Source organism: Rhinoraja longicauda, chromosome 17 (genome assembly GCF_053455715.1).
Source record: "Rhinoraja longicauda isolate Sanriku21f chromosome 17, sRhiLon1.1, whole genome shotgun sequence".
Classification (NCBI taxonomy): Eukaryota; Metazoa; Chordata; class Chondrichthyes; order Rajiformes; family Arhynchobatidae; genus Rhinoraja; species Rhinoraja longicauda.
In genome coordinates, this window is record NC_135969.1 from 6,222,454 (window position 1) to 6,359,462 (window position 137,009).

Below are 137,009 nucleotides of genomic sequence, written 5' to 3' on the forward strand. Positions count from 1 at the left end.
CTCAATACCTTGGTACACGTGACAATAAACTAAACTGAACTCTGTTATCTCCGCTCGTCCATCTCTCCCTACACAATAGGGGCAATTTTTAGAGGCAAATCAGGCCCCAAACTAACACATCTTTGGGATGTGGGAGGAAACCGAAGCACCTGGAGAAAACCCGGGCAGTCCGAGAGAGACGGTGCAAACTTCACACAGACAGGATGGAACCCGGGTCTCTGGAGCTGTGAGGCAGGACTCTACCAGCTGTGCCATTGTGTCACTGCTGCCCTGTGTTAACCATATCATGTTAATGTTGATTTAATTTGTATTCTATAATGTCATATCCGAGTACCCGATAGATTATGTGATGCCTCTTATTTTAATCTTGGGAATAACTATCCTGATTGCATTTTGTCTTTACAGTTTACGGCTTTTGCGATGAAGATGATGGACCATTTTGTGATAATCAAACTCGGTGAGTGATTTCATTTAATTTCAAGTAATCAAAAGGAACACCCTTCTGCAGCTGGGTGTTTTCCTAGAGTGTGCTTTATTTGAAGCGAGTAACTTTAAGTTTCTCAAAAAAGTTCAAGGGATTCTCAGAAGACGAAGAACAAAATTGTGTGAAAATGCAGTTTCATTAATTGCGTTTCCGTAAAAAAAGGAATTTCATCCTTCTAGCATTTTTCAACCAGGTGAACTACACCAGTCTGAAGAAAGGTCTCGACCTGAAACGTCGCCCATTCCTTCTCTCCAGAGATGCTGCCTGTCCCCGCTGAGTTACTCCAGCATTTTGTGTCTACCTTCGATTTAAACCAGCATCTGCAGATCTTTCCTACAAACGACAGCTAATAACCTGGAAAGCAAGAAGAAATGTACAAAGTAGAAGCAAAGCATTTGGTCCCTTAAATCTGTGGTGTCAAAGCATAAAATTGTATCCAATGTAGCATTTAATCCAAAGTTGAGTTTCAAGCCTCACTTAAGGCCATTTCCATCTTTTTTAGTTTAGTTTAGTGTTAGAGATACAGCACGGGAACAGGCCCTTCGGCCCACTGAGTCCGCACCGACCAGCGATCCCCGCTTGCTAACACTATCCTACACACACGAAGAACAATTTACACCTACCAAGAATACAACCCCAAGCCAATTAACCTACAAACCTGTGCGTCTTTGGAGTGGGGGAGAAAACCAGAGATCCCGGAGAAAACCCACGCGGTTCACGGGGAGAAGGTACAAACTCCGTAAAGACAGCACCCACAGTCTGGATCGAACCCGGGCCATTGACACGCTAAGGCAGCAACTCTACGGTGCTGCCCGGTAGCATTCCCATGCTGAGCTTATATTACTGAAACTCTTATTTATGTCTTTATTATCTTGAGACTGGATAATTCTACTGCATTCCTGGCTGACATTTCCCTCTGCAAGTGAATGGCCATCTGAAACTGCTCCTGCTATCTAATTGTGCACCGTGTCAACTGGCCCTCATTTCTGTGCTTGATGACTCCTGCTGCCACCCACGTCTATTTTCCAATCCCTTTATGGTCTTGTTGCTCCCTACCTTTACAATGTTCTCTACCCCGAGAGAGATATCACCCCCCCTCCCCTCCAGTCCTGGAGTTTAGAACATCCAGATTTTAAACATTCATCAATTTGTATCTCTTCTTTCAGATGACGAGTGCCAAATTCTCTCTCTGACCCCCCCCCTAAAACTCTCCTGGTCTCTTAATATCTCCCCCTTTGACCATGTTTTGGTCTGCAGTTTAAAAAAAAATGCATTCAAGGTTTGTGTGTAAGAAGGAACTGCAGGTGCTGTTTAAACTGAAGATAGACACAAAATGCTGGAGTAACTCAGTGGGTCAGACAGTATCTCTGGAGAGAAGGAATAGGTGACGTATCGGGTCGACACCTTCTTCGGTCTATTCCTTTTCTCCAGAGATGCTGTCTGACCCGCTGAGTTACTACAGGTTTTTGTGTGAATCTTAAAAGTTTTGGTGTTGTGTTGGTCATGCTTCTGTGCATAAATGCTACAAATAAAAGTTGTTAAAATGCAGGAGACAGACACAAAATGCTGGGGTAACTCAGCGGGACAGGCAGCATCTCTGGAGAGAAGGAATGGGTGACGTTTCGGGTCGAGACCCTTCTTCAGACTTCAAGCTTGTTAATTGAGCTCATGTTCAGTGACTTGCACTATTTTATCTGCACTTCAAGTATAATAATTGCAGTTTCTTGCTTCTCCTTATCTGCACGGCTCAGCTCCAGATATGTGTTTCAATGGTCAAATCATTCAACAGTCCCAGAATCAAAAACAGCCTCTCGGAAATCCAACAGGATTCTTACATTGCCAACTTTAATCGTGGATATGAACTTGTTTTTATTGGAGATTTGGATTTCATTAAATTTCTTGCTCTGTTTTTGCATTTCTTCGTCCGGGGCTTCAGATAGCAATGGTTCTCCTTACTTGACCTGGAAATACAGGAATTTGTTTGTATTGAAGGCGCCACAGGGGGCGAACAAGGGGCCACAGTTTAAGAATAAGGGGTAGGCCATTTAGAACTGAGATGAGGAAAAACTTTTTCAGTCAGAGAGTTGTGAATCTGGAATTCTCTGCCTCAGAAGGCAGTGGAGGCCAATTCTCTGAATGCATTCAAGAGAGAGCTAGATAGAGCTCTTAAGGATAGCGGAGTCGGGGGGGTATGGGGAGAAGGCAGGAACGGGGTACTGATTGAGAATGATCAGCCATGATCACATTGAATGGCGGTGCTGGCTCGAAGGGCCGAATGGGCCTCCTGCACCTATTGTCTATTGTCTATTGTTATTGAAGGAGAGGGCAAAAGGATACAGGCCATGTTCACTTGCACTCGTGTGCTTGTGGCCTGGGTACACAGCCATATTTTTTTAAGGTCTAGCTGCATTTAACTGGAGATTTCCCGTGGAGAATTTACAGGATGAATGCTAGTGCATTGCTTTAAAAGAGTTTACTCAATTCCACTGATGTTTGCCCCAACTCCAGATACCAGGTTTCGACCACCAAATGCTGACTATCCCTCTGCCTCCATAGATGCTGCTTTTCCTCCTGAATTCCTCTCATGGTTCATGTTTTGCTCCAGTTCCCAGCATCTTCAGTCTCTTGTGTCCGGACTATGTTGCCCACCTCTATGAGTGAGCTTTTACAGCACCTCATATTTCGCCTGGGCAGCTTGCAGCCCAGTGGTATGAACATCGACTTCTCCAACTTTAGATAGTTCTTCTGTCCCTCTCTTCCCCTCCTCCTTCCCAGATCTCCCTCTGTCTTCCTGTCTCCACCTATATCCTTCCTTTGTCCCGCCCCCCTGACATCAGTCCGAAGAAGGGTCTCGACCTGAAACGTAACCCATTCCTTCTCTCCAGAGATGCTGCCTGACCCGCTGAGTTACTCCAGCATTTTGTGTTTACCACCTTGCAACGCAACTGGCTTTCACCTGACCATTCCAAACTGGACTTTAACCTAGAAACGAATGGTCACAGGACAACAAGTATCCTACACTGCAGTGTTGTCCAATCTGTTATAGACAATAGGTGCAGGAGGAGGCCATCCGGCCCTTCGAGCCAGCACCACCATTCAATGTGATCATGGCTGATCATTCTCAATCAGTACCCCGTTCCTGCCTTCTCCCCATACCCCCTGACTCCGCTATCCTTAAGAGCTCCATCTAGCTCTCTCTGTAATTAACGGTGTAGATAAGATTGGAGATTAAGAATCGAAACCTCTGATCCAAACTTGTTATGTTGAGCCATGGGGTGGAGATCACATTTGTGCAGAGTGACCTTAGATGGAGTGAATAAAGTGTTGCTTATGAATTCTTATCTCTTAAATCTGCAAAGTTACGATCCATTATTTCAAGTTGAAATATGCACGTGGCAAACTTGAGCTGTCTCTTTCTGGCACAGTATCAACAGCCCAGCAAAGCCCTCTTATGCGTTCAGGAATTGCACACAGTATATCACTGGTTATTTAAGAATGGCTGTGTAAAAGAGACAATCCATGGGGAAAGTATTATTATTTTTTCAACAAGATATCTAGGGTAAAGGGCAGGGCACTGCGATGCAGCTGAGAGAGCAGTTGTCTCACCGCTCCAGAAGATAAGACACAAAACGCTGGAGTAACTCAGCGGGACAGGCAACATATCTGGAGAGAAGGAATGGGTGACGTTTCAGGTCGAGACCTTTCGTCAGACTGAGAGTCAGGGGAGAGGGGGACATGAAGCCATCGAAGGGGAAGGTGTGAGAACGGGAGATGAAAGGGGACGGAGATCAAGGAAAATGTATAATGGGTCATTGTAAACTTTAATCAGGAGGACAGTGAAACGAGTCGGAGAACTAGGATGGGGGAGGGATGGAGAGAGAGGGGGGAAAGCAAGAGTTACTTGAAGTTAGAAGTAAATATATATAGCAATGGGTGTCACAAAATGCTGGAGTAACTCAGCAGGTCAGGATGCATCTAGGAGAGAGGGAACGGGTGACGTTTCGGGTCGAGACCCTTCTTCAGACTGATCAGATTCCTCAGTCTGAAGAAAGGTCTCGACCCGAAACGTCACCTGTTCCCTCCCTCCTAGATGCTGCCTGACCCGCTGAGTTACTCCAGCATTTTGTGACACCTTTGATTTGTACCAGCATCTGCAGTTATGTTCCTACACAACAATGGGTTGGGTCAGCTGCCCAAGTGAAATATGAGGTGCTGTTCCTCCAACTTGCACTGGGCCTCACTCTGATAGTGAGATCACGTAGGTCCAGGCAGGCTGAGAGCAGGTGTTCCAATCTGAGGCGTAACTACAGAAAATAGCGCCTGTGGCAAGCACTGAAATTGCGCCCCCTGTCCAAACATCTGACACCCATCTTTTAGATAACTTTACCATAATATCAGCTCAAAAATACAAGTCAAGCAACACGGACATGTCTGCCAACCGCCATCTCGGGTCACCACTTCGCAACACTGATGCAGTGGAATTTGCAGTGCTGTGCAAATAGAATGACTATTTTTATGTTTTGCAATCATACTTTAATTGGCTAACGTAATGCTAAATGTAACCGAGAACCGTGGATGCACTTAATGGGGAAGATTTCCACTCATTAATGTCGACTGGGGGAGGTGAAGGAGGGAACAAAGCTGTTACAATACTCTTTCACAAGAACTGTTGCGAAGTTTTGCAACCCAGTGAACCACACATTCACTTCATAATTCAACACACAGATCGGTTCAGCAGGCAAATAAATGCACCTTATCTTTTTTCACTGCACCTTTGCATTTGATAATCACACAAACATTTAAAAAAAAATTTTTTAAAAGGAGAGTAGGCAAAAAGCAACAATGCACCGACCGGGGGTAAAAAAACAGACACGTCTCGGCAAGAAAGAAAATCGCAAATTCATAACAGGCAAAAACAAGTTGCAATGGTCTTTTTCACCCAAGTCCCAATTGTGCAAATGAAAAATATGCACAAACACATGAATGTTGAATTAATTTGTTATGTTGAAGTAGGGAAATAACCGCAGATGCTGGTTCAATGGTCTCGACCCGTAACGTCACCCGTTCCTTCTCTCCTGAGATGCTGCCTGACCCACTGAGTGACTCCAGCATTTTGTGTCTACCTTGTTATGTTGAAGTGGTCAGTGGCTCCCCTCCCCCGTAACTAGTCCAATCTGCATGTACAGGGTGCTGCTCCCCTCCCCTGTCACTAGTTGAGTATAGGAGCAAAGAGGTCCTTCTGCAGTTGTACAGGGCCCTAGTGAGACCGCACCTGGAGTACTGTGTGCAGTTTTGGTCTCCAAATTTGAGGAAGGATATTCTTGTTATTGAGGGCGTGCAGCGTAGGTTTACTAGGTTAATTCCCGGAATGGCGGGACTGTCATATGTTGGAAGACTGGAGCGACTAGGCTTGTATACACTGGAATTTAGAAGGATGAGAGGGGATCTTATCGAAACGTATAAGATTATTAAGGGGTTGGACACGTTAGAGGCAGGAAACATGTTCCCAATGTTGGGGGAGTCCAGAACAAGGGGCCACAGTTTAAGAATAAGGGGTAGGCCATTTAGAACGGAGATGAGGAAAAACCTTTTCAGTCAGAGAGTTGTGAATCTGTGGAATTCTCTGCCTCAGAAGGTAGTGGAGGCCAATTCTCTGAATGCTTTCAAGAGAGAGCTAGATAGAGCTCTTAAGGATAGCGGAGTCAGGGGGTATGGGGAGAAGGCAGGAACGGGGTACTGATTGAGAATGATCAGCCATGATCACATTGAATGGTGGTGCTGGCTCGAAGGGCCGAATGGCCTCCTCCTGCACCTATTGTCTATTGTCTCGTCTAATCTGCATGTACAGGGTGCTGCTGTTTTACTCTGCTATTCCTTGTGTTCATATCTATATTGTTTTTTTGCACAGTTACCTGTGTGGCGATCTTCTGACAGTGGTTTAAATATTCCCCCACTGCCATGCTCACTGGGTTCCCGGGAGCGCACTGCCGCGCCGCCACTCACCGCCACCCCCCCCCCACCCCCCCCCCCCCCCGCCGGGCCCGGCCAACGACCAATCAGCGGCCCGCCCCCGTATCCAAGCGGAAAACGGGCGGCGAGGGCCAATCACACGGCGAGCAGCTGGAATTAATAGAAACTGCTCAGTGGCGCCCCCTTCCAGTGGCGCCCAGAGCACGTGCTGTACATGCCATGCCTTAGACACGCCACTGGCTCCAATGGCTCTGGTTTGATGTCTGTATGCAGTGTGCACCTTTTCCCTGCACTGCATGGGTTTCCTCCAGGTGTTCCATATCTAAACGATGTAGGTTGTTAGTGGATTAGTTGGTCACTGTAACGGTTCCGAGAGTGCAGAGGTTGAATTTGAGGGCAGTGTGATGGCATTGCCAAGGGTAGTAATATAGGATCAATGTAAATAAGTGCTTGATGGTTGGGATGGAATTGGTGCACCTCCACCTATTTCCATGTTGTATATATTCACAAAATGCTGGAGTAACTCAGCAGGTCAGGCAGCATCTCAGGAGAGAAGGAATGGGCGACGTTTCGGGTCGAGACCCTTCTTCAGACTGATGTCAGGGGGACGGGTCAAAGGAAGGATATAGGTGGAGACAGGAAGATAGAGGGAGAACTGGGAAGGGGGAGGGGAAGGGAGGGACAGAGGAACTATCTAAAGTTGGAGAAGTCGATGTTCATACCGCTGGGCTGTAAGCTGCCCATGCGAAATATGAGGTGCTGTTCCTCCAATTTCCGGTGGGCCTCACTGTGGCACTGGAGGAGGCCCATGACAGAAAGGTCAGACTGGGAGTGGGAGGGGGAGTTGAAGTGCTCAGCCACCGGGAGATCCGATTGTTTAATGCGGACTGAGCGCAGGTGTTGAGCGAAGCGATTGCCGAGCCTGCGTTTGGTTTCGCCGATGTAAATAAGTTGACATCTGGAGCAGCGGATGCAATAGATGAGGTGCAATAGACCTCCCCTTATTTCCATGTTGTATGTCTTTATGCAGGAAGGAACTGCAGATGCTGGTCTACACTCAAGATAGACATAAAATGCTGGAGTAACTCAGCGGGACAGGCAGTGTCTCTGGATAGAAGGAATGGGAAAAGTTAACAGAGCAGAGCAAGATAGACCACTCGACCTTAAAAACTGTACTACGTCATGACGCCATTTTAGTAGGCAGAAACTTGCAGAAATATTTTAAAAGAAAAATAACAAAAATCTGTGAATTGATAGATGAGATACATTCTGCATGTTTAATGGTATCATCACACATACTGTTCCCCAAAAACACTGATTACACTACGAGAGGCATAGCGAACGGCGGGTTTTGCCTACTAAAATGGCGGCCGTTACGCTCCTTTGCGTACTACACTTCAGTATAGGGGATTTTGACGGAGTGGTCCTTCTTGCTCCTCTAGTATCTTTGGGAATGGGTGACGTTTTGGGTCGTCACCCATTCATTCCTTCTCTCCAGAGCTGCTGCCTATCCCACTGAGTTACTCCAGCATTTTGCATCTATCTTGTATGTCTTTGTCTTAACGTGTTCTCTTAAACCTATTTTATAAAATGTTGTTTCCAAATTAGGGCTCCATTACACGAAACCAATAACCCACTGGTTATTTGCAAATCTCTTGTGGACTTTTCTGAATTTTGCTACATGATCTTCTCAGCAGTGGTGTACAATACCTTTTCCTTCTCGGCATGCATTAATCTGGGCTCACAGCTCTTCTTTGGCATTCATCGCTAACAACCACGGGGCTTGGATCAGCCTGAAGTAACGGACAAGGAGTGTTTGATCTGCACTGCAGCCAGTGTGGATACGACAAACACCATTGTGCCTCTTCAATCTGGCTCGAAGGGCCGAATGGCCTACTCCTGCACCTATTGTCTATTGAATGGGTGACGTTTCAGGGAGGAGGAGAAGGTGTTTCCTCTGGGGAATCTGAAAGTCTAGGTCACAGTGTGTAGGAATGGGATGGGAAGAGAAGAAAAACCTCTTTACTCGTTTGGAATTCTCTGCCACAGAGGACTGTCACCAAGTAATTTCAGCTCATACATTTTAATTTTTAAGGGGATTGAAGAATTTGAAGCTAGCATTGCAAGGTGAAGTTAGGCTTAAATCTCAACGAACAGAGAATCAGGTTGGAAGTGTAGAATAGTGACACTCAAAAGAAACTGCATATGCTGGAAATCTAAAACAAAAACAGAAAATGGTGGAGATAGCCACAGACCGTATTGCATATGTTGGGAGAGAAAAATAGCGTCGACCTTTCAGGACCAGGGCCTTTTGCCAGAAAAGGAGAGAAAAATAACCCTTGTAAAGCTTTTAGACTTTAAACTTTAGAGATACAGTAGGGAAGGAAGGTGGCTCTTCAGCCCACCGAGGCCATGCCAATCATCAATCACCCCATACACTAACACTACCTTACACACTAGGGACAATTTACAATTTTACCAAAGCCAATTAGCCTACAAACCTGTACGTCTTTGGGAGTGTGGGAGGAAACCGGAGCACACGGAGAAAACCCATGCAGGTCACAAGGAAAATGTACAAACTCTGTACAGACAGCACCCATAGTCAGGATGGAACCCGGGTCTCTGGCGCTGTGAGGCAGCAACTCTACCGCTGCGCCACCGAACAAGCCCGCTTGTTAGCCCACTAACAAGCTGCAGTGTGTGTGTGGAGAAGGGGAATGTTACTGATGGTGGGGTGAACTGGGGTGACCGTGGGGATGAGCTGCAAACAGAGTTAACTGGTCGATGTAGTAGTTTACAGGCTCTAACTGGTCGATGAGTGAACGGGGGCAGTGAGAGGGTGAGAACACGGATTAAAGAACCCTTGACCGAGGAGGGAGTGTGATGAAAGACCGTGATCAATGGTGCATCTATCTGTAACGTTAGCTTAGCTTGTTTTCCTCTCTGGGCGTGGACTATGCCCAGGATGGATGGCCTGAGCACTTTAGCTCAGCCCCAGCAGAGCCCACAGCATGTATGCTTCACGGGCAACATCTCTGCCCCGTGAGAAGTGCTCCCTCCCGCCTGCCACTGGATCAGTTCTGCATTTCTCAGGGTGGTTCCCTCTGTGTTATGAGTCACGATGATTTACTCCTTTTGACTGCTGGTGTCTGCAGACCTGTGTTAACCATCTACACACACACACACACGCACGCACGCACGCACGCGCACACACACACACACCTACCTGCAGGGATTTGATACCTGCATAAACTTCCCTTTGCCCTGTAATTGTCCTAACATGCACTCTGCAGCTCTGGCTCAGTTGTGTTTGCACCTTTGCCAAGTAGTGCACGCGGTCGGATCATCCTTTCTCATAGTTTCCTCTACGTGTGATGCCGTCCGATCTTTCCACCGGTCACCTCCCCAGAGCAGCAGAGTTGAACGCCCGAGGAAACACCCTGCCTGGACCTTGGCGGTGATCCTCATTGGGGAAAGAGTAGAGTTATGCAGAGTAGTGAGTCATCGCGGTAACATTCGACTCGGAGTGATGCTAAACCCCCCCAAACGTTCTCTGCTACAGAGACCAGGATTGCTGCTGCAAGACCCCTTGCATTCCTGGTTTGGGGGCTCTGGGAGCTAGCTGCAAGCTGCCAAAGGAAGCCAGGGTCCTTACAAGCTCACAAAGGCACGTCACGCCCTTGCCTCTGATGCAAAACATCTATATACTAAAACTCTCGTTTGTTATCTTGTTTGTGACTGAACTTCAGCCAAAACGGTACACGATAGCGCGACAGTTTTAGGCCCACCTTACTCACCGTTGTCACTTTAGTGATAATGCAAGTAGCTTTATTGAAATCGGTCTTATATTTGTAAAAGTTATTCACATTTTTAAGTTTAAAAGGAGGGGTGGGGGAGGGGAGGAGGGAGGGAGGGGGGAAGGGGGAGTGGGGGAGTGGGGGAGAAGGGGGTTGAGGGAAGGGGAGTGGGGGAGGAGGGGGGGAAGGGGGAGTGGGGGAGAAGGGATGGGGGAGAAGGGATGGGGGAGAAGGGAGAGGGGAGGGGGGTGAGGGGAGGGGAGGGGGGAGTATGGGAGAAGGGAGGGGGGAGAAGGGAGGGTTGAGGAGAGGGGGAAGGGGGGGAGAGGTGAGAGGGGAGGGGGGAGTGAGGGAGAGGGGAGGGGGGGTTGAGGAGAGAGGGGAGCGGGGGAGGACAGGGTGCTGCACCAATGCAGGAGAGGTTTGGGCCCAACTTGGTCTAGTAGTTTTCTAAAATGGTGAAGTGGAGCAGGCAATAAATAAACAAACACAGTGGTCTCTGCAAGCTCCTGGCAGCGGTTGCATCTCTAAGCCAATTGCAAGTGAATGCAAGGGATGGCTGCCTGTGTTTAACTGGCCGGTACTGAAAGTAAGCGTGTTGTGGCAGGCGTGGCCAGCCAGCCAGCTAGCTAGCTAACTCTGTCATTTGTGGTGCTGCCGAGTGGGGATTTCGTGTCTGTGCTGCTGCTGCTGTTAATGCTTCAGGGCGCCGTGAATGCTCATTGATATTAAGGGCAACTATCCTGAGAAAATCAATGATTTAACAAGAGAGAGAGCCTTGTGTGAATTGCTGATGGTTCCCCCTCTCTAACGAGCTTTGCGTGACCTCCCTGATCATCAGTTTGTGACCACACAAGGCAAGCGTCCTCTGCCGCCGGGCTTGATCATTAATTTTAAACTTGAATCAAGATGAGCTTCAGGTGAGTTTGAACTTTTTCTTTTGTGTGTGTGTGTGTGTGACTGGGCCTTTGTGCTGTGTGTGTGTGTCATTTGCAAGAGCACTCTCCTTGAGTTGACAGTGGGCTGAGGAATAATGTGAAGGCAGCCAGCTGCAATGCACACCACTGTGTCTTTGTGACTTCCTGCAAGAAAGGCTGGCTACCCTTCCAACTGGAGTCTTTAAATCAGGAAGCACAGAGAGAGTTAAGCTGCTCTGTTAACCTTGGCTCCCTTTTGCAAGTGAATTCTTTGAATGCACTTGTGCGATTATTAATTTTTTTTTTGTCGTTCGGAGATATATGACAGGCTTGCGAATATTTTTCCATCTCTTTACCAACCCGGCCCCTTTTTCCACACTTCCTCCTGTTTGGGAATTGTAAGGAAGTAGCCTTCCTTGTAAGTCTGTGCCTGAGGAAATCGTCCTTTGCTTTGTCATTTCCAAGGATGGTTTCACAGTTCGCATCAACACTGATACTCCTGGCCGTTCTTTTGCACCTTATCAACGACGGTGAATTTATTATCCACCCCGCACAAAGGAAATTGTCCCGATAACGTAGAGAGAGAGGGCTAGCACAGCATACTGAATTACTTTCCAAAAGCCCTGCGTCAAAGATTCAGGGATGGAACACTATGGCAGCTGGAGAACCTATATTCAAGTAATTAAATGAATCTGGAATTTAAACAAAAAAATAGTGTCAGGAATGGCAAGCGTGGAGCAAAAGGGTTGTTGATAAAAATCCATCTGTTCTGCTTATTCAACATGACTCCAGGCTTGCCAATGTGGGTATATAGGTTCATAGGACAGATGGGGATGAGAATTAATTGCAGGTTGTTAGTAACGTCAAGATTTCATGAACATAATAACTTTGGCTGTTGAAAATCTGAACTTGCTCAATTTCAAAAAGTTGTGGGTTTGACCTTTTGGAGGAATCTGGGGATATAATGTTGGCTGTGGCACTGAGGAAGTGTCTTGCCGTTGAGGGTAACGTCCTTCACATGGGATGTTAAACAGGAGCCCCTGCATGCCCTGGTCTGTGCATGTTGAGATCCAATAATATTATTCGTCTTTTGAACCTTTGCTAATGTATCTCTGCCAGAAAATGGACACAAAATGCTGGAGTAACCCAGCGGGACAGGCAGCATCTCGGGAGAGAAGGAATGGGCGACGTTTCAGAAGGTCTGAAGAACCTTCTTCACCGGGTCTCACAAGAGAGATCGACACAAAATGTTGGAGTAACTCAGCGGGACAGGCAGCGTCTCTGGAGAGAAGGAATGGGTGACGTTTCGGGTCGAGACCCTTCCTTGGAGTCTGACGAAGGGTCTCGACCCGAAACGTCACCCATCCCTTCTCTCCAGAGACGCTGCCTGTCCCGCTGAGTTACTCCAGCACTTTGTGTCTATCTTCGGTTTAAACCAGCGTCTGCATTTCCTTCCTGCATATCTCTGCCAGACCCGTGCAATCAAATACAAGTTGGATGGGCTTTCATTTGTTTCTTGGGATTAAACAAATTGAATGTCAAGCTTGACAATGTAAAATAAATTTTGCCTCCTTTTGAGTATTTTTGAGAGACATTTCCAAATTCTTAATTTAGTTTAAAGATAAACTTCGGCCAACTGAGTCTGTGCTGACCAGCGATCCTCGCACATTAACACTGTCTTTTTTTAAACACATTTACCAAGCCAATTAACCCACAAACCTGTACGTCTTTGGAGTGTGGGTGGACACCGAAGATCTCAGAGAAAACCCGGGCAGGTCACGGGGAGAGCGTACAAACTCCGTACAGACAAGCACCAGTAGTCAGGATTGAACCCGGGTCTCTGGCGCTGCAAGGCAGTAGCTCTACCGCTGCGCCCCCTCTTTTGTCTTTCTTTTAAAAGAACTTGACAAATTCCTGAGTCATGAGGGATGAGGAAGTTCTGGCTGATGCAGAATGAGTGGGTTACTGCGCTGTCTCAAAGCGACGCTGAAGTGTTTGTGATGGTGACAGCAGAATTCTGCTGAGTTTCTTTGTTTACTTCTTCTGGGAGATTGTTTTGATCAATTGGATGAATATTATTGGTGACAATGTGCCATCGGTTGGATTGCCTTGAGTTGAGGCCTGGCCTTTTTTTTGGTAAACTGATTATTAATGCCAATTGGCGATCCTGGGGCGAATTGGAAGAACAGCACCTCACATTTTGCTTGGGCAGCTTACAACCCTGTGTTATGAAGTGTGACGGAGCCGAAACATCACCAATCCTTCTCTCCAGAGATGCTGCCTGTCCCACTGAGTCACTCCAGCTTTTTGTGTCCATCTTCGGTACAAATATTGATTTGTTTAACTTCCAGTAACCCTTGGTTTCCCTCTCTCTCTGTCCTTCCCCCACACTCATTCTCTGACGAGTTTCACTATACTCCTGATGGATTTTTCTGATTGTATGCCTTGTCGTCATCTTCCCCTCAGCCAACAATTTAGGCATTCTACATTGCCTTGATCAGCGTCTGCTTTGATCTGTCCTTTTCACGCCTTACTCTTCCACATCTCTAGATTCCCCCTCCGCCGATTCTCAGTTTGAAGAAGGGTCACGACTCTTAGTCTGAAGAAGGGTCTCGACCCGAAAAGCCACCAATCCCTTCTCCCCCGAGATGCTGCTTGACCCGCTGAGTTACTCCAGCATTTTGTGTCTATCTTGGATTTTAAACCAGCATCTGCAGTTTTTTTTCCCTCCATATCTCCTGAGGCTAGTTGGCATGCCAAGAAGCAAAGATGAGCACCTGGTGACACCCTTGATTGTTTGGTCCAACAGGTTAGGGAGAGGCACAATCTGACGTGATGAAAGTGCCATTGTTTCTCTTATTTTTAAAGTTGTCTCTTACAAGTCACCTGAGGAATCTCAACAGTGCAGTCGAGTATTCTAGACCTTTTTCTGCATCAACAAAAGGTGAAGCAAGGGATGATATCCTGGGGATCCCTGGCTGACCCTCATGCTGGTCAACAGCTGGATTAGAAGATGGACGCAAAAAGCTGGAGTAACTCAGCGGGTCAGGCAGCATCTCTGGAGAGAAGGAATGGGTGACGTTTTGGGTCGAGACTCTTCTTCAGACTGAGAGTCAGGGGAGAGGGAAATGAGAGATGTGAAAAGGTACACAGAACAAGGCAAGTTGGAGCCCACAATGGCCCATTGTTGCCTGTGGGGAAGGTGATAATGAGTGATACAAACAGTGAAACTCAGCAAGACGATGGTGAAACTAGTATTGTAAGAAAATAACTGCAGATGCTGGTACAAATCGAAGGTATTTATTCACAAAATGCTGGAGTAACTCAGCAGGTCAGGCAGCATCTCAGGAGAGAAGGAATGGGTGGCGTTTACTGGTCAAGACCTTTCTTCAGACTGATGTCAGGGGGGCGGGAGAAAGGAAGGATATAGGTGGAGTCAGGAAGACAGTGGGAGATCTGGGAAGGGGAGGGGAAGAGAGGGACAGAGGAACTATCTAAAGTTGGAGAAGTCCATGTTCATACCGCTGGGCTGCAAGCTACCCAAGTGAAATATGAGGTGCTGTTCCTCCATTTTCTGGTGGGCCTCACTATGGCACTGGAGGAGGCCCATGACAGAAAGGTCAGACTGGGAGTGGGAGTTGAAGTGCTCAGCCACCGGGAGACCAGGTTGGTTGAGGCGGACTGAGCGAAGGTGTTGAGCGAAACGATCGCCGAGCCTGCGTTTGGTTTCGCCGATGTAAAGAAGTTGACATCTAGAGCAGCGGATGCAATAGATGAGGTTGGAGGAGGTGCAGGTGAACCTCTGTCTCACCTGGAAAGACTGTTTGGGTCCTTGGATGGAGTTGAGGGGGGAGGTAAAGGGACAGGTGTTGATGACTAGGGAGGACAGTGAAACTAGTCGGAGAACTCGGGTGAGGTGGGGACCCAAAATGTCACACAGAACTTAAAAGGTTGGCTTTAAGGAACATATTGACGAAAGAAAAAGAGGCAAAGGAACTTCTGAGCTTGGGGTTTTGGCAGCTGAATACATGGTGCCTCATGGAAAGTTGTAGAACTGAAGGAGCTCACAGAAATAGGAAGTGAGGGAGGAGAGGATGGGTGGATTAGAAAACACTTATCACTTGCCAGCCAATGTAGATTGTAGATCCATAAATTCGGGTGATGGGTGAGCAGGGGCTTGACTTAAAGCAGTACCACTCTGTGCTTAAATCCTCGGCCAGCTCGAGTATCTGTAACACAATCTGGTCATCACTAGTGATGCCAATGGTTACTGCCCATTCCAAGTGACCCCCCCCCCCCCCTCTAATCTGAGTGCCTTGCCATTGCATTTCAGAGGGCAATTAAGACTCTGCTGCCTCAGGGGATCTGGAGTAATAGTTGGGACAGACCCAGGTGAGGGTAGTAAGTTTCCTTCCCTGAAGGTCACTGGAGAATCTTATATAGACACAGAAAGCTGGAGTAACTCAGCGGGACTGGCAGCATCTCTGGAGAAAAGAAAGGAATAGGATTAAGAAACTGATCAAGAAGGCTGGCTCTGTCCTGGGGGTGGAGTTGGATTCATGGGAGGTGATCTTGGAGGGGAGGATGCCCCTCAAACTGTGGAGCATCATGGGACAATACAGCTCACCCCCTCCATGACACACTGGTCAACCTGAGGAGCAGGGCCTCTGAGAGGAATTTTACCAGTGGGTACAAAGTTTCTTTTGGGCCCCCTTTCCTTCTCCATTAGTCATCCTGTTTTTATCCACAACGGTTCTATGCCATGAGCTGTAGCCTGTAAGGCCAAGAAGGTATGGAAGATGAGAGAGGGGTAAAATGGAGTACTCTGTTGATTTTCAGCATTTGAGGCCTTGTGCTCCTATATTCCATGATAAATATAAATAAATATAAATAAAATCAGAGAGAAGAAAGCACATTTGTTTTGAACATCTTTGTTGATGCTACAATACAGATAAGGAGAAAGAATTCACATTGAAACATCCTTTTATATAGCAATGCAGATCAGATCATCAGAAGACATAATTATTAGTAAAAAAAAATTTTAAAAGGTAGATCGGCTTAGTATTTACTTTTTTTAAAAAAGAACTTTCCTGGCCTTTTTTGTGAAAAATTTCGAATCGCAGCATGAAAATTAATTGTTCTGGCAATGTTTGATTCAATACTTAGCCTGGCCAAATCCACAAGACATTCCTGAGACATTGTAGGCCTTAAATAATTCTTAATCAGCTTGAGTTTGCTAAATGACCTCTCTGCAGAAGCTACTGTTGCTGGAATTGTTAATAGTATTCTTAAGCTGGCACAAACTTTTGGAAACGGGTCACCAAGTCTGTGCTCTGTTAACAAGTTCTAACGGCTTTAATTGTGCATTTACAAAATTTGCTTTATGTACTGAGGGTAAGTGTTGCATTTCTTTTCCTAAATCATCACCGTTAAGGTCAGCAGGATTTTGCTCTGATAAAGATAAAGCTTTTCTCTCCACATCACTTTCGGACACTTGATGTTGAAAGACTGGAGCGACTAGGCTTGTATACACTGGAATTTAGAAGGATGAGAGGGGATCTTATCGAAACGTATAAGATTATTAAGGGGTTGGACACGTTAGAGGCAGGAAACATGTTCCCAATGTTGGGGGAGTCCAGAACCAGGGGCCCACAGTTTAAGAATAAGGGGTAGGCCATTTAGAACGGAGATGAGTAAAAACCTTTTCAGTCAGAGAGTTGTGAATCTGTGGAATTCTCTGCCTTAGAAGGTAGTGGAGGCCAATTCTCTGAATGCATTCAAGAGAGAGCTAGATAGAGCTCTGAAGGATAACGGAGTCAGGGGGTATGGGGAGAAGGCAGGAACGGGGTACTGATTGAGAATGATCAGCCATGATCACATTGAATGGTGGTGCTGGCTCGAAGGGCTGAATGGCCTACTCCTGCACCTATTGTCTATTGACATGGTGAGATATTTCCACACGAAAACAAATTTTTTTTGCCAACTGCTTAGCGGCATTGATGCGGACAGTTAATCATGCTATAACATTGTCCACCAAAACGTACAACACACACTTTCTGAAGTAGGCCTCTTCTGGCCTTCATTTCCTCCAAGTTAGCATCAGGTGTGCCGTCATCATGCGGCCTTGTCCTCTTGCGCCTAACTCCACCACGTCTAAGGGCGAGTTTTGTCTCTATCTTTAGCTTTGACACAACCAATTTGGCTTCATTCCACGTGGATTTCCAGTTGTTTCAGAGTTTTGTCAGATCTGCGAGGAGATTATCTGTGTTTCTTACTTCAACATCCAGTGTGGCATCTCTAGCTTGGATGACCTTGTTGCAAGTGGCTATGCCAGCTAATATTTTGTACCACACAGCTGACATTAACACACAGGCAAAATATGTCACATCATAATAAAACTCCGTGGACTTCATTTCTTGTTTTGGCCGTCAAATGTAGTTGCTGATTTAATGCCAAGCAAGTGAGCTGCAAAAGGCTATACACATTCAACACGACCTGACCATCTTGTTTCAGACATACCCTGAAGAGAACAACCAATATGGTTTTGTAGTAATCTCCACTGCTTAGGACTGGAACTGAACAGGTGGTATACAGTTTGAATTGTTGTGAGAAAGGCTATTGCTTCAGGTATGCATTCAGCAGCATCATTTCCACATAAGTTGAGGTGAAACAAAATTGCTATTGAGCATAGTTCTTGTATTTTTGCTTGTGCTCCGTTGTATTTCCTAGCCATATTTGCCCCATCATCGTAGGCTTTAGCTCGACAACCACCGAGAGGAATAGCATGTCCTTTCAATGTATCAGTGGTCAACTGAGCAAATTTCTTCCCCTCTTCGGTTGCTACAATCTGCAAACTTGAGAAACCTTTCTTGAATCTCACACCGTGCTTCTTTTAAAAGTCCGCCTCTATCAAAAGAAATGTTGGTTGTACAATATGGGAGGAATCTGGTGTGGCATCTACGATTACTGCGAAGTACTTTGCAGATTGCCTCTCAAGCAAAAATGTGTTGGTTCACAAGATGCGAGCATTCTGCACCCACAAAATGTGAATGCTAGTCTTCACAAAAGATCTGCAAACGTTTTTTGAGATTTCAGGAAATTCCCGCCCCCCCCCCCCTCCTTTGGCTCCTGGGCCCCCTTTTGGACCCTGGGCCCAGGTACGATGTACTCCCTGCACCCCCACCTCATAGGGTCTGCTGAGGAGCACATTCAGCAACAGACTGGTTCCACTAAGATGCAGTACAGAACGCCACAGGAGATCCTTCTTCCCTGTGGTTATCAAACTGTGCAACTCCTCCCTCTTCTGTCATGGGGTAGACTGACGAAGGAACTGCAGATGCTGGTTTACACTGAAGACGGGTACAAAATGCTGGAGTAACTCAGTGGGACAGGCAGCATCTCGAGAGAATAGGAATAGGTGATGTTTTGGTTCGAGACCCTTCTTCAGAAGACACTCTGCAGGAAGGTCTTTCAGAAGACACTTTGCAGGAAAGTCTCGACCTAAAATATCACCTGTTCCTTTTCTCTCGAGATGCTGCCTGACCTGCTGGGATGCTCCAGCGGTTTCTGTCCATCTTACGAGGAAATTATATCAAAATAGAGTGGCAAGGAAGGTATGTGGTGTGCTTACCTTGAGCGGTCGGGGCAGTGAGTATAAGAGTCAGGAAGTCATGATGCAACTCTAACTTTGGTTCACCTGCATTAGGAGTTCTGTGTTTAGTTCTGGTTGCCCCATTACAGGAAGGTAGAGGCTTTGGAAAGGGTGCAGGAGGTTTTCCAGAATGCTAGCTGGAATGGGGGTACAAGCCACCAGGTGCAAACATGAATCGTTTTCTCTGGAGCATCGGAAGCTGAGGTGAGACCTGATGGAAGCATAACATCGACATGGGTGGAGAGTCGGAACACGTTCCCCCGAGAAGAAATGTCAAATAATAGAGGGCATTGCTTTAAGGTGAGAGGGCAAAAGTTTAAAGATTGTTATGCTGAGCATAACATATTTGTTATGCATAACATATTTTTTTATATATACAGTGGGTGGTAGATGCCTTGAACAAGATGTCAGAGTGATGGTGGAGGCAGATACGATAGTGGCATTTAAGTGGCTTGTGGATAGGCACATGGATATGCTGGGAATGGATTGATATAGATCATGTGCAGGCTGACAAGATGTTTATCTTAACCTCATATTTGGCGGTACGTTCCAGTACTATTCTATATCCGTTCCATGTTCTTTGTTAGTATAAACGTGATGGTGGCAGATCATGTGCAAGTATAAAAATGGGGGGCAATTCACTGGTGACAAGGTGGTTCACCAGGTCTCACAAGAGAGATCGACACAAAATGTTGGAGTAACTCAGCGGGACAGGCAGCGTCTCTGGAGAGAAGGGTCTCGACCCTTCCTCAGAGTCTGACGAAGGGTCTCGACCCGAAATGTCACCCATTCCTTCTCTCCTGAGATGCTGCCTGTCCCGCTGAGTTACTCCAGCACTTTGTGTCCGTCTTCAATTTAAACCAGCATCTGCAGTTCTTTCCTGTCACGAGAGAGAACTGGTTACAGTGAAATAAAGGAGATGGGATTGCCACGAGAGCTGGCATAGTCTCCATGGGCCAAATGGCATCTAAGGAAATAGGAAATGTGAAATCCATTCCAGTGATTAAGTATATTAAAATAAAGTAAAGTTACTTTACACAGTAACATACCTGTTTTCTGGATCTTTGCCACACAGTCCCTGTAATGTCCGCTGTAAGACCCTGTTGTGACTAGCACAATGAATATACGTTCGACATCTTGTAAGAAGATTTTAATAATGCTTCACCAGGAAACTTCTAGAAAATCACGCACTGGCATTTATATTACATATACATCACAGTCCCCATTCGAATCAATATGATCTCAGAATACCTACAAGTCTTAGAATTATGCACCAACATTATTACTGTTTCAAACATTCAAAGTCAGCAAAATCTGGCCGACAATTGCCATTTCTGACTGGCTTTTCAGTCCAGATTCACTTGATTATCTATACATTAAAACTCTCGTTTGTTTGTTTGTTTGTTCCTGAACTACAGCCAAAACGGTACACGATAACGCGACAATTATCGCCCACCTTACTCACCGTCGTCCCTTTGGTGCTAATGGAAGAAGTTTCATTGAAATCGGTGTTATATTTTTAAACTTATTCACATTTTAAAGTTCAAATCTATCTCCTAGGGAGGGGGGGGGGGGTGGAGGGGGGAGGATAGGGGGGGGGGGTTGAGGGGGATGGAGGGGGTGGGTGGGGGAGGGAGGGAGGGGAAGGGGCGGAGGGAGGAGGGGGGGGAGGGTGCTACACCAATGCAGGAGAGGCTTGGGCCCAACTGGTCCACTTGGTCTATTTACACTAAATTTATCAGCTTCCATGGTGAGATTTGAAGTTGTGTCTTTAGTCTCATAAAGAGGTTTAGACCTCTTTATACCAATCCAGTAAGTGATGTGCATGTTACAAAAGCCTCAATGCGTTTTAAGGAATATTCGGAAAAATGGGCTCCTCTCAATTTCTCATATTGATGGAAATAGTAATATGAAATGTCAAGAAAGGGTGGCAAAGTTGTGCCCAGCAAAGTGTTAATGGCTATTTCAGCAACATGGCTGCATTGCATTTCCCTTGCTTACTGTAATTATATGGATGGCCTTTATTTAGAAAAGTCTGATGACATGTCCAGAGGTATTTTTGGAACTTTATTTAAAGTTCTTTGGACTCACAGAATCACTCCCCCCAGTAATTTTATTGAAGTACTGTAATGGTGTTCTGAAAAGAGAACAAACCAAAGGGACTTTTGAAGTAGATCACTGTTGAAATGCAGAATTAGATTTTATATGATTACAGATGAAATCAGTAGACGTATCAGCGATAATTAAGGTCTTTCTAAGTTGTGCAGGAACTTAGTTTCTAAGTTATTTCTAAGTCACTCATTGAAATCATCTTTATGGTGCTAGAATGAAAACGATCTAGAACAAGGCGTAACTTTAGTTTAGTTTTAGAGGTACAGCGCGGAAACAGGCCCTTCGGCCCACCGGGTCCGTGCCGAGCAGTGATCCCCGCACATTAACACTATCCTACACACACCAGGAACAATTTTTACATTTACCAAGCCAAATTACCTACGTACCTGCACGTCTTTGGAGTGTGGGAGGAAACCGAAGATCTCGGAGAAAACCCAGGCAGGTCACGGGGAGAACGTACAAACCCTGCATCAGACGGCCCCCGTAGTCGGGATGGAACCTGGGTCTCTGGCGCTGCAAGCGCTGTAAGGCTGCAACTCTACCGCTGCGCCACCGTAGACGCATTTTGTCTTTTCCAGACTAAATGTGTAGGAAGGAACTGTACATGCCGATTTAAATCGAAGATGGACACAAAAAGATAGACACCGTGCCGCCCAACAGCGAGCCATTGTGTGTGACTCTGGGGGGTGGAGCTGTTAAACGGAGCTGGAAGTTGTGGCTTCCTGACAGCTCGGACATTTTTCTTGCTCGTGGGTCAACAAAGGGTTAATCAAATTGCAGAAGTGAACCAACGTCACAACTGCTCCCTCAGTAAGAGACTGACTGCAGGGCGAGGAGCAAGCTGTTTACATGTGTCTTTGGCCTCAAAATGGTGGGAGGAAACAGACACAAAATTAACTTCCATTGCAAGCACAGTCATTTTATAACAACAGCTCACAATAAACAGTAAATATATCAAACTTTGAACTATGTTGGCTCTTCAGCTTGGTCCCAGTTAGAAACCATTTAGCCGTGGTATGTGGTATATTACGTACCAAGATTTCCATAAAAGTAAAAATTCCCAAAAGATTTTGCAATGTATTTTATTTGGCAATTAACTTTGACGTCAAAGACAAAGTTTTACACAAAAAAAAACTGGAGTAACTCATCGGGTCAGACAGCATCTCTGGAGAAAAGGAATAGGTGAAGATTTGGGTTGTGTTTTGTTTTTGTGCCCTCTTACGATAAAGGTAAACTTAGCACATATTAGTCGGAGAAGTAAGGCTCGAGTCCACTCGTGTTGGGAACAAAACCAGTGCCATCTTTAGTCCTCAAGTCCCAGGACACTGCCTGATTTACATAATTATATGCGCGAGCCTGAGCATATGCGAGAATGAGTACGGCTCGTATGCATAAATTACATGGGTGTTGTCACATCCTTCCCTGTTTGACATTTTGGGTTTACGTTTCCAACGCTCGGAAATAAAGCAAACTTAAACACTTTTCATAATAACACATACTAGTTAAATGGTTTAACTTAACTGAATAGAACCACTGTTCTGTCTTATTTCACAATTTCAGCCCTAGCCGTACTTGTGACTTGTTTCACTAACACAACATAATGTTCAAGTTGCTTTCTTCTCATAGGCATGTAAGCCCTTCACCACAATACACCTTGTTTCCTGACATACTGGCCGTGTCATTGGTGGTCGGACACCTCTTCCTGCCCTAGTCTTTGTGGTGGTCTTTCTTTCAGCTGTGTCTATCTTTTCAGTGTGTACGTTTTGTGTATCACTTCTAGTTTCTTTTTCTGTGTCATTTTTTCCAGAATTGTCTTTCTTTTCAGACTGTACGTTCTGTGCATCATTTCTAGTTTCTTTTTCTGTGTCACTTTGTTTTTGTTTAGTTTTCTCAGCGTTATGAGTTTGGTGAGTTGCATCTTTTCCTGGTGATGCCTGTTGTGTGGGTTTTTTCGGTGTCAGCTGAGGTTGCGTATGTTTCTCGGTCTTCTCCGCGTCTGGTGGTTTCTCTGGAGTTATGAGTTGGGTTTGTTCTCCAGTCTTCTTCAGATCCACCCGATTACGTTGGATTAGAAGTCCTGACTCTGTCTCGACTTCGTACGATATCTCATCCAGTTGTTTCTGCACTATTGTTGCTCTCTGCCATATGGTATCTCCGAGTTTATAGGGTTTGAGTCTTACGACACCACCTTCTTCCAGGATTGGCAGATCCTTGGCCTGCTGGTTGTAGATCTTTGACTCTTTTCCGTGCAAATCCTTAATTCTTTTTCCCTCTCTTCCGTGAGTATTTCCGCACCGCGTGGTTTGAGGAGGTTTGATGTGGTCGGAAGTGTCGTTCTTGTTCCCCTTCCATGTAATCCCTGGGATGGAGGGACTATCATATGGGGAAAGATTGGAAAGACCAGGCTTGTATTCACTGGAGTTTAGAAGGATGAGAGGGGATCGTATGGAGACGTATACAATTATAAAAGGAGCTAGATGCAGGAAAAATGTTCCCAATGTTGGGGGAGTCCAGAACCAGGGGGTCACAGTCTTAGAATAAAGGGGAGGCCATTTAAAACTGAGGTGAGAAGAAACTTTTTCACCCAGAGAGTTGTGAATTTGTGGAATTCTCTGCCACAGAGGGCAATGGAAGCACTGGATGAATATAAAAGAGAGTTAGATAGAGCTCTAGGGGCTAGTGGAATCAAAGGATATGGGGAGAAGGCAGGCACGGATTACTGATTGTGAATGATCAGCCATGATCACATTGAATGGCGGTGCTGGCTCGAAGGGCCAAATGGCCTCCTCCTGCACCTATTTTCTATGTTACTAGTCTTTGTGCTGGACTACTGTTCACTCCTTGTGCCGGGGGTGTTGCGCAGTTCCAGTATCGCCAAGTAGACATCTGTCTTGGAGTGAGTGGTTTTCTTCAGTACTCGCTTAGCTGCCTTGACTGCCGATTCCACATTTCCGTTAGCTTGGTTATGTCTTGGAGCAATTGTGTAGTGGTCAAATTCCCATTTCCTGACAAATTTGGCAACCTCCTCTGATGAGAACTGTTTCCCGTTGCCGCTTACCACAGTGCTGGGAATTCCATGTCTTGCGAAGTGGCAATGATTGTCCTGCTGGTCAGGTCATACAGTCTGTCTATTTCCCAGAGGTTTGATCGGCTTAATCTGTGATTAAGTAATTCTTTCCCTCCAGTTCGAACAGACTCCCATGGGAGGTCATGTGGCAACGGAGCCTCTTTCTGATTCTGTTGTTCGTATGTCCTGCAATCTTCGCAGGTTGAAAGGAACTTTTTCACATCGGAGTTCATTCCGGTCCAGAAAATGCACTATCCAGCCCATCTGAGAGTCCCTTCCTCTCCTGGGGGAGAGGTGTGGGGTGTCTCCTTCATCTCTTTGCGTAGAGTGTTAGGGATTACAACTCTCTCTCCTCTGAACACAAGGCTGTCTCGCACACTCAACTCATCTCTGACGTTGAAGTACCGTTGTGCTGGCCCTGGGGTTTCTGATTTGGGATCTGGCCATCCATTTTGGATTACTGTCTTCACGGTCTGTAGTGTTTCGTCTTCCCTGGTATGGGCTTGGATGCGTTTGACCTTGTCCCCCTCCCCCATGCTCAAGGACTCAACTACGTTGACATCGGTGAATCTGGTCGATCCTGTGGTGTCCAGGATGTATGCTCGGGAGAGCATGTCTGCTAGATGCAAATCTTTTGCCTTTACCCATTTTATCTCAATGTCATAGTGTAGCATCCTCATCGTCATGCCCTGGAGACGGCTTGGTGCTCTATGCAGAGGCTTTTTGATAATGACGTCCAATGGTTTGTGGTCATTCCCCACGATCACTTGCTGTCCGTAGGTGTACCGATGGGCAATCAAGGGCAAACACTATTGCTAGTGCCTCCTTCTTAATCTGAGCATGTCTTTGCTGGGTTGGTGTCAATGCTCGACTCACATAGGCCAGCGGTTGGCCTTTCTGCATGAGTGTTGCACCTAGACCTGTCTTGCTTGCATCACGGTGTATAGTCAGCTGTTCATCTGGTGTGTAGAACGCCAGGATAGGTGCCATTGTCAACAGCTCCTTGATTATTGACATTGCCGAGCCATGTTCTGCTGACCGTTCCCACTCTGCATCCTTGCGGGTCAATCTCCTCAAAGGCTCGAATGTGTCCGACAACATTGGCAGGAATCTCGGCAAGTAGTTTACACTGCCTTGTAATCTTTGGATCTCTGTTGGATTTGTTGGGTTGGGCATCTCCAGGAGAGCTTGGATCTTCTTCGTGTCCGGTTTCAGGCCACGATCCGTAACTACGTGTCTTAGAAATGTGATACAAGTAGTCTTCACTACCGATTCAGACTGAAGAAGGGTCTCGACCCGAAACGTCACCCATTCCTTCTCTCCCGAGATGCTGCCTGACCTGCTGAGTTATTCCAGCATTTTGTGAATAAATCGATTTGTACCAGCATCTGCAGTTATTTTCTTATACTACTTGTCTTCACTACCGACTTCTTCCGGTTCAGCTTGACGCCTTTGTCTCTGCATCGCTGAAGAAGATTTTCCAGTCTTGCATCGTGATTTCTCTCTGCATCTTCTCTGGTGTTTCCTACTCCGAAGGATGATACTGTCTGCAACACATTCCACTCCCTCTAATCCTTCTAGGGCTTGTTGCAGCTTCTTCTGGAAGATCTCTGCACTCACCTTCAGTCCCAATGGCAATCTCTTCCAGCGATATCTCCCAAAGGGGGTGTTCATGGTTGTTAGCAAACCGCTCTCCTCCGCTAGTTCACAGTGGAGGGATCCTGACTTCAGATCAAATTTGGAGAAAATCTTCGCCTTAGACAGCTCACTCAGGGAGTACGTCCTCTACGACTGGTAGGCTGTGGATCTCCCTTTTCAGGGCTTTGTTTAAGGGTCTAGGATCTACGCAGAGCTTCAACTCTGTGCTGTCCTTTTTCTCTGTAACGACCAGCCTGCTACACCACTCAGTTGGTTCTTCCACTTGAGTCAAGATGTCCTGCTCGACCAGCTTCATGAGACCATTTTTGACCTTCTCTTTCATGGCTACAGGTACCGGCTTTGCAGAACACTGTGATGGCGTCACATCCTCTGTCTGCGTTACCAATTTGACCTTGCCTGGCATTCTCCCAGGTCTTTCATCGTCAAGGACATCTTTGTAGTTCTTGATCAATGAGTCAGCCTCGCTAATAGCATTCAGGCTCTTGAAGTTCTCGTGATGAACCGTGACGAGTTTCATCTGTTGCGCAGTGTTGCCGCTCGGGAACGGTGTGAGCCAGCCTTCCTCTACCGCCATGAAGTGAACACGGTACTTCTTGTTGTTCGTCTTGTTCCGGAGTATGACCTCCGTCCTACCTTCCGCCAGCAGATTGGATCCGTTGTGCGTCTTTAAGATGATTTTCTCTCGCCTAGTGTCCTCTTCGTTGGGGACAAGATCTTTGGGAATCACATTAACACTGGCACCAGAGTCGACCTGAAACTCGATGGCTTCTGTGCCGACCTGCATCTCATTCAATAGGCCTGAAAGGGAATTGGTTCCGGCTGCATTGACCCCAATACGACGCACAGACTCTGCGTTGGAAATGGATGGTGCGTCAGACGACTGCGCAATGTTCGTTAATATCTTCTATGAATAGCGCAATATGCACTAATACCTATTACTCTCGAAAATATTATCAAACTAGAACACAATTTTATTTTTTTCTGTTCCACACACAGCTTGCGCGGCCTTAGGGGGTCTCCTTCAAGTTTCTATGGTAAACAATCGTACTTCAGTACACTTTATCAAGTTAGAATTCAAAACATCATTAAATTTGAGATTTCCAAGCTCCCTTGTTTATGTCTTCCTTGGCAACAGTCGTTTTCAGTACGGCTTATCCCGAACAGCCTTCCGCTTATCTCCAGACCGTTTTCCGTACCCTGCTTTTTCAAGACTGCTTCTGCAGCTTGTAACTTTAAAGTTCTTAGCTTTTAAAGAAAATGCAGCCTTTGGCTGTTCCAAAGTACGACAAAGTAGCCATTCCGACTCACCTGTCCCTGGATCCACACAGCACTGATTTTACACACTGTGTCTTAGCCTTGTGAGCACACTGACCTGCATACCGTTCCTCTTATGCATGCAACTAGTCCGGTCGCTGAGCGTTGAAACGCTGATTCCTGAAAGCATTTCAAAGCATTTTTGCTAATCATCAGAGCCTCCTTTTAGTTCCACAACTTTTCAACCCCACTTCTGACTCCATGTTTCATTTTTGTGCCCGCTTACGATGAAGGTAAACTTAGCACATATTAGTCGGAGAAGTAAGGCCCGAGTCCACACATGTTGGGAACAAAACCAGTGCCATCTTTATGTTCCAAGATCAGTCTGAAGAAGGGTCTCGACCCGAAACGTCACCCATTCCTTCTCTCCCGAGATGCTGCCTGACCTGCTGAGTTACTCCAGCATTTTGTGAATAAATCGATTTGTACCAGCATCTGCAGTTATTTTCTTATACTTTATGTTCCAAGTCCCAGGACGCTGCCTGATTTACATAATTATATGCGCGAGTCTGAGCATGTGTTAGCATGAGTACAGCTCATTTGCATAAATTACATGGGTGTTGTCACAGGTTGAGATCCTTCTTCAGGCTGAGAGTCAGGGGGAAAACGCTTTGAGATTCCCTTCCCTTAACATTACTATCCTCTGGCTTCACACTTCCACCACGTCCACTCTACTGTACTGCGCGCCGTGCTCTTGATGTGCTCTCGTCTACCTTGGAGAATACAAGGGAGAGAATACAAGGGTGGGTCGCTTTGCAGAATCCCTGCGTTCAGTCCACAGGGGAGACTTTGCGCTTCCTGCTGCCCATCACTTTAATTCCCCATCCTACACCCCCGTCTGACCTGTCCCAGGGAGGTCCCAACACAGGCTTGAAGAACAGCACCTCATTTTCCATCTGGGCACTTGGTAGCCTTCTGCACTCAATATTTAATTCTCCAAGATAGACACAAAAGGCTGGAGTAACTCAATGGGTCAGAGAGCATCTCTGGAGAAAAGGAATAGGTGACGTTTTGGGTCGAGACCCTTCTTCACGTCACCCATTCCTTCTCTCCTGAGATGCTGCCTGTCCTGCTGAGTTACTCTAGTTTTTTGTGCCTATCTTCGGTTTAAACCAACATCTATAGTTTGAATTCTACGCATTGAATTCTACAACTTCAGTTAACTTGATTTCTTGGTTTGGCATTAATCATAAGTGATAGGAGCAGAATTAGGCCATTTAGCCCACCAAGTGTACTTTTATTTTTTTTTCGACGCACAGCGCGGAAACAGGCCCTTCGGCCCATCGAGTCCGTGCCAACCAGCGATCACCCCATACACTAACCTACACACACTAGGGACAATTTTACAACTTGTGTCAGGGGTTATGGGGAGAAGGCAAGAGAATGGGGTTAGGATAGATCAGCCATGATCGAATGGCGGAGTAGACTTGATGGGCCAAATGGCCTAATTCTAATGCTATCACTTATGAACTTACCAAAGCCAATTATCCTGTAAACCTGTACGCCGTTGGAGTGTTGGAGGAAATTGAAGCACCCGGTCACGGGGAGAACGTACAAACTCCATACAGGCAGCGCCCTTTGTCCGGATCCGACCCGAGCCTCTGGCGCCGTAAGGCAACAACTCCACCGTTGCGCCACTGTGCCGTCCTAAGTTATTTTAATCCACTGCTAATCCACGGGTGGCACGGTGGCGCAGCGGTAGAGTTCCTGTCTTACAGTGAATGCAGCGCCGGAGACTCAGGTTCGATCCTGACTACGGGCGCCCTCTGTACGGAGTTTGTACGTTCTCCCCGTGACCTGCGTGGGTTTTCTCCGAGATCTTTGGTTTCCTCCCACACTCCAAAGACGTGCGGGTATGTAGGTTAATTGACTGGGTAAATGTAAAAATTGTTCCTAATGTAGGATAGTGTTAATGTGCGGGGATCGCTGGGCGGCACCAACTCGGTGGGCCGAAGGGCCTGTTTCCGCGCTGTATCTCTAAATCTAAATCTAAGAGAAATAGGAGCTTCCATTTTAAAGAGAACACAAAGTGCTGGAGGAATTCATCGGGGCAGGCAGCATCTGTGGCGGGAATGGACTTTTGAGTCAGGATCTTTCTTCAGACCCAGTCTGAACCATCGTCTCTCCATTCCCTCCACAGATGCTGCCTGATCAACTTAGTCATTCGACACTTTGTGTTTGGTTCAAATATTCCAGCATCTTTATTTTATAAATAGGACTCCTTCCTATTTATCTGACCTTGGCCCTTCATACCTTTATACCTCTTCCATACGATTCAATCTTTCCACACAGCTATAATTTCCCAATCCTATAAATCTCCTCTACAACCTCTTCAGTGCAATCATATCTAAGATTGTGACATTTAACTCCACTTGCAGTAATCTGGCAGCTGCATTTAAGACTGGTTTTCGTATCACCACTAAATTCCCCACAGTATTGCACATTCAATGACCTAAAGTATACAGACTAACATCTAATACCACTTGCTTTCAGTGAAATAGTAATGCACAGAAAATAGTGCGCAAGACATCTGTTGTATCGTCTTAGACCTATTGAGAATTATACCAATAGACTATCATCATTTGTTTTCCGAAAGTATAATTTAAGGTCCACTCTGCTGATTTTGTTTTTGCACTATCCATTAAAGTTGCAATCTAGTTTAGTTTAGTTTAGAGAAACAGCGTGGAAACTGGCCCTTCGGCCCACCGAGTCCATGCCGTCCAGCGATCCCTGCACACCAAGTCTATTCTTTTCACAAATTTACAATTTTTACCAAGCACGCAACAGAAGCCTTTCTCTGTACCTCAGTACACATGCCAATAAACTAAACTGAACGTGTGTAATGTACAAGATCGCACACTCATCAAATATCCAGTGTCAGGATTACCCCCCCCCGGGATTCCATTTTAGAGCCTTGTAAACATGGGTTGGTATACCTGTATGTCTTTGGAGTGTGGGAGGAAACCGAAGATCTCGGAGAAAACCCACGCAGGTCACGGGGAGAACGTACAAACTCCGTACAGACGGCGCCCGTAGTCAGGATCGAACCTGAGTCTCCGGCGCTGCTTTCGCTGTAAGGCAGCAACTCTACCGCTGCGCCACCGTGATTTTAATTTATTATCAATTGTACAAAAGTTTTTGTTGCGTGCTAACCAGTCAGTGGAAAGGCCATACATGATTACAATTGAGCCATTCACAGGGACAGATAAGGCAATGACATTTAGTGCAACATAAATCCTGTAAAGTCCGATCAAGGATAGTCCGAGGGTCACCAATTAGCTCTGAATCCTGGACCCCATCACTGAGGCAAGTGGCTCCACCAATTGATGAATATAATTTTTTTTCATTATTTCACACTAGTTTAGTGCATTTGTGAATATTAATTAGTGTTAAATGTATAGTTTTTTGGAATTAAATTCATTTTGGATTTTTAAGTATGTCTGATCAGAAGTACTTAGCGGTAAAGACTTTTTACAATAGTGAGTAGTCAAAGGACTGTCGGGTGTGGTGACGAGGCTTCAGGATCTGTGGGCTAGTCAACACGCGTGCATCTGTGAGCTTAGACCTGCAGAGATGCACATTGTTAATGTGGCAGAGAAAACATGAGGTGTGGCTCATATTAGGCACAATTCTTTATCCGGTGACGCTTGGTTACACCTGGTTGTTGTGCTGTAATCTGCCCTGGATACACACATAATACAAATGGGCGTATACCTGTATATCAGGAGAAGAGTTAGATCACTTGCCCCCGCCAACATGTTACGACATTGCTTTCCCTTTCTCTCCTTCCCTCCCCCAGTCTAGTTCTCTGACTTGTTTAGTTTAGAGATACAGCGCGTAAACAGGCCCTTCAGCCCACTGAGTCCACATCGACCAGCGATCGCCGCACATTAACACTATCCTACACACAATAGGGACAATTTACATTTTTACCAAGCCAATTAACCTACTAACCTGTACGTCTTTGGAGTGTGGGAGGACACCGAAGATCTCGGCTAATTCACAGGGAGAACGTACAAACTCCATACAGACAACATCCGTAGTGAGGATCGAACCAGGATCTCTGGTGCTGCAAGGCAGTAGCTCTGCTGCTACGCAACCATCCCGCCCTTTTCTACTAGACTTCACTACCGACTAGTTTTACTGTCCTTCTGATTACTTCTACTGATTGTATGCCTTGTTGTCACCTTCCCCTCTGCCAACAATGAACCATTCTACATTTCCCTGATCATCGTCTGTATAACTGAGTATAACTGAGGAATATAATTTGAGGAAGGACATTCGTGCTATTGAGGGCGTGCAGCGTAAGTTCACTAGGTTAATTCCCGGAATGGTGGGACTGTCGTATGTTGAAAGACTGGAGGACTTGGCTTGTATACATTGGGATTTAGAATGATGAGAGGGGATCTTATTGAAACATATAAGATTATTAAGGGATTGGACACGCTAGAGGCAGGAAACGTGTTCCCAATGTTGGGGGAGTCCAGAACCAGGGGCCACAGTTTAAGAATAAGGGGTAGGCCATGGGGGTTTTTGGGGTTGTGTAATTGGAATGCCTATTTAATGGTTTTATTGTTGGACTGTGTTTTGGGGGTTTTTTGGGGTTGTGTAATTTTAATGCTTATTTAATGCTTTTATTGTTGGACTGTGGGTGACTGAATTTCGTCCAATATTGGATGACAAATAAAGCTATCTTGAATCTTGAATCTTGAATTTAGAATGGAGATGAGGAAAAACCTTTTCAGTCAGAGACTGAAAATCTGTGGAATTCTCTGCCTCAGAAGGCAGTGGAGGCCAATTCTCTGGATGCTTTCAAGAGAGAGTTAGATAGAGCTCTTAATGGTAGCGGAGTCAGGAGGTATGGGGAGAGGGCAGGAACGGGGTACTGATTGTGGATGATCAGCCATGATCACATTGAATGGCAGTGCTGGCTCGAAGAGCCGAATGGCCTACTCTTGCACCTATTGTCTATTGTCTATTGTCCCGCCCTTTTTTGCTAGACTTCACTACCGACTAGTTTCACTGTCCTTCTGATTAATTTTACTGATTGCATGCCTTGTTGTCACCTTCCCCTCTGCCAACAATGATCCATTCTACATTTCCCTGAGCATCGTCTGCTTTGATCTGTCATTTTCACATCTTACCCTTGTATATCTCTAGTCTCCCTCTCACCTGACTCTCAGTCTGAAGAAGGGTCTTGACTCGAAACGTCACCTGTTCCTTCTCTCCAGCGATGCTGCCTGTCCCCGCTGAGTTACTCCAGCATTTTGTGGTCTGTCTGTGACATTTAACATCTTGGCAGATCTGATTGCAATCTCATTTCTGCATTTCGAATGATCCCAAAGATAAACCTTTCACCCCCCTTGCTTATCAACAGTCTATCACCTCTGCTGAAAAACTGTCCAAAGATTCTGCTTCTACCAACCTTTTGATCAAGAGAGTCGAAAAGGATTATGTCCCCATTTGAGAAAAGATGGCTCATTTAAGTGGATGGTAATTTAAGAAATTTATGTCCTGTATTGAACAGTGCCCACCGTTTCTAAATTGTCACACAGAGGAAGCAGTCCCTCCAAATCTATCCTGTTGAGACCCTTCAAGTTTATTTTTGTTTGAGTTAAGTTTCCCCTCGATCTTCTGAACTCCAGAGAATAAAGACTCTGCCCCTCACCACAAAGCTGCCTGTCCATTATAGGAATCGGATGAATGGTAATTAGTATTCAATTCATGGCAACATGATTTTATGTTATTTGCCTAAATTGCATTATGCCCGCATGGCAGTGAGCCTAAAATTCAAAACCAAAGAGAAATATTTTGTAAGTGAAAGGAGACTGGTGCTTTGTGTTCACAATCAGGGCAGATTGACGTGGGGCGGAGGGGAGTGGCTCCTCTTTGATGAGGTTAGTTTTAGTTTGGAGGCTGGCAGGGTGGGGGGAATAGTAGGGTTGCCAACTTTCTCACTCACAAATAAGGGACAAAGGGTGACGTCACCGCCCCGCACCCCACGTGACCTCACCCAGCCAGCGACCACGTGCTTCCGCTCCACCAATGGTGGCCGGGAGGCGGGTTGCCATGCAACCTCCGTATGGTGGCGCCCGGGCCTCCGGGCCTACACTGTCCGGGCCTACAGCAGCCCCCGGGCCTACAGCAGCCCCCGGCCTATAGTGTCCGGGCCTACACTTTCCGGGCGTACAGCGGCCCCTGGGCCTACACTGTCCGGGCCTACAGCAGCCCCTGGGTCGAGAGTGTCCGGGCCTACACTGTCCGGGCCTACAGTGCCCCCCTGGGCCTAATGCAGGACAAGAACGGTCCCGTACGGGACAAACCAATTTAGCCCAATATACGAGATGTCCTGGCTAATACAATACAATACAATACAATACAATACAATATATCTTTATTGTCATTGTACCCAGGGGTACAACGAGATTGGGAATGCGCCTCCCATACGATGCACTAATTTAGGTAATTTAGACAGCAGCAACCCAACGAAACGAACAGTTGTAACAGTTTTGGACAGGGTAAAGTGCAAAGTTAGCAGCCCTAGTGGATAGGCAGTTTTTGAAATTGTTCTGCCAGTTAGAGAGCAGTTCTCAGTGCATGTTTTCTCATCTAATGCAGCAGACGATCGTGTCCTTCGGCCCACAATGTTTGTGCCGAACATAAGGTCAGAAGGAATAGTAGAAGTAGGCCATTCGGCCCATCAAGTCTACTCCGCCCTCCATTCCCTACACTTCTGTGTGTCTGTCTAAAAGCCTCTTACATGCTCCTATCGTATCTTCCTCCCCTTGCACCACCACTTCAGGCAATGCGTTCCAGGCCCCCTTGCACAAGTCCATTAAACTTCCCCCCTCTCACCTTATAGCTACGCCCTCTAGTGTTGGACGTTTCCACCCTGGGGAAAAAGGGTCTACCCTATCTCAGCCTCCTCATTTTATATCCTGAACTTCTATCATCTCCCCTCAAACTCTGACATTCCAGAGAAAACAATGCAAGACTATCCAACCTCCCCATGCTGACTGGAGGCCACACTTCCATATTAACACTTCTGCCAGCACTTGATCTATAGTCTTCTGTGCCTCGACATTCAAATCCTCATCTGGGCACATTAATGCCGTCAGCAACCACTCTCTCAAGAGTCCTTGAACTGAAATGTCGACTCTGCTTCTCTCTTCAATGATGCTGTAAAATGTTTTGTGCAGGAAGGAACTGCAGATGCTGGATTAAACCGAAGATAGACACAAACAGCTGGAGTAACTCAGTGGGACAGGCAGCATCTCTGGAGAGAAGGAATAGGTGACGTTTCGGGTCGAGACCCTTCTTCAGAAGTTTCGACCTGAAACGTCACCCATTCCTTTTCTCCAGAGATGCTGTCTGACCCGCTGAGTTACTCCAGTTTTTTGTGTAAAACGTTGTCTTTGACGTCAAAGTTAATTGCCAACGAAAATACATTGCAAAATCTTTTGGGAATTTTTACTTTTAGGGAAATCTTGGTATGTAATATACCACATACCATGGCTAAATGGTTTCTAACTGAGACCAAGCTGAAGAGCCAACATAGTTCAAAGTTTGATATATTTACTGTTTATTGTGAGCTGTTGTAAAATGAAGGACTTGTCTGACTGTGCTTGCAATGGAAGTTAATTTTGTGTCTGTTTCCTCCCACCATTTTGAGGCCAAAGACACATGTAAACAGCTTGCTCCTCGCCCTGCAGTCAGTCTCTTACTGAGGGAGCAGCTGTGACGTTGGTTCACTTCTGCAATTTGATTAACCCTTTGTTGACCCACGAGCAAGAAAAATGTCCGAGCTGTCAGGAAGCCACAACTTCCAGCTCCGTTTAACTGCTCCACCTCAGCCAGAGTCACACACAATGGCTCGCTGTTGGGTGGCACGGTGGCGCAGCGGTAGAGTTGCTGCCTTACAGCGCCAGAGACCCTGGTTCGATCCTGACCACGGGTGCTTGTTTGTACAGTGTTTATACATTCTCCCCGTGACCTCCCTGAGTTTTCTCCGAGATCTTCGGTTTCCTCCCACACTCCAAAGACCTCCAGGTTTGCTGCATAATTGGCGTGGTATAAATGTAAAAACTGTCCTGAGTGTGTGTAGGATAGTGTAGATGTGCGGGGATCGCTGGTCGGTGCGGACTCAGTGGGCCGAAGGGCCTGTTTCCGCGCTGTATCTCTAAACTAAACTGAACTAAACTAAACAAGAACATTGAGAGTTTAATAGCCACTGAAATGTTAAAAAAAATATGTTGTGCATGTTAATTCATCATCAGTCTAATAAGCTTATTGCTTCCCTGTGCCTCTACATTACAAAGCAACGAGGCTCTGCAGAACAATATAGTTTACTGGAATAATGGAGATGAGGTGCGTGAGTCACTCTCAACCTCAGAAATCTTCTGGTTCCTGAATTCTGTGGACTTTTTACTGTTTCTCTAAAAGGAAAGGAAGGTAAAGCGTTTGGTATGAAGCCAGTTGTTTTTTTGGCGTTAAAGGAAAATGCCAAAAATAACATTGCCTTTCTTCAAAGGCTAGCTCTGGATTTCCTAAAAGGTCAAGGATAAACAAAATCATTACCTATTTTTAGTTCAATTTGTATGTAAGTTTTTATTTATCCATATTTTAAAACATCCAGTAAACGATGAGAGGCAGGTGGAAAAGCACAATGCAAAGAAACCTTGTGTAAATCTATTCTGGATCTTGTAAAAAACTGAGCGTAAATCTATTCTTGATCTTGTTTTAAAAAACCTAGTGTAAATCTATTCTAGATCTTGTAAAAAACTAGTGTAAATCAATTCTAGATCTTGTAAATGCCCAGTGTAAATCTATTCTAGATCTTGTAAATGCCTAGTGTAAATCTGTTCTAGATCTTGTTTAAAAAAACACGAGTGTGAGTCTATTCTAGATCTTGTTTTAAAAAAACTAGCGTAAATCTATTCTAGATCTTGTTTAAAAAAACTAGTGTAAATCTATTCTAGATCTTGTTTTAAAAAAACCTAGCGTAAATCTATTCTAGATCTTGTTAAAAAAAAACTTGTGTACATCTATTCTAGATCTTGTGCCTGTAATTTTTTAATGGACCGCATAATGTCTAGTGATTGTATCAGTTGTAAAGAATTTTATATTGGAGATCTTGGGGCCAGAGAAGTTAATAACAGTTGCATCTGAAGTAACTTTCTTTAAACTATTAGAAGAGCAGCAATGGGCCACCTGGCTTCTCGTATCTGCTTCACCATTTAATCAGACAATAAGTAGAATGATTTTTAGTATCTAAAAATTATGGATGCAGTCCAGACCATCACACAAACCAACCTCCCTTCCATTCTGAAGAAGGGTCTCAACCCGAAACGTCACCCGTTCCTTCTCTCCAGAGATGCTGCCTGTCCCGCTGAGTTACTCCAGCTTTTTATGTCTATCTCCCTTTCATTGACTCAATTTATACCTTGCGCTGCCTTGGCAAGGCCAGCAACATAATCAAGGATGGCCATTTCCTCGACTCCCCTCTCTAGGCAAGAGGTAGAGAAGTATGAAAAAGCACACCTCCAGATTCAGGGACAGCATCTTCCTAGCTGTTATCAGGCAACTGAGCCATCCTACCTCAACTGGAGAACTACTATCAACCCCATTGGAGACCCTCGGACTATCTTTGACGGGACCTTACTAGCTTTATCTTGCACTGAACGTTATTCCCTTTATCATGTATCTGAAAACTGTAAATGGCTCGATTATAATCATGTATTGTCTTTCCGCTGACTGGTTAGCACGCAACAAAAGCTTTTCACTATACCTCGGTACACGTGACAATAAACTAAACTGAAACTCAAAAATATATTGATGTTAATAATTGAATCTCCATAGCCCCCTTCAGGTAGAGAGTTCCATAGGTTTCCCATCTTCTGAAATGGTTCCCCTATTCGAGAGCCACATTGGAGCAAAACATTCTGTGGCAGGTCCACCCGAATGCCATTGTCCATCCTAATTTTTCAAATGTCTATTTGTTAAATTTATCACAGTTATCAATTAAAAAAAAAAAGAAACGAGTCTTTTAATTTCCTGGTTAACATTGTTCCTTAATCAAGTCCATGACAAGAAGAAAGACACACAATGCTGGAGTAACTCAGCGGGACAGGCAGCATCTCTGGAGAGAAGGAATGGGTGACGTTTCGGGTTGAGACCCTTCTTCAGACCCGAAACGTCACCCATTCCTTTTCTCCAGAGATGCCGCTTGTACTGCTGAGTTACTCCCAACATTCTGTGTCTATCTTCGGTTTAAACCAGCATCTGCAGTTCCTTCCTACACATGACATGATGATGTTCAGCCAAATCGCACTGGCTCCAAGTGATCTGCCACACCTACCTACCAGGCAACAAGGCTCCTGCACTTCAGTGTTAGTTGGTTGTGACACACCCAGAGGTGGCCCAGGGCCATGCCAGGGTGAACTGGAAATGCAAGTCTTATTTGCTTTTACTGTTTGCTTTGGCGTTAAATCCACGCATCTGATTGTTGGCCTGACGTTGCGGAAAAAGCTCCCAGCTACCCAACAACAAACACATACCATGTTCAATCACTTAAAACAGAAAATGTAAGAAGTGTACACTTGGTCAGGTAGCAGCTGTGGAAAGAGAAACAGCATGAATATATTTTCAAGTAACCCTTGCATTCCTTCTCTCTCCGTCCCTCCCCCACCCTCGGCATCCAGCTACTTCCACTGTTTACAACCATATATCCCTTGGTTATCACCTCTTCCACAGCCAACAATGGACCATTGTGGGCTCCACCTTTCCTTGCTTATCGGTGGGGGCTCTGATTGTTCTGCACCTTTTCGTACCCCTCGTTTCCCTCTCCCCTGACTCTCAGTCTGAAGAAGGGGAAATTATTCCTTTTCTCTAGAGGTGTTGCCTGAATTTAGAAGGATGAGAGGAGATCTTATCGAAACGTATAAGATTATTAAGGGGTTGGACACGTTAGAGGCAGGAAACATATTCCCAATGTTGGGGGAGTCCAGAACCAGGGACCACAGTTTAAGAATAAGGGGTAGGCCATTTAGAACTGAGATGAGGAAAAACGTTTTCAGTCAGAGAGTTGTGAATCTGTGGAACTCTCTGCCTCAGAAGGCAGTGGAGGCCAATTCTCTGAATGCATTCAAGAGAGAGCTGGATAGAGCTCTTAAGAATAGCGGAGTCAGGGGGTATGGGGAGAAGGCAGGAACGGGGTACTGATTGAGAATGATCAGCCATGATCACATTGAATGGTGGTGCTGGCTCGAAGGGCCAAATGGCCTAATCCTGCACCTATTGTCTATTGTCTATTGACCCCCGTGAGTTACTCCTGCATTTTGTGTCTATCTTTGGTGTAAACCAACAGCTGCAGTTCTTTCCTGCACCTTAATGTTTCATCAATTCTGATACTAACTTGAAGCATTGACTCTGTTTCTCTCTCCACACATGCTGCCTGGCTTTTGAGAATTTCTGTTTTGTTTCATTTCGCATTTCTTTCATCCCACGTTGGCTTCTACCGATATCTGTGAACAGTGGATTATGTTGGATAGACATAATCATCTACAGTGGATTATGTTGGGTAGAAGTGCAGCAAGGTGGCGCAGCGGTAGAGTTGCTGCCTTACAGCGGCAGGGTCCCGGGTTCGATCACGACTACGGGTGCTGTCTGTACGGAGTTTGCACGTTCTCCCCGTGACCTGCGTGGGTTTTCTCCGAGGTCTCCGGTTTCCTCCCACACTCCAAAGACGTACAGGTATGTAGGTTAATTGGCTTGGCATAAATGTAAATTGTCCTTAGTGTGTGCAGGATAGTGTTATTGTGCAGGGATCGCTGGTGGGTGCGCACTTGGTGGGCCGAAGGGCCTATTTCCGCGCTGTATCTTTAAACTAAACTAAAAGATTGTCCTTGGTTGACATCCAGTCGTCTTGGAAGAACTGCTACTTTACCGTAACTAGTTAAGTTTGAAACATTGTTTCTCCCTGTTGACAAGGTAGTCACAAAATGCTGGAGGAACTCAGCGGGACAGGCAGATTTGAAGAAGGGTCTCGACCTGAAACGTCACCCATTCCTTCACACCAGAGATGCTGCCTGCCCCGCTGAGTTACTCCAGCATTTTCTGTCCATCTTCGATTTAAACCAGCATCAGCAGTTCCTTCCTTCACAGTTCACACAAGGTAACAGCTTTGCTGTAAAATGATTTGAAATAAACTGGTTTGTGTAATTTTCATTAACTTAATTAGTAGTAGTTAGAACTGTAAATAAAGATTTTTTTTGAGAGAAAAAAAATGGCAGTAATTAATAAGCAATAAATTATAGTATCATTGAGATTATAGAGAAAATACTTATTTTTTTCCTTAAGACTCCAAAAAAAGTCCCTTTTATTCCACATTGAAAATTTGGAAGTCTCTCACATTTGATGACTCATTGGAAATTTGGGGAGGCGTGGGAATGAAATGGTCCAAAGTTCCTTCAAGCAACATCAATTGGTCATCCTGCTTCAACAAGTTATAAAGGTAATTGCTGTTGGAAATAGGGGAGAATGGCGTCAGAGAGAAGGTTGAGGCTTGGTAACTGAAACTTAATTTGGTTTTCTGGTAAAGAACTTGATTTCAGAAAAAAACATAGAAAAAAACATAGAACAGAGGTGCAGGGGTAAGTAGGCCATTTGGCCCTTCGAGCCAGCACCGCCATTCATTGTGATCATGGCTGATCATCCACAATCAGTAACCCGTGCCTGCCTTCTTCCCGTTGTGGAATTCTCTGCCACAGAGGCCAGTGGAGGCCAAATCACTGGATGGATTTAAGAGAGAGTTAGGTAGAGCTCTAGGGGCTAGCGGAATCGAGGGATATGGGGAGAAGGCAGGCACAGGTTACTGATTGTGGATGATCAGCCATAAACACATTGAATGGAGGTGCTGGCTCGAAGGGCCGAATGGCCTCCTCCTGCACCTATTTTCTATGTTTCTATCCCTTGATTCTGCTAGCCCCTAGAGCTCTATCTCACTCTCTTTTAAATTCATCCAGTGAATTGGCCTCCACTGGCTTCTGTGGCAGAGAATTCCACAAATTCACAACTCTCTGGGTGAAAATGTTTTTTTTTTTCTCACCTCAGTTTTAAATGGCCTCCCCTTTATTCTTAGACTGTGGCCCCTGGTTCTGGAAGCCTCCAACATTGGGAACATTTTTCCCGCATCTAGCGGGAAATTTTGTGCAACATCTATCTACTTGGCCATTGGTGACCTTCCTTATACGGGTGAACCAAAAACATTATCAACAAAATTAGGGTCAAGTTCCCTGATAGTGTGCTTTCAATATTCAGGATCTTTAAAACACCTTATTATCCTCGGTCATCTTACTGTAAAGTGACATATTCCTCACTTTTTTAACCCAGGCTGCCCAATTTCTCCTCCCAAGTGCCAATTCCTGCTGATGTATTAGTCCTTGAGTGGCAACATGTTTCTGGGACCTTCCCAAGTATCCACTCTTGAGAGACACAAAATGCCGGAGTAACTCAGCAGGTCAGGCAGCATCTCTGGAGAGAAGGAGTCATCGAGTCCTGGACAATAGACAATAGGTGCAGGAGGAGGCCATTCTTAAGAGCTCTATCCAGCTCTCTCTAGCTGGAGTGATACAGTGTGGAAACAGGCCCTTCAGCCCAGCTTGCCCACACCGGCCAATATGTCCCAGCTACACTAGTCCCGCCTGCCAGCAATTGGTGATATATCCCTCCAAACCTGTCCTATCCTAATACCTGTCTAACTGCCTCTTAAATGTTGGGATAGTCCCTGCCTCAACTGCCTCCTCTGGCAGCTTGTTCCATACATTCACCACCCTTTGTGTGAAAATGTTACCCCTCAGATTCCGATTAAATAATTTCCCCTTCACCTTAAACCCATGTCCTCTTGGTCCTCGATTCACCTACTCTGGGCAAGAGACTCTGTGCATCTACCCGATCTATTCCTCTCATGATCTTGTATACCTCTATACGATCACCCCTCATCCTCCTGCGTTCCAAGGAATAAAGTCCTAGCCTACTCAACCTCTGCCTTTGGCTCAGACCCTCTAGTCCTGACAACATCCTCGTAAAATGGGTGGCATTTCAGGTCGACTGAAGAAGGGACTTGACCCAAAGGGTCCTTGAAGGGCATTCCTTCTCTCCTGGGATGTTGCCTGACCCGCTGAGTTACTCTGGCACTTTGTGTCTATCTTTGGGGGAAACCAGCATCTGCAGTTCCTTCCTGCACATTTCCAGTCTTGATGTTGGAGTGTACACAATGATGCTTTGGGTCTGAAGTAGGGTCCCTACCCTAGAGGTCATCAGTCCATTCCATCCACAGATGCTGCCAGACTTGCCATGTTCCTCCAGCAGCTTGTTTCCAGCTCAGGATTCCAGCATCTGCAGTCCCTCGAGTCTCTCGCCTCCCCTTGAATGTCCTGGATACTGAAGCCGATGGGAATGGCTGAACTCCCATCCTGGGAAAATGGGAATGTTTCAGTTGAGTTTCGCAAGGCTTCTGTGGAATGTGAAGTAACAGAGACTCAATAAACCCAGCAGCATTTCTGAGCGACAAACTCAAACATTTCGAGGGCAGCTTTTATCAGAAAACTCAGAGTATCAAAGTCTTTTGCTTAACAAGTATCAGCTGTGACTCAGCAGATAGACACAAAATGCTGGAGTAACTCAGCGGGACAGGCAGCTTCTCTGGAGAGAAGGAATGGGTGATGTTTCGGGTCGAGACCCTTCTTCAGACTGAGACTTCTCTCCAGAGATGCTGCCTGTCCCGCTGAGTTACTCCAGCATTTTGTGTCTATCTTTGGTGTAAACCAGCATCTGCAGTTCCATCCTACACATGATAAGAAGATGTTCTGCCAAATCGCACAGGCCCCAAGCCCACCGGCGGTCAGTCACACTCGAACCGTCTGGACTTGCATTCCGTCTGGGACTTTAGTTCCGTCTTCTTTGCAGACGCTTCACGGCATCGCCGACAGTGCACTGAACTGCCAGAGGTGCCATCTTATGGCTGAGACATTAAACTGTGGTCCTGTAGTCAAGTCAAGTCAAGTCCATTTTATTTGTATAGCATGTTTAAAAACAACCCACGTTGACCAAAGCGCTGTACATCAGTTCAGGTACTAAGAAACGAACATACAATGGCACACAAACATAACAGCACATGCATAAACAGTTCACAGCATTCACATAGTTCACCCCTGTAGGCCCTAAAGGGGCAGGGAACACGCGTCACTGCCAGCCTCACATTGCCGTTGGTGAGAGGTGGCTGTGTGGAAATTGGCCACAGTGACTTGTGGCCGTGAAGGACACCAGGCGAAGGCTGCCTGTCTGCCTGCCTGCTATCTGGCACCCGGCTCGGCCAAGGAACTGACTGTCGATTGCTCTCCTGCTCCTTGCCAGGCATTTCAGTGACGGGGAACACCCCAGCAGCTGTTGAACTGTGGAGAGCAACAAAGCAAGGGAGAATCAACCTCTCTCTGCCTTATTCCACGATGCACAAAGGCACTACACACAGATGGCCTCTTTCTTCCTCTTTAGTCACAAGGACAGGAAATTATTCAAAATGCAATTAGGCCGGTCTTTTGTTCTCTCCCATTTACAGCCTCATGACAATCGGCAGTTTATTCTCTGGATCTTCGAGTGTGGGAAGCATACGTCCTTCTGCCTTTACATTTTGTACCATTTAGTTGGTGGTTCGTTGGTCAGTCAGGAGAACGGCACTGCCTCGCCACATATGAAACATTAAAGTGCTTTGGTATCAGTTAATTAGTGTGAAGGAGATTTTCAGTGACATTTTAAAGCTGGGGCTCATGTTAATGTGCATGTTTTAGTGCAAAATACTCGACATCTCCATGCAATTTGAAAGACAATCTCCTTGGCGTCTACGGTGCCTATCGAAGTGACAACTGCGTTCATTTTTAACACCGTTAATGCAACAAAGAATATTTAGATGCAATGCACACTTGTGCTGTCAAATAAATCATTTGATAAGGAGCCAGCAAAGTTGAAATTGGGGTCAGGATACAAAAACAAAGAGATTTTGAGGAGCACCTTAGAAGCAGAGTGGCAGATAGGCGGGAAGCTTTGGGACAGGCTCCAGAGTTCAGTGCCATGGCAAGTGAAAGCAGAGTTAGCAATAGGGGAAATCTCAAAACTAGGGATCACTGCTTAAAACTGATGGTTTAGAAAATAACTGCAGATGCTGGTACAAATTAAAGCTATCACAAAATGCTGGAGTAACTCAGTGGGGTCAGGCAGCAACTCAGGAGAGAAGGAATGGGTGACGTTTCGAGTCTCGACCCGAAACATCACCTATTCCTTCTCTCCTGAGATGCTGCCTGACCCGCTGAGTTACTCCAGCATTTTGTGATAAAAGTGATGGGTTGCTCATTTTAGTCAGAAGTGAGGTGAAGTGTTTCTCTTTTGGTTGTGAGTCTTTGAGTGTCGTGAGCCTTTGGCATTTTTAAAGGGTACCCCTTTAAGGCAGAGGTGGATTAGCAAAGGGGGGGAGAAGTGGTAGGCAGGAGGGCAGAGTTGAAGATGCAGTTTGATCAGCTGAGATCACCTATGACCTTGTTGGATTGTCAGCTGAGGAGCCTACTCCTGCTTTTAATCATATGCTGTTGTTCGTCCTTCGGGTTGGAAGATGACACTTTCAGTTGGAGGATTGGTGACTGTGGGTCCGGAAGTGACTGGTGAGGCCAATCCGGGCCGGAAGGCACGCCCACACGTAGGACACAAGTGGATGGGTGCTGCAGTGGAAGTGGAGGTAGCCCGGGCCTTGCGCGCGGTGCGTTTCCTCTGGGCATCTGCAGTGCGTCTGTTCTCTGCTGCACGGGCTCCTGTGGTGAGCTTGCTACGCCAGGTTGGACGGTCCAGAGCAAGAGACTCTTAAGTGCTGAGGTTGATGTCCAAGTCTTTGAGGGACACTTTGAGGCAGTCCTTAAACCGTTTCTTCTGTCCTCCTACTGAGTGCTTGCCCCGACACAGTTCTCCATACAGAAGCTGTTTTGGCAGTCGACTCTCGGGCATTCTGACGACATGGCCTGCCCATCTGGCTTGGACTTTCCCGTAGGAGGGTGTGGACGCTGGGGATTCCGGCCCGTTCCAAGACCTCTGTGTCGGGAATTTTGTCCTGCCACCTGATGTATGTATGTTAACCATGATCCAGTGCCGTTCCAGCAGCAATGGCTGATGCAACTTTGGGCAGGAGCAGCGGGATTTTCAATGACCTTGGCAGGATCCGACTTCCAGGATTAACCACAGACGCAGTTTTACGATCACTTATTACAATAGCACCACACTCTTAAATCGCCACTCCAACAACAACATTTCTTACTTTAACTATGTTACTTCCTTATCATGTATCTGTACACTGTAAATGGCTCATTTGTAATTATGTATTGTCTTTCTGCTGACTGGATAGCATGCAACAAAAGCTTTCCACTGTACCTCGGTACACGTGACAATAAACTGGACTGAACATGGAAAATGGCCAGACAAACATGTGAAGCCAATTCACAGTGCTCGGGCAGTCCTGTCCTGTGCTGGCAAGTTTTAATTTTGTTTTAGCTATGTTTGCTACATTCCTTAATATTTTCCCGTATTGACATTAGCTACTTGCGTAGGCAAAGGATATAAAATAACCTTCCCAAATTAGAACTCGGTTGCTAAGGCAAGCCAGGGTTGCTGGTATAAACAAAAGCAATCTCAGTCCCGAGTACTGCAATTTTTTTAAAACTATAATTTGCTGATTTTGACATTTATGGTAGGCTGCTCTGGAAGGTTAGGTCACATGGGATCCAAGGAGAGACAGCTGAACAGTTAGAGAATTGGCTTCATGGAAGGAAGCAGAGGGTGATGGCAAAGGTTGTTGTTTGGGCTGGAGGCCTGTGACTAGTGGTTTAGTTTAGAGATACCAGCGCGGAAACAGGCCCTTTCGGCCCACCGGGTCTGCTGCCGACCAGCGATCCCCGCACTTAACACTATCCTATAGGATATATCCACTGGAGGCAATTTTTACATTTACCAAGCCAATTAACTGACTAACCTGTACGTCTTTGGAGTGTGGGAGGAAAGCGAAGATCTGGATTTCGTCCAACAGTGGTGGTGTGGGAGGATGGTGTGTGTCTCAGGGTTCGGTGCTGGTCCCATTGCTGTTTGTCGTCTACATCAATGATTTGGATGAGAACGTACATGGCATGATTAGCACGTTTGCAGATGACGCCAAAGTGGGTGGTATTGTAGTGGGTTAAATTGCAGCAGAATCTTGAAGGGATGGGCTGAGGAATGGCTGGTGGAATTTAATAGTGAAATGTGAGGTATTGCACTTTGGAAAATCTAACATGGGCAGGACCTACACAGTGAATTGTAGGGATCTGGAGAGTGTGGTGGAGCAGAAGGATCTAGGATTGCATGCACATAGTTCCTTGAAAGTGGCATCACAGATAGAGAGGGTGATCAGAGAGGCACATTGGCCTTCATCAGTCACAGTATTGGCTATAGAGGTTGGGAGGTCATGCTGCAGTTGTATAAGACGTTGGTGAGGCCACATTTAAATTATTGTGTTTTGGTCACCATGTTATAGGAAAGATGGTGTCAAGCTGGAAAGGGTGCAGAGAAGAATTTTGAGGGTGTTGCCAGGACTGAGCTACAGGGAGAGGTTGAGCAGGCTCTGACTCCGTGCAGACAGCACCTGAGGTCAGGATCGAACCCGGGACTCTGGCGCTGTGAGGCAGCGGCTCTACCCGCTGCACCACTTCCACTGTGCCGCTAAAAGAGGTTGCTGTTTTGGAAGGTAGTGTCGATGAAGCCTTGCCAACCTGCCCCAGTGCATCTTGTAGCTGGTTGGCACCTTGGCCATGATGGAGGGCAGTGGAGTGGGACGGTGGGTGGGATGTCAATTAAAGGAGCTGTTTTGTCATGCAGTGAGTTGTGCTGGAAATTGGCTCATTATGTCATTTACAATGGATAAAGTCATCATTGCAATTCTACAGTGCACTACTTTTAATCAGGCCTTGAGTTTTATTAAAGACTAGACCAAGTGGACCCGTTGGGCCCAAACCTCTCTTGCATTGGTGCAGCACCCTCTCCTCCCCCCCTCCCCTCGCCCTCCCCCCTTCCCTCTACCCCCTCCCCCTCTCCCCCCTTCCCCTCCCCCCACTCCATCTCCATTAACCCCCCTTATCCTCCCTCCCTCCCTCCTCCCTCCCTAGGAGATAGATTTAAACTTTAAAATGTGAATATCTTAAAAATTATAACACCGATTTCAATGAAACTTCCAATGGCACCAAAGGAGCGACGGTGAGTAAGGTGGGCCTGAAATTGTGGCGCTATCGTGTACCGTTTTGGCTGTAGTTCAGGAACAAACAAACAAACAAACTAGACTTTTAGTATATAGATTGCAATGAATCGGAGAACAATGTGTCTGCTGTGCTGGAGAAAGCACATCTCTGCTACATCAAGCCTTAATTACACAGCAGCAATATTGTATGGAGTTGCAACAGCTTCAACTCTTTGCATAATGCTTTTAATGTAGGTAAATAAGGGGCGTTGCAGTGTTTAATTATATCTGATTACTTTATGAAAGAATGAGGTTGTGTGGGATTGGTCTTGATTTTGGTTTTGAGATCCTGTTGCTTTTCCTGTTCTGAACCTTTTTTTTCTGGTCTCCATTTTGTACTGAGGAGGAAGAACTGCCTAAAGAGAGCTTCTGACTGTTTTACCGAGGAGGTGGATGAGGAATCTTCCTCTCCTTCCGCTGTCTAGCTCAACTAAAGGACTAACCCCTCTCTTGCATCACCATCTATACCTCTCGTTTCCCTCTCCCCTCCCTCTCAGCCTGAAGAAGGCTCTCGACCTGAAACGCCACCCATTCCTTTTCTCCGGAGGTGCTGTCTGACCCACTGAGTTACTCCAGCGTCTTACAATAGACAATAGGTGCAGGAGGAGGCCATTCGGCCCTTCGAGCCAGCACCGCCATTCAATGTCGCTGAAGTCTCACCTGTTCAGTACTGCCTTCAACCACTGAAGGTCACCTCACCTTCTGTCTCCTTTCTCTGTTCGTTTACTTATTTACTTATTTATCTATTTATTCATTTCCCTATGTTCTCTAAATCTCTGTAAAGCGTCTTTGAGTATATGAAAAGCGCTATATAAATAAAATGCATTATTATTATTATTATTAATGTGATCATGGCTGATCATTCTCAATCAGTACCCCGTTCCTGCCTTCTCCCCATACCCCCTGACTCCACTATCCTTAAGAGTTCTATCCAGCTCTCTCTTGAATGCATTCAGAGAATTGGCCTCCACTGCCTTCTGAGGCAGAGAATTCCACAGATTCACAACTCTCTGACTGAAAAAGTTTTTCCTCATCTCAGTTCTAAATGGCCTACCCCTTATTCTTAAACTGTGGCCCCTTGTTCTGGACTCCCCCAACATTGGGAACATGTTTCCTGCCTCTAACGTGTCCAACCCCTTAATAATCTTATACGTTTCCATAAGATCTCCTCTCAACCTTCTAAATTCCAGTGTATACAAGCCTGTGTCATGTGTCTGCCTTCAAGGAAAAGACTAATGCTGCTGCCAAGGGAATGAATGTGTTTTGAGTTTGAGTTTGTGCCGTGATAACGATGCCACATTCCAAACTCCCAGCAATGGTTTGCCAGCACTGCTACTTCTACGCGAATTCTTTGATTGGTTCCATGTGTAATTGCATAAGACAGTCATGGGATCCACATTTCTGAAGATTTAATCATCAGTGCTTGCAGCTGTTGTATTGAACAGACGAATGGTTGGATCAGCACTGGTAGTGAGTGTCCCCGGATTGGAGGTCACTGGTCAAGCAAGGGCAGGGGTGTAGCCCCAGGCAACTGTAGTAGCATTCTCAGTACGGTTCACAAAGAAAAGGAGTAGAATTAGGCCATTCGGCCCATCGAGTCTATGTTCAATATGAACTAATAATGGTTTAGGAATATTATGCATGGCGCTAATGAGATGACGTCCATCTCCTGTGGTAGTTGTTGGAAGCTTTTGGCTCCAAGGTGCACACAGAAGCATCTTCCACATGTTGAGCAAACTTAGTTGGGAAGAACTATCCCAAAAGTACCGTTAATTTGTTTAACACTGGCTTCTCAATCTTCCCTCCGTCCTTGCAGTAGTATTCTAGTATATTTCCCCCACACAAAAACACCCCGATGCTTTCTTTCTGAGTTGGAAACTCTCGAGATTTCACTCCGATTCCTCCACTGCCACCAAGATTTGAATGTCTTTTTTTAAGGTGGCATTCGAGAGGCTTTTAAACGGGGCACAGAGATGGGCAGGGAATGGAGGGGCATGGATCCACCGCGGGCAGAGGAGATTAGTTTAACTTGGCATCTTATCCACCATGGAGGTTGTGGGCTGAAGGGCCTGTTCCTGTGCTGTACTGTTCAATGTTCCATGCGTAACAGCTAATGCTGGCCATGATTCTGAAGTAAAGTCTGATTAGCACGTCACAAAATTACCCGTTAGCTAAGCTGGAGCTGTTGTTCTGGGAGGCAGCTGGTTTTCTTGACTGTTGTGCTCCTTGAGTTGATCATAGTTAGCGCTGAATGTTCTCAACTCCTGGGTCACCTTCATACCATTCGGGTGTGTATACTTCACCCGTTCTTCCTTGCTGCCCCATCAGTTGCTGGTCTGCCAACATACGCAACGTGTCTGTTTCTGATTCAACTCCCACACTGGTTGTGTCACCAATCCCCTACGTGTAAATAGATCCAGCATGTCCCCAAATACACCAGTACAACTCTACTGATGTAATGTAGGAAGTATCGCAAGTTCACAAGTTAGAATTAGGCCATTTGGCCCATCGAGTCCATTCTGCCATTCAATCATGGCTGATCTCTGCCTCCATTTTCCTGCCTTCTCCCCTTAACCCTTGACACCCGTTCTAATCAAGAATTTGTCTACCTCTGCCTTAAAAATATCCACCGACTTTGCCTCCACTGCCCTCTGTGGCAATGAGTTCCACAGATTAACTATCCTCAGACTAAAGAAGTTCCTCCTCACCTCCTTTCTAAAAGAGCGCCCTTTAATTCTGAGGCTGTGACCTCTGGTCCTAGACTCTCCCACCGGTGGATACATCCTCTCCACATCTGCTCTATCTGTGCCTTTCACTATTCTGTAAGTTTCAATGAGGTCCCCCCTCTAAACCCCAGCGAGTAGAGGCCAAGTGTAGTCAAATGCTCATCATATGCCGACCCACTCTTTCCTGGAATATCCTCATTGGTTGCATCATGGCCTGTGTGACAATGCCAATGCGCAGGAACACAAGAGGTTGCAGAGAGATGTGGACTCACCCGGTCCATCACAGGCACAGTCCTCCCCACTATGAAAGCATCTACATGAGGCGCTGTCTCGGCACCTCTCATCAGTGATCCTCTCTCCACAGTGCCATTAGAGAGGCTTTTAAATGGACTCGCGGACATGGTAGGGAATGGAGGCAGAGGGGATTATGGGCCATGCCCTCTCTTCTTTCTCAGTGCCACCACCCCACCAGGCCCCACCTGAAGTCCCACCACACCAGGCTCGGGAGCAGTTACCTTCCTACAACCATGAGGTTCCTGACCCAATCTGCACAACCCTAATCCTCGCTTGGCAATGGAGCATCAGGGTCCACCTCTCGTACTATCGTGGGGTTGTTTTCTTCATTGTTTTGAGCACTCGTGTCTAGTTTCTTTATGCAGTCTTTGTCTTGTGACTGTATTATACTTACCTGGCAAGGGGGGGGGACCGTGATCCAAAAGGTGGCTCCCCAAGGACTAGGCTTTCCCACTGCACTTCCGGTGTGCTAACGCCCACGATGTCCTCAACTGCGGTGTAGTCAACTGCAACAGTAGTGGTAGTGGGGTATAGATATCCTTCGCTTTAAGGGGCGGCACGGTGGCGCAGCGGTAGTGTTGCTGCCTTACAACACTTACAGCGCCAGAGAGCCGGGTTCACGGGTGCTTGTCTGCACAGAGTTTGTTCGCTCTCCTCATGACCCGAGACCTTCGGTTTCCTCCCGCGCTCCAAAGACATGAAGGTTTGTGGGTTAATTGGCTTTGGTAAATTGCCCCGAATGTGTGTAGGATAGTGTAAGTCGCTGGTGGGCGCGGATTCGGTAGGCCAACGGGCCTGTTTCCACTAATACAGCTAAGCTAGTTTAGTTTAGCTGTATCTCCAACTAAACTAAACTAGAATTGAGGTAAAATGTTGAGTGTTTGTCCAAGCCTATGTGCCTCTGATGCTGCTTGTAAGCAAGATTTCCATTGCACGTTTACCTCACCATCAGTCTGAAGGAGGGTCTCGATCCGAAACGTCACCCATTCCTTCTCTCCAGAGATGCTGCCTGACCCGCTGAGTTACTCCAGCATTTTGTGTCTACCTTCGATTTGTAGCAGCATCTGCAGTTATTTTCCTACGTACCTCACCTTCCTTGTGCTTATGCCAATAAACTTGACTTGCGACAGTCTCTGGACTGTGGGGCTTGACCCCGTGGTTTCCCGACACAGAGGCCAGAGTGGGACTACCAACTGGGACTCGGCTGACACGGGGCTGGAGTGCGAGCGAGCTGAGGAAGTGACAGCACAGAGATATTTGTGGAGGTCTGGGTTTGTTGTTCACAAACACCACAGTGTGGTTGCAGAAGCTGCGCTAGGATTGGTGTTGGCGCCATGTTGTGTTGGGACCATCCAGCTGAGCCCTTTTAGTCCAACACCACACGAGGAGTTTGTGCGCCTGCCTGCCTTTGCACCATGTCAGCCAGCGAAAACATAGGAAACATGTTCCCAGTGTTGGGGGAGTCCAGAACAAGGGGCCACAGTTTAAGAATAAGGGGTAGGCCATTTAGAATCGAGATGAGGAAAAACTTTTCCAGTCAGGGAGTTGTGAATCTGTGGAATTCTCTGCCTCAGAAGGCAGTGGAGGCCAATTCTCTGAACGCATTCAAGAGAGAGCTTGATAGAGCTCTTAAGGAAAGTGGAGTCAGGGGGTATGGGGAGAAGGCAGGAACGGGGTATTGATTGAGAATGATCACATTGATCGAAGGGCCGAATGGCCTCCTCCTGCACCTATTGTCTACAAAATGTCAATCGATGTGTAAAATGCTGGTGAACGCGTGTGCGTATAAGTAGGTTTGCACAACCTTGCTCTTTTTAAAGGAAGATGTGAATTTGGCTCTAATTGCACAGTTATGTGGAATGGGACATTTATACCTGCTATGTGTAACTTCCTTTCACAATTGTGCTCAAATATAGTTTTAGTTTAGTTTAGAGACCCAGTCCACACCGACCAGTGATCCCCGCACATTAACTCTATCCTACATACACGAGGGCCAATTTTTACACCTACGCCAAGTCAATTAACCTACAAACCTGTACGTCTTTGGAGTGTTGGAGGAAACTGAAGATCTCGGAGAAAACCCACGCAGGTCACGTGGGAGAACGTACAAACTCCGTACAGACAGCACCCGCAATGGGGATCGAACCCGGGTCTCCGGCGCTGCAAGCACTGTAAGGCAGTAACTCTACCGCTGCGCCACCGTGGCCACCTTATACTTTATCTCCGTGAAAGTGTTGGACCAAAGATAAAACAGAAATAAAGAGATGTTGGCAGTAGTTAACTACCTGCAGCCTGTGAAGAGACCACTGCATTAGCCAAGATGAAGCGGTGTGGGATTTAGTACCGCATTCATTTTAATCTGTGGATAAACGGAATACAAGCCCTGTTAAGTGTATGTGAAAAGTGATGATTAATACATTTTAATGTAGTACTTTAGGGTGATTCAGAGTTCGACATGTTTTATGCTTTCTCTGTCAATTAGTGCTGTCTAACCGTGTTTGGCCTTTGAATGATGCTATTTATGTAAACTGGATGGCATGACACCACTAATCATGCTATCAGGAATGATGGTGTACTGTAAACTAAACAATCAGTAAAATGGTGAAATCGATGAACATTACACAAAACCTGTCAAAGCCTTGTCCACCGATCAAAGAAAACATTCACTGAAGATAGACTCAAAGTGGTGGAGTAACTCAGTGGGTCAGGCAACATCTCTGGAGAAAAGGAATAGGTGATGCTTCGGGTCGAGACCCTTCAGACATGAAGGAGGGTCTGAGGAAGGGTCTCGACCCGAAATATCACCTATTCCTTTCCTCCAGAGATGCTGCCTGACCCGCTGAATTACTCGAGCACTTTATCTATCTTCAGTATAAACCAGCATCTGCAGTTCCCTCCAAAGAATTCACTGAATTGTTTTCGAGCATAGCCTAGTTACAAGCTGTAACTCTAAGGGGCAACCAGTAATGAGAGCTCCAACCAGCAATACCACTCATCAAGGCCAGTGTACAACACATTAAACTATGTCAAGATGTGTAGGAAGGAACTGCAGATGCTGGTTTAAACCGAAGATAGACACAAAATGCTGGAGTAACTCAGCGGGTCAGGCAGCATTTCTGGAGAGAAGGAATGGGTGACGTTTCGGGTCGAGACCCTTCTTCAGACTGATGTCAGGGGAGAGGGAGAATCATGGATAAGGAAGTGAAAGGCGTGAAAAAGGGACAAAAGGAATGGAGATCAAGGAAAATGTAGAATAGGTCAAATGTAGTCGGAGACAGTAAGACCGGTCGAAGAACTGGGAAGGGGGAGGGATGGAGAAAGGGGGAAAGCTAGGGTTACTTCAAGGTAGAGAAGTCAATGTCATTCAGCCCGATCTGCTCTGTCACCGAAAGGTCAGGCAAACTTGCGTAAAATCAAGCCGTTGGCTTTAAAAATAATTATTGAATAACCAAAAAATCACGGCTGCTGAGACCGATGAATAAACATGGCCGATGTGTAATTCTGTGTTACAGAGGGTCATGTTGGAACGTGACGCTCAGAGTTAAATAAAACCAAGTCAAGCTGCTCAGAAATTTCACCAAGCTTCCTCAGTGGTTGTTTCACCCTTCATGTAGTGGCCTCGGAAATCTGTGACTGTGCAGTTTGTACGTGGCTTGCTCGAAGCAATGTGTGTACCCTGCCCATATCGTGCTGTTCTAAATATGGTGCAACCTTTTAAAATGACTGAAACTAGGTTAGATTCCCTCTCCCCTGACTCTCAGTCTGAGGGAAGGGTCTCGACCCGAAACGTCACCCATTCCTTCTCGCCAGAGATGCTGCCCGTCCCGCTGAGTTACTCCATAAGGCTGGGGTGTAAGCTGCCCAAGTGAAATATGAGGTGCTGTTCCTCTAATTTAAGAATCGGGTATCCCAGGAGGTCCTACAATTCACTCATCCTCTGTACCAACAGTGAAGAAAAATAGATGGATGAATTGAAAGATACAGTGTGGACCACGGCCCAGTGAGTCCACACCGACCATCGATCACCCCTGCTCACTAGATCCGTTACCCCACTTTCACATCTACATACACACTGGAGACAATCTCCAAAGACCAATTGACTTGCAAACCCGCACGTCCATGGGATGGGTGAGGAAACCCCACGTGATCACAGGGGAGCATGCGATCCCCAAACAGACAGCTCCCAAGGTCAGGATCCAACACTGGCCTCTGGTGCTGTGAGGCGGCTACGCTAACATCTACAAGGCTACGTCACAGTTCCGCCCTTGAGAATGGAATTTAAAAAACAAAACTATGGACTTTTTGTTGAACCACGAACATTTTCATAAATTCATAAGTGACTGGAGCAGAATTAGGCCATTCGGCCCATCAAGTCTACTCCATTATTCAATCATGGCTGATCTATCTCTCCCTCTCAACCCCATTCTCCTGCCTTCTCCCCATAACCTCTGACACCCGTACTAATCACGAATCTATCTCTGCCTTAAAAATATCCATTGACTTGGCCTCCACAGCCTTCTGTTGGCAAAGAATTCCACAGATTCACCACCCTCTGACTAACGAAATTCCTCCTCATCTCCTTCGGAAAGGAATGTCCTTTTATTCTATGACCTCCAGTCCTAGACTCTCCCACTGGTGGAAACATCCTCTCCACATCCACTCTATCCAAGCCTTTCACTATTCGATTTTATTTGTTCTCTCCAACAAGATGGCTTTCTTATTCTTACAAAATTAGTCATTTTAGTTATTTTAACCTTGCTAAGCCTTTGGTCAGAGTGCCTCCTGACAATATTGAGTGTACTCTTGGATTATATAACTTTCTAGTAACATGGAGTCATGGAGTTACAGTCACCAGAGGTTGGTTTCAAGAGAATTGTTTGGGATGTAAATATGGCAGAAGGAGTGTGGAAATGAGCATTTCATTCAGCCCGATCTGCTCTGTCATCGAAAGGTCAGGCAAACTTGTGTAAAATCAGGCCGTTGGCTTTAAAAATAATTATTGAATAACCAAAAAATCACGGCTGCTGAGACATCCGATGAATAAATATGGCCGATGTGTTATTCTGTGTTACATAGAAACATAGAAAATAGGTGCAGGAGTAGGCCATTCGGCCCTTCGAGCCTGCACCGCCATTCAATATGATCATGGCTGATCATCCAACTCAGTATCCCGTACCTGCCTTCTCTCCATACCCCCTGATCCCTTTAGCCACAAGGGCCACATCTAGCTCCCTCTTAAATATAGCCAATGAACTGGCCTCAACTACCTTCTGTGGCAGAGAATTCCACAGATTCACCACTCTCTGTGTGAAAAAAAACTTTCTCATCTCGGTCCTAAAAGACTTCCCCCTTATCCTTAAGCTGTGACCCCTTGTTCTGGACTTCCCCAACAACGGGAACAATCTTCCTGCATCTAGCCTGTCCAACCCCTTAAGAATTTTGTAAGTTTCTATAAGATCCCCCCTCAATCTTCTAAATTCCAGCGAGTACAAGCCGAGCCTATCCAGTCTTTCTTCATATGAAAGTCCTGCCATCCCAGGTTACAAAGGGTCATGTTGGAACGTGACGCTCAGAGTTAAATAAAACCAAGTCAAGCTGCTCAGAAATTTCACCAAGCTTCCTCAGTGGTTGTCTCACCTTCATGTAGTGGCCTTGTAAATCTGGGACAGTGCAGTTTGTACGTGGCTTGCTCGAAGCAATGTGTGTACCCTGCCCATATTGTGCTGTTCTAAATATGTTGCAACCTTTTAAAATTACTCAAACTAGGTTAGATCCCCCCTCCCCTGACTCTCAGTCTGAGGGAAGGATCTCGACCCGAAACGTCACCCACTCCTTCTCGCCAGAGATGCTGCCCGACCCGCTGAGTTACTCCAGCATTTTGTGTCTACATAGAAAGTAGAAAATAGGTGCAGGAGGAAGCCATTCGGCCCTTCGAGCCAGCACCGCCATTCATTGTGCTCATGGCTGATCGTCCACAATCAGTAACTCTCTCTTAAATCCATCCAGTGAATCGGCCTCCGCTGCCCTCTGTGGCAGAGAATTCCACAGACTCACAACTCTCTGGGTGGGAAAAGTTTCTCCTCACCTCAGTTTTAAATGGCCTCCCCTTTATTCTTAGACTGTGTGTGTGGCCCCTGGTTCTGGACTCGCCCAACATTGGGAACATTTTTCCTGCATCCACCTTCGATTTAAACTAGCATGTGCAGTTTTTTCCCCTACATCATCTGCAGATCCTTCCCGCACGTTAGATGTGTGCGCACGGTACTGTTTTCTGTTGATTTGATTATTTTTTTTGTGTGGGTTTAATGTGTGTGGGTTTAATGGGCAATTCCTTTTGCTGACGTGTGCTGGTGTTGCTTTTGTTTCAGCTTTAGCTCGTTCGTGGCGATTGGAGTGAGCTTCTTCGGGATATTCCTTTTCTCGCTTGTACTCTGCCTTTGCTGCCCCTGCTGTCTCCTCTACAAGCTCGCACGCAGAGGACGCCAACGTAAGTAGCCCTCGTTCATCATTAAAGGGGTTAGTTTCATCCGAACAGACACGACCACCGATCAACGGAAATGCCTTCGTCATTTCCGTTGATCGTTGGTCGTGTCTGTTCGGATGAAACTGGATATCTGTATTTGCATGTATTCTTTATCAGCAAAAGACAGTCGTGAGAAGTTTATCTAACAACACCGCACCCTGAACCAGCTGCGTTCCTCTCCGTGCAGCAGCGTTTCCCCCTTGGAATGATGTTCCTGGGGGAGTCCAGAACCAGGGGCCACAGTTTAAGAATAAGGGGTCGGACATTTAGAACGGAGATGAGGAAAGACTCTTTCAGTCAGAGAGTTGTGAATCTGTGGAATTCTCGGCCTCAGAAGGCAGTGGAGGCCAATTCTCTGAATGCATTCAAGAGAGAGCTAGATAGAGCTCTTAAGGATAGAGGAGTCGGGGGGGTACGGGGAGAAGGCAGGAACGGGGTACTGATTGAGAATGATCAGCCATGATCACATTGAATTGCGGTGCTGGCTCGAAGGGCCGAATGGCCTCCTCCTGCACCTATTGTCTATTGTCTATTGTCACAAGGAATAGGAGTAGAATTGGGCCATTCGGCCCATCGAGTCTACTCCGCCATTCAATCACGGCTGATCTAGCTCCCCCTCCTAACCCCATTCTCCTGCCTTCTCCCCATAACCTCTGACGCCCCTCCTAATCAAGAATCCATCAAAATCTAATCAAAAGTGTTCAGTATAAAGTAAGAATGGTTTGGGAATATTATGCAGGAGGTTAATGAGTTGTTGCCCGTCTCCTGTGGTAGTCGCTGAATGTTTCTGGCTCCACGTATGTACATGGAAGCTGCTGCCAAACGTTGAGCAAACGCAGTTGGGAAGAATGTCCAAATATCCATCCCAAAAGTAACTTTTTAACTAGCTTCATGGTGTCTCCTAATTCTTCCCTCAGTCCTTAAAGTAGTATTCCAGTATAGTTTCCCCACCCAAAACACCCCAATGCTTTCTTTCTGAGTGGCAAAATACTCTTTCCTAAAATCTCTACAGATGACACTTTGATTCCCTGACACTGTCTCCAAGATGTGGATTTTGCAGAGGTTTTTAAATGGGCACATGCATATGTGGGGAATGGAGGGAGATGGGCCTTGATTTTCCTTGCTGCCCCATTAGTTGCTGGTCTGCCTACATGCATAACTTGCCCGTTTCGGATTCAACCCCCTTCACTATTTTGTTACCTCCAAAAATGACCACTTTGATATACACCAGGGGTGGCCAAACCGCCTCTCGCGAGCTACATGCGGCTCTTTGACCTTTAATATGCGGCTCTTGGAAATATGTTGGCTGAGCTCCTTTTTTCATCACAGTTAATATAAAAGGTAAATAAGAAAAAATTTCAAGCTTTATAATTATTTACTGGGTATGAATTGAGACTCCATTGGAATAAAACGTAAGTTTAATGTTCATGGTTAGTAAAAAGTTCATGTCTTGCGGCTCTTTTGTTCATGTCTTGCGGCTCTCAAACATCTGAACTTTATCGTATGTGGCTCTTACATTAAGCAAGTTTGGCCACCCCCGATATACACTTATTGGACAGGGTTAATTTTTTTCCTTTCATTTGCAAATATATTCTCGGTTGTATTTGCAGTTCACATGTTTACGTTTTTTCCCCCTGCGACTGTGCATCAGGTTTCTGCGCCATTTAGAAGGCCGGGTGTAACCTGTCACGTATTGTCTTGACAGCTAAACATGGCTGACCCCATCCATGCCTGTTGTAACTTGAGATCAGTGCCTGCGTGTGGACTTCTCGGGATTTCTACTCAGCTGCCGTTATTGCAAACCGAATGCATTGAAACAAAAAAAAATCAAAATATAAGATAAGGTGGCGCAGCGGTAGAGTTGCTGCCTTATGGCGCCAGAGACCCGGGTTCGATCCCGATTACAGGTGCTGTCTGTACCGAGTTTTACGTTCTCGCCGTGATCGCGTGGGTTTTCTCCGAGATCTTCGGTTTCCTCCCACGCTCCAGAGACGTGCAGGTTTGTAGGTTGTGGAGGAAAGAAAACTGCAGATGCTGGTTTAAAATCAAAGGGAGGCTCAAAGTGCTGGAGTAACTCAGCGGGTCAGGCAGCATCTCTGGAGAGAAGGAACGGGTGACGTTTCGGGTCGAGACCCTTCTTCAGTCTGAAGAAGGGTCTCGACCCGAATGGTCACCCGTTCCTTCTCTCCAGAGATGCTGCCTGACCCGCTGAGTTACTCCAGCACTTTGTGTCTACCCAGGTTTGTAGGTTAGTTGGCTTGGTATAAATGTCAATTGCCCCTAGTGTGTGTAGGATAGTGTTAATGTGCGGGGATCGCTGGTTGGTACGGACCCGGTGGGCCGAAGGGCCTGTTTCCGCGCTGTATCTCTAAACTAAACTAAGTTAAAAAAATATGAGAGAACTGAGCCTTGTTCATGACTGGAAACTTTTCACAACCTGTGAGATACGTCTGAGAGTGCAGGGGCACATGTGTTTCTTGGACTGGTCTTTACTTCGCAGCTGTGGAACTCATTTGATTTTTGGCAGTATTTCTGGCTGGCTCTAAATTAGTCTTTGGAACTGCAGAGAATCCACTGCTCAAGCCGATATATTTCAACACGGTGTGCGTCTGGGTGAGGTGGCCCAGTCACTCATTGTAACCAAACCCTCGCCACTTCTTCCCCTTCTGCTTACTTGCCATCCTCCTCCTCTATCCAGTCCTTCCCCCCCCCCCCCCCCACCCTCACTTCCCTTCCCCTTTTTTCTCCTCCACCCTCCCCCGTCTCACTATTTTCAACCCCAGCAAAGTACTTGTGGATGTGTGGATTGCCAGCAATGGTGTCAGGTTAGGTAAGGGGGTGGTGCAGCGAGACCTGGGTGTCCTTGTACACCAGTCACCGAAAGTTGGCGTGCAGGTACAGCAGGCAGTGAAGAAAGCTAATGGCATGTTGGGCTTCATAACGAGAGGATTTCAGTGGCGGAATAAAGAGGTTCTTCTGCAGTTGCACAGGGCCCTGATAAGACCACATCTGGAGTATTGTGTACAGTTTTGGTCTCCTAATTTGAGGAAGGACATCCTTGTAATTGAGGCAGTGCAGCATAGGTTCACGAGATTGATCCCTGGGATGGCGGGACTGTCATATGAGGAAAGATTGAAAAGACTAGGCTTGTATTCACTGGAGTTTAGAAGGATGAGAGGGGATCTTATAGAGACGTATAAAATTATAAAAGGACTGGACAAGCTAGATGCAGGAAAAATGTTCCCAATGTTGGGCGATTCCAGAACCAGGGGCCACAGTCTGAGAATAAAGGGGAGGCCATTTAAAACTGAGGTGAGAAGGAACTTTTTCACCCAGAGAGTTGTGAATTTGTGGAATTCTCCTGCCACAGAGGGCAGTGGAGGCCAAATCACTGGATGGATTTAAGAGAGAGTTAGATAGAGCTCTAGGGGCTAGTGGAATCAAGGGGTATGGGGAGAAGGCAGGCACAGGTTACTGATTGTGGACGATCAGCCATGATCACAATGAATGGCGGTGCTGGCTCGAAGGGCCAAATGGCCTCCTGCACCTATTTCCTATGTTTCTAAAATCAGATGATAAGGATGTCCAGACGCTGGCAAGAACTTCAGAACCAGGTGTGCTCTTCATCACAGCCGAACCAGCAACACTTGAATCATGTGCTGATGTCATTACGATACGATACAATACGATAGAACCTTATTTATCCCAGGAGGGAAATTGGTCTATCAACAGTTATAAAGCACAAGAGGATACATAAAACATGAAATTAAAGTGAGGAGTGGAAAGTCCAGGGTTAAGGATGTGGAAAGATTGGGGAGGGGGGGGGAGCCAGTCTACCCCACGACAGGAGGGGGAGGAGGTGTACAGTTTGATCGCCACAGGGAAAATTATCTGTGTAGGAAAATAACTGCAGATGCTGGTACAAATCGAAGGTATCACAAAAAGCTGGAGTAACTCTGCAGGTCAGGCAGCATCTCAGGAGAGAAGGAATGGGTGACGTTGGAGAACGAGAGAGGGGGTGAACGAGAGAGGGGAGAACGAGAGAGAGGGGAGAACGAGAGAGAGGGGAGAACGAGAGAGGGAAGAACGAGAGAGAGGGAAGAACGAGAGAGGGAGAGAACGAGAGAGGGAGAGAACGAGAGAGGGAGAGAACGAGAGAGGGGAGAACGAGAGAGGGGAGAATGAGAGAGGGGAGAATGAGAGAGGGAGAACGAGAGAGGGAGAACGAGAGAGGGAGGGAGAACGAGAGAGGGAGGGAGAAGAGAGAGAGGGAGGGAGAACGAGAGAGGGGAGAACGAGAGAGGGGAGAACGAGAGAGGGGGTGAACGAGAGAGGGAAGAACGAGAGAGGGGGTGAACGAGAGAGGGAAGAACGAGAGAGGGAGAGAACGAGAGAGGGAGAGAACGAGAGAGGGAGAGAACGAGAGAGGGGAGAACGAGAGAGGGGGAGAACGAGAGAGGGGGAGAACGAGAGAGGGAGAGAACGAGAGAGGGAGAGAACGAGAGAGGGAGAGAACGAGAGAGGGGAGAACGAGAGAGGGGAGAACGAGAGAGGGGGTGAACGAGAGAGGGAGAGAACGAGAGAGGGGGTGAACGAGAGAGGGGAGAACGAGAGAGGGGAGAACGAGAGAGGGGGTGAACGAGAGAGGGAGAGAACGAGAGAGGGAGAGAACGAGAGAGGGGAGAACGAGAGAGGGGAGAACAAGAGTGGGGGAGTACGAGAGGGGGGAGAACGAGAGAGAGGGAGAACGGGAGAGAGGGAGAACGAGAGAGAGGAGAGAGAGAACGAGAACGAGGGGAGAGAATGACAGAGAGGGAGAATGAGAGAGAACAAAAGTGAGAATGAAAGAGACCAAAAGAGAGATAACAAGAGAGAACGGGAGATAGAATGAGAGAGAGAGAGAGACCAACGACATTGTCACCCATTTCTTCTCTCCTGAGATGCTGCCTGAGCCGCTGAGTAACACCAGCAGTTTTGGGGATAAAGATCTCCTGTGGCGTTCTGTCCTGCAGCTAGGGGGAGCCAGTCTGTTGCCAAAGGTGCTCCTCAGGTTGACCAGTGTGTCACGGGTGGGGGGCAGCTGCATTGTCCAAGATGCTCCGCAGTTTGAGGACCATCCTCCCCTCCAAAATCATCCTCCAGTGAATCCAACTCCGCCCCCAGGAATGGGCCAGCCTTCCTAAGGGGGGTTGTTGATTCTGTTGGCGCCCGCGGCCTTTGCCCTGCTGCCTCAGCGCAAGACATTGAAGTAGGTGGCACTTACAGGTGATGGCGAACACTTCTCCAGGGCTGTGCCCTCTGGGAAAAATGTGGTGATGGTGTTAGCAAGTGGAAAAGTTAGCTTGCCTGTGATTCACTGTCAAACTGGAGGAACCTTGCGTCTTCCTTCCATATGTGTGCTGCATTCTCCGTTCCCAGCAGGTTAATGAGTTGGGACCAGTTAATGCTTGCTGCTTTGAGTGGATTAACATACACCCAATCAGCCAAAACATTCTGACCTGATGAGCCAAAACATTATGACCACCTGCCGAATCTGCTGTTGGTCCTCCGTGTGCAGCCCCATACGCAGCAGGGTGCGATGCACTGTGTATTGTGACACATTCCTCCCATGACAAACCATTGAAATTTTCTGTGACTTGTGCCTTATCGGTCGGTTCGGACCAGACGGGATAGCCTTCGTTGCCCTCGCGTATCGATGAGCCTTGGGCGCCCAACACCCTGTCGCCGGTTTGTGGTTTGTCCCTCCTCGGACCACTGTCGGTAGGTACTCACCACTGCTGACCGGGAGCACCCCACAAGCCTTGCCGTTTCAGAGATGCTCTGACCCAGTCGTCTGGCCATAACAATTTGGCCCTTGTCAAAGTCGCTCAGGTCTTTACTCCTGCCCATTTCTCCTGCATCCAACACATCAACTTCAAGAACTGACTGTTCACTTGCTGCCTAATATATCCCACCCCTTGACAGGTGCCATTGTAGCACGATAATCAATGGTGTTCACTTCACCTGTCAGTGGTCATAATGTTTTGGCTGATTGATGAGCGTTTGTCGGCACTGGGCCTGTACTCGCTGGAGATTAGAAGGATGCAAGGGGACCTCATGGCAACTTACTGAATAGTAAAAGGCTTGGATAGAGTGGATGTGGAGAGGATGTTTGCACTAGTGGGAGAGTCTAGGGTTAGAGGTCACAGCCTCAGAATTAAAGGACCTTCCTTTAGGAAGAAGATGAGGAGGAATTTATTTAGTCAGAGGGTGGTGACTCTGTGGAATTCTTTGCCACAGAAGGCTGTGGAGGCCAAGTCAATGGATATTTTGTAAAGCAGAGATAGATTGTTGATTAGTACGGGTGTCAGGGGTTATGGGGAGAAGGCAGGAGAATTGGGTTGGGAGGGAGAGATAGATCAGCTATGGTTAAATGGTGGAGTAGACTTGAGGGGCCGATTGGCCTCATTCTGCACCTATCACGTGACTTTATGACCGTATGCTGACTTACGCTCAAATTGATGCAACGTGAGGGCAAAGGACTGGACTAGATGCAGGAAAAATGTTCCCAATGTTGGCCGGGTCCAGAACCAGGAGATTGGGACTACACCCCGAGCTTACACGGGTCTGTTCAGTGCTTTATAAACAGAGGGGAGAATCTGTTCCAGAGTCTGATGGCAATGCAATCAATCTTTTGAATCTTCTGCCCAATGGGCGAGGCGAGATGAGGGAATGGCCGGATGTAAGTGGTCCTTGGCTGTTTTTCTGAGGCAGGGTGAAGTGTACATGGAGTCGATGGGGGTAGAGGCTGGTTTGCCTGATGGACTGGGCTGCGTCCACAACTTTGCAATTTCTTGTGGTCTTGGGCAGAGGTGTTGACAAAACAAGCTGTTTCTTCATCCCAAGAGCATGTTTTCTATGGTGCATCTGTAGAAATTGGTAAGAGTCATCGGGGACATGCCAAATTTCCTTAGCTTCATGAGGGAGTAGAAGCATTCGTGTATATTCTTGGCCCAACCTGACATCACTGTGGTTGGACTAGGATAGATTATTGGTGATATTTAGGTCTTGGAACTTGAAGCTCTGGAACATTTCCACTTCATCATGAATGAATGAATGAATGAATGGTACTTTATTATCACACGTGATGTCTCTCTCTCTCTCTCTCTCATTCTATCTCTCATTCTCTCTTGTTATCTCTCGTTTGGTCTCTTTCGTTCTCACTTTTGTTCTCTCTCATTCTCCCTCTCTGTCATTCTCTCTCCTCGTTCTCGTTCTCTCTCACCTCTCTCTCGTTCTCCCTCTCTCTCGTTCTCCCTCTCTCTCGTTCTCCCCCTCTCTCATTCTCCCCTCTCTCGTTCTCCCCCTCTCTCATTCTCCCCCTCTCTCATTCTCCCCCTCTCTCATTCTCCCCCTCTCTCGTTCCCCCCTCTCGTTCCCCCCCTCGTTCCCCCTCCCTCTCTCATTCCCCCTCCCTCTCTCGTTCCCCCTCCCCCTCTCGTTCCCCCTCTCCCTCTCGTTCCCCCTCCCCCTCCCCCTTTCGTTCCCCCTCCCCCTTTCGTTCCCCCTCCCCTTTCCTTCCCCCTCCCACTTTCGTTCCCCCTCCCCCTCTCGTTCCCCCTCCCCCTCATTCCCCCCCTTGTCCTCCATCCCCCACTTGTCCTCCCCCTCTCTCGTTCTCCCTCCCTCTCTCTCGTTCTCCCCCTCTCTCGTTCTCCCCCTCTCTCGTTCTCCCCCTCTCTCGTTCTCCCCCCCTCTCGTTCTCCCCCCTCTCTCATCCCTCCCCCTCTCTCACCCCTCCCCCTCTCTCGTCCCCCCCCTCTCGTCCTCCCCCCCTCTCGTCCTCCCCCTCTCTCTCGTCCTCCCCCTCTCTCTCGTCCTCCCCCTCTCTCTCGTCCTCCCTCCCCCTCTCTCTCGTCCTCCCTCCCCCTCTCCCTCATCCCTCCCCCTCTCTCGTCCCTGCCCCTCTCTCCCCCCCCCCTTCCTCCCCCTCCCCCTCTCTCTTCCTGTCACCACATCAGAAGGCGATGGAGGCTTTGCATGGGTGTATACTTTACTACAAACGGCAACAACTGCATGTGTGCATTTGTGTTGTTCCAGCGGCAAGTACAATAGGCTAGGTTAGCATGTGAATGCTGACTGCAGGGTAAGCCGCTGGGGATTGTAAAGTCTATCCTGCCATGGTCCCACTCGCTGCCTTTGTAAGCCAAGTACCCACAGGCCCAGGACACAAATTTCTACTCTAAAGTCTGACAGGCCTATGACCCAGCCACATCTCGTGTCTGACTGTGAGGTTGCTGGTTTCATGTCATGACTTTCCACATCCACTTGCCCCGTTCAATCCTAAAGAAGGAGCCTGAAACTAATTGTGCAATAAATATGTCCACATTGCTTGCAGTGTTCTGTGGAAGCACAGTCAATTGACCAGGCAGCATTTGCATGTACAACTTGTTATAGCACTGCCTGGGAATAGAATAGAATTGTTATATCTTTGTCTTTTACTTTGGCTCTGCTTGTCAGATGAAACTATATTCCATGACGATGTCCGGTATCCAAGCTGGCAAAATGACAATAAGCCACTTCGGTATCTCGATAAACAAACGCAAGGAATCATGGGATTTGTCAAAGGTCATTCGGGTTAAACAAAGAGCGTTGCTCGTGAACTTAATGGCTAATGTACACTGAAACAATGGTTGACACATGATTACAATAAATGAAAGGAATTAAGAGTTGTATGAACTTCTGGACTTTTACTGATTGAGTTCTGGATCTCAGTTCATTATCAAATCTGGATGAACATAAAGTTGAACGTCTGATCAAAATGATCGGCAAGTGCAACAACATCTCATTTACACACCAATGGAGACAGTAAATGACATAATGCTGTGCAGACGGTGAAAATATCATCAATATGCGGAGCTAAAGTGACGGGTAAAGTGTTTCTCAGGATGTCAAACCACTTTAGGCGACCTGTGAATGCGAGCATTGGCAACCTTCTTGGTTTTGTGTACTTGTTCTCTGGTCATTTGCTGATAATCTCTATTTAGAGGGGGAATCTCTAAATAGGCTTGGCGAAACATCAAGTCTTCTTGAATGGGAAATCCTCTATCCGCCATTATGCAATCCCCAGGATCAACTAAATTCAAAAATCCACCCTTCCTAACAATGTGTGCACCAGATGATCGCCCACCCCCAAGCTTTTGATAAGAATGTGATCATGCCGTTTGGGGCAATTCCAACCAATAGTTTCACAGTGTTGTGTTTCTCGTAGTCGGACCGCGTCAAAGCCTGCAACTGCAGATGCCGTGGCCATTCTATAAATATGTCTGTGCAGTCGAGAGTGCATCTCAGTGTTGGGTATCTATTTATTATCTGTTTCGACTGCGTGGACCTTATCAAATCACGATCTGCAAGCAAGTCCATTACAAGTTACAGTGCAAAAGAAAATGGTGCAAGTATATTGAACTCATTTATACAACCACAAGATTATAACTGAAGATTAGAATGTCAAATACTGGTTAAAATTGTCCAATGCAATGGGAATCAGAAGAGACATGATTAGTCTGGAGACTGGTGACTAGGTTTTGTACTACACAAGTTTACTTACACATGTACATGCAGAGTAATAATGTAAGAAAATAACATGTACATGCAGAACTCATTCAGAAGTCAACAAACAAACAAATAAAGAAAAGTAAGAGGTGAAAACCCCACGAATACTTTTCATATTATCTATTGATAGTTGTAGAAATCATACATTTCATTTCATTCCCCCTCCCCCAAACAAAAACAATAATAAATGGTTGTTATTAATCATCACCATCTCGCTCACTCACCGAAGCGGGCCAGCAAACGACTGTGGAAAGGTTAATGAAACCATCAAAGTCATCGTACTTTTGTACAAATGAATCATAAATGCACCTAGTTAATAGTTTTGAAAGCAGTATTTTCTTACCTCGAAGAAGCAAAACTGGAAAATACGTATGAAACGCAGGTCTGCACACACACAGTAGCTCAGCTGGCAAGAACGTTTAGCCCGAATGACCCATGACCCAGGCGTGCACAGTTGTAATACCGAACTCGCTTATTCTAAAGGGATTGATTGGCCTTCAGTCAGAAGCAATGAGAGCAGAATTAGGCCATTTATCCCATCAAGTCTACTCCGCCATTCAATCATGGCTGTTCTATCTCTCCCTCCTAACTCCATTCTCCTGCCTTCTCCCCTTAACCCCTGACACCCGTACTAATCAAAAATCTAGCTATCTCTGCCTTAAAAATATCCACTGACGGCCTCCACAGCCTTCTGTGGCAAAATTCCACAGATTCACCACCCTCTGACTAAAGAAATTCCTCATCTCCTTCTGTGGAATTCTCTGCCTCAGAAGGCAGTGGAGGCCAATTCTCTGAATGCATTCAAGAGAGAGCTAGATAGAGCCCTTAAGGATAGCGGAGCCAGGGGGAATGGGGAGAAGGCAGGAACGGGGTACTGATTGAGAATGGTCAGCCATGATCACATTGAATGGCGGTGCTGGCTCGAAGGGCCAAATGGCCTACTCCTGCACCTATTGTCTAAAGGAACGTCCTTTAATTCTGAGGCTGTGACCTCTGGTCGTAGACTCTCCCACTAGTGGAAACATCTTCTCCCCAAACACTCTACCCAAGCCTTTCACTATTCAGTACATTTCAATGAGTTCCCCCCTCATTCTTCTAAACTCAGTCAGTCAGTGACTCAGTCAGTCACTAAAGTCAGTTTTAGTTTACAGTCGGTCACTAAAGTCAGTGGGGAGTTGTTAGAGTTCATGGTCATTTGGGAAACTGATGTCAAGAAACTATGGCACCGTGTAAAATAAATGTATTTGTTTGACGGGTAGGCTCCCCCAGGTATTTATCTTCTGTCTATATGTCATTACGATCAGTTTTGTGTGCACAGAGGAAGTGGTTATACAAGAATCAAATAACAAGTCTGTATCATCACTTCTCAATTGCACTGGGCAGGCTGGATAGTAAACAGTGAGCATTAAATAAAGATCACGGAGAGGATGTTCAGGCAGCATGTTTGCATGAAGATAAAATGGGGCAACCTATTTTGTGTGCTGGCCTAGTGTGTATATCTAAGATAGACACAAAACGCTGGAGTAACTCAGCGGGACAGGCAATATCTCTGGAGCGAAGGAACAGGTGACGTTTCGGGTCGAGGCCCCTCTTCACACTCAGATATACGGTGTACAGTGCCTGCATTAAGGAGGCAATTAAACGCACCTGAGCAATTACAAACGCCTGTGAAGCCATGTGTCCCAAACATTATGGTGCCCTGAAATGGGGGGACTATGTATAAACACTGGTGTAATTTCTACATGGTGAAACCAAAATGTATAAAAATGGCCTTTATTAAAATCTGACAATGTGCACTTTAACCACATGTGATTATTTTTTTCCCCCCTATTACAAATCTCAAATTGTGGAGTACAGAGGCAAATAAATAAATGATGGGCCTTTGTCCCAAACGTTATGGATGGCACTGTATATCTACTCCCCTTTTAAGCAGCAAGACTGTAGGTCTTGTGCTGAAGTCGTGTTCGTGGCATTTGTGAATGTCGGGGCGATGAGCATGGGAAGCTGTTTACTCTCCCAGCTCTGGGTCAAGTGGGTTCGAAGGCTGGGATGGGGGTAAGGCTTGTCAGGAATGGCTCGCACAGCTGGACGCCCCTCTGCTGCCTCACAAGGGAAAGACAGGGACCTGGCTCACGTTACTGCTGGCAGCAGAGGCCTGCGCGTGAGGTTGCCTCTGACCACTGGTTTCAGGAATAAAATTACATCCCAGTTGCCCGAGTTCATCACAACAACAAAATCACTCTAAATAACATCTGAAAGCATGCAGTCGGACTGCATCTGACAAGGTCATAAGTGACAGGAGCAGATTTAGGCCATTCGGCCCATCAAGTTTATTCTGCCATTCAATCTTGGCTGATCTATCTCTCCCTCCAAACCTCCATCCTCCAGCCTTCTCCTCATAACCCCTGACACCCGTACTAGTCAAGAATCTACCTATCTCTGCCTTAATGTCTTCAGGGGTTCTGAGGAGAGGGCAAGAAATTGGGGTTGGGAGGGGAAGCTAGATCAGCCATGATTGAATGGAGGAGTAGATTTGATGGGCCAAATGGCCTCACTCTGCTCCTATCACATGACCTAATTACCTGATCTTGCTGAGATGGGCGTTGGGAGAGGAAGCTAGATCAGCCCTGATTGAATGGCGGAGTAGACTTGATGGGCCAAATGGCCTCACTCTGCTCCCAGAAATTATGAACTTATCAACTTATGAATCTGTCTCCCCTGTCAGAATTGTGCATGTTTCAATTAGATCCCGCTCTCATTCTCCGATACGCTAATGCACGGGCTCGGCGATCGTTTCGCTGAACACCTACGCTCAGTCCACCAAAACCGACCTGATCTCGCGGTTGCTCAACACTTTAATTCCCCCTCCCGTTCCCACACTGACCTTATCATTTGAAGGAACAGCACCTCATATTTCACTTGGGCACCCCGGCGGTATGAACATTGATGTCTCTAACTTCAAGTAACCCTTGCTTTCCCTCTCCCTCCATCCCCTCCCCCTTCCCAGTTCTCCCACCAGTCTTACTGTCTCCGACTACATTTTATCTCTGCTTGCTTTGTTGTTACGTTCTCCCAAATAAACAATGATCTATTCCACTTTTTCCTTGATCTCCATTCGCTTTGTCCTGTTTTCAAACCTGACACTTCCTTATCTATGTACCTCCCATTCCCCTGACATCAGCCTGAAGAAGAGTCTCGACCCGAAACGTCACCCATTCCTTCTCTCCAGAGATGCTGCCTGTCCCGCTGAGTTACTCCAGCATTTTTAGATTTTTAGATTTAGAGATACAGCGCAGAAACAGGCCCTATCGGCCCACCGAGTCCGCGCCGCCCAGCGATCCCCGCACATTAATACTATCCTACACACACTAGGGACAATTTTTACATTTGCCCAGCCAATTAACCTACAAACCTGCACGTCTTTGGAGTGTGGGAGATCTGGGAGAAAACCCACGCAGGTCACGGGGAGAACGTACAAACTCCGTACAGACGGCGCCCGTAGTCAGGATCGAACCTGAGTCTCCGGCGCTGCATTCGCTGTAAGGCAGCAACTCTACCGCTGCGCCACCGTGCCGCCATTTTGTGTCCATCTTCGGTTTGAACCAGCATCTGCACTTCCTTCCTGCACGCCAATGGATATAAGCTCTCTCCTCACTGCAACAATTTGATCGCCCCTGGAGCCCACCTCATGGACTTTCATTACACTCCATCTGCTGCAAGTTTGTTCTTTCTGAGCTAAGGATATAAATTAATGATATCAAATTATGAGAGGCATGGATATGTAGTCAGAACCTACCCCCCCAAGATGGAAATATCAGATACTAGAGGGTAAAGCTTTAAGATGAGAGGGGCAAAGTTTAAAGGAGATGCGTGAGGCAAGTTTTATTTGAACCCAGAGGGTGGCAAGTGCTTGGGACACGTTATTGGGTGGTGGTGGTGGTGGAGGCAGATATAATAGTTGCATCTAAGAGACTTTTGTATGGGCGGGTGTATATGCCAGGAATGAGGGATATGGATTATGTGCAGGCAGGTAAGAGTGGGCCTTGACGTCAGGTTCGGCACAGACATTGTGGGCCGAAGGGCCCTTTAGTGTGCTGTACTGTCCAAAGAGATCGAAGCTACGCATGATACTCACTCCAAGGTTAAAAATGTCTATCCCAGTGGTAATGGAAGGAGGTGTACAGAGTTGTTTTGAATACACTTTATTATGTAACCAAATAATCTCCTGGCATGCTGTTGTCAAGGTCTGTCCGGTTGTTACGCAAACAAAGTACTGGCAAGGTTGCAGACACCAGAGACTGCAGATGCTGGAAACCGTAGATGAGAAGATATACAATATTGTTACCTCGGCACGGTGGCGCAGCGGTAGAGTTGCTGCCTTACAGCGAATGCAGCGCCGGAGACCCGGGTTCGATCCTGACTACGGGCGCCGTCTGTACGGAGACCACACCTGGAGTATTGTGCGCAGTTTTGGTCTCCAAATTTGAGGAAGGATAAACATAGAAACATAGACAATAGGAACAGGAGGAGGCTATTTGGCCCTTCGAGCCAGCACTGCCATTCATTGTGATCATGGCTGATCAACAATCAGTATCCCGTGCCTGCCTTCTCCCCATATCCCTTGATTCCACTAGCCCCTAGAGCTCTATCTAACTCTCTTTTAAATTCACCCAGTGAATCGGCCTCCACTGCCTTCTGTGGCAGAAAATTCCACAAATTCACAACTCTCTGGGTGAAAAAGCTTTTTCTCACCTCAGTTTTAAATGGCCTCCCCTTTATTCTTAGACTGTGGGCCCCTGGTTCTGGAGTCCCGCAACATTGGGAACATTTTTCCTGCATCTAGCTTGTCCAGTCCTGTCATAATTTTCATACCTCTCTATAAGATCCCCTCTCATCCTTCTAAACTCCAGTGAATACAAGCCCAGTCTTTCCAATCTTTCCTCATATGACAGTCCAGCCATCCCGGGGATTAACCTGGTGAACCCGCGCTGCACTGCCTCAATAGCAAGGACGTCCTTCCTCAAATCAGGATACCAAAACTGCGCACAATACTCCGGGTGTGGTCTCACCAGGGCCCTATACAACTGCAGAAGGACCTCTTTACTCCTATACTCAAATTGGTTCCTCCGGTTCTCTGGTTTCCTCCCACATTCCAAAACCATGCAGGTTTTTACACTAATTGGCCTCTGTGAATTGTCCCTCGTGTGTTGGGAGTGGATGGGAAAGTGGGATAACATAGAACTAGTGTGAATGGTGGTCGATGGTCGGTGTGGACCAAAGGGCCTGTTTCCATGCTGTGTCTTTCATTCAATCAAACAAAAAAATCTCACATTATTCTTTTGCTGTGATTTTGAGGTTTTAAATGAGAATGGGGAAAGATTTAATAGGAACCTGTGGGGCAAGTTTCTCATGCACAGGATGGTGGGCATCTGGAATGATAATAATAATAATAATAATAATAATATTCATTTATTGTCATTGCAACGAGTACAACGAAATTAAAAAATAGCCAATCCTGACGGTGCGTACAAACATATATGCAATAAATGCAAAAACAAATAAATACATAAATACAATTAAATACAATTATATTAAGTACAAGATTTTTTAACGGTGTTGCCTAGTGCAAAGGTAGTGTTCAGTTCTCGTATGGCCCTGGGGTAAAAACTGTTCTTAAGTCTGTTTGTTCGGTTAAGCTGCAAAAGGAGGTAGTTGAGGCAGTTACAACAGCAAAACTTAAAAGACATTTGGACCGGTACATAGATGTGTCGGAAGGAACTCCAGATGCTGATTTAAACCAAAGATAGACACAAAAAGCTGGAGTAACTCAGCGGGACAGACAGCATCTCTGGAGAAAAGGAATTCTCCAGAGATGCTGTCTGACCTGCTGATTTACTCCAGCTTTTTGTGTCTATCTTTGGACAGGTAGAATCTTATTGAATGTTACATAGACATTAGGTGCAGGAGTAGGCCATTCTGCACTTCGAGCCAGCACCGCCATTCAATGTGATCATGGCTGATCATCCACAATCAGTACCCCGTTCCTGCCTTCTCCCCATATCCCCTGACTCCGCTAGCCCTGCGCTCTATCTACGTAACTCTCTTTTGAATGCATCCAACAAACTGGCCTCCACTGCCTTCTGAGGCAGAGAATTCCACAAATTCACAACTCACTGTGTGAAAAAGTTTTTCCTCGTCTCAGTTCTAAATGGCCTACCCATTATTCTTAAACTGTGGTCGCTGGTTCTGGACTCCCCCAACATTAGGAACATGTTTCCTGCATCTAGCGTGTCCAATCCCTTAATAATTTTATATGTTTCCATAAGATCCCCTCTCTAAATTCCAGTGAATACAAGCCCAGTCGCTCCATTCTTTCATCATATGACAGTCCCGCCATCCCGGGAATTAACCTGGTGAACCTACGCTGCACTCCCTCAAAAGCAAGAATGTCCTTCCTCAAATTAGAAGATCAAAACTGCACACAGTACTCCAGGTGCAGTCTCTCCAGGGCCCTGTACAACTGCAGAAGGACCTCTTTGCTCCTATACTCAACTCCTCTCGCAAAGAAGGCCAACATTCCAGTAGTTTTCTTCACTGCCTGCTGTACCTGCATGCTTACCTTCAGTGACAGATGCACTAGGACACCCAGGTATCGTTGTACTTCCCCTTTTCCTAACCTGACACCATTCAGATAATAATCTGCCTTCCTGTTCTTGCCTCCAAAGTGGATAACCTCACACTTATCCACATTCAACTGCATCTGCCATGCATCCGCCCACTCACACAACCTGTCCAAGTCACCCTGCAGCCACATAGCATCCTCCTGAAGATTTATACCAGCATCTGCAGTTATTTTCCTACACTAGCATCCTCTTCACAGTTCACACTGCCACCCAGCTTTGTGTCATCTGCAAATTTGCTAATGATACTTTTAATTCCTTCATCTAAATCATTAATGCAGATTGTAACTAGCTGCAGTCCCAGCATCGAGCTGCATGCGTTACAGCATGCATGAGGGCCACATTGACAGGATAGGAAAGCTTTCGAGCAATATGGACCAACCCTAGGCCAGGGGCACTAACGTTGATGGGGCATCTTGGTTGGCATGAGCAAGTTGGGCCGAAGGGCCTGTTTCCGTGCTGCATGACTGCCCGACCCTATGGCTCTGTGACTGCGTGACCAGACTGCGTGAGGAGGATGTACCTGCTCACTGCGGTAATTATACTCGCCCTGCATCGTGCCTTCACTCGTGCTTTAAGCCTTCGTCAGCACAACAGTTGCTTTGGATCACCTCGATCGAACCTCACTGTTGTCGGATCCGGGCGGCACCACTTGGTTTCATTTTCAGCCAATACTTGAACACATCTGGTGCCAAGCCTTGGCCCCTGGTGCGGGTCAACACCCACTAGTGGCAGAATGCCCATCCCCAGTCTGACCCCTGCCATCTTTTAGAAGGATGAGAGGGGATCTTATCGAAACATATAAGATTATTAAGGGGTTGGACACATTAGAGGCAGGAAACATGTTCCCAATGTTGGGGAGTCCAGAACCAGGGGCCACAGTTTAAGAATAAGGGGTCGACCATTTAGAACGGAGATGAGGAAAAACTTTTTCAGTCAGAGAGTTGTGAATCTGTGGAATTCTCTGCCTCAGAAGGCAGTGGAGGCCAATTCTCTGAATGCATTCAAGAGAGAGCTGGATAGATCTCTTAAGGATAGCGGAGTCAGGGGGTATGGGGAGAAGGCAGGAACGGGGTACTGATTGAGAATGATCAGCCATGATCGCATTGAATGGTGGTGCTGGCTCGAAGGGCCTCCTCCTCCACCTATTGTCTATTGTCTATCTGCTGAGAGGAATATCTCAGTGAGCGGGACAAAGTTCAAATCAAGAACGAAACTTGGGAGATTGTCGAGTGTTTGTCAATCAATGACTTCCCCTGTGAAAAGACAGAAGCCACTGCTGCCGAACTAATTGAAGAGATGCTGAAGTATGAACAAAATGCTGGAGTAACTCAGCGGGTCAGGCAGCATCTCAGGGGAGAAGGAATGGGCAATGTTTCTGGTCGAGACCCTTCTTCAGACCCATTTGTGTCAGGTTAGGAAAAGGGGAAGTACAACGAGACCTGGGTGTCCTAGTACATCAGTTACTGAAGGTAAGCATGCAGGTACAACAGGCAGTGAAGAAAGCCAATGGAATGTTGGCCTTCATAAAGAGAGTAGTTGAGTATTGGAGCAAAGAGGTCCTTCTACAATTTGGGGCGGCACGGTGGCGCAGCGGTAGAGTTGCTGACTTACAGCGCTTACTGCGTCAGAGAACCGGGTTCCATCCCGACTACAGGTACTGTCTGTACGGAGTTTGTACGTTCTCCCCGTGACCTGCGTGGGTTTTCCGAAAGAACTTTGGTTTCCTCCCACACTCCAATGACGTGCAGGTTTGTATTCCCAAAATGCTGGAGTAACTCAGCGGGACAGGCAGCATCTCAGGAGAGAAGGAATGGGCGACGTTTCGGGTCGAGACCCATCTTCAGCCTGAAGAAGGGTCTCGACCCGAAACGTCGCCCATTCCTTCTCTCCTGAGATGCTGCCTGTCCCGCTGAGTTACTCCAGCATTTTGGGAATAAATACCATCGATTTGTACCAGCATCTGCAGTTATTTTCTTACACTGCAGGTTAGTAGGTTAATTGGCTTGGCATGAATGTAAAAATTGCCCCTGGTGTGTGTAGGATCGTGTTAATGTGCGGGGATCGCTGGTCGATGCATACCCAGCGGGACGAAGGGCCTGTTTCCGCGCTGTGTCTCTAAACTAAACTAAACTAAACTAAACTAAATAGCAGCCAATGTCCGTATCCCTCTGCGTCGGGAAAGGATTATTTTACATTGAAGTTAGCTTTCCTCACCGTTCATGACTTGATATTTACCTTCTAACAAACGTGATGAATGAATGAATACCTGTTGCCGTTAGTGAGATGACTGTTGCTTTCTCCCTTTAGCTGTTGTCACGAGTTCGACCACGACCACGGTGGTGCAGTCGGCATATCCACAGCACCAGCCCATACCGACACAGGGGTTTGTTCCGTACCAGGGATACACCGCCATGCCAGTGCAGCCGGGGCCCGCTGCAGGCCTCCCCTACCCTGCAAGCACTGCCTATCCACCGCCATATCCAACCCCTTACTCTGGACAACCGCCTTCGTATCAAGACACCGTGGCAAGTAAGTAAACCCGATGTATCGCACCGACACCTGGTCTTTCAGCCTCTGGAGAGGATGTTTCCACTAGGACTAACGGCACTGGGCCTGTACTCGCTGGAGTTTAGAAGGATGGAGGGGGGGTCCTCATTGAAACTTACCGAATAGTGAAAGGCCTGGATGGTGGATGCAGAGAGGATATTTCCACTAGAGGGAGAGTCTAGGACTAGAGGCCATAGCCTCAAAATGAAAGGGCGTTCCTTTAGGAAGGAGATGAGAAGGAATTTCTTTAGTCAGAGGGAGGTGAATTCTTTGCCACAGAAGGCTGTGGAGGCCAAGTCAATGGATATTGTTAAGGCAGAGATAGATAGATTAGATAATAGACAATAGGTGCAGGAGTGGGCCATTCGGCCCTTTGAGCCAGCACCACCATTCAATGTGATCATGGCTGATCATTCTCAATCAGTACCCCGTTCCTGCCCTCTCCCCATACCCCCTGACTCTGCTATCTTGATTAGTATTGGTGTCAGGGGTTATTGGGAGAAGGCAGGAGAATGGGGTTAGGAGGGAGAGATGGATCAGCTATGATTGAATGGTGGAGTAGACTTGATGGGCCGAATGGCCTAATTTTTCTCCTATCACTTATGATCTTACGACCTTTAAAGATAAATACGCATAAACATCAGCCTCAAATAATGTTATCTAGTTTAAGAAACAGTTAGGCATGTACATGGATAGGACAGGTTTGGAGAGATATGGGCCAAATAGCAGGCAGGTGGGACCGGTGTAGCTGGGGCACGATGGCCGGTGTGGGCAATTTGGGCCGAAGGGCCTGTTTCCACTCTATATGACTCAATGAGATAGGAAATGCAGACGTCTGATTAATGCATTGGATTGAATCTTCTGAAGAGAATGTGATATAACCAGGCCGCTGATGGAAGGGAGCCTGGGAAGATGTGAGGGGCAGTCATATAATTTAACTGTGGTGCAATGTCTTTGAGGGAAGGGGTTTTTGTGGGGTTGGCGAACACATTTAGAACGCAATATTCTCAACAAGCAAACAGAAACGAAACAAATTTGACCATAAGGACACAGTGCCAAACAGAAGCAAGCTGGATGCTCCAAGAGGTCTTAGTCCCAGTTATTATCATAACTGTAAGCAGTTGTGATTGTCATTATTATGTGTCTTTGCACGGGGGCACATTGCTGAAGGTCGGTATTGTTACCGGGCTGTGTAAAGTGGACACGTGTGGCCAACACAGGGCAGGACGTGAATGGAAAAGGTAAGAGAGGCAGGGCAGATGATGACTATCCCACCGAGACATTCATCAGCTGGAAGGGAGTGCAACAGGGATTTGCCACTGAGCCACCGGTCGACAGCCTGGACAGCTGTCCGACCTTCAGGCTCACAAGTTATAGATAGGAGTATGATTAGGCCATTCGGCCCATCGAGTTCACTCCGCCATTCAATCATGGCTAATCTCTGCCTCCTAATCCCATTCTCCTGCCTTCTCCCCACAACCCTTGGCACCCGTTCTAATCAAGAATTTGTCTATCTCTGCCTTAAAAATATCCACTGACTTGGCCTCCACAGCCCTCTGTGGCAATGAGTTCCACAGATTAACTACCCTCGGACTAAAGAAGTTCCTCCTCACCTCCTTTCTAAAAGAGCGCCCTTTAATTCTGAGGCTGTGACCTCTGGTCCTAGACTCTCCCACCAGTGGACACTCCACATCCACTCTATCTGTGCCTTTCATTATTCTGTAAGTTTCAATGAGGTCCCCCCTCATCCTTCTAAACTCCAGCGAGTACAGGCCCAGTGCTGTCAAACGCTTCTTGCTCCACGCCCTCCTCCTTCCTGGCACTTGGTTCACGAGTTGGCCCACAGGTCCCTGCAGCATGTCCCAGAGCTGAGATGCTTCTAGCTGGGCACTTCCACTCCACCAACCGCCCGTTCCACATCTGGTGTCAGATACAGTCAGATATTGTGGGATAGTTCTGATGTGTTTCTTTTTAGGGATGTCCTCAAACTGAAACGTATCAACACAGATGTGGATAGGAAATGTGTCGGGGGAAAAAAAACCTGGAGATGCTGGTTTAGACCGAAGGTAGACACAAAATGCTGGAGTAACTCAGCGGGTCAGGCAGCATCTCGGTAGAGAAGGAATGGGTGACGTTTCGGGTCGAGACCCTCCTTCTCTCCCGAGATGCTGCCTGACCCGCTGAGTTAGTTACTCCAGTATTTTGTGTCTACCTGTGGATAGTCAAGTCAAGTCAAGTCAATTTTATTTGTATAGCACATTTAAAAACAACCCACGTTGACCAAAGTGCTGCACATCTGATTAGGAAAAAAAAAAGAAAGTTACAGTGGCAGGCAGCCAAACACAACGGCGCGGCCATCTTGAACAAAATGTTTAACTAAAGCAGAATGGTGTCCCGCGGCCGCGCCACACCGGGCGATGGAAGGCCCCGCGGCCGAGCTGCACCGGGCGCTGTTCAGTCCCGCGGCGCGGGAATGGGCCAAATGCGGGCAGGTGGGACTGGTGTAGATGGGGCATCTTTGTCAGCATGGGCAAGTAGGGCCTAATTGACTATTGACAGGCCGTTTAGACCCAAATGGGCTAGTTTTATGGATAGACTTGTGCTTGGCAAAGCCAGATTAGATTGTGCTTTAATGTTCCCCTCTGCTTTTATTTCAGCCGGTGCTGGTGCACCTTATCCCATCGCTCAGCCAACGTACAATCCAGCCACGCAGCCAACGTACAATCCAGCCGCGCAGCCAACGTACAACCCAGCCGTGCAGCCAGCATACAACCCCGCAGCACAGCCACCTTACAACCCAGCCGCGCAACCTCCATACAACCCAGCCGCGCAGCCACCTTACAACCCAGCCGTTCAGCCAGCTTACAACCCCTCCTATGGAACTCCAGAAAAGCCACACTAATGACCAGCTCCCTCGCCACGTGCATTCACCGAGTTATTGTACTCTCTCTCACTATTTTGTACGAGTTTAATGCTGGAGACGGATTACGTTGTAAACCTTTCATGTGTTCAGCAGTTAACTGAAGTTACTTAAGTTTAAAAGAGTTTATTTCCCAAACCTGCCCCCACTACTGACCTCGCCACTTCCTCATGTTTAAGTGCTTTATTATTAAGAAGATGTGAAGTCATTCTTAAGTGCAAATCTTACATTTTGATTATCTTGTATTTTGACTTTTTTTTTGTTGGTTAATCTGGAAGCAGCGTAGCTTTATATTATATTTAATAAAATAAAAGATTCTTTACTTTCTCTTGCATTGGTAAAATAGGTCTTTTGATATCTGCCTAAGTTCCCCTTCTGTGAAGGCTATGTCTCACCACTTGCCATTAATGAAAGGCTCTGCATTTCCAAGTGTCTTCCCTCGAACCACTTTTGCATCCATTTCCCGAAAGGGGAAATGACTGTGCCCTGTTTTTGCTGTTCCTTGTTTTAGTTAGTCATCAGGAAGCTGAAAGCCAGGACGTGCTGTGGGCCCGGCAGTAGTCTCTGTAAACCATTTCTTCTCGTGATGTCAACACCATTTGGGCAATCCTGCTTTTTTATACAAAACACCGTGGAAGAGAAGCTGAACCCATGAAAATGCCCTTTTATCTCCCCCAATATCTCTCACCTCCCCAATCTTCAGGCTGACGCCATGTTTTAACTTAGCGATGGGTTTTGTCCTCGGGTTTCTCCGCTTATCCCATCGCTGGGTCTTGGATGATCCACCATCTTGGATGGTGACAGCTGATATCCCAGCCAGGCAAAATGACACCAAACATCTGAGCCAAAGCGCTCTGGGGTTGCGCGGAAGTGACCCACTGGGCCTCGCAATGCCAGAAACCCGCTTTCAGTCCTGGCCTTGAGTGCTGCCCTTGTGGAGTCTGCACGCCCTGCATCTCCCTGTGACGGCACGGGGTACCTCCCTGTGCTCTGGTTACCTCCCGCGTCCCAATGACATGTGGGTTGGTAGGTTAATTGGCCACTCTTTTCAGTTGTCCTAGTGAGTTGCAGAATTGGGAGGGGGCTTTGATAAGAATCTCGGGCGAGGAAACAATGCCATTAGTGCAAATGAGCATTGAAGGTTGGCGTGGACTCAATGGGCCGAAGGCCTTTTTAATATTTTATCTCTAAGACTCTGCCAAGGCGCATATACAAATAGTGCTATTGTCTGAATATTACTAAGGTAAGAAACTTACTGAGGTTCACTCCGGTTGCATCACCCAGCCCAGCGTGGTCAATGTAGTGCCAAGTTTTTGGTCAAGTTTCTTCAACCCATGGTGTAGGGTAAAATTAAAAGCAGTCAGAGGCTGGTATGGCAGCAACGATTCGCTATGACAGTGGGTTTGGAGAATAAGGAGAGAAGCCGATCGGGACAGTATTCTCGGGAATTGAGGAGATTTTGTTGAAACATGAAATTCTTAAGGGGACTTTGGTGCACCCCTCTTCGACACTATGACTTGACAAGCTGCATGCTCCCATTTCAAGAACAAGGAGTCGGCTTTCGAGGACTGGGGATGGAGAGAAATTTCCGTTTTCAGGCGATAGTGAACATTTGGAATTCTCCACCCCAAATGACTGGAGGTTCAGTCATTGTCTCCACCCCAAATGACTGGAGGTTCAGTCATTGTCTCCACCCCAAATGACTGGAGGTTCAGTCATTCAGTCAAAGCACAATGGTGGATTTCTGCACATTCAGGGAATGGGGGGATATTCTTGGGACATGTCACCACGGTGGATAATCAACTATGATCTTAAGTAATAACGGAACAGCCTCGAAGGGCTGGATGGCCTGTTGCAGTTCCAATTTCTAATGACCCTGTATTCTCAAGGAGGGTTAAGATGCCCGATGATATTTTTAAGGCTGAGGTAGACAAATTCCTGATTAGAGCGGGTGTCAAGGGTTATGAGGAGGGCAGGTAACTGGGATTAGGAGGCAGAGATCAGCCATGATTGAATGGCGGAGTAGACTCGATGGGCCGAATGGCCTGATTGATTTGTGAGATCAAAGAGAGTTGGAGCAAAAGGGAACGTTGCGAATCAATGGGAACAGCTTTAATTATCGCCAACATTCATGTCTTTTATATTCATGTCATAAACCAAAATGCTTGAGGTTTTTGCTGCCGTGTTTATGTGAATGAATGGAACCGCTTCAGTCAAGTCAGTTCGGAGACTGATAAACAACGTTTTGGGACTTGCCAGATCAACAATAAGTTGTGTGCTGCAGGGGAATCACACCATTGTCTTATTTGCTCTGTCATTTGAAATAACCTTTTCCCTTTGCCCAACCCGAACCAAAGACTGACTTTGAGTGCATTTTCATCTCTGTGCTTTGTAATTACATTGTAGCTGTTGTCTGAGGGCTTCTTTTTGGTTCGGTTCATTGAATCGAGATTTGTTCATCTTAAGGATAATCAAAGTAAATCGGAAGCAGCATTGTTGGAAAAATATTAATTACATGTTCAAATACTAGAAATTGTACTGTAAAATAAAATGCATGCAATGTCAAAATATTGGGTTCATCTCTTTTAAAGCCGGCCCTATCACATAAAGCAAAAACTGAAATGATTGTGTGCCTATTTGAGTCTGGATATTGCATTTAACTTCACCACCACCCGAGTCTGAAGAAGGGTCTCGACCCGAAACGTCACCCATTCTTTCTCTCCTGAGATGCTGCCTGACCTGCTGAGTTACTCCAGCATTTTGTGAATAAATACCTTCGATTTGTACCAGCATCTGCAGTTATTTTCTTTCACCACCACCCGAGATAGACACAAAATGCTGGTGCCTCATATTTCGATCGGGCAGCTTACACCCCAAAGATATGAATATTGACTTCTTTAACTTCAAGTATCCCTTGCTTTCCCTCTCTCTCCCCCCTCCCCCCTTCCTGGTTCTCCGACCAGTTTGACTGTCCCCCTGATTCAATTTTCTCTCTCTATGGTTCAATTTCACTTTCTCCTAGCTAACAATGAGCTACCCTACATTTTCCTCGATCCGCATCTCCTTTGATGTCTCGTTTTCATGCCTTACCCTTCCTTATCTCTGTCCCCCTCTCCCCTGATTCTCAGTCTGAAGAAGGGTCTCGACCCAAAACGTCACCCATTCCTTCTCTCCAGAGATGCTGCCTGTCCCGCTGAGTTACTCCAGCATTTTGTGTCTATCTTCAGTGTAAACCAGCATCTGCAGTTCCTTCCTACACATTTAGTTTTCACCACCACCCTGAGCAACTCTGACCCCTGACAGGAAGCAAGCACAATTTTGAGGTGGGTATTTGTCATTTTCAGAGACACACAGCACAGGCCCGTCAAGTCCTGGCAATATCCTCGTCAATCTTCTCGGCGCTCTTTCCAAGCTTAATAGCTTCTTTCCTATAGGAAAGCTGTACATAATAATCCATGCTAATTCTCAATGAATAATTCTAACATCTTGCACAACTGTAGCATAACTTCCCAATTTCTATTTTCACTTCCCTAACTAATAAAGGGCTGAGTGCCCAAAAGCTGCCTTCACGACCCTGAACCACCACTTTCAGGGAACTGGTACCATGTACAAATACTCCTGCTATTTTCTTCTTTAATTCCTTCTTAACAAGGACTTTATTCAGTATTTGCAATTTACAGTGTACAGGAACGTACAAAGACTTTCAATAGTCACATCACATCAGGCTGAAGAAGGGTCTCGACCCGAAACGTCACCCATTCCTTCTCTCCTGAGATGCTGCCTGACCCGCTGAGTTACTCCAGCATTTTGTGAATACATTACATCAGGCAATCATTATAATACAACCGTGGCATCTTTATCTACAATGCACTTGATCCCCCACGGCGACCAGCATTCACGGAAGGCCTCTGGAGTCCCCTCCTTCTGCCATGTATGTGTGTGTGTGTTCCTATTGTAGTTCTATTGTATGTAATCTTGAGTTTGGATTATGATTTTCAGCTTATGTTATACGTTGTGATCAAACACCTGAAAGATGTCAGGTGGAAATCTGTTACGTTGTTTTCTCAGAAGCTGCTTATGAATCAAAATATTATTGTTGATGCACAGGCAGATGTCATTCTCACCAGGAACGTGTGTAGTGAGTTGAAAGAGAGATTCAAGGAAGGCATATATCTGTTGCAAGCACTTGTGGAAACTTGCAACGCTGTGCGTCTGAAAACGTGCATTGCAACGTACAGTGAAACGTGCATTGGAACGTGCATTGATACATGCATTGGAACGTGCATTGATACATGCATTGGAACGTGCATTGGAACGTGCATTGATACATGCATGGGAACGTGCATTGATACATGCATCGGAATGTGCATTGATACATGCATTGGAACGTGCATTGCTACATGCATTGGAACGTGCATTGATACATGCATTGGAACGTGCATTGATACATGCATTGATACATGCATTGGAATACGCATTGATACATGCATTGGAATACGCATTGATAAATGCATTGGAACGTGCATTGATACATGCATTGGAACGCGCATTGATACATGCATTGGAACGTGCATTGATACATGCATTGGAACATGCATTGTTACATACATTGGGACGTGCATTGATACATGCATTAGAACGTGCATTGATACATGCATTGGAACGTGCATTGGAACGTGCGTTGATACATGCATTGGAACGTGCATTGATACATGCATTGGAACGTGCATTGGAAGCTCCAATGGCATGTGATCAGCCAGGTTGAACGACACATCGCATGACCTGTCAGATTAGTCCGACTCAGTCATACCGTTTGGAAGTTTCTAAAATTAAAACGAGCTCTGGGATGTTTTTGGAAGTCTGGTGGTATCACATGGGATTCTCAGTATCTGGAAGTGGGTCCACTATGAACAAAAGAGGAGGCAAAGGGACAAGAGTGGAGAGGCAAGACTGGGCAAGGGGACGTCGAGATGGGGTAGGGTGGCAAGGATGTAGTTTTGAGACTGAGAGTTGGGGGAGAGGGAGACAGAGATATGGAAGGGTAAGGTGTGAAAACAAGAGATCAAAGAGGACCTATGGTCAAGGAAGATGTAGAATGGCTCATTGTTAGCTGAGGGGAAGGTCACAACGAGGCTTACAATCAGCATCAATATACTGACCACTTGACCGTACATTTCCCTGAAGTCAGTATCTCGCTGCTGCTTCTACCAGCGTAAGCACAATCTAATCCCAATTCAACACCATTGTGTGAAAAGTCAGGGGGCATGGAGTCAAATTAATTGTTGGGAGGATTAGCAAGGAGAGGAAGCGATATTTTATTTACCCAAAGAGTGACATACTGTGCAGCTCTCTGAAAGGGAGAAGATGCTCTGCCATTTAACACCATTATTATTGCTAATCACTCACTCTCTCTCCCCCCTCCCCATATCAGTTGAGCTGGAAGCTGATATCCTCGTCTATATCCTAAAACTCATTTGTTTGTGTGTTTGTTCCTGAACTACAGCCAAAATGGTACATGAAAGCGTGACAATTATACGCCCACCTTACTCACCGTCGTCCCTTTGGTGCTAATGGAAGAAGTTTCATTGAAATCAGTGTTATATTTTCAAAGTTATTCACATTTTAACGTTTAAATCTATCCCCTAAGGAGGGAGGGGGAGGGAGGGAGGGGGGTAGAAGGTTGAGGGGGTGGAGTGGGGGAGGGAGGAGGGAGGATAAGTGGGGTTGAGGGGGGGGGAGGGTGCTGCACCAATGCAGGAGAGGTTTGGGACCAACGGGTCCACTTGGCCTAGTCTCGACCCGAAACGTCACCCATGCCTTCTCTCCCGAGATGCTGCCTGATCTGCTGAGTTACTCCGGCATTTTGTGAATGAATCGATTTGTACCAGCATCTGCAGTTATTTTCTTATACTTTTAAACATTGTTTGAATTTAAACATGAGCGCACGATCTGCAGAGCCATGGACCTTAGTGAGGTAGGTTGAGGAGGGAGAGGTCGCATGAATCTGAAATGGACACAAAGGGAGGAACAGTCCCCTGTGACATTAATATTCTATGGTTCTATGGACAGGTTCAATGGAACTCTGATTCCTTCTTCCAAATGCTTAGTTCTCCATGTTTTCCAAGATGTTGGGACTTAAATGACAGAAATGTAAAAATAGCAGGAACAGATCCTTCTAACCCTTTGATAGACACAAAACGCTGGAGTAACTCAGTGGGGCAGGCAGCATCTCTGGAGAGAAGGAATGGGTGACGTTTCGGGTCGAGACCCTTCTTCGGTGTAAACCAGCATCGGCAGTTCCTTCCAAACCTTTAAGCCAGCTCGGATACCCAGTATGATTGTGGTTGATTGTTGATCTCAGTACCTCGTTCCCACCCTCTCCCCAGTATAACTTGATGCTTTATGTGCCCAGTAGTATATCCATCCCCTGAAGTACATTCAGCCACTTTGCCTCCACAGCCTTCTGTGGTAAAGATTTCCGTAGGTTCACCAGCTTCTGTGAGGAAATGTGCATTAATTGCAGCCCTAGATGTCCTACCCCATATCTTGAGACTGTGGCCATAGTTCAAAAGCTGACAGCAAAGGGAAATAACTTCACTGTCAGAATCTTGTATGTTTCTACAAGATCGGCATGGTGGCGCAGAGGTAGAGTTGCTGCCTTACAGAACAGAGGGGAAGAAGATGTCCCTGAGTCTGGTGGTACTACAGACAATAGACAATAGGTACAGGAGGAGGCCATTCGGCCCTTCGAGCCAGCACTGCCATTCAATGTGATCATGGCTGATCATTCTCAATCAGTACCCCGTTCCTGCCTTCTCCCCATACCCCCTGACTCCGCTATCCTTAAGAGCTCTATCTAGCCCTCTCTTGAATGCATTCAGAGAATTGGCCTCCACTGCCTTCTGAGGCAGAGAATTCCACAGATTCACAACTCCCTGACTGAAAAAGTTTTTCCTCATCTCCGTTCTAAATGGCCTGCCCCTTATTCTTAAACTGTGGCCCCTTGTTCTGGACTCCCCCAACATTGGGAACATGTTTCCTGCCTCTAACGTGTCCAACCCCTTAATAATCTTATACGTTTCGATAAGATCTCCTCTCATCCTTCTAAATTCCAGTGTATACAAGCCTAGTCGCTCCAGTCTTTCAACATATGACAGTCCCGCCATTCCGGGAATTAACCTAGTGAACCTACGCTGCAAGGTTTCAAGCTTCTGCATCTTCTGCCCAACGAGAGACAGGAGAAGACGGAATGACCAGGGTGGGAAAGGTCTCAGGTTGCGTTAGCTGCTTTCCAGAGGCAGGATAAGGCATAGACGGAGTCAGGGGCACGGAATCTGGTCTGTGCGATGAACTGGAAGGCATCAACGACTCTGCCATTTCTCGCGGTCTGGAGCTGAGATGTTACCAAACCAAGCGGTGTTGCAACACGACAGCATCTGCAGCAGTGTGCAAGAGTCACTGGAAACATGCCAAACGTATCAATCCCCTGAGGAAATGGAGGCGTTCTGCTTCGGCACAGTTTCAATGTGGTTGGGGGGCAGGCAATTGTTGGTAATATTTACACCTAGGCACTTGGAACTCTCAACCATTCCCACTTTGACACCATTAATGCTGTTTGGAGCATGTACTCCTGACCATCTATCTATTTATATACTAAAACACGTTTATGTGTTTGTTTGTTCCCGAACTACAGCCAAAACGGTACACGATAGCGCAACAATTTTAGCCCACCTTACTCACCGTCGTCCCTTTGGTGCTAATGGAAGAAGTTTCATTGAAATCGGTGTTGTATTTATTAAGTTATTCACATTTTAAAGTTTAAATCTATCTCCTTGGGAGGGAGGAGGGGGGAGGACAAGGGGGGTTGAGGGGGATGGAGTGGGGGGGAGGGGAGGGGGGAGGGGGGGAGTGGGGGAGGAGAGGATTGGGCCCAATGGGTCCACTTGGTCTAGTGCCTCTTAAAGTTGATCACCAACTCTGCCATCTTGCTGATATTGAGGGCGAAATTGCTGCCCCAACACCATGTTGCTAAGCTCTCTATCAATGGTATAATGTCACACCTATCCTCCACATACTTCATTTGCCTTGTACCCTTCCTGCCACACCCACTTCCAAATCATCGTGTCAAAATCCTGCAACTTGTACACTTCTTCAGTAAGCAAAACATCTCAGTTGAGTTGAGTTTAGTCGACTGTCACGTGTACCGAGGTACAGCGAAAAGCTTTTGCTGCGTGCTAATCAGTCGGCAAAATGACAATACATGATTACAATCGATCCATTTGCAGTGTGCAGATAGATACATGGATGGAGTTTAAGAAGGTCACTGTTAAAGTAAGAAATGTTGCCGCAGGAATAGAGACGTAAGAGTGTGGAGCGGCTGTAATATGTGATTGTAGATCTGCTTCTGTGGCTGGCACACAAATAGTCGCTGGTGTTGGGAGCACATCAGTGCTTCTAGATGACTCACCAACGCAGTGCTCATTTCCACACCTACCTCGGTTAACAGATGGGGTTTCTTGCTCTCCCCGCATCCCATCCCATCGCCGGCAGTACTTTCCGCACCGACGTTATTTTCTCTGAGAATTATTTGAGCACGTTCTCCATGCGAGCCGGAGGATCCGTGCGCCCGATCGTATTAATCAAGGCCGCCAATGCGACCAGCTTGCAGTCTGAGCGGCCATGTTGTCCACCTGGTGCAGCTCCTGCCCTCTCTGCGGAAGGGCCTGTCGTTCCCACATTAGCCTCACCACAACACACGGAACCAGAGACGAACCACCTCATCCTCAGTCCCAGGGTACTGCTTCAGAAGAGGACGGTACAAGAAAATACAAGGCTGGGTAGGTTGGGAGCACAGGTGAATGAGGGGGGGGGGGGATCTTATAGAGGTGTATAAGATCATGAGAGGAAAAGATCAGGTAGATGCACAGAGTCTCTTGCCCAGAGTAGGTGAATCAAGGACCAGAGGACATAGGTTTAAGATGAAGGGGAAAAGATTTAATAGGAATAGGGTGGTGGGTGTATGGAACAAGCTGTCAGAGGAGGTAGTTGAGGCTGGGACTATTGCAGTGTTTCAGAAACAATTAGGCAGATGCATGGATAGGACAGGTTTGGAGGGATATGGACCAAACGCGGGCAGGTGGGATGAGTGTAGCTGGGACATGCTGGCCAGTGGGCAAGTTGGGCTGAAGGGCCTGTTTCCACGCTGTATGACTGTGACTCTCTGTGACTCTAACTACAAACAGGTTCCTGAGGATTTGCACAATAGTCTTTCAAAATCAGAGCAGCACACACTGCAAGAGTGGGTTCAGCTTATTTCGACCATGCGAGTTCTACTAAAGAACTATCCAATTTACACCACACTCATTGTGCTCCCTCCTAGAATACTTCATTCAGTTTTGGAAGTTGTTATTGAACCTGCTGTCATCACCCTTTCAAGTAGTGCTTTCCACATCATAACAACTCTTTGTGGTAAATAGAACCTGTTCATTTCCCCTGGGATTTTTAGTCAATTATCTTAAATCTGTCTCCTCTGCCCAACAGCTGGCCTACCAACAGACACTTCACTCTTTACTCTCCATCAAAGCTTTATCATCTTGAATAAATCTGTCAAATCTCCCCTGACCGATCTGCACATTACAATAGACAATAGGTGCAGGAGGAGGCCATTCGGACCTTCGAGCCAGCACCACCATTCAATGTGATCATGGCTGATCATTCTCAATCAATACCCCGTTCCTGCCTTCTCCCCATACCCCCTGACTCCACTATCCTTAAGAGCTCTATCTAGCTCTCTCTTGAATGCATTCAGAGAATTGGCCTCCACTGCCTTCTGAGGCAGAGAATTCCACAGATTCACAACTCTCTGACTGAAAAAGTTTTTCCTCATCTCAGTTCTAAATGGCCTACCCCTTATTCTTAAACTGTGGCCCCTTGTTCTGGACTCCCCCAACATTGGGAACATGTTTCCTGCCTCTAACGTGTCCAACCCCTTAATAATCTTATACGTTTCGATAAGATCGCCTCTCATCCTTCTAAATTCCAGTGTATACAAGCCTAGTCGCTCCAGTCTTTCAACATATGAAAGTCCCGCCATTCCGGGAATTAACCTAGTAAACCTTCGCTGCACGCCCTCAATAGCAAGAATATCCTTCCTCAAATTTGGAGACCAAAACTGCACACAGTACTCCAGGTGCGGTCTCACTAGGGCCCTGTACAACTGCAGAAAGACCTCTTTGCTCCTATACTCAACTCCTCTTGTTATGAAGGCCAACATTCCATTGGCGTTCTTCACTGCCTGCTGTACCTGCATGCTTCCTTTCAGTGACTCGCAACCTGCACGTCTTTGGGATGTGGGAGGAAACCGGGGCACCCCGGGAAAACCCACGTGGTCACAGGGAGAAGGTGCAAACTCCGGGAGAGATGCAGCACCCATAATCAGGATCGATCTTGAGTCTCTAGCGCTGCGAGGCAAATCTTATCTTACTGATTTCGTTTCTCTTGCTTCTTCAAAAGCAGTTGCGAAGAAGAGAAGTTAGGCCCTTTGAAACGCTTACTTTCCAATTTGATTTATAAGAAAATATGTGATTCAAGGCATCTCTGAACACTGAAAGTCCACTATAATATAGAACAGTAGAGGGCAGCACTTTCAACTTTCCTGGTCTCCACAGCTAATTACATGCATTACTATTCTTAACAATGAAACACCTTTTAATTGTTGCTGGAATACCATTGAACGGCAAACTGACATGCATCTCAGCCCTCAGGAGCCTCAACCTATTCAGTCGAAAGTAAAGAGGATTCAGGATTCAGGATTCAGGATTCAGGATATCTTTATTTGTCATCCATGAAACAAGTTTTTTGGACGAGATTTCGTCACCCACAGTCCAACAATAAGAGCAATAAAATAAGCAAATTACACAAGCAAACACACAAAAAAAGAAACATCCATCACAGTGAGTCTCCTCCAGTCACCTCCTCACTGTGATGGAAGGCCACAATGTCTTTTCTCTTCCCCTGCCGTCTTCTTCCGCGGTCAGGCTGTTGAAGTTGCCACGTTCCAGGCCACGCCGGACGGTGAAAGGTCCACGGCGGGCCGACCCAAGCCCCGCGATCCGGAGCGGGTGAACACGCTGCCACTGCTGGAGCTCCCGATGTTGGCATCCACGCGGTCCGAGCCGAAGGCGAGTCGCAGCCGCTCCCGCAGCCTCCGAGGACGGCCGGCTCCGCTGATGGTGAGTCTGGTCCGCGGGCTCTTCGAACCAGAGCCCTGGAGGCTGCCAGCTCCAGGAGTTTGGCCGGTGGTAGGCCGCAGCAGGAACGGAGACAACACCCAGAAAACAAAGGTCGGGTCCCCGTTCGGAAGGGACAAATTTACAATTTTACAGTCCCCCCCACACATATAGTGCACAACCACAAAAAAACACGACATCACATCTACAATTAAGACAAAAAACCCAACAAAAACACAAAGACAAGAGCTGAGGTTTTTAGAATTTGATCAGGAACGTTTGACCTGAGAACATTTGCAGTTTTGGAGAAATTTCAAAGATTATTAGAGGCTTAGAGTGATAAAGTGTGGATACAGGCCCTTCAGCCCAACCTGCCAACATGTCCCAGCCACACTAGTCCCACTTGCCCGCGTTTGGTCCATATTCCTCCAAACCTGTCCTATCCATGTCTTTATCCAACTGCTTCTTAAATTTTGGGATAGTCCCAGCCTCAACTACATACCTCCTCTGGCAGCATGTTCCATTCACCCATCACTCTTTGTGTGAACAATAACCTCTCTTATTGGAGGGCTTTAACTTAGGGTTTTGTATTAACGACATGTGAAAAGTGCCTCTCCATGAGGCCTATTAGAAAACTAAAACCAGGCAAGCAATGATGAATGATTCTGCATATAAATACAAGAGAGAACCATTTGCAGTGCCTGACATAAATGTTTAGTTTGGTTTAGTTCCGTTCAGTTTAGTTTACTGTACCGAGGTACAGTGAAAAGCTTTTGTTGCGTGCTCTCCAGTCAGCGGAAAGGCAATACATGAGCCATTTACAGTGTACAGATACCGGATAAGCGAATAACAAACCCATTTACATTGGGTTGACAACATTTTGATTTGATTTCTTCACTGTAAAGATAGCAAGAGTTTCAATCAGGAAATAGACGGCAGTTCGAGCAGATTTCAGATTCTGCTGTAAACACACAGCCACTTATCATGGGTTACATCTGACCTCCGGTGAATCATTATAAAGGAACTAGAATGGGTGGAAAAGTACAAGTAATAGCAGTGATCAGTTTATTGCTCCCTCTGTTGGTCTGTTTACAACGCACAGACTCTCTTCAAATAATAACAAGATAGACACAAAATGCTGGAGTAACTCAGTGGGTCAGGCAGTATCTCTGGAGAGAAGGAATGGGTGACGTTTAAGGTCGAGACCCTTCTTCAGACTGAGAGGGTCTCAGGATCTCGAACTTAAACGTCACCCATTCCTTCTCTCCAGAGAAGCTGCATTTTGTGCCTATCTTCAATGTAAACCAGCATCTGTAGTTCCTTCCTACCCCAGCTCATCAAAGAATCTTTACTTCTTTAAATGATAAATGAATTGTAAAATGCCCAAGTGAAGCCTTCCAGAGGCAGAGGACAAGCTGATGAATGTTTCATTGTCAAGGAAAAATGGAAAGACTCACTGAAGTTGATTAATCTCCAATTTCCAACAGCGCACAGTCCCTCTCTAGTAGTTTAGTTTAGTTTAGAGATACAGTGCGAAAACAGACCCTTTCGGCCCACCGGGTCCACGCCGACCGGCGGTCCCCGCACATTAACACTATCCTATACTCACTAGGGGCAATTTTTACATTTACCAAGCCAATTAACCTACATACCTGCACGTCTTTGGAGTTTGGGAGGAAACCGAAAATCTTGGAGAAAACCCACGCAGGTCATGGGGAGAACGTACAAACTCCGTACAGTACAGCACCCGTAATCAGGATCGAACCCGGGTGTCCGGCGCTGCATTCGCTGTAAGGCGGCAACTCTACCTCTGCACCACCATGCCGCCCGGGCGCGGACGTAACCCGCACACTCCCCTAACACAGAGCTGAATTTGTACATGTGGGTTATCCACATACTTGAGTAGGAAACTGAGTCACTGGATGAATGAAGCAAAAGGTAAACCAGACACTGGCAGCTAGTTCAAAGTGAATTCATTTAAACGTGAAATGGGTATATTGAGAGTGATGGGAAAAGCTGGAACTTTCATTCTGCACCACGCACACTAACTCTCCAGTTTGATGCAGAATCCCCCATCTATTACTTACAGAATAATGAAAGGCATAGAATTATGAAAGGCATGTGGAGAAGATGTTTCCAGTGGGGGGAGAGTCTAGGACCAGAGGGCATAGCCTCAGAATTAAAGGGCGCTCTTTTACAGGGCGCTCTTGATTAGAACGGGTGTCAAGGGTTATGGGGAGAAGGCAGGAGAATGGGACTAGGAGGCAGAGATCACCACGATTGAATGGCGGAGTAGACTCGATGGGCCGAATGGCCTAATTCTACTCCTATAACGTGAACTTGGGAACTCAACAGGTGTCTTGGGACTTCACTGCAAACTCTGGTTCGGTTGGTGCTACAGCCTAGTGCAGTAGTGCAGTGGCACAGCAGTGCAGCAGTGCAGCAGTGCAGTGGTGCAGCAGTGCAGCAGTGCAGTGGCACAGCAGTGCAGCAGTGCAGTGGTACAACAGTGCAGTAGTGCAGTGGCGCAGCAATGCAGTAGTGCAGTGGCGCAGCAATGCAGTAGTGCAGTGGCACAACAGTGCAGTAGTGCAGTGGCACAACAGTGCAGTGGCACAGCAGTGCAGTGGCACAGTGGTGCAGTAGTGCAGTGGCACAACAGTGCAGTGGCACCATAGTGCAGTAGTGCAGTGGCACAGCAGTGCAGTGGCACAGCAGTGCAGTGGTGCAGCAGTGCAACAGTGCAGCAGTGCAACAGTGCAGTGGCGCAGCAGTGCAGTGGCACAGCAGTGCAGCAGTGCAGTGGCACAGCAGTGCAGTAGTGCAGTGACACAGCAGTGCAGTAGCGCAGTGGTGCGGTAGTGCAGTGGCACAGCAGTGCAGTAGTGCAGTGGTTCAGCAGTGCAGTGGTGCAGCAGTGCAGTGGTGCAGCGGTGCAGTAGTGCAGTCGCACAGCAGTGCAGTAGTGCAGTGGCACAGCAGTAGAGTTTTTGTCTCACAGCACCAGAGAGGATGCTTCCGCCAGTGGGAGAGTCTAGGGCCGGAGGCCACAGCCTCAGAATAACAGGACCTACCTTCAGAGAGCAGATGCGGAGGAATCTCTTCACACACACACACACACACACACACACACACACACACACACACACACACACACACACACACACACACACACACACACACACACACACACACAGGAAGGAACTGCAGATGCTGGTTACAGCGATGATAGACACAAAATGCAGCTGGTCAGGCAGCATCTCTGGAGAAAGGAAACAGGTGACGTATTGGATCGAGACCCTTCTTCCAACCCTTTCGTTCAACACTGTGGGAAACCAAGTGCCGTGGTGTTGCGGCGGGTGGTGCTGCTGCCGCAAGCTCCAGGGGCCTGCGATCGAACCTGACCTCGGGTTCCACATGGGTGATGTTTGTGCATTTCCCCTGTGGCCACGTGGGTTTACCCGGGTGCTCCGGATTCCTCCCACATCCCAGGGGTGAGCCGGCAGGTTGACTGCTGGCTGAATTGCTCCTTGGTGTGGGTGTGTGGTGAGTGAATCAGAGGAGGAGTCAGGGGAATACATGAAAGATTAAGTAGCAGGGCTACAGGCACAATGACAGAGGGAATGGCAACGGAGCGATTGCAGTGCTAGGAGCTATCACGGACTAAAAGGGCCGAATGGTCCCTGCAGCACAATAGTAAATAGGAAAGCTATTAAATGCCTGTCATTAAAACAAAGTTAACCACTGGAGGTCCCTCTTGTCAACCATCCTTACATTTTATTGAGCCTTCACTCTCATCAACGTGAAAGAACAAAATATCTCTTAGTTTGTTCATAACCAGATTTCTAATGCTAATGATAACTTTTGTAGTGAACAGTTCTCTCAAAAGCTTCAAGACTGAGGAAGCCGAGCCTGAAGACGATGGTGGCCATCAGTCTGAAGTCTGAAGAAGGGTCTCGACCCGAAACCTCACCCATTCCTTCTCTCCGGAGATGCTGCCTGCCAGTCCCGCTGAGTTACTCCAGCATTTTTGTGTCCATCTATGATGGTGGCCATGCTGGGTATGGCATTTGAAGATGTACACTCTAAGCGTGCCCTGACGTGATAGATCATTGAAATTGCTCGTACACCTCTTCAAGGCCCTTTGGATTCAACTCCTGGCATTGATCGCCACAGCTAACTGCGCCAATTGTCCTTGGGAAGATTATCAGGGGCATTCCTCATCTCAACACCATCCAGATCATTGTTAATCTAACCTTCTCCACCAAAGCGTAACACTGTTGCTCTCATGATCTACAAAATCCTCTCATGATTTACAAAATCCTCTCATGATTTACAAAATCATGAGAGGAATAGATCGGGTAGATGCACAGAGTCTTTTACCCAGAGTAGGGGAATCGAGGACCAGAGGACATAGGTTCAAGGTGAAGGGAAAAAGATTTAATAGGAATCCGAGGGGTAACCTTCTCACACAGAGGGTGGTGGGTATATGGAACGAGCTGCCAGAGGGGGTAGTTGAGGCTGGGACTATCCCAACGTTCAACAAAAAGTTGGACAGGTACATGGATAGGACAGGTTTGGAGGGATATGGCTACAGGCTAATTGGCTTGGTAATTAGGCGGCATTTCTGTGCAAAATGTATGGGTCGGGACCCTTTATCAGACTGAATTCAAAATGAATTTGGCATCCAGTTGACATGGAAGGGTTTATTAGAGACCTGAACATGAGGTGTCAGCATTTGTCCCAGGCGTGGAATATGTGGAGATGTTGCCGAGAGTAAACAATGTCCTCAAAAGGCCGCAGGAGATGATGTAGTGTTTAGAAATTCAAGTTCAAAACACTGTATTTGTCCCATTTACAAAGGCACGTTGAGTAGTACAAAAACCATTGGGGGGGGGGGGGGGGGATTAGCAGGGTGAGGAGAGGGACAGGGGTGGTTGGGAGTTGAGGGGCTGAACAGCCTTGGGGGACAAAGGTTGCCCTTCTCCACTGTGTCCGACAGCCTGGGCAGCGAAGCCGGCCTCCTGACGGGAGCCACTCAAACATGGCCACGTGCACTAGCAGCAGGGGAAGGGATGTACGAGACGTTGGTGAGTTTCACATCATATTAACACTCTCACACATTGCAAAGTGAGACAGCAGAAATAAAATTTAAAAACATTGCCCCCCCCTCCCAGTAGAAAAAACCCTGGCCTACCCCTTTATTCTTAAACTGTGATCTCTGGTTCTGGACTCCCCCAACATGGGAACATTTTTCCTGTCTCTAGACTGTCCAATCCCTTAAGAATTTTACATGTTTCTACAAGATTCCCCTCTCATCCTTCTAAACTCCAGTGAATACAAGTCCAGTCAACCCATTCCAGATGCGTGCAGAATGACAACTCAGTGTATCCGATATCTGAATCAGGCCTTCTCTCTGTCGCTGGTGACATTCATTTAAGATCATTCTAAATCATAGATGAGGAAGAGAAAAATAGAAGTTATAAATATAAAACCTTCAAGTCTAACCACGTACGCTCCACTTTGCAGTTTTAATTCCCTCTGAGATTTTCAAAACCACACACTTGCAACCTGTTGTAACTGTCACAAATAGCCTTGTCTTTCTTCTGCAGCACACGTGCTCAGCTGGTAAAGCTGCTGCCTCACAGGTTTGTGGGTTAATTGGCTTGCTGTAAATGTATAATGTAAAATTGTCCCTCGTGTGTGTAGGGTTGTGTCAATGTGTGGGGATCACTGGTCGGGGTGGGCTCGGTGGGCAGAAGGCACCGTTTCCACGCTGTATCTCCAAACTAAACTAAAACTCCTCGTTACTTGTATTGCATTGCACGAGGTTTGCTTGGTAACATATTAAAACTGATGTCGCGTCTTTTATGAGACATCAATGCCACCGTTCAGTCCAAGGCACCAAGTGTTCTCAGTTTTTTATAGTGTGGATATCATTCTAACCTGGGAAATAATAGCACAAACATAAACACAAAATGCTGGGGTAACTCAGCGGGACAGGAATGGGTGACGTTTCGGGTCAAGACCTTTATTCAGACTGGAGAAGGGTCTCGGCCTGAAACTTCACCCATTCTCTCTTTCCAGAGATGCTGCCTGTCCCGCTGAGTTACTCCAGCGTTTTGTGTCCATCTTCGGTTTAAACCAGCACCTGCAGTTCCTTCCTACACAAATAATAGCACAATATGAGTAATGGCCTGCGCACTGTATTCGTTATAAAGTCATAGAGTCACAGAGTGATACAGTGTGGAAACAGGCCCTTTGGCCCAACGCCCACACTGCCCAACATGTCCCAGCTACCCTAGTCCCACCTGCCTGCACTTGGTCCATAACCCTCCACACCTGTCCTATCCATGTACCTGTACAACTGTTTCTTAAACGTTGGGATAGTCCCAGCTTCAACTACCTCCTCTGGCAGCTTGTTCCATACACCCACCCACCCTTTGTGTGAGAAAGTTACCCCTCGGATTCCTATTAAATCTTTTCCCCTTCACCTTAAACCTTTGTCCTCTGGTCCTCGATTCCCCTACTCTGGGTAAAAGACTCTGTGCATCTACCCGATCTATTCCCCTCATGATTTTGTAAATCATGAGAGGATTTTGTAGATCATGAGAGGAACAGTGTTACGCTTTGGTGGAGAAGGTGAGATGAACAATGATCTGGATGGTGTTGAGATGAGGAATGCCCCTGATAATCTTCCCAAGGACAATTGGCGCAGTTAGCTGTGGCGATCAATGCCAGGAGTCGAATGCAAAGGACCTTGAAGAGGTGTACGAGCAATTTCAATGATCTATCACGTCAAGGCACGCTTAGAGTGTACATCTTCAAATGCCATACCCAGCATGGCCACCATCATAGATGGACACAAAATGCTGGAGTAACTCAGCGGGACTGGCAGGCAGCATCTCCGGAGAGAAGGAATGGGTGACGTTTCAGGTCGAGACCCTTCTTCAGTCTTCAGACTGATGGCCACCATCGTCTTCAGGCTCGGCTTCATGCACCACTCCCAATAATACCCGATCAATAAAGACACAAAGTGCTGGGGTAACTCAGCAGGTCAGGCAGCATCGCTGGAGAACATGGATGGGCGAATCCTCGGGTATGAACCCTTCTCCAGTCATAAGGATTGTTACTCCAGCATTTTGTGTCCTTTTTTGTGGTGAAGCTGCATCTGCAGTTCCTTGTTGTTACAATACCCTATCAATGGTGTTTGTCATTTGGGGCACCTACATAAAGCATATCCCTACCCCAAACGCAGAGCATTGCCTGGCATTTGCCATCTGCATCCTACAGCATGCACAGACTACCAGCTATTTAACCATGAAAGGCTCGCCATCAGAGCAACTCGCCTGATACCATCAACGGCATCTAGCCAGAGGTGATGGAGATAGTTGCATAACCATCTCCTTCCTCCTGCTCGGCCGGATAACATTCTTATCCCGAGACTTCGCACGGTGGCGCAGCGGCAGAGTTGCTGCCTTACAGCGAATGCAGCGCCGGAGACCCGGGTTCGATCCCGACTACGGGCGCCGTCTGTACGGAGTTTGTATGTTCTCCCCGTGACCTACGTGGGTTTTCTCTGAGATCTTCCGTTTTCCCCCGGACTCCAAAGACGTACAGGTATGTAGGTTAATTGGCTTGGAAAATATAAAAATTGTCCCTAGTGGGTGCACGATAGTGTTAATGTGTGGGGATCGCTGGTCGGCGCAGACCCGGTGGGCCGAAAGGGCCTGTTTCCGCGCTGTATCTCGAAACAAAACTAGAAACTAAACTAAACTTCCCCACATCATATCCAATTTCTTTTCTTCGCGAATTCACAAACTAATGGACTGGCAAAAGAGCCAGGGGTCACATGAGGAGAGTCTTTTTCAAATAGCGAGTCCAAACTCCAACTAACTTCCCCACCGGCGTGTTTGCGTGCTGTATCTCTAAATGAAACACATTTGCCTTGATGACATCCCTGCTGGGAACTTGCTCAGAGAGGTCAACTTCAACGGTTGGAACAAGACTCCATACAGTGACAGAGCTTTCCACACATGCGCCACTTTGTGTTGGTGGAAGAAGAGTGTTGTGGCAGTACCAGCTACACTTCATGAAACAGCTGGGGAAACCTATAGAAACCTGCGGGGTGATTTTAGAGAGTTGCATAAAATCATGGGAGGAATAGATCGTGGAGACACACAGAGTCATTTCCTTCCTACACACTCTTCACTTCTGTCATCGGCCATATAATAACCTATCAGAGGGGGCGTGGCTGCGTTCTGCAGCTGTGGCTCACCGGCAGTCTCTCTGTCTTTTTTTGTTTTTGTCTTTGTTATCGTTTAAATGCTTCTTTTGATTTATTTTTAACTCTGTATATGTGGGGGGGGGTGGTGGGGGGGGGGGGTGGGGGAAACCTTTTTTTCCAATCTCCTCCTCAACGGAGACGCGACCTTTACCGTGTCGTATCTCCGTTCGCGCTACTGCCTAACACCGTGGAGTCGGCGGCCTCCAGCTGGGATCGACCTTGAAGACTCCGGTCGCAGGGCCTGGACTTACCATCTCGGAGGCTTCGGCCGTGGGCCCTGCAGACCGCAACATCGGGAGCTCGCAGGTCCCTGGCTGGCGACCGGTTTTTGGGAGCTCCAGCCGTAGCAGCTTCGACCACCACGGAGCGTGAGGTTTTATCGACCTGCTCGCAGGCCCTTCATCGCCCTGCGTGGCCTGGCCGCGGCACTTTCCATCACCCGGTGGGGGCTCAGGACCTTCATCGACCTGCTCGGCTCGGCCCTGGGACTTTCCATCGACCGGTGGGGGCTTCAAAAGTCGGGAGCCTCGATCGCCTCGTGGCACCACGGGAGAAGAATGAGGAGGAGATAAGACTTTTCTTTGCCTTCCATCACAGTGAGGGTGTGCCTGGAGCAATCACTGTGATGGCTGTTTGTGTTAAAAAATTTAATTGTGTGTCTTGTGTTCTTTATTGTTTACTGCCGGACCCTGACGTGAGAGGACGCTGGCGCTATTTGTTCGCTGCTTCTCCGTCAGGATAGTTTGTCTGTTTGTTTTTATGCCTTGACTGTTTTTGTAAAGAGTCTTTGAGCATTTGGAAAAGCGCTATAAAAAATAAATATTTATTATTATTATTATTATTGGCAGGTCCTTTGCAAGGCCAAACTTGAACTAGTTAGTGATTCAACCATTAGAGTCTCATTAACTATCGAAGGTGCCACAAAATGCTGGAGTAACTCAGCGGGTCAGGCAGCATCTCAGGAGAGAAGGAATGGGTGACGTTTCGGGTCGAGACCCTTCATCCAAGTCTCATGAACTATCCTCATTTAGTTTAGTCCAAACAGTGAGTTGAATCTTCAAGAACTGCAGCTTCCAGCAGGGGGAACAAAAGCAGTTTAATGACTTGTTTTCATCATGATACGTTGGAGGGCACCACATCGTGCTCTGCAACACGACTCTGTCATAAAACAATTTAGAAACGAAACTGTAACTCCAAGCACTGCACACTAACTTTCTCATTCTGTTCTTCTGAGCACACCGGAGGTTCACGTTTTAACTGAAGTCTGAAACACAAGGAATAAACTGGAAAGAAAATATGGCCATAAAGATGATGAGCTTGCAGTCGATGTGTTGGCTGATAGCCTGCCTGGCAATTCAGCCTTCTGGTAAGTTTGGAAATAAACTTGCTCCATTCCATTCTTAATTTAAGGAATACGTTGGAGAATTTATTGAAAATTTCCCGCAATATGGTAACATTTTATTCTTGCGCAAATTATGTCGGCATGATGTTAAAAGTGTTAATACGTACAGTAGAGCAATAATTCTGGAGTAAGTTCAAGAGAATTTTCTTAAGAATTAAACTACCTTGTGATTTTCGAAAAGAATGTTGCATCCGATTGTATTGCATTGGGTGGCACCGTACAAGTGCGGGCAAGTAATTCAATTGTCAATTGTACATTGGCAAAGGTACAACATTTTTACTGAACGAAAGTGCTTTAAAAGTTCTGAAGTAAGTGCAAGCAACAGAGTGGAACTTGACAAGGTTCATTTTCCTTCATTTGTTTAATAGTCAGCATCGATTAGTACGCAAATATTTATTCCTCTCACTTGTTTTCCAGTTGGTACAGTAATCGGTTATCTTCAACACACAAGTCTCTCGGTGGTCTGACCCTTCTTTCAGTTCTTTTAATTCTATGTCACCTGTTTTTTAAAATCTCTTTGTGAAGGAAAATTGATTTTTCTGATTTACTCTTTGTATACACCTTATCAATATTTTTTTACATCTCAATTAATCTAAAATTTTAATTAATTCAATTAATTTAATTAATTTCAATTTTTAATCTCAATTAACACTCTTTGTTCCAAAACTCCCCCCCCCCCCCCCCCCACCACGTGTTTATAAAGTAATTCATTCAAGCTAAAATGTCCTTGCAATGTTTCTGTAATGGGAAAGGAATTGCTCCAAGTTTCAGGAGTGGTTTCAAATTCATCGGTGAAAGAGCAGATCTATCCACCAACCTGTCCACCACAATCGACCTGATTTCCAAACTAACTATTGAAACTGAGAGGGTTGAGTTTCGAGGTTTTCTCCCTTACCTGAGAACCATCTGGTTTAGTTAGAGATACAGCACGGAAGCAGGCCCTTCGGCCCACCGAGTCTGCCCCGACCATCGATCCCCGCACATTAACACTTCCCCAGCACACGCTAGGGACAATTTGCACATGCACCAAGCCAATTAATCTACAAACCTGTACGTCTTTGGAGTGTGGGAGGAAACCGACGATCTTGGAGAGAACCCACGCAGGTCACGGGGAGAATGTACGAACTCCATATGTACAGCACCCGTAGTCGGGTTGGAACCCGGGTCTCTGGCGCTGTAATCGCTGCAAGGCAGCAACTCTACCGCTGCACCACCGTGACCGCCGCCAACTCTCTGACAACTTTGGAAAGTTACAGGAATATTCAGATCCTGCCACTGTGGCCTTTTACAAAAGACCTTTTTTTCGAGTTCCAGGTCATGTTAAACGTTATATCAGTCTGATTTGCATTTTCCATTCTCAGTTGCAATTGAAGTTTCAGAAATCGTCAGACTTTCCCCTGACTGTCCAAACCACAAACACGTTCAACAATGTAAAATCTTTAAAAATATTCACACTTACTTCAAGTTTGTTGATCAAGCATTAAGTCCACAAAATCTTTAGGGATGCAGGGGAATGAGATGAAACATTGCACAATATCCCATTCAAATGGATTCAGTTCGGAAGCCTGTTTTTGTTTAATATAATATCAGACAAATGTAGTCACATTGAGATTTTAGACCTAACTCCTCACCGGCCATTTTTCTGGCACCAATAGCTTTCTGAGATCATAAAATGGCCGAAAGGAAATTCATGTGAACGTTTGGATGAAAATGTCACCTTCCTCCCTCTGAATAAACAGGCGATAACATTAGACCACAGCTTACGTTAGTGTATGCAAAGTATGGTGAGAGCACGTTTAGCCCATTAATAATAATAATAATAATAATAATGCATTACATTTATATAGCGCTTTTCTAAACACTCAAAGACGCTTTACAGGGTTTACTAAAACATAGAAAATAAAATAAATAGATAAATAAGTAAACGAACAGAAAAGGAGACAGAAGGTGAGGTGACGGTCAGTGATTGAAGGCAGTGCTGAACAGGTGAGACTTCAGTGATGTTTTGAATGTGGTGAGTGAGGAGGAGTCTCTGACGGTTTGGGGTAATGAGTTCCAGAGGGTGGGAGCAGCGTTGGAGAAAGCCCTGTCCCCCAGGATCTGAGTTTGGTCCGGATGGGGGGGGGGGGCGACAGGAGGTTAGCAGCAGCAGAGCGGAGGGTACGGGTTGGAGTGTGTCTGTGGAGGAGGTCAGTCAGGTAGGATGGGGCCAGGTTATGGAGGGCTTTGTAGGTCATGAGGAGGATTTTGTACTGGATTCTCCGGGGGATGGGGAGGACAGGGGTGATATGGTCACGGGTCGGGGAGTGGGTGAGTAGACGGGCAGCGGAGTTCTGGATGTATTGGAGTTTATTGATGATTTTTGAGGGTGAACCATAGAGGAGGCTGTTACAGTAGTCCAGACGGGAGGTGATGAAGGCGTGGATGAGGGTTTCTGCAGCTGTGGAGGAGAGGGATTGACGGAGACGGGCGATGTTTTTGAGGTGGAAGAAGGCTGTCTTGGTGATGTGTTTGATGTGTTTGTCGAAGGAGAGGGTTTGATCAAAGATGATTCCAAGATTCCGGATGTTAGGGGAGGTGGATACTGGGAAACCATCAATATTGAGGGTGAAGTTGTGGGTGGATTTAGTGAGGGTTTTTGGACCAATGATGATGATTTCAGATTTGTCGCAGTTGAGTTTGAGGAAATTGAATTGAAGCCAAGATTTTATTTCAGTGATGCAGTTTGTCCTTAATTACGTCCACTCTCAGCCTCCTTTGTTCCAAAAATTCCCCACCAGTCTATAAAATACTTCATCCATGCACTGTTTCTGTAATGGGAAAGGGATCGCTCCAGGGTTCAGGGATGGTTTCAAATTCATCAAAGTGCAGATCTATCCACCGACGTGCTCACAGTGTTCTCAGTGTTCTCCAAGCAGGCGTTTGATACCTGAGGGTGAGGCCTGTATTTCCAGATTTTCTCCCTCACCTGAGAAACCGCTCCATTGTCTGACAATAGACAATAGACAATAGGTGCAGGAGGAGGCCATTCGGCCCTTAGAGCCAGCAACGCCATTCAATGTGATCATGGCTGATCATTCTCAATCAGTACCCCGTTCCTGCCTTCTCCCCATACCCCCTGACTCCGCTATCCTTAAGAGCTCTATCTAGCTCTCTCTTGAAAGCATTCAGAAAACTGGCCTCCACTGTCTTCTGAGGCAGAGAATTCCACAGATTTACAACTCTCTGACTGAAAAAGTTTTTCCTCATCTCTGTTCTAAATGGCCTACCCCTTATTCGTAAACTGTGGCCCCTGGTTCTGGACTCCACCAACACTGGGAACATGTTTCCTGCCTCTAGCGTGTCCAACACCTTAATAATCGTATATGTTTCAATAAGATCCCCTCTCATCCTTCTAAATTCCAGTGTATACAAACCTAGTCGCTCCAGTCTTTCAACATATGACAGTCCCGCCATTCCGGGAATTAACCTAGTAAACCTACACTGCACGCCCTCAATAGCAAGAATATCCTTCCTGACATTTGGAAATTTGTGGGAATATTCAGACCCTGCCACTTTGCTGCTTATGTCATCACAGAAAGATCACGTAATTAGGGAAGATTCTTGACTAGTTTAGTTTAGTTTAGTTTAGAGATACAGCGTGGAAACAGGCCCTTTTGGCCCACCAGGTCCGCGCCGACAAGCGATCCCCGCATATTAACACCATCCTATACACACCAGGGACAATTTTTACATTTGCCAAGCCAATTAACGTACACACCTGTACGTCTTTGGAGTGTGGCAGGAAACCAACGATCTCAGAGAAAACCCACGCAGGTCACGGGGAGAACGTACAAACTCCGTACAGACGGCGCCTGTAGTTGGGATTGAACCCGGGTCGAAGAACCCCGACTCAGTCTGAAGAAGGGTCTCGACCCGAAACGTCAACGATTCCTTCTCTCCTGAGATGCTGCCTGACCCGCTGAGTTACTCCAGCTTTTTGTGATACCTTCGATATGTACCAGCATCTGCAGTTATTTTCCTACCCTGCTCCCTAACTCCATCATTCTATTGGTCCAAGGGTTAGTCCATGGTGTTCTATTGTAGAGGTAAGATTAGGGCTGCGCAGTTTGGTTCAGAAACTTGAAGTTTGTAGGAATTTAGCTATTCCTGAACCTGGTGGTCTTAGACTTTGGGATTCTGTACCTCCTTGCCGATGCTGGCAGCAAGAAGAGTTCCTGGCCTGGATAGTGGGGTTTTTGAGCCGGTGCCTCACATAGATGCTTTTGATGGTGTGGTGGGCAGTAACCAAAGATACTCGAGGAACAAGATGAACCACTCAGTTGAAATGGCCCATACTGAAGTGTAGTACGCAAAGGAGCCATTTTAGTAGTCAAAACCCACTGTTCGTTATGCCTCTCGCAGTGTAATCAGTGTTGTGGGGGAACAGTATGTGTGATGACACCATTAAAATGCAGAATACATCTCATCTATCAATTCACAGAATTTTGTTATTTTTCTTTTTAAATGTTTCTGTAAGTTTCTGCCTAAAATGGCGTCATGACATACTACGGTTTTTAGGGTGGAGTGGCCTATCTTGCTCCTCGAGTATCTTTGGCAGTAACTGTGGAACGAATGGTTAGACGACTTTTCGGGTTGGGACCATTCTTTGGACTCTTATCCTTATTTCAGATCAGGGTCCTTGGTGTTGTTGACATGAAGTCCGAGGAAGGGTCTCGACCCGAAACGTCACCCATTCCTTCTCCCCAGAGATGCTGCCTTACCCGCTGAGTTACTCCAGCATCTTGTGTTTATCTTCGAATAACATCATAACCCTTGCCCTGTCCCATCCCGTCCCGATATCAGGTTTGTTATTCCTTTTCCCATCTGCTTCCATCTGCCCATCGCCTCTCTCTAACCTTGTTCTATTTATCACCTTCCAACCTCCATCTCCACCTTCCCCCTCTCATCTCCACGTTTGCATCTGTCAGCCCAATTGGTTCCTTATTTGTTTGCACCGATTGTCCTCCAGCCTTTGCTGAAAGTCGCCTCCCTCCCCTTCCTTGCTCCATCTGGCCATCCTCTCCCACCTACCTTGGGTTTTCCACCATCACCTGCCAGCCCATGTCTCACCCTTCCAGTTCAAGAGTCAAGAGCGAAGAATCAAGAGTGTTTTATTGTCACTTTTCCCAGATAGAACAAAGAAAATCATACAGCAGCTCAACAGAATATGTAAACATAGTGCACTGGAAACAATGTAATAAACCAGAAAAAAAGGTCTGTGTGTGTGTATATATATATATATATATATACATAGACATACTCACATATGCAAATACACACATATGCATGCCCATATATGTATATATATATATATATATATATATATATATATACGTACATACACATATACACATAAATATACACACCTACACACACACATATATACACATATACACACATACACACACACACACACACACACACACACACACACACACACACACACACACACACACACACACACACACACACACACACACACACACACACACACACACACACACACACACACATAAAAAAGCAAACGAACAATAATAACAATAGTAGTCTATGTTCAGAGCTTATTTGAGGTTGTTGTGCTTAATAGCCTAATGGCTGTAGGGAAGAAGTTGTTCCTGAACCTGGATGTTGGTTCTATAAGATCCCCCCTCAATATTCCAGCATCTGCAAACTCTTGTGTCTCTAAAATCATTACCTTATTTATTTTTTTGAAAGGCGATTTTGATATTGATCTGCAGAAAATGTGAGCTTTTGCTGACTATTCCTCTAGCTTTAAGTTGAGTTGAGAGGTTGGACACGTGGTTGAGTGGTACCAGCTCTTACTTCATGTCAACAATCAACATGGACAGCGATATGTGGGATACCAAAGCTGGTGGATGAAAGGCAAGGGCCAGGGGAATGCAATCCTTGTTCTGTCACGGGAGAGAGGGGGCGGAATCAGAACTACGGGACACAGAGCAGATGTGGGTGAGGAATTCAGGGATCTCTTTTGACAAGGCGAGAGAGCAGCGAGAACTCCCATTCAACATGGGGTCCATAAGATGGCACTTCACTTAGGGTTGCCAACTATCCCGTATTAGCCGGGACACCCGTGCCTGTGTCCCGTATTAGGCCCTGGGGGGGGGTGCTATTGGCCCGGACACTGTAGGCCTGAACACTGTAGGCCTGGACACTGTAGGCTCGGGAGCCTCTCGCTGTAGGCCCGGACACTGTAGGCCCCGACAGTGTAGGCCCGGATGCCCGGACGCCACCTAACGGAGGTTGCGTAGCAAACCGCCTCCAGGCCCGGGCGGCCCCCATTGGTGGAGCGGGAGCACGTGGCCGCTGGCTGGGTGAGGTCACGTGGGGCGCGGGGTGGTGACGTCACCCTTTGTCCCCTATTTGGGAGTGAGGAAGTTGGCAACCCTACCTTCACTAGAGCCTCAGAATAGACGTCAATCTCCGAAATGCTTCTCCAAAGGTTATGGGGGTTATGGGGGTGAAGACAGGAGAATGGGGCTGAGAGGGAAAGATAGGTCAGCCATGACGGCATGGAGGAATTGCCACGATGGGCCGAATGGCCTAATTCTGCTCCTATGACTTATGACTTTATAAACCCAGAAACATTTGACTCAGAGGCTTGGCTAATAGTTGCTAGTTTTGTACTAATAGTTATTGCATAAGATCAATTTGATTTGATTTAAGATCTCTGTAACGTCTGTATTACTTTGTCAGCTGCATACTCCAGCGTAGAGTGCAAGGTGGGTTGGACCGGAGTGACCTGCACGGAGACTAACTACGTGTAAGTAACCAACAATATTGGATGCTTTGACTCTTCTTTGGTTTTTATGAGTTCAAATTGTTGCATCAGAGAATTGGATGAGATGTACAAAATACTGTGTTTTGGAATTAGATTTATAAATACATTACGTCTAAATCGTGGCTTCCACTGTTATTTTATTTCAGAGCTTGGTCTGAATTGGTCTAGGCAAAGAAAATAATGCAAGGCTCACAATTCAGAACAGTTTATTGTAACCCAATCTAATGCCACATGTAAAATACATGAAAGCGCTGACTAATGGTATTGCACCCAATGTTACATGAAATTACCAAAGGTCTGGTCTAAAACAGTTTGGTTGCATTTGGCATGCAAGCTACCCTTTTAACTCCAACATTGTTTATTCTTTCATTCTAAATGTAGTTACACAGCATTCACCATGTTGACCACTTGAGATTGATTAGTAGGACTAGATGTTACAACCCCTAAGGTTTGCACTACAATTGACTGGTGTTGTTCTTGGGGGTGACCACTAGGTGATGTTGCTACCATTCAGACACATCTTCAGTTGTGTACCTGTTTTGGCCTTTTATCACAAGACACCCTCAGTCGAGGCAGGCCCACCGCAGGGTGATCAGCCCTGGGTGTGTGTCTTATGGTTAGCCTCTAGATGGTCACGTGGCAGCCCAGACAGTATCTTTTCTTTTCAGCCACAGCCAGTGACTGCTCCGTTCGGCGGCATTTGCAAGTTCTTTGATTGCCCTCCTTTGGGCCTGCCCTCTGACTCCAACTTCCCTCAGGAGCCTTGTAGTGGAACTGGCTACAAAGCCCCTGCACCCCACCCCCACTGGACACACTCTTACACTCCAACCTTGCTCCTCTGCCTCTACTGCAAGGTTGGAATATCTCAGCCTTTTCCTTTCAAATGCCTGGTCCACAGCCTCCTCCCAGGGCACCGTCAGCTCAATGATGTAAACACGCCGACAGGAGTTGGACCAGAGGACGAGGTCTGGTCGCAGGTTGGTAGCTGCGATTTCAACTGGGAAGGAAAGCCTCTGGCCTAGGTCAACCCGCATTTCCCAGTCTCTGGCTGCACTCAGTGGGCATGAGTTGAGAGGCGAGGTGGTAGTCTTCCGTTTCTCTCCTTCCCGGATGAACGATTGGATTTGCGGGAATGTTAGCTGGACATTGATAGGCATGGCGTTGGTGGTAACTCTCTTGCACTCGAGTGCAGCTGCCAAACACCTCAGCACCTGGTTGTGTCGCCAGGTGTATCTACCTTGTGTTAGGCTGGTCTTACAACCGACCAGGATGTGCTTGAGGTTTGCGGGAACTGCACACAGGGGGCAGGCTGGATCCTCTCCCAGCCAAAGATTTAGGTTTGTGGGAGAGGGAAGGACATCATATGTGGCTCTGATAATAAAGCTCAACATACTTGACTCCATGTTCCACAGCTCACTCCATGTGATCTTCCTCCTCTCAATGCCATCCCACCTCATCCAGCGGCCTTGCTTGGCTTGAGATATGGCTTTGGCACACCTGGCTGCTTCTTCTTGGCGGTGCACCTCCTCCACCACCAGGTGCTGACGTTCAGCTGGAGTAGCCTTTTGCCAGGTAGGTTTCATTGCTCCCAGGCCAAAGCCCCCTCTGCCTTGTTGGACATGGCCCACTATGTCCCGGTGTTGGAGGGCAGATTTTGCGTCCTGTACCACTGCTGCTGGAGTCCATTTCTTCCCTGTTGCCATGGTTGGAGCGACACCTCTAACTATTGGGTCCCGGGATTCTGTTAGTGTCATGTCCAGCCTTGCTTTGGCGCATTTGAATTCCTCCACCAGGCTTGAGACTGGCAGTGAGAGGGCTCCATTCCCATAGAGTCCTATGCTGCTGAGGCATCGCGGTAGCCCAAGCCACTTCCTCACTTGTGAGTTCACAAGTCTCTCCAGCTGGTTGATATGGGATAAAGTGACCTCGTAGATGGTAATTGGCCACATGAGTCGGGGCAGCAGACCGAATTGAAAGCACCAAAGCTTCAGCTTCCCTGGGAGAGCAGTGTTGTTGATTTGCTTGAGGCCACTGATTGTATCCTGCCTGAGTTGTTCCACCTGCTCTGCGTCCTTGAGGTGTGCGGTGTACCATCGCCCGAGGCTTTTGACAGGCTTCTCCAGGACAGTTGGTATTGTCTCGTTGTTGATGCGGAACCTTTCGTCAGTCAGCCGGCCTTTGACGATGGAAATACTGCAGGATTTGCTGGGTTTAATCTCCATTCGTGCCCATTTGATGTTTTCCTGGAGTTTATCCAGCAGGCGTTTGGTGCATGCTTTTGTTGTTGTTATAGTGGTCATGTCATCCATGTACGCCCTGATTGGAGGAAGACGCAGCCCACTCTTCAAGCGTTCCCCTCCAACTACCCATCGTGATGCTCGAATGATTAGCTCCATTGCCATGGTAAACATCAGAGGAGAGATGGTACAGCCTGCCATTATGCCTATCTCATGGTGCTGCCAGGCGGTGGTGTCGTCCTGTGTTGTGATGCAGAACTGGAGGTCCTGGAAGTAAGCTTTTACCAGCTTTGTGGTGACCTCTGGGACCTGGAAGAAGTTCAAAGCTGCCCAAAGAGTCTCATGGGGCACTGAACCAAAGGCATTGGCAAGATCTAAGAAAACCACATGCAGATCTCTCTTTTCTTTCTTGGCAGTTTGTATCTGGTGCCAGATGACATTTGCATGTTCCAGACATCCTGAGAAACCACGTACCCCTGCTTTCTGCACTGACGTGTCAATGAAGTTGTTGCTCTGCATAAACGCTGAGAGTCTTTGGGCCACAATACCAACGAAGATCTTTCCTTCCACATTCAGAAGGCTGATCTGGCGGAATTGGCTAATGGTTGAAGAGTTATTTTCTTTGGGAATTAGGATCCCTCCTGCCCTTCGCCATGCCTTAGGTATGATTCCTTTCCCCCACGCCACTTTCATTAACTTCCAGAGGTATTTCAGGACACCAGGGGTGTTCTTCTAGAGCCTGTATGGAATGCCATTGGGCCCTGGGGCTGATGCTGATCTTGCTGTGTTCTCCACCTCCTTCCATGTAGGAGGCCTTGTGTCCATCTGGTGCTCAGGTGGGTGAATAGGTGGCATGTCATCTGGAATGGTGACTGGCTTATGCCTCAGGTTGTCGGAGTACGTCTTCCTCAGATGCTCCTCTAGTTCCCTTACAGGTACTTTCAGGATCCCACTCTTCTCCTTGACAAAGAGGCTTTTGACAAACTTATATGGATCTCTGTAAAAGCCTGTCCTCGCCCGTTCTTTCTACTTGTGTTGCTTTCTCAGGCATTCTGCTCTTCGCAGGATTGCCAGGCGCTGCTTTCCTTCTGCCTGCAGTGCCTCGAGCCCTTCCCTTTCTGCCTCTGTGGCCTTCCTCCACTGTTTTCTCAGCTGCCTCCTTTCCTTCACCAGTCTTTTTATCTCCTGCGGCCTCCCGGACTTGTACTGGAGTGATAGTTCCTTCTGTGTCCTCTGTTTCTTGACCTTCACCCCAAATCTCTCCGCCCCATAGTTGTTTATGATGTCTCCCATCTTCTCCAGTTTTCTTTCTACACATCCCTTCAATCCTTCCAGAAGATGGACGAGGTCAGTGTTAATGGTCTCCCACTGTTTCCTCAGGCAGGATTTAGGCCACACGATTTGAGGCTTTCTCCCTTCCATCTTCCTCTCTACCGCAGACTGTGGCTGGTTGGGCTCTGGACTCATGTCCGTTGGTGGGACTATACTTGGTTGAGCTTCGCCTGGGGTGCTGATACCCTGTGGACTGTGGTGATTATCCTGCCACTGGGCTTCACTCGACTGATTTGACCTACCTCTTAGGAAGTAATGGTCAATGCGAGGCCCCCCACCAAGCTCTCAGGCACTTTTTCATGCCCTGGTGGATCTTGAGACCCTTCTCTGATGTTATCTTTTCCCAGCCACAGATGCAGCTTCGTAACTTGTGTCCTGCCGGCGCTGTTGCTCTGTCAATTGCTGTGCCGGTTGTTTGATTGATAGTCGATTCCGTTACTGGGTCCGTGGCCGTGTGGTCTGTCGATGAGTCATCTTCCGCCCCCGCTCTCGCAGACTCAAGGGGTATTCTTTTTCTTGACTTTTTCGTAGCAATATATGGGTGGAACTTGCACTATAATTGTTGCAAAGTGCCCCTTCCAACACTTTAACCCTTAGCTCAGCAACTCTCTCTCTCTCTCTCTCTCTCTCTCTCTCTCTCTCTCTCTCTCTCTCTCTCTCTCTCTCTCTCTCTCTCTCTCTCTCTCTCTCTCTCTCTCTCTCTCTCTCTCTCTCTCTCTCTCTCTCTCTCTCTCTCTCTCTCTCTCTCTCTCTCTCTCTCTCTCTCTCTCTCTCTCTCTCTCTCTCTCTCTCTCTCCCTATCTCTCTCTCTCTCTCCCTCCCTCTCCCTCCCTCCCCCTCCCTCCCTCTCCCTCCCTCTCCCTCCCTCTCCCCCCTCCTCCCCCTCTCTCCTCTCCCTCTCTCCTCTCCCGCTTCATCTTTCCCTCCTCCTTTCTCTTCCTTGCCCTACCTCTCCCCCTCTCTCCCCCTCTCTCTCTCTCCCTCTCCCTCTCTCTCTCCCTCCCTCTCTCTCACTCTCTCTCTCTCTCTCCCTCCCTCTCCCTCCCTCTCCCCCTCTCTCCTTCACTCCCTCTCTCCTCTCACTTCCTCTCTCCCTCTCCATCTTTCCCTCCTCCCTCTCTCTCTTCCTTGCCCTCTCTCTCCCCCTCTCTCCCCCCCTCTCTCTGTCTCTCTCTGTCTCCCCCTCCCCCTCTCTCCACTCTTAATTTATAACCCCCAAATCACACTTGTGATGATTTAATTAAAGCAGCAGTTTTAATTTATACCTCCACTCGGGGTCAGACTATCAGCATAACAAAAGCTGTTAGCAAATGCTTCCACTAAAGGAGTACAGATGTACAGTAGCTACGCCACAGTCATGTTGGTCTGCATGTCATGCCTAGTTACGTTGAAGACATCGCCACATGGATATCGGCCAGGTAAAAAGATCTTTAAAAAAGAAATAAGACAATAGGTGCAGGAGGAGGCCATTTGGCCCTTCGAGCCAGCACTGCCGTTCATTGTGATCATGGTTGATCATTAACAATCAGTACCCCGTTCCGGCCTTCTCCCCATCCCCCCATACAACACGATGTGGTGGGACTTTATTTATCCCAGGAGGGAAATTGATCTGCCAACAGCCATAAAACACAAGACACATGAAACATGAAACTGAAGCATGAAACTGAAACATGAAACATGAAACATGAAACCCCCACAATTAAAATGTGGACTACGGAAATGACAGAGACCCTGCATTTGGAAAAAATAAGATTTGCCTTAATTGACAAACCTGATTTTTAAAAAAAAATATGGTCTCCATTTATTGAATTTTTAGAAAAGTAAATGGGTTTGGCACAGGTCTAAAATAAAAATTTTAAATTAAAAGTTGAAACTTGAGTTTAGGGTTGGATGTACAACTGTGGTTATTGTCTCCCGGATCTACCCCCTTTAATTTTTATAGTTATACCTTTTTAAAAAAAAAATTATTCTCTCTTCCCAATAGTTTATAGGTTTTTTTTCTTTCTTCTTTATTTTTTATTTTCTCTCTTTAAAAATATTTAAAAATTGAAGCTATATAAGAACTTTGTAACAAATTTGTCTTTTATATCTGTACATATGCTTTTCAAAAATAAAAATATTTTTTAAAAAATTTAAAAATAAAACACAAGACACCACATGAAACATGAAGCTGAAGGGGCGAGTGGACAGGATTGGGGATGTGCAAAGATTGGGGGGGGGGGGGGTGGCGGGACTAGAGTCACCCAGCAGCAACCCCCCACCTACTGCAGCCGCCCAGTCACCCAGCAGCAACCCCCCCACCTACTGCAGTCACCCAGAGTCACCCAACAGCAACCCCCCACCTACTGCAGCCGCCCAGTCACCCAGCAGCAACCCCCCCACCTACTGCAGTCACCCAGAGTCACCCAACAGCAACCCCCCACCTACTGCAGCCACCCAGTGTCACCCAGCAGCAACCCCCCCACCACTGCAGCCGGTGCCTGTCACATCTGTGTCTCAGATGTGTAATAATGAAGCAGACACAATCCGTGGTGATTACATGACTTTGTTTGACTGTTTATTGTTTCCAGGCCTTGCAGCCTTCAGCACACACAGCAAGCACCCTCTCCCGCTCTCTGGTCACCTGATACACTCATCACCATATTTGCATATCATCATCATGATTCGTCATCATGACATCCCTCCTTTACTAGAATTAAACTTTAAATTACTGTGTTCTTTTCCCCCAATTAAACAATTCTTTACTTATTATGTTATTTTTCCTTAATACAAATATACAAATAATAACTTGTAAGTTTCTTTTGCCTCTAAACAAATATCATATAATTACTAAACAAAACTATAACTATAGTCTATAACACAAAATCGTCGTATCTTTTGGGAACTCTCCTTTCACGTTGTGGTCTACCAGCTGGCACAAGAACATCAAAGTCTGTTGAATCTGCTAAGGTGTTGTCATCCAGATACTGTCTCTGCTTGACACCTGCATCGCAGTCTGCTGCCTCTGGAACTCTGGTCACCACCTCAGGAATGTCTTCTGGTCCCTCTGAATCGGTAACTCTCGGTGGACTTTGGCCCTCGATTCGACTGTCTGTCGACATGTACTTTTTTACATTCGATATATTCCTCTTGTACATAACACCTTCTGGAGACTTGACTGTCACCCTGCTACCGCTCCTTGATACAACATTGCAATGGTAAGGAGTGTCCATCTTACCACCATCATCTCGCCTCACAAGTACGTCATCACCAGGCATTATTTCTGAGTGCCTGGCTCCTCGTTTCAAGTCGGCATACCATTTCGCCGCACCTTTCTTTTCGGCATCACGGTCTCTCAGCTCCTGGTCTTCCGTGATCTCTCATACTTCTGGCATTTTAGTGCGAATTTTCCTTCCAAACAAGGCTTTTGCCGGGCTTTTCCCAGTCGTTGAGTGAGTGATCGCCCGATATACAGCTACGTATGCTAGTAGCGCCTCCTTCCAATTTTTCCCTTCGGCATGGGCGATTCGTATCCTCTTCTCAATGGACTGATTTAGTCTCTCGACTTCTCCATTAGCTTGTGGCCATTTAGGAGTCACTCTATGATGATGAATACCGGTGGTTCTCATGTACTCAGTAAACGTCTCTGACACAAACTGTGGTCCATTGTCGGAGTACAATGTAACAGGCAACCCATGTCTGGCGAAAATCTCTGCCAATGCCTGTACAGTCTTTTCTGCCGTAGTTGACTTCATCACCGCATATTCATAGTATCTGCTGTAGTAGTCTACCACTACCATAATTGATTCACCTGTTGGAAGTGGTCCTAGAAAGTCAACAGCTACGTCGACCCATGGTCCTGTTGGCAATTTCGTACTTCTAATTGGTTCTGGTGGGTTGCTCCTGCTTGTGATTTGCCATCCGTGGCAAGTCCTGACAAATTTTTCGGCATCTCTGTCATAACCTGGCCACCACACTTTGCTCCGCAAATTTTGTTTGGTACCAACGATGCCTAAATGTCCCTCATGAGCTAATGACACGATCCTTGCTCGTAGTGCCTGCGGGATCACCAATCTGTTACCTTTAAGCACACACTGACCAATCACACAAAATTCATCTTTTATGGGAACATATGCTTTGTAAGGGCATTGGTCCCATTGCCCACTATAAATACGCTTTCTGATATCATTAAGTTCAGGATCATGTTCTGATTCCCTTTCGACTTCCCTTGTTGCCACGGCTCTTGGCGTTGACTGAATTGCAACAAAGCGCACAAAGTTTTCTGCTTCCATCCCTAAAGTGGATGTTACTCTCAGCTGTTCATCCTTTAACAGTCTCGACAGCGGGTCCGCAATATTTGCTTTTCCAGCAATGTGGACTACTTTGTACTTGTACTGTTGGAGTCTCAGCACCCAGCGTTCTATTCTGGCACAGGGCTTGGACCTTGTTGAATAGATCACTTCCAGTGGCTTGTGATCAGTAACAAGTTCAAATTCAATGCCGTACAAGTAAGCATGGAACCTTTCACAGGCCCACACTAGTCCCAGTGCTTCTTTCTCCGTTTGAGAATACCTTCTTTCCACGCTGGTTAAAGATCGACTGGCATATGCTATGATTCTGGGTCCATCAGCATGTGTCTGTACCAGCACAGCCCCCAAACCAACTGGACTAGCATCTGCTATGACTTTTGTTGGTGCAGCTAGATCATAATATCCAAGGGTTTCTGCACTCATTAGGCACTGTTTCAAGGTATTGAATGCCTGTCTCTGTTCATTTCCAAAATGGAACGGTATGTCTTTCCTGGTCAACTTTCTCAGCGGATCTGCCAGTGTAGCAAAATTTGGGATAAACTTTGCACAGTAATTGACCAGTCCTAGAAAGCTCCTCATCTGGGTTGCATTCTGAGGTTCACGTGCATCTGCAACATCTTTCACTTTAGCCTTTGCCGGGTTCAGCCCTTCACTTGTGAGTCTGTGTCCCATGAAATCCATCTCAGAGACAACAAACTTGCACTTGTCCTCATTCACAGTGAGACCTGCTTTTTGAAGTCTAGTCAACACTAGCTTCAATCTCCTGTCATGCTCTTCACGAATTGATGCATGGACGATGATGTCATCTGATATGTTTGCTGCTCCAGGTACCCCTTGAATCACTCTGTGGATTTCATACTGATAGATCTCAGGGGCAGCATTGATTCCAAACATCAATCTTTTGTACCGGTACAATCCGCAGTGAGTGACAAATGTTGTCACCTCTCTTGACTCTGGATATAATTCCAATTGATAATATCCCCACTTGGGATCAATTTTGGAGAACACTTTACTAGTTGATAACTCTTGTAGGACTTCCTCGATCGTAGGAATTGGGTGTCTTTCTCTGATTATTGCTTCATTGGCTCTCCTCATATCCACGCACAGTCTGATATCATTATTGGGTTTCGGCACTATCACTACTGGACTCACCCATGGTGTTGAATGTTCAACTGGCTCGATAATGTCCTGATCAATCAACTCCTTGATTTTAGCTTCTACTTTTCCACGAAGTCCAAATGGCGTTCTCCGCACCGGTTGTGCTATTGGCTTAACAGTTCCATCAACAGCTAACTTCACTTGCCGGCCTTTCAATTTTCCATTTTCCAACTCCTTGGAATACTGAGTGAAATTCCTGCTTCATGTCCTCATATGACTGCACTGAATTGACATGCAATCCGATGTGAAGTACTCCCAGCTCTCCAGCTGTATTTCTGCTGAGCAGGGGCTCTCCTTTCTCCTCTATCACCACGAATTCTGCAACAGCTTTTCTATCTCCGACTTCTACGTCAGCCGTGAAACATCCAATGGTCTGCAACGGTTCAGTTGCAGTGTATGGATATAACTTCCTACTACACCTCCTTGACATGCACTTGATTTTCTGCTGTTTCAAGCATTCCCACAGTGATCTGTCAATTACGTTGCAGTCGCTACCAGAATCTACAATCACTGGCACAGTAATACCTCCGATAGTCACTGCAACTTTTTCCAGATGGCTATCATTCAATGCAAACTGATAATCCCTTTTAATAGCATGCTCACCATCCTCATCACTTCCGAACTCATCTTCTACGTGATGAACGTGACCCTTCTTTTTCTGCCACGGTCTGTCTAATTTGTCACTGGACTTCACTTTCTCCCTTGCCTTGGAAGATTCACTTTTGTAATCCCTTGTATTGTCCCTGGCCTTACTTTTGCATTTCTTTGCAAAATGATCTTTGCCTCCACATTTCCTACACGTTCTACCTTTTGCTGGACAACATGCATCTTTCCCTATGTGACCCATGTTGCCACACCTGTAACACTCAATCTCACGTTCAGGCTTACTTCTTTGTCTCCCGTGGGACAACCAATTAACTTGCCCAGTCTTGGAATCTTTTCATTTCATGCTGTGAAATTGTCCCTTAACAGCTTCCAGTGCTGCCGCAATCGACAAAGCATCATTTAAGTTTAACTCACCACCTTTTTCTAGCAGCCTTCTCCTGAGCTTGTCTGACCTGCAATGCTGGACAACCTGATCCAATATCTGGTTTTCCACATCAGCAGCCACATATTTGCAACCTACAGACACCTGTCTGAGTCTCGTCACAAATTGAGCAACAGTTTCGCCCTCTTCCTGGGTTGTTTTGCGGAATAAATGGCGTTGAAATGTAGCATTCGGTACCACCACATAATGACTGTTCAATGCATCAACGGCTTTCTTATGGTCATCCAAGGGAGTGTTTTAAACATTTCTCGAACTGCAGGCCCCGTGGTGAAGAGAAGCAACGATCTCCGCTGTGCCTTCTGTGCCGGCGTACTCTCATCAAGAAAGAGCCCGTGACTGTCGGCGTGGGCCTCGAATTCCTCCAGCCACGCTTTCCACTTCACGCTGACAGTACTCGCATCACCCGTCGGATCAAAGTGTGGAACTCCACGAAGTGCTAAGAAATCAGCTCCAGCGACAGCCATAACAACCTTTTTCTAACTTTTTTTTTTCCAGCAGGTAGTCTCGGATTCTGAATCCAAAATATCCAAAATATCCAGAATATCCTCGTCGCCAATGTCACATCTGTGTCTCAGATGTGTAATAATGAAGCAGACACAATCCGTGGTGATTACATGACTTCGTTTGACTGTTTATTGTTTCCAGGCCTTGCAGCCTTCAGCACACACAGCAAGCACACTCTCCCACTCTCCGGTCACCTGATACACATATCACCATATTTGCATATCATCATCATGATTCGTCATCATGACGGTGCCCACCTGCGTGGAGATGTGCTTCAGCATAATCCCCATGGAGTTTGCAGGAGCATTGCTGCCCTCTGCACGCTGCCCTGTGGCAGGGGAGGCAGGCCCACTTCAGCTTAGTTTGTTGTCCCGTGTACCGAGGTACAGTGAAAAGCTTTTGTCGCGTGCTAACCTGCCAGCGGAAAGACAATTCACGATTACAATCGAGCCATTCACAGTGTGCAGATACATGATAAGCGAATAACATTTTGTGCAAGGCAAAACCAGTAAAGTCCGATCACAGAGAGCCCGAGGGTCACCGATGAGGTTGATAGAGAGTTTTACATTGCTCAGCAGGGCAGAACGCCAAGAAAGACATGAAGGCACAAGAGCAGATAGACACAAAAAGCTGGAGTAACTCAGTGGGACAGGCAGCATCTCTGGAGAGAAGGAATGGGTGACGTTTTGGGTCGAGACCCTTCTTCAGACCCGAAACGTCACCCGTTCCTTCTCTCCAGAGATGCTGCCTGTCCCACTGAGTTCCTCCAGCTTGTTGTGTCTGTCTTCGGTTTAAATCAGCAACTGCAGTTCCTTCCCACACGAGCGCTTATCCAGAGATGCTTCGGTGTAAGGTCTAGTTGCTTTGGACCAACAGCCCATCCCAACCCTTTACTTATGCTCAGCCTTGCTCTCAACCCAAAAACAAAACCACGGGAGTTTAAGTACCCACACCTTGCCCATCCCAATGACCAAGTGAGTGATGATCCACTGGGCAGCATTGTGGCTCCACTCTCTCTCTTCAGCATTTTATGTTCATCAGTTCATGTGATAGGAGCAGAACTAGGCCATTCGGCCCATCAAGTCTACTCCCCCATTCAATCATGGCTGATCGATCTCTCCCTCCTGACCCCATTCTCCTGCCTTCTCCCCATAACCCCCGACACCTGTACTAATCAAGAAGCTATCCATCTCTGCCTTAAATATATCCATTGGCTTGGCCTCCACAGCCTTCTGAGGCAAAGAATTCCACAGATTCACCACCCTCTGACTGAAGACATTCCTCCTCATCTCCTTCCTGAAGAAACGTCCTTTCATTCTGGGGCTATGACCTCTGGTCCTGGACTCTCCCACTGGTGGTAACATCCTCCCCACATCCACTCTGTCCAGACCTCTCATTTCCTCTCATTTTAATTAATCTTCCCTTCTATTTTCCATAGGCAGATGGCAATAATTGGAGGTGGAGTGGTGGGGGGCATCATTGTGGTTGCACTGCTAGTATGGTGCTGCTGCTGGGCCCTTAACTGACCCACACCTCTCTAAACGGGTGAGTAACTATTCTGGCTGTGGTTTATTATTGTCACCTGCCCTGAGGTACAGTGCTTATGCGCCATGCAATCGAATCAGATAACACAATCCTTGAATACAGTCAAGCCAAAAGTAAGCACAAACGATAGAACAAAGAAAAATACCGGAGTGCAGAATATGTAAGAAAATAACTGCAGATGCTGGTACAAATCGAAGGTATTTATTTCACAAAATGCTGGAGTAACTCAGCGGGTCAGGCAGCATCTCAGGAGAGAAGGAATGGGTGACGTTTCTTTAGTCTGAAGAAGGGTCTCGACCCGAAACGTCACCCATTCCTTCTCTCCTGAGAGGCTGCCTGACCCGCTGGGTTACTCCAGCATTTTGTGAAATAAATACCTTTGGAGTGTAGAATACAGTTTATTTACAAGTGGAACAGAGATTTAAAAGCATGAAGCAAGTGTAATTGTGTCAGATGATAGTGCTTAGCATTCAGTGTGTTTCGTTTATGTACCAAAGGACAGTGAAAAGGCTTTGTGTCGCCTGTTATCCATTCAGCAAATAGACGATGCATGATTACCATCATGATGCCCACAGTGAACAGATATACAATAAAGAGAATAATCTTTAGTGCAAGATAAAGTCCAGTAAGTTCCATTAAAGATAGTCCAAGAGATCAGCTTCTCGTGGGGAGGACCGCATCAGAACAGTGGGAGTCATTCAAAGGAATAATTGAAAAAGTACAGAGGAAGCATGTTCCCCTAAAGTTTAAAGGTGGGACAAACAAGTCCAAAGAACCTTGGATGTCGAACGATATAGTAGGATTGATTCGAAAAAAAAGGGGGGCTTTTGGAAGGCATAAAGAACTTAAGGCACAGGCATCATTAGAGGAATACAGAAGGTGTAGGGCGGTTCTTAAAAAAGAAATTAGGAGAGCAAAAAGGGGCCATGAGATAGCACTAGCCGGCAAAATAAAATAAAATCCCAAAGTGTTCTATAAGTATATCACGGGTAAGAAGATAACGAGGGAAAGAGTGGGGCCCATCAGGGACCATAGTGGAAAGCTGTGTGTGGAGCCAGAGGATGTAGGAGATGTTTTTAAATGATTTTTTTGCATCTGTTTTTACGAGGGAGGAGGGCGATGCGGACTTAGAAATGGAGCAGGAGGGTTGTGATGTTCTTGAGCATATTGCTATTGACAGGGAGGCTGTGCTGGAGGTTCTGGCAGGCTTAAAAGTGGATAAGTCTCCGGGCCCTGACGAGATGTATCCCAGGATGCTGAGAGAGGCAAGGGAGGAGATTGCGGGGGCTCTGGCACAAATTTTCAGAGCCTCTCTTGCAACAGGGGATGTACCGGAGGACTGGAGGATAGCTAATGCGGTGCCATTATTTAAAAAGGACAGTAGGGATAAACCTGGGAACTACAGGCCGGTGAGTCTGACATCGGTGGTGGGGAAGCTGCTAGAAAAGATTCTGAGGGACAGAATCAGTCTTCACTTGGAGGATCGAGGGTTAATTAAGGATAGTCAACATGGCATTGTTAATGGAAGGTCGTGTCTGACTAACTTGATTGAATTTTTTGAAGGGGTGACCAAGGAGGTAGATGGGGGTAGTGCAGTGGATGTGGTATACATGGATTTCAGTAAGGCTTTTGACAAGGTCCCACACAGGAGACTAGTCAAGAAGGTAAGAGCCCATGGGATCCAGGGCACCTTGGCAAAATGGATAAAAAACTGGCTTAGTGACAGAAGGCAGAGGGTGATGGTAGAAGGTTGCTTCTGTGACTGGAGGCTGGTGTCCAGTGGGGTGCCGCAGGGATCGGTGTTGGGTCCCTTACTGTTTGTAATCTACATTAATGATCTGGATGTCAACGTACAGGGCATGATCAGCAAGTTTGCAGATGACACAAAGTTAGGGGGGGTGGTGAATAGCGAGGAAGGGATCTGCAAGCTGCAGGAAGATATAGATGAGATGGTCAGATGGGCGGAGCAGTGGCAGATGGAATATAATCCTGAAAAGTACGAGGTGATGCACTTTGGCAGGAATAACTTGGAGAGGGAGTACACCATGAATGGAAGGACCCTAGGGAAGACAGGGGGCAGAGGGACCTTGGAGTACAGGTACACAAGTCCTTGAAGGCAGCAGGACAGGTGGACAGGGTGGTCAAAAAGGCATATGGGTTACTGGCCTTCATTAGCCGGGGCATCGAATATAAAAGTAGGGGGTTAATGATGGAATTGTACAGAACACTGGTGAGGCCACAGCTGGAGTATTGTGTACAGTTCTGGTCACCACATTATAGAAAGGATGTGATAGCTTTGGAGAGGGTGGAGAGGAGATTCACCAGGATGCTGCCAGGGATGAAGGGCCTCGGCTATGAGGAGAGACTGAGCAGACTGGGGTTGTTTTCCCTGGAGCAGAGAAGGCTGAGAGGGGACATGATCGAGGTGTACAAGATCATGAGGGGCATAGATAAGGTAGATGGCGGGGAACTTCTTCCACTGGTGGAAGGTTCAACAACGAGGGGACATAGATACAGGGTAAGGGGAGGGAGGTTTCAGGGGGATGTGAGAAGGAACTTTTTCACCCAGAGGGTGGTTGGAGTCTGGAACTCACTGCCTGGGGTGGTGGTGGAGGCGGGAACACTCACAACGTTTAAGAGGCATTTGGATGGGCACTTGAAATGCTACAACATTCAGGGCTACGGTCCAAATGCGGGAAAATGGGATTAAAATTAGACTGTGTTTGGTAACGGATGGCACGGACACGATGGGCCGAAGGGCCTCTTTCTGTGCTGTAGGACTCTATGACTCTATGACTCTATGAGTCTTCAATGAGGTAGATGGGAGGTCAGGACCCGTTCTCTCGTTGATGATGGGATGATTCAGTTGCCTGATAACATCTGGGGAAGAAACTGTCCCTGAATCTGGAGGTGTGCGTTTTCACACTTCTGTACCTCTTGCCACCGTGACTTTCCGACACACTAGTTCACAAAGCTGCCATTAAACTGATTCAATTGAACGCTAACAGTCCACCTGTACAGAATGTGGACATGGCAACAAAAGAGAAACGGGCTGGCTATTTTGGCTCGAATGTCACCCTATCTTGAATCTCGACACACAGCAGAGAGACGATTGATCCACACAATGGGTTAGTTGCATCACTGCCAGATCCATCAATACTTAGATGATCGCAGCAAGTATCACCTACTGTGCCTAATTCTCATCATGAGAACAGCAGGGCAGGGATGAAAGCAGGGTGGAAGGTGCTCTAGGCATTGAAGACAGACACAAAATGCTGGAGTAACTCAGCGGGACAGGCAGCATCACTGGAGAGAAGGAATGAGTGGAAGAGGTGTTAAGAAAGGGATTTGAACAGTAAAACTGGCAGGATGACTAGCATGGGGAGGGAAGAAGAGAAAGGGAATGTAAAGGTTACTTGAAATCAGAGAAATTCATATTTATACCGCAGGGCTGTTCATAGGTTCATAATTTGTAGGAGCAAAATTAGGACATTCAGTCGATTAAGTCTACTCTGCCATTCAATCATGGCTGATCTATAATTCCCTCTCAACTCCATTCTCCTGCCTTCTCCCCATAACCCCTGACACCCTTACGAATCAAGAATCTGTCAATCTCCACATTAAAAATATCCATTGAATTGGCCTCCACAGCCTTCTGTGGCAATAAATTCCACAGATTCACCACCCTCTAATTAAAGAAATCCCTCCTCATCTTTCCAAAGGTATGTCTGTCCTTTTATGCTGAGGCTGTGAGCTCTAGTCCTAGACTCTCCCACTAGTGGAAACATCCTCTCCACATCCACTCTATCCAAGCCTTTCACCATTCGGTAAGTTTCAATGAGGGTCCCCCCCCCCCCCCCCCCCCTCATCCTTCTAAACTCCAGCGAGTAAAGGCCTAGTGTCGTCAAACGCTCATCATACGTCAACCCATTCATTCCTCGGATCATTCTCGTAAACCTCGCGTGGACCCTCTCCAGAGCCGGCCAACCCTTCCTCAGATATGGGGCCCTTCCTTGCCGAGGATGTAGCCTATCCTCACTGATAGTGGGGGCATGAAATCTCACGTGCAGGTTGTCGTGGCTGGATGCATAAATCTTTGGGGCTTTTCAAAGGCATCCGGACCACAGGTTGTGTATACAATCCTAAGATCCTGGCCAGTAAAATGTTTGCCTGCACCTACACCAACTTGCTACTGAGACGGTCTGCGTCCATTGTGGGTGGTTGGGGAGGAAGCCCATTGGTTGGAGATGGGAAAGACCTGGAGTATTGATGAGCCAGTCTAGATTTGTGCCACCCCACCATTGACAAGTCCAGTATAGTTTGGGGTCTGATGACGCCACTCCCATTTACTTACTGATTGCTCAAGTAAGTAAGCCAAAAACAACAGGCGGTGAGGTTAATTATGTGTCCTTAGTTTACAGTTATTCTCCAATTATCTTCTAAAGTGTCATGACATAAAATGGCCTGTAAACATGATTTACATTGATGGGTTCAATACACAGTGAAGAATTTGGGGAAATTTGAACCCTTTCACTTACTGCACAGTTAAATAAATAGCACACCAACTGTGCCAGAGAGGCACGGCGACGTAATGGTAGAGCTACTGCCTTACAACGCAAGAGACCCCGGTTCGATCCCGACTACGTGTGTTTGTCTGCACGGAGTTTGTACGTTCTCCCCGTGACTTGCGTGCGTTTTCTCCGAGATCTTTGGTTTCCTCGCACACTCCAAAGACATATAGGTTTGTTGGTTAATTGGCTTGGTATAAATGTAAACTGTCCCTAGTGTGTGTAGGGTAGTGTTAGTGTGCTGGTGTTAATGTACAGATAGGCGTGGGCTCGGTGGGCTGTAGGGCCTGTTTCCGCGCTGTATCTCTAAACTCTAAACCAAACTAAACTAAAGTTTATAGGCTGTTTTGCCCATTATTTGATGCTAACATTTCATTACTTTGCTTTTACTGTAACAGGTGGACAACCTTCGCAGGTTCCGACCGGAGGCATGAATGATAATCCAAAATTTGTCAATACAGAGCAAACCAAAATATGAACAAAACCACCAGCCACACCCAAGAAATGCTTCTGCCTGCTTTCATCCCTCCCAATATTCGTTAACCAAGTCCAAAGCTGGGTGAGATAGGAGAGTTCAGAGAAAATCTAAACAGAAGTTGTGCTAAAAAAAGTTAGAGAAGAGTACTGTCAGAACAAAAACAACTTTAGAAGTTAACACATTTGTCTGTCTCTGTCATGTCTGTCATGTAATTCCATTATAGACAATAGGTGCAGGAGTAGGCCATTCAGCCCTTCGAGCCAGCACCGCTGGCTCACTATTATAATAGTGATGCTCATAATAGCATCACTATTATGGTGAGCAGAAATGTCTTTCTACCTAATAATGTCTAGTCTGAATTAAGGTCCTTGGTCCTTAGCACAAACTGAAGTTCCCTCCCTGACCCCTAATTTCTTTGTTACCCTCAGACTTGGCTGCTTTAAGGCACTCCTGCCTAACATTTTACACGCAGACTCCATGCAGCTTAACGTCTAAAACTCTGCTGCTTCAAATCTAAACTTCCCATTATGTTTTCAAATCCCCAGGGCGATTCCTTTTCCTGACACCATCTATAGCTTCCTATGGGCCTTCTTCAACACCCTTGGTCCCATTGAATACAAGGCTCACAGATTCAGTTGCTCCACTGCAGCGTGCTTGCCTTCAGGTGCCTGGGGATAAACTCTCAGGCTTGCTTTTCTTCCTCGTTTACTGGCTTTAAAGTGCTCATTTAAATCCACCTCTTTCACCATGTTTTTGGCCAGATGTTCTACTACCGTGTTATTTTTAATGGTTAGTGCAAAAGCAGAGAACTCCAACTCAGACTTGGAGCTGTGTCACTGACTGTACCTGTGATGTAGACAAATCCGGACCATGGGGCCTGGTAACTTATTCAAGGGAAGTCCAACTTCAAAAAGGGGCTCAGGCTAAACTGCCCAAATGAATGATAAATATTCCCATCTGATTTTCTTGCTTTCATGCTAACAATGATGAATAAAAGGTCATCTTACAATAATAGGACTTGTTACATTCCTGAAAAGATTATTATAGTTAAAGGTCTTTAGTTCTACTGTTTGTATTGTTTGATACATTCTAGCTTTTTGGCATGCCTCATAAAACAGGTTATATGTAGAAAAACATGTTGGGTTCAGGTAAAGTAAGCAAGTAAGCTGGATTTCATCTGTGAGCTTAACAGTAATAAGATGGTGACACCATGTTTTGTGTTAGTTTACGCTGATTTTTGATCTCGCAAATTTAAAATCTGTTTTGATTTTTCAGATTTATGCTTCTTTTTATTAAACTTCTTTTTAAAATATTCTTAATCAGACCTTGTTGCCGATTTTGACCTTTGTGGTGTGTTCCAGGGCTGCTCTGCTTGACAATAATATGGGCGGCATGGTGCCGGGGACTCGAGTTCCATCCTGACTACGGGCGCCGTCTGTACGGAGTTTGTACGTTCTCCCCGTGACCTGCGTGGGTTTTCTCCGAGATTTTCGGTTTCCTCCCACACTCCAAAGACGTACAGTTATGTAGGTTAATTGGCTTGGTAAATGTAAAAATTGTCCCTATTGGGTGTAGGATAGTGCTAATGCGCGGGGATCGCTGGTCGGCGCAGACCCGGTGGGCCGAAGGGCCTGTTTCCCCAATGCATCTCTAAACTAAACTAAACTAAACTAATATAAAAAGATAAAATGATTAATTTCCTGTGCGGCAATGAATCAACTTAAGAAACATGTCTAAATACTCTAGATCTGCAAATAGTGCAGAGTTTCTTCACCACACGGCTATGAATAAAAATAGGTGTCCAAGACAAAAAGAACATTAATACCCATTATTCACAAACCCAGGGTGTTCCAGAGACCTTTGCAGCTTCTAAAATATTATGTGCTCTCTCTACTGTAAAGTGGTAAACTTCATAATCTATTACACAAAGCAAGTGCTACAAAAGTTAGAAGATACAAGACCATATCATGTTTTTTTTTCATTGATGTCAGTCAGGGAATTAATATTAGCCAAAACATTTGGGGAGTTCTGCTCAGAGTGATACAGTGTGGAAACAGGCCCTTCGGCCCAACTCGCCCACACCGGCCAACAATGTCCCAGCTACACTAGTCCCACTTGCCTGCACTTGGTCCATAACCCTCCAAACCTGTCCTATCCATGTCCCTGTCTAACTGTTTCTTAAACGATGGGATAGTCCCAGCATCAACTACCTCCTCTGGCAGCTTGTTCCATTCACCCACCACCCTTCTCTTTGAAATTGTGCCATCGAAACGAATGGGGACTGAGAATCATAGCTGACGGTCAGGATGGTGACTCACACAGAGTGGAACTCCTATCCAAACTCTATTTACACTAAAGTCTCTGGACTGGTGCCTGAAACCACAACTCCTTGGCAGAGAGGCAGCCATTCCATTGGGATTATTCATTTTCCATAATCAATGGTAGAGTTGCTGCCTTGTAAAGCGGGAGGACCCCCTTATAGAGAGACCTCCACTGGGGACCGCTCCCGCCGTCAGGTGGTAACACGGACCGCCAGGGCGTGTCCGGACGGAAGACGAGAGCGAGGAAGTGGAGAGTGTGCAGGAGCAGCCTGTACAAAACGCGCCTCTCCGCGTCACGGAACGGCACGCTGGGCATCTGGGAAAAGCGGCTCATATTGCATGGGGCCGGCTCTCGGGAAGGGACCCATGCCGTGGGCCCGATGAGCAATTCCGACGGAGCGGGGGTAAGCCCGGTCGGAATCGCTCCATGCACACGCCTCTCCTCGACACCCACCGTGACAGGGTGAGGACCGGCCCCCCTCACAACCACAGCACCCCCCTCCCCCTGAGGAGCAGCGCCCTGGCTGAAGGTGACCAAATTCCTGGCTCTCAGGAGATCACGGTAAAAACCAGGCAACTCCCGCCTAGCGCGCTGACTCATGCCCGCTACCGGGAGCCGTGATCCCTCCTGGAGGCAGCGCCCCTGGCAGAAAAAGTACGTGGCCAGCGAGTGCCATCTGGGAGGGCACTCGGAGTACACGTACCTCTGCAAGGTCCTGAGTCGGAGGGCTGCCACCTGAGTGCAGACGCAGACCAGCGCCTGACCGCCCTCCTCCAACGGGAGACTCAGAACCCCAGCAGAGACCCAGTGGTTCCTCTCACCCCAGAAGAAGTTAACTAACCTCCTCTGTATCATGGCGATGAAACGAGAGGACGGGACCAGAGTGGCCAGCCGGTACCACAGCAGAGAGGCCACCAGCTGGTTTATGACCAAAGCCCTACCCCGATATGATAACACACCAAGGAGGCCTGACCAGCGCCCCACACGGGCGACCACCTTCGCCTCCAGCTCCTGCCAATTCGCCTGCCAAGCCCCCTCAGTGGGACTCAGGTAGATCCCCAGATAGAGGAGGTGCATGGTGCTCCACGCAAAAACTGCCATCTCCTCCGGCAGGGAGTCCACCTGCCACTGACCCACCAAGAGCCCAGCACACTTCCCCCAGTTGATCCTGGCGGAGGATGCGGCTGAGAATACCCGCTGGCACTCACGCATCCTCCGCAGGTCAACCGGGTCGGTGAACATTAGTAGCACATCGTCGGCGTAGGCCGAGAGAACCACCTCCACCCCCGGCCCCGGCAAATCCAAACCTGCCAGCTGCCTCCGTAGGAGACACAGGAATGGCTCCACACAGAGGGAATAAAGTTGGCCGGACATGGGGCATCCCTGACGAACCCCCCTCCCAAAGTGAATGGGAGCAAACAAAGAGCCATTGACCTTGACCAGGCACTCTGCGGCAGCGTATAGGAGCCGGACCCGGGCCACAAAATGGGGTCCGAATCCAAACGCCCGCAGAGTCCCGAGAAGGTAGTCGTGTCCCACCCGGTCAAACGCTTTCTCCTGGTCAAGGGAGAGAAAGGCAACGGACTGACCAGCCCTCTGGCACAGATGGATCAGGTCCCGGACCAGATGGATATTGTCCTGGATGGACCGGCCCGGGACTGTGTAGGACTGGTCAGGGTGGATCACATGGGACAGCACGGGCCCCAGGCGATTGGCCAATGCCCGTGCAAAGACTTTGTAACCCGTACTGAGAAGAGAGACCGGGCGCCAGTTCTTCAAGAGGCGGAGATCGCCCTTCTTGGGCAGCAGGACGACGACTGCCCTGCGCCACGAGAAGGGCATCTCCCCCGGTCGCCAGGCTCTCCCCCAACACCTTCACATAGTCGCCCCCCAGGACACCCCAGAAGGCTCGAAGAAACTCCACAGTCAGCCCATCCAGCCCCGGAGACTTGCCCCTACTGAGCTGGTGCAGGGCACCAGTCAACTCCTCCAGAGTTAGGGGATCATCGAGGCGCTCGGCCACCTCCCTGCACACTACGGGTAAGCCCTCCCACAGCACCCCTTGTGCCTCCCCACTAGATGTTCCCTCGGAGAACAGAGTGTCATAGAACGACCAAACTGAGGCACCGATCCTCTCCGGATCCGTGACGGAGGAGCCATCGTCCGCAAGCAACTCGACAAACTGCCTGCGGGCACCTCGGCACTTCTCCAGGGAGAAGAAAAAGGGGGAGGCGCGGTCCAGATCGTGCAACATCTGGACTCGCGACCTCACATACGCGCCCCGGGACCTCCTCAGCTGCAAGTCCCTCAGTGCCCCTTTCTTCTCCTGGTACTCCTCCCACTCACACGAGTCCCCCTCCGTCTGACCCAGGCGAGACTCCGAGTCGAGCAACTCTCTCTCAAGCCGTCCGATCTCGGAGTCCCGCCCCTTGGTCGACCCCCTCGTGTAGTCCTGGCAAAACAGACGGACGTAAACCTTCCCTACATCCCACCACTGCCTTAGGGAAGGGAAACGCCCCTGCCTTTCCCTCCACTCCGCCCAGAACTGCTTGAATGAGTCCCGGAACCGGCGCTCCTCCAGCAGCCGGTTGTTGAAGTGCCAGTACGCGGACCCTGCCCATGTGCGCGTCGGGATAAAGTCCACTCGCACCAGGCAGTGGTCCGAGCACGGCTCCAACCGCATGGAGGCTGCCGAGACACAGGACACATAGGCCTTAGACACATATACACGGTCAATACGGGAACCACCCCCCTTAAACCTGTGTGAGAAGGCGCCGGAGTTGGGATGGTAATTCCTCCAAGCATCTACTAGCTCAAAAGAATCCACCAACTCCCTTAATGTCTTGACCGCTGCCGGATCGCGCTGAATCCCAGAGCGATCTCTCGCCTCAAGGGTACAATTAAAATCACCCCCCAGGAAAACACACTCCCCCCGATCGATGGTGTTCAACAGCGCGGTCACTTCTTGTGTTAACCACGTCTGCATAGCACCGCTCTTGGGGGCGTACACATTAATAAAATGTAACGGCACGCCATCCAGGCGCACGGCCAGATACAACAACCGGCCTGGTACAATGTCCTGCACCTTGACAATCTCCGGCTGGAAAGATGGGGCCAACAGGAAGGCCACTCCACTCGAAATGGAGGTGAGATGGCTCATGTAGACCCCCCCTTCCCACTCCAGGAGCCAGGTGGGCTCGTCACTAGCTACAGTGTGTGTTTCCTGCAGGAAGCTCACCGCGTACCTCCCGCCCCTCAGCACCGAGAGATGGTGAAACCTACGGAGAGACTCCCTGGCCCCATTAATATTCAGGCTGGCTATAGTGAGCTTCATTTTGAAAGCGCACAAGAACTTTTACCAGCCCCCCGTGACGGAATGGAGCCTCCCCGAGCCCTCTGCCCTTTCTTTAGGGACTTAAAAAGCTCTTGGAGCTGGCGCCGCTCATTTTTTGATACACCTGCCACGTTCCTCTCCTCCTGAAGGATGGCATAAATGGACTGCAAGGGTACCGTCAGGTCCGACCAGCGGTCAACAGCCAGATCTGCCTTATTCCTCTTCCCTCTGCTGTCCTTCAGAAAGCCCCGGAGTTCCCAGATATCAACAAGCCGACACACGGGGCTGCGGGTGGGACAGTCCATCAACTCACTGTCGCTGGACTCCACGTCCCCCTCCTCCTCCCACTCAATGTCTGAGCCCGAGTCTGGATAGTTCTGACTCCCAGCCGCCTCGCTCACCCCTCCCTGTGAGGTGGGCGGGTCGGCCACATCACCCGGTCCCTCCTCCGTCACCATCCCACCCCCAGGATCAGTGACGGGGGCAGGTACCGGTACCTCTAACTGTGGCAAGCTGCCTGGTAAATGGCCAGGCTCCTGCACACCTCCACCGCCCTCTGTAACCGGATTGGGGGCAGTGATGTTGGAGGAAGTCTCCGGGGCGGGCAGTGAGAAGGTACGTCTGGAGTCCGACCGAAGGACACGATCCGAAATGACCATGTCCTCCTTCGCACCCAGGGCACCCGGCCCAGCACCGTCACCCAGAGAGTCCCCGTCCCCCACCACCAGGGGAACCACCTCGCTCTGGCCCTCAGGGGGCGATGTTCCCGGAGTCTCCCCTGCTCCCTCAGCCGGTGGGGCAGCACACCCCTCAATAGGACTCGTAGCCTCAATGGGGAGCATGGGATGGGGACCCACCCCCACACTCAAGTCCCCCCCATCAATCTTCCCCTGGTCACCCTCTAAGCCAGCGGATGCAATCCCTGGGGGAACAGCCCCCTGGGGTAGTGTGTCACCACTCTCAGGTGGTCCCTGCACTACAGAGGCATCCTCCTGCCCACAGGAAGCGTGCACTGGGTACTCTGCCTCAACAGGGGAGAAACACCTCCCTTCAGGTCGCCCCTGGCCTTCAGGGCCGTTCTCCGTGTCAGAGGACGCACGCCTCCTCCTCTGGGGCGGAGGAACAGGCTTTAACAATGGAGCTGACTGTACCACCATCTACCTGCTCATCCTCTCCAGCCTTCAGACCCTCAGGCTTCCCTGGGCTAGGCTCAGAGGCGAGCTCGATAATATCTACTGCCGGGGGACCCTCATTAAGGTGACCTTCTGCCTGGCGTCCCGCTTGAACGTTCTTCTTCTTCCATTTAGCTTTTTTACTCTTCTGTCTCTCCCAGTGCCCCTCATCCACCCCCCACCCTGCACCGGCATCCCCCGCCACAGGTACGGGACATGGGGGTGGTGGGGGAATGGAGGATGGGAGCAAGGGAACAAAATCATCACGGGCCACCGTGGTAGAACCAGCAGCCCCAGATGGGCCAGCACTGCCTTCCTGGGCCACCTTGGTGGAGCTGGCAGCCTGGTGCTTGGGACAATTCCTGCGGAAATGCCCCACCTCTTTGCATGCATGGCAGCGTGCTTGGCCCGTGTTCCAAAACACGCGATAGCAGAATCCTTCCCATTCAACCTCAAATCTCCCCTCCATATCAATCCCCTGTGCCAGCTGTATGTACACATGGCGATTGAACGTTAATACATGCTGCATTTCGGGATCATCCAACCTATGCAACAGTTTGGTGGGCCCAGACCGCACCTCCCCCAGCTTAGTTACATGTGGGAGCAGGAGCGCGTCCGGAACATAAGGGGGAACGTTGGACAGCATGACCGGCAGCACGGGCCGTCCCCATGGGTCCACCGCCATGTAAATCCCAGCCACCGTGATCCCCCTTTCCAATGCGGTAGCCACCGACTGCTCAGTCTTTAGGATGACAACAGCCTTCCCACTGACCACCGCGCCTGCGATTATGGCCTTCTTGCCAACAGTCTCCCCCAGCGCGGTTAGCACAGCCTTGAAGGTAATGTTGCCCTGCAAGGTCACTTTCACCCCGTGTATACGCCCCAACAACTCATGGCCCTTAGTCACGGAGACTGCCGACTGTATGGCAGCTGCATAATTCTTGGGGGCCGCCATCTTTAGGGCGTGGAGCAAAACAAAACGTCTCCGTTTTTTATAAGTCAAAGCAGTCTTTCTGCTATTGCTGCACCTCCACGCATTTGCAGCAGTTTAAAGTCGTGAAGGCTTTCCTGGCAAAGCAACAGAAGCAGTCTCCTCCTGATAAGATAGGGAAAAGTCCGTGCCAATCCTCCCGTCGTAGAAAATGGAGCTTCCGGAGGCTTCTTCCCCAGGTCTCGGTCGCACTCCCGGCTTCAACGAAAATCCAATGCACTGTTGCCGTACTTACCCGGCACACCTGGACCGGGCAAAGTCGGTGTGGGAGGGAGCTTTCCGATGCTACAGACCACAAACACCGCACCAGACTCAGCTCCCACCAGTTCAAGTGCAACTTGGCCTTCCGCCAGCCACTGCCGCTCCTACGACTTTCAGAAAACACGAACAAATCCTCCCCAATTAGAGGACTCTTTCAACAAAGAGAGTCTCTGCTTTCCGACAGAAGTCCAAAAAGCAAATTCTGACTGCTTTCGTTTGTCCTCGCCAAACAAATCCTTCGAAAATAATCAAATCCTCACAGCCAGCGCCACACACCCACGTCCGATCCTGACTTCGGGTGCTGTCTGCACTGAGTTTGTACGTTCTCCCTGTTTCCTGCGTGGGTTTTCTCGAGGATCTCCAGTTTCCTCATGTACTACAAAGACATGCAGGTTTGTAGGTTAATTGGCTTGGTATAAATGTTAATTGCACCTAGTGTGTGTCGGGTAGTGTTAGCGTGCCAGGACTGCAGGTCAGCGTAAACTCGGTGGGCCGAAGGGCCTGTTTCTGGGCTGTATCTCTAAACTCAACTAAACTGAACTAATAGCGCTTAAAAACCTGCCACTTGTTCACCATGATACAGCACGAGGGAGCAGAGTTCATCTTCAGAACTATTATGGCGAGTCTGGAGGCTTGTTCTATGTTAAAGAAGTTTATTGCGGCAGCAATATTCGATTACAAAGTATAACAAACAAAATTACAGACAACCATTAAATCAAACTGTTCGCTTCGAAGTTCTCTTCACCCTGCCTGGTTTTGGGCGCCAAAACCACCACCTGACCTAGCTGGCCAATCCGAGGGTTCGACTCTCAGGACCAATCCCTATGGTCGCTACATGACCCCGCCCAGAACCCGAGGTACGGAATCTAGCAGGGAGCCGGACTTCGCGACCAGAACGAGTAAGGAGGGGGGCTGCAGGAACCACAGGAGCAGGGGGTCCCGGATCAGGTGGAATTGCCGGAGGACGGCCCCGCCGAGGCGGTTGACCGACCAGGACGGGACGGTCCTGATCCAAGTGTGCAGGTTTGAGCCTGGACACAGAGACGAGCTCACTCCTGCTCCCGACATCCAAGGTGAAGGTGACCGTCCCTTTACGCAACACGCGGAACGGCCCTTCATAGACCCTCTGCAACGGGGAACGATGGGCATCTCTACGCAGAAACACAAATTCACAGTCCTTCAAGGCAGGCGGTTCATGCACCATGGGACACCCGTGACGTGAAGTAGGAACCGGAGCCAGGGAACCCACTCACGCCCGGAGTGATGCTAAAACCGACGGAACCGAGGGCTGCTGACCAGAGGACTCCGGAAGGAAATCCCCGGGCACTCTGAGTGGCGAGCCATGTACAAGTTCCGCGGACGAAGTTCCGAGATCTTGCTTTGGAGCAGTACGGATGCCCAAAAGGACCCAGGGGAGCTGGTCTGCCCAGTCAGGGCCGTCCAGCCGCGCACTGAGGGCCGCCTTAAGTTGCCGGTGAAACCGTTCCACGAGCCCATTAGCCTGTGGGTGGTACGCTGTGGTCTGCTGCAACCTGGAACCGTACAGCTCCGCTAGCGTAGCCCAAAGGGCAGAGGTGAACTGGGACCCCCGGTCGGTGGTGATGACGGACGGAACATCGAAACGGGCCACCCAATGGAGGGCAAGGGCTCGGGCACAAGAGGCGGCGGAGGTGTCGGACAACGGGAAAGCCTCCGGCCAACGGGTAAATCGGTCGACCACCGTGAGTAGGTGAGTGTAGCCCCTGGAGGAAGGCAAGGGCCCAACTAAATTAACGTGAATATGAAAAAAACGGACCGCAGGGACTGCAAACTCCTGCACCGGAGGTTGGACATGCCGGTGAACTTTAGCGGTCTGGCAGGGAACACAGGAACGGGCCCTAACGGCTACTTGTTTCCGCAGGCCATGCCACACAAACCTAGCGGCCACTAAGGCAGAGGTGGAGCGGATGGACGGGTGCGCCAGCCCATGAATGGCATCAAACACCCGGCGCTGAAGGGCGGCCGGCACCACCGGCCTAGGGCGGCGAAGGGAAACATCACACCAGACTTTTGTACCCGCAGGCCCGCAAGCCACTTGGGCCAACTTCAACCCCGAAGTGGTGGACTGGTATGCTGAGGCAGTGTCTGCCAGGCGCTGTGCCTCCGCAAGCTCCTGGAAATCCACCTCGCATTCCACCGCTGAAATTGGGGAAATGGCTGGCCGGGACAGGGCATCAGTAACAGCATTAAGCTTACCCGCGACGTGTCGGACATCGGTAGTAAACTCTGAGATGGCAGTCAGGTGCCGCTGCTGGCGGGCCGACCATGGGTCGGACACTTTCAAAAAAGCAAAAGTCAATGGTTTGTGGTCCGTAAAGGCCACAAATGGGCAGCCTTCTAAAAAATACCTAAAGTGGCGGACAGCTAAATTGAGAGCCAGAAGCTCTCGGTCAAAGGCGCTATACTTCAGCTCAGCTGGATTAAGCTGTCGGCTGAAAAACGCCAAGGGCGGCCAACTGCCATCTACCTGCTGTTCCAAAACCCCTCCCACCACCACGTCCGACGCATCGACCATCAGGGCCATGGGGGCGGAGGCGCTTGGGTGGACGAGCATGGTGGCATCTGCCAGAGCCACTGTAGCTGCCTCAAAGGCCTTCTCAGCATCCGCGGACCACTCCAACTCGACAGGTTTGCCTGCGAGACACTGGAAGAGCGGACGCATGACCCTTGCCGCTGCCGGTACGAACCTATGGTAGAAATTCACCATGCCCACGAACTCCTGCAACCCCTTCACTGTGGTGGGTCACGGGAAGGCACGGACAGCCTCCACTTTTTCGGGCAAAGGAGTGGCGCCAGCAGAGGTGATCCGGTGTCCTAAAAAATCAAGAGAGTGGAGGCCAAATTGACACTTGAGCCCGTGGTCTTGAAGCCGCCGGAACACGGTCCGCAAATGGACCAGGTGTTCCTGCTCCGAGCGACTGGCGACCAGGATATCATCCAAATAAATGAAAACAAAAGACAAATCCCGACCAACATGGTCCATAAGCCGCTGGAAAGCCTGTGCCGCGTTTTTCAAACCGAAAGGCATACGCAACCATTCAAACAACCCGAACGGAGTGATCATGGCAGTCTTCGGTATGTCTTCCGGACGCACAGGAATCTGGTGGTAGCCCCGCACCAAATCAATTTTTGACAATACCACGGCACCTTCCAGCCCCGACGAGAAGTCATCATCATCATCATATATCTACAGCCGGAAACAGGCCTTTTCGGCCCTCCAAGTCCGTGCCGCCCAGCGATCCCCGTACATTAACACTATCCTACACCCACTAGGGACAATTTTTACATTTACCCAGCCAATTAACCTACATACCTGTACATCTTTGGAGTGTGGGAGGAAACCGAAGATCTCGGAGAAAACCCACGCAGGTCACGGGGAGAACGTACAAACTCCTTACAGTGCAGCACCCGTAGTCAGGATCGAACCTGAGTCTCCGGCGCTGCATTCGCTGTAAAGCAGCAACTCTACCGCTGCGCTACCGTGCTTGTGATGTGTGGTATGGGGTAGCGGTCTGCCGTGGTGACGGCATTAAGGCGCCGGTAATCTCCACATGATCTCCACCCCCCAGATGCTTTGGAGACCATATACAACGGAGAGGCCCACGGGCTGTCGGACTGACGGACAATGCCCATTTGTTCCATCTTGTGGAATTCTTCACGCGCCACCATCAGTTTGTCCGGCGGCAACCTCCGAGCCCGAGCGAAAACGGGGGGCCCCTCGGTGGGGATGTGATGGACAACGCCGTGCCGGGCAGAAGGGGCGTCGAAACGCTGAACGAGCAGCTCCGGAAACTCAGCCAGGACCGCAGCATACAGGTCGGAGGCCGCGACAACGGCCTGGACAGTCGGGCTGGGCGGGGTGGCCGGCGGTGGGGCAGCGGGCTCATCGCTGCTAGTGGAGGGTCAGAGGCCTTTACCTCAGACATCGGGAACCAGTGAAAAGGCCCAGAGGAAATCTGTGCCCAGGATCGCCTGACCGACTTCCGCGACAATGAACGACCACTCGTACGTGCGGGTGCCGAAAGCCAGAGACATTGCCCGCGTACCATACGTGCGGATAGGGCTACCGTTGACCACGATGAGGGTAGGCCCTCTCTTACCCGATCGGGCTTCGAGGTCGGTCGGCGGTACGATGCTGACTATGGCTCCCGTGTCGACTAAGAACTCTGTGTCTGTGTATCGATCCCTGACGTAGAGGCGTCGGTTCTGGCCAATCGCAACTGCCTCTATGTACGATCGGGACTGGGTGAGTTCTCCCAGACTGGTGAGCAGCACACTGGGTCACGTGGCAGGGATCAGTGGTGGAGAATTGGAAAGATCGTGGGGTGAGGAAGCGGAGACTCAAAGTGACCTTGACCAGCGCACAGAGAGAGAGAGAGTCATGTAGCTGGAGACCCTGACCGCAGAAGGTCACGTATCTCTGTGAATGACAGGCTTGGTGACTTGAGCCTAAAACTGCATTGTTCACTGGAGACCTTCTGTTAGAATGGGGTCTCTCTTGAGAAATGTGTTAATTTTATCAGTACCTTTAGGAAAAAAGGGTAGCAAGATTCAAGATTTAAGATTCAATTTATTGTCACATGTACCAATTAAGGTTCAGTGAGATATGAGTTACCATTCGGCCACATTAAGTGAAAAGCAACAAGACACACAGCCACATAAAATAAAATTTAACATAAACATCCACCACAGCGGATTCCACATTCCTCACTGTGATGGAAGGTAATAAAGTTCAATCACTTCCTCTTTATTCACCCGCGGTCGGGGCTGTTGAACCGTCTGCGGTCGCCGCTGTCGACTGTCCGAGGCCCTCGCGTCAGGATGATCGAAACTCCCCGTGTCGGGACGGTTGAAACACTCTCCGCGGCGTGGAGCTCCCGAGTCGGCCTCTTCTTACCAGAGACCGCGGGCTTCACGGTGTTAACGTCCACAGGCCCCGTGGTTGGAGCTCACCACAGTCGATCCTCGGCAAAGGATCGCAGCTCCGCGATGTTAACGAGCGCGCTGCGTCCGCGGCTTGGAGCGCCGGGCCGGTCTCCAGGAAAGGCCTCCAACTCCTCGATGTTAGGCCGCAGTGGGGACGGAGATACGATACGGAGAAACATCGCAACTCCGTCGAGGTAAGAGATTGAAAAAAAAGTTTCCCCCAATTCCAACATAAAACAAACCAAGAAACACTAAAACGTACTTTAACTCATACTTAAAATAATAAAAAAAAGTAGAAGGACAGACAGACTGTTGGCGAGGCAGCCAGAGCTGGTGGCGCCACCTGGTGGACCATGTGCTTTGCATGAGCGACTATTGTATCCTGAGTCAAGTCAAGTCAAGTCAATTTTATTTGTATAGTACATTTAAAAACAACCCAAGTTGACCAAAGTGCTGTACATCAGTTCAGGTACAAAGAACGAACATACAATGGCACACAAACATAACAGCACATACATAAACAGTTCACAGCGCCCCCTCAGAGGGCCTCAAACGCTAGGGAGTAGAAATAGGTTTTGAGCCTGGACTTAAAGGAGTCGATGGAGGGGGCAGTTGTGACGGGGAGAGGGATGCTGTTCCACAGTCTAGGAGCTGCAACCGCAAAAGCGCGGTCACCCCTGAGCTTAAGCCTAGACCGCTGGTTAGTGAGTAGCCCCAAGTCGGCCGACCTGAGGGACCTGGAGATAGAGTGGTGGGTTAGAAGATTTTTGATATGGGGGGGGGGGGGGGGGGGGGAAGCCCGTTTAGGGCTTTGTATGTGAATAGGAGGAGCTTGTTCTACCTAAGAACACTGAAAAGGTCTGGTCTACCCCAACAGCTGCTGACGACATTCTACCGCTGCACCAAAGAGAGCATCCTAACACATGGCATCCCTGTGTGGTATCTCAGCTGCACGGAGGCAGAGAGGAAAGCTCTTCAGTGGGTAGTCCATAGAGCTCAGAGGACCATCGGAACACAGCTACCAGCCTTGGAGGGCATCTACAACACACGATGCCTCAGAAAAGCCACCAGCATCCACAAAGACTCTTCACCCCCCTGCAACAGTCTGTTTGAACATCTACCATTGGGCAGACGATACAAGGCCTTCTACGCCCGCACCTCCAGACTCAGGAAAAGTTTCATCCCCAGGGCCATAGCTGCTATGAACCGGTCCTGCTGAGCCGGAGAAGGAATGGGTGACGTTTCGGGTCGAGACCCTTCTTCAGACTTCAGACTGATGGCCACCATCGTCTTCAGGCTCGGCTTCATGCACCACTCCCAATAATACCCGATCAATAAAGACACAAAGTGCTGGGGTAACTCTGCAGGTCAGGCAGCATCGCTGGAGAACATGGATGGGCGAATCCTCGGGTATGAACCCTTCTCCAGTCATAAGGAT

At 47.5% G+C, this 137,009-nt stretch overlaps 1 protein-coding gene and 1 long non-coding RNA gene across 2 annotated transcripts; both read left to right on the forward strand.

Moving 5' to 3' along the window:
• Positions 1-10,867: 10,867 nt before the first annotated feature.
• Positions 10,868-80,177, forward strand: LOC144601708 (protein shisa-5-like). The gene is made up of 4 exons (XM_078413999.1): positions 10,868-11,171; positions 55,714-55,832; positions 74,450-74,671; positions 77,347-80,177. Exons 1-4 carry the CDS (start codon positions 11,161-11,163, stop codon positions 77,589-77,591), a joined length of 597 nt encoding a protein of 198 aa, XP_078270125.1. The 5' UTR covers positions 10,868-11,160; the 3' UTR covers positions 77,592-80,177.
• An 18,085-nt stretch (positions 80,178-98,262) lies between these two features.
• On the forward strand, positions 98,263-123,845 carry LOC144601580 (uncharacterized). Its single transcript, XR_013548331.1, has 4 exons — positions 98,263-98,490; positions 105,283-105,349; positions 117,374-117,480; positions 122,447-123,845. It is a non-coding gene; the product is annotated as an uncharacterized LOC144601580 (long non-coding RNA).
• Positions 123,846-137,009: the final 13,164 nt, after the last annotated feature.

Excerpts from the sequence above, each read along its gene's own strand:
- LOC144601708 (XM_078413999.1), top strand. Across the intron at positions 55,833-74,449 it reads CGCACGCAGAGGACGCCAAC|CTGTTGTCACGAGTTCGACC; the intron begins GTAAGTAGCCCT and ends TTCTCCCTTTAG. Across the intron at positions 74,672-77,346 it reads GTATCAAGACACCGTGGCAA|CCGGTGCTGGTGCACCTTAT; the intron begins GTAAGTAAACCC and ends CTTTTATTTCAG.